The sequence below is a fragment of the Prunus avium genome, chromosome 3 (genome assembly GCF_965620075.1).
Source record: "Prunus avium chromosome 3, drPruAviu1.hap1.1, whole genome shotgun sequence".
NCBI lineage: Eukaryota > Viridiplantae > Streptophyta > Magnoliopsida > Rosales > Rosaceae > Prunus > Prunus avium.
In genome coordinates this window covers 28,883,283-28,993,041 of record NC_142286.1, presented here as the reverse complement: position 1 = coordinate 28,993,041, position 109,759 = coordinate 28,883,283, and the positions used below count along the sequence as shown (strand labels likewise).

The following is a 109,759-nucleotide window of genomic DNA, read 5'->3' as shown; positions in this document are numbered from 1 at the left end:
GACTATCATTATCAGAAGCAGAAATGCAGGGTTGGATGACCTCAGTGTAACTATTAAGAGAGCTTTGACTAGGGGCATTAGAGGCTGTAAACCTTTTTTTTAAAGGCATCCACAATCAACTGGACAAGGCTCTCATCTTCCACCCAGTTGCCTTGATAGTCTTTGAGCTTTAAGATTTGGTTTCTCTTTCTTCTAATAAGGGCTTGAGTATGAAAATAGCGAGTGTTCTTATCCCTTAAATTCAACCAATTGGTCCTAGCTTTTGGGCATAAAAAAGCTCATCTTGCTTGAGAAGTTGCTTTAGGTTCTGGTTAATATTGCGGTCTTTATTCATCAGGTAGGGGTCAGTTTGTTTAATAGCTAACTAGTCTTGGATAATCTGTAGCTCCTCTTGAAAAGAATTGATTTTATTAAAGAGATTACCAAAAACCTCACGATTCCACTTTCTAAGGAGCTGTTGGAAAGTTCGACAACAAGTATTACCTTGTTGGGAGGAATTTCCTTGGTAATCTAAACTCAAGGCTTGAAGAACAATATGATGGAAATCTGGGTGGGATAACCATATAGCTTCGAATTTGAAGGCTCTAGGGTTATTTCTTTTCCTAGACTGGCACGATAAAAAGATTGGACCATGATCTGATCTACGAATGGGGAGATTATGAAGAGTACAATTGGGATAAAGTTTCAACCAATTAGGATTTACTAAGACACGATCAAGTCTCTCATAAATGACTGAATTGTCTCTATGACCATTGCACCAAGTAAAGGGAATACCGGCAACACTAAGAGAAATAGTTTCACAATCATTTATAAAGCCATTAAAATCTGCCAAATAAAAAAGCAAAGTAGTAGAGCCACCTAATTTTTCACTAGGGGCACAAATATTATTGAAGTCCCCCATAAGAATCTAAGCTTCAGAAGCCGTAGGTTTAAGGCCAAGGATATCAATCCACAATTGTTTTTGTTTTTGTTTCTGAGGATAAGCATAGACAAAGGTAGCCTTCCAATTTTTATGGTCAATAATATCCTGAATATGGCAGAATAAAACACTCATGGTAATCTAAAATAGTTATATTAATAAAAGATGGATTCTACATTAAGATAATCCCTCCACACTGACCAAGGGCAGGGATGCAAAAGAAACCGTCAAACCCAAGCCTATGAGCAATAACCTCAGCTCTAACCCTAGAGGCTTTAGAATCCAAAATACACAAAACATTTAAACTTAACGTACTAATATAAAAAAGGGCTTGCAACATAAAGCCAGGCCAAGCACTGCCTCGGCTATTCCAGGAAAGTAGCTTCATGGATTGGGGCTAGGGGTGTTACTTCAGATACTCTCCTTGAATCTCGAAACTTGGAACAGAATTCTCTTCCACTTCCACCTCATCACGAGCTCTCTTTTTGGGACTCTTATAAGCAAAGCCAGTGAAGGCACTGCTACCTTCTTAGGACTAGGCAGGGGCAATCACAACAGCTCTTTCCTTCCCCTTGCTATTATGATCAGCTGGAGAAAACTTGACCCCAGCATCACGGGACCCACCACCTTCAACAATTTTGATTCCCTTGGCTACTTCTTTAAAGGTTCTCTCATCCCTTTCTTGCATTTTGGCTTTGCCTTTACGGTTAGCCACAATAGTCCACCCCGGGTCATGCACCTAAGTGGGCAATTTCTCTCCCTGATCAGAGTTTTCCTCCGCAAAAGAATCCATAGTTATAGGCTGTGGGAACACCAGTATGACGTCATCATCTAATTTTTGTTGCTTTTCAACCTCAAGGACTAAGTCTCTAGGGAAAACATTAGGCTCATTCTCCAATCTTTCAACTTGCAGAAAGCTTTTGTTTGAGATTTTGACAGGGCAAATATGACTGCATTCCATTTTCTGGCTACAATAGAAACAGATCGCAAAGAGGGCTTTATAGCTCAAAAAAATTCTAATTTCTTGGGGATCCTCTCCCAAAACTAGGCATCTTTTCAGGGGCCTAGTTAGGTCCAGCACAAGGCGAGCTCTAACAAACATACTCTATTTACCCTCAGCAGATTGCAAGTCCACACTTATGGGGTCTCCGAGGATAGAGACCAAATCATAGAGAACCTCAGGGTCTTTGTAATGAAGAGGCAGAAAGGGGATTCTGACCCAACCCACAATAGAAGTCACAACAGCATGGAAGGGTGAGAAATCTGGAGTCCAATGTTGCAAGGCAAAAATCTGACCTTGGACAAACCAAGGTCGATTTTTCAAAACGAATAAAACATTAGCTTCAGAATTAAACTTCACCTTGTACCAGTCTCGACCAATATGGTCAATAGAGACCTCCCCTTGCAGGTTCTTCCACTCACTCTTAAGCCTATGCCTAATAACTCTGCTATTCACAGGAATTTCAAAGACTTTCCCCACCAAGCAAAAAGTTTCATAGTGAGTTTGGACACTAGATGCAAGAGCAGAGGTGGAAACTTTGGTTTCATTTCTTTCCACCCTGAAAGTGAATCTGCCCTTATGTAATACAGAGGGTTCCATAGAAGCCCTAATCCCCAGTCTGGGAGAAGATGTAGGACTCAGACTACGGGATTTCGTCCAGGAAGAGCTAGCATTAAGTTGAGCACTCATGGTGGCATGAGAGAGGTTTAAGCAATGACAACGGGTATTAAGAGGAAAGTTAGGGGCTGAAAGTAAGTGGAGGAGGTTGCTGTTCTTAATTTTCATATAAATAGCCAGGATGAAGCTCCCACAATGATTACAAACATAGCCTAACCACCAATGCATGCACAGATGTAGGAGGGGGAAAGAAGTTATCTGACCTGGGTTGCTATAATCTGCATCGAGTACCTCCCAAAGCATCAGTAGCAAATGGGGTTTCCAACTTCTGGGGTAATGATTTAGTCTAAGACGATCCTGGCCATTAGATCGACAAAAGGATGCAAGATTAGGGTGAATGAAATTAATGCAAGATAGAGAATGAAGCAAATTGCAGCAAAAAATTGCACTTCCCCAAGGGAGCTCATCAAATGATGCATCTTGGATCTCAAACGACATCTTTTTAGCAACACTGTGTGGTTTAGAAGATGGAGCGGCAAGCATTTCATAACCCAATCCTTGTGAAATCTTTGGGGAGAAGAACCAACTCAAAACGTTTCCAACACAAGCAACCATAGCTTCAGACCAGCTTTTAGACATAATAATTGGACTCGCACGCTTCACTTGAGCATCCTCTTGAGCCTTTTGCCTTCCTTTTTTCTTCCTTATCTTCCAATTTCCCACCCTCTCAAGGACTGAGAAAACCCTAACCCCTTTTTGCTCTCGTTCTTCATTTGTCCCCCTTCTGCCTATTAAGATTTTTTTTTAAAAATGGTTTACAAAGGCTTACTTTGAATCAATTTATCTATAGATAACATAAGATGGATATAATTTTTGCATTAAACCAAAGTGTGGCTAGTGCCTACTATTTTGGTGTAATTTTTTTTGGCATTCAAAAAGATTGGGTTGACTTCAAATATGTATGGATATTTTGCTCTCTATATTGATTCGGGATGCATATACAAGGTCTTCAACTTAATCAAAAATTTCACAACTGCACAAATGGGTGACTCTGTGGTTAGCCAGCAGAAAGATACAAAATGGGTTTTCCGAGTTCAACTCCAAGAGATCAATTTCTCTTGAAGCTAATGAATTACATACATGGCTAGATGATATACAAAAGGTGTGCACCTTGATTTGTATGCAAACCCTTGATTATTTTTATGTTCTAGAGGCCCTCCTTGGGTTTTCATCAAAATTGCTAAACGAGTGAGTTCACATTTGGGTTTTGTTGGTTTCTTCTTCTTTATCTGTTCCACACTTTTTATTAATTGATAAATTAGCAGAGTGGAAAGATGTATAAAATAAAAACGTATGTATGCAGACTTGTGCCCACAACAAAGCAACATAGATAATACAAATAGTGACAAAAAAAAAAGAAGGTATGATAGCATATATGAGAACAAGCATGTAAAGAGATAATAACCATCAAGAAGATGAGAAGCAGTAACCTTGTTTATCTTCTCAAGTGTCTGTTCATCTTCTCCCAAAACAAAACCAACGTGAGAATCAGATATAATAGGGTGAGATTTTTTATGGGGTTTGGTATTTATATCACCCATTCAAAAGTCTCACCCATTCAAAAGTCTCACACAATACATCATTTAATGAAATACCTCAAAATCAGTAAGTTTTTTAATACCATCGTACTTTTTCTTATCTTTGAAAAGTTCTAATTGAATACCACCAGACATGTGTTGATGATTTTAAAATCCTAATTGAATACCATCAGATTTTTATTGATTACTTAAAAATCATAATTGAATACCACTAGACTTTTAAGTTTAAAAAAAATCTATTAAAATCCTAATTGAATAAACACCCCGCCCCCTTTAAATAATCTAAAAAGTTGGTATTCCATTAAGACTATTAGGAGTTTTTAAAGAGGGTGTCCAAATCTAGCGGTATTCAATCAAGACTTTAAACAAGTAACAAAAAGCCTTTTGGTATTAAAAAACTTGCTAATTTTGAAGGATTTTTTTTAAATGTGGAATTTGTGTGACTTTTTAGTGGGGAGTATAAATACAAACCCTATCTCGAATCTCACCCTAACCTATTAGACTTTTCACGTGAGTTTTTTTTTTTTTTTTGTCTGCTAGAGAAGATGAACAGCTCTTCATGAACAAGGTATTGCTTCCTTCTCATGCATGTCTTCTTGTGTATATGGTCTGTCTATTTGCTATATGCCATGTTTGTATATGCTTTGTCTTCTTGCGTATATGGTCCTTCTCATGTTGTCTTCTCTCAATGGCCCTTCACAACAGTGGTTTGTATATGGTCTGTGTCTATGGCCCTTCACTTCATATCTCCTACTATTAGCAGCTCTGCATATTTATCAAAGATATTGGACTTAAGCAAAACCCAAAGAACACCAAAAATGACACCATATATATTGTCATGTGTTTTTCTATTCATTTCCAAACAATTATCAACCCAATTATATTGCCATACCTCCAAACAATTATCAACCCAATTATATTGTCATGTGTTTTTCTATTCTTTTCCCACGTTTTTTGTTAGAAAAAAGAGTTATGGTTGAAATTTGAAAAGACATTATTTTATGATCTATCTGTTAAGTCACCCTAATGTTTATCTACGCAAGACATTTGATTATTCTTTTAAGCTTCTAGCTTTATTGTGAATAAGAAGTTTCTGAATTTTTGTAATTAGAGTCAGAGATGAGTTCTTTTTTAATTACAGGGTGGTGGTGGTGGTTTTGTTTTCGTTTTTCCTGTTACTGGGTTTGCAGAAGGGTAAATGGGGTGGGTGCCTTTAAAAAATATATATATATACACCAATTGTTCTTTGAATGAGGTTTTAAAAACTGATTTACCAAGCATCATGGGCTGATGATCATCTCCTTTACTGTTTCAATGGCAGAGACTTCGAGAAGCTCGTATTACTTGTTGGACATTGCTTAGGATCACTTACTATCATTGCAATTTGTAAGTACAATCAATTACAAATCGTTTTATTTGGTAGTTTCCTAGTTATTTTATACTTTGTGATTCAATAAATAGAATTTCATATCTCCTATAGCGTTTGATAATTTCTTTGGCTTCTTTTATTAGGTAAATATTGTATATATAATTAGGTAAATATTTCATAGTGGATTCTAGATTTCCTAATCAACATCAATTTTTAGCTCCATTTCGAGGTGTGCGATATCATCTACAAGATATTGCAGGTCATGTTAATGACCCTCAAAATGAAAATGAATTGTTCAATCTTCGCCATGCGTCCTTGAGGAATGTGATTGAGAAGATATTTGGCATTTTTAAATGGCGGTTCACAATTTTTAAGTCAGCACCTCCATTTCCATTTAAGACACAAGCAGAGCTTGTGTTAGCATGTGTAGCACTACATAACTTTCTTTGCAAAGAATGTCGTTCTGATGAATTTCCAATTGAACCAATAGACGATTCTTCATCTTCAGTATTACCAGTTAATGAAGAAGATAATTTTGAACTTATTGTTCAAACCCAAGAGCAGCAACAAGAAGATGCTAATGCATGGAGGGCTAGCATAGCTTTAGATATATGAAGAAATATTACTTAAGAGGACATGAAGCTACATCAAATTGGCTATTAAAAGATTGGGAAAATTGTATTGGCTTTTACTTTTCTTTATTAAAATTGGTTATCTTTTTCATTGACTTGTAACTTTGAATGTTTGCTTTTATTTATGGTTCCATTCCATCTAATCCCATTGCCATTATTGCTGATGCAGGTGTACACAGCTTGAACCAATTGACTTTCATTGGCTTTTTATTTATTTAAGCAACCTAGTAACTTTATACCTGTCATACAACATTTTGGAAGGACAACTTCCAGCGTTAATTTTTTTTTTTTTTGTTGGAGCAAATGCTTCTATAACCATGTTTTAAAATTAAAAACTTGTTTAGTATGCAATTTGAAAACAATTTTTTTTTATTTAAAAAAAAACAGTTTTTATTTATTTATTTGTTTTCAAGTATTTGAGTATTTTTTAGTTTAGATTTTCAAAAATAGCCTACCAAACAAATTTTTTGAGCTTTAAACTTAAACTAGCCTCTTTGCACACACTTTCGCGCCTGCAAGAGGCATTCTTTTAAAATTTTAAAATTTATCTTAGAATTTAAAAAGATAATGGGTAGTTATGTTCCATAAAAAGAGGATCCATTATCTAATTTTTCTTTTAATTAAAAAATTTTTAAATATGAAAAAATGCGAATTTACCATATTATCCTCATTTAATTAATAATTTCAATTCTTAATGTTTGCATTAACCAAGGGCATTTTCTGGTATTTTGAATGTTTCACCATTCTCTGCCTTTTGCTTTATATCTATATTCTCTGCCTTTTGCTTTATATATATAGATATATAAAGCAAAAGGCAAAGAATGGTGAAACATTCAAAATTCCAGAAAATGCCCTTGGTTAATGCAAACATTAAGAATTGAAATTATTAATTAAATGAGGATAATATGGTAAATTCACACTTTTTCATATTTAAAAAAATTAAAATAAAAAAAATCAAATAATGGCCTATTTTTATGGAACACAACTACCCATTATCTTTTTTAATTCTAAAATAAATTTTAATTTTAAAAAAAAAAGCCTTTCGCAGGCGCGGAAGCGTTTGCGGAGAGGCTAGTTACATACTAAGGGAACTCAATCTTCTAAATTTAAAACTATATATATATATATATATATATATATATATATATATATATATATATACTAGCCTCTCTGCATGCGCTTCCGCGCTTGCGAGAGGTTTTTTAAAAGAAAAAATTAAATTTATTTTAGAATTAAAAAAGATAATGGGTAGTTGTGTTCCATAAAAAGAGGATCCATTATCTGATTTTTCTTTTAATTTTAAATTTTTTAAATATGAAAAAGATAATGGGTACAATATATATATATATATATATATATATATATATATATATATATATATATCTAGTCCATGCCAAAACAAAAAGGAAAAAAATTATCTTCATATATGTATTTTTTCTTATGAACTAATTAAAAATTGCATGTATTATCTAGTAACATTATAAATGGGAGATTCACAACAAGGAAAAGGAAAAACACCTTATAACCCAAATAAAATCTAGAAAATCTATTTTCTTTGGATGCCCTTTTCTTATTTGGTTGTAAAGGTACTTTTCTCTTTTGAAAATCTAGAAAAACAATAAACAAACCAAATAAAAAATAAAAAATAATAAAAATATATATTTAGAACTCTAATCAACTCTTTTCAAATCTACGACAAAACTCTAACAAAAACCATCAAAATCAATCTAGGAATTCAATCAAACTCTATGTGGAGTTGATAGAAATCAATTGAACTACATTTAACTCTATAAACTTTATAACTCAATTCAACTCTGTTAAAATCTTAATTGAATACATCCCCTTAATATTTGCATTAACCAATGACATTTTCTGGTATTTAAAGAATGGTGAATCTGCTTTTTGCTTTATATATAGACAAGTTCAACTTTGATTGATCGAACAAAAAAAGATGTTCAACATTGATTGGTGTCTCAAGGACTCCCCCAACCGCCCATCCGTGTAAAAGCTGTAACAACGTTAACTCCCAAAAATACTTCAATCGAAACAAAGATAATTAGAAAAAGAAAAAGAAAAAAAAAAAAAGGGTAAATCCCAAACCGCCTTCCCCGAAACGAACCACAGCGACCCTCAATTATATTCAGAAACCCTAAAACCTCTCTCTCCATTGTAACCCACTCGTCTGCGTCCCCATCTCAACACTACTTTCCACAGGCACCAAATCTCTCTCTCTCACGCCTCTCTTTGTGATCGTTATCTCAGTTCCTCGAACGCTTCTTTAATCGTCTCCTGGTATTTTCCTTCTCCTCTCTCTCTCTCTCTCTCTCTCTCTCTCTCTCTCTCTCTATGATCTAATTCTTTGTTGCTGTACACCTTTTAGGGCTTCTGATTTGAAATCCTTTGTAGATTTGTTGTTACTCGGTGTTTTCCGCCAATTAAAAGTAGTTCTCTTTCTTTATGTTCTTTGATTTCTAGTCGATGCGAAAAGATCGCGTTGATTTTAGGTTTTTGGGGATCTGATTCGCCTGCTTTTTGATCTGAATCATTATTTGTTCTTGTAACTTGTTTTCTGGTTTGATTATCTTTACATGATGGGGTTGTATTAATGTATTGTATATGTTCGTTCTCTAAACAATGAAATTGTTGCTCTTGGAAACAAATAAATCTAACAAAGTTGATTTACAAAGTGATATGAGTAATTTTTAAGTGTTGTTTGCCAATCTTAACCAAGCGGTAGACTATGATTGATGAGTTAGAGATTATCGTTATTGATATTTTTTTTGTTTCATTTTGTTTTGTAATTTCAGGTCTAGATCCCCATTTTTAGCAGAAGGATTTCACTTGTCTCTCGTTTGGATGTCTACTGCTTTGGATATGTCGCTTGATGACATGATTAAGAACAGCAGGGGTAATCGTGAGAGAACTAGAGGTGGTAGGGCCCCTCGTGGCCGTGGGGGACCACGTGGGTCCTTTAATGCTGGAAGGATGGCAGCTGGAAGAATTCCAGGTGGAAGAATGACAGGAGCAGTTCGTAGAGGTCCTCTCCCAGTGAATACTCGGCCATCCTCGTATACCATTGCCAAGGCAAGCTAAAAAATGTAGATGTTTTATGATATGCTTGAGAATATGATTTTAAAACCCAAAATACACGAGGATCTCTAAAACGTTAGAAAGTCAAATACGAGAGGATCTGTGACGTATGTTGTTCATGGAGAAGCTCATTTTGGCTTTTGGCTCATCTTCTAAAGCGCTATCGTCGTCCACTGCATATGTACCATTATCTTCGAGATTTATCTGTACTTGTGGGTTAATTGGGTTAATTTCTGGGGACTTTGAGGAATGGCGAATTATCTTGTTATCTATTCATGAGCTGACATTTGTTTTCCCCATCTGGATCTTTTTCTGCATTCTTTCATCAGTCTACCCGCCGAACCAAGCGTTTCCCATGGCAGCCTGATTTGTTTGAAGACAGCATTAGAGCTGCGGGGATATCAGGGATTGAAATTGGCACAAAGTTATATGTTTCCAACTTGGACTATGGAGTGACAAATGAGGATATAAGGGTACAACTTGAGCCATTTATTTTCATCTTAAGCGCTTTCTATAACAAATTTCTTGTAACGTTCCCCTGAAACATCACGTGAAACTGCAACTCAGGAACTTTTCTCTGAGATCGGAGAGCTGAAACGATATGCAGTACATTTTGACAAAAATGGCCGTCCAAGTGTGAGTTCTTCTCCTCCTTATCTAGACTTTGTCCCTCATTTTATTTTCTATCCTGATTTGTTGTTCTGTTTATGTTTGGCCCTGATCCTCAGTTAAAATCCTGATGTTGGTTGTAAAGTCTAGAAATGAGTTAAAGAATTGGAACTAGATGAAATCATGAAGGAAGCATTGTTATCTAGATTTTTTCCCTCATTTTATTTTCTACCCCGATTTGTTGTTCTGCTTATATTTGGCACTGATCCTCAGTTAAAATCCTGATATTGGTTGTGAAGTCTAGAAATGAGTCAAAGAATTGGATCTAGATGAAATCATGAAGGAAGCATTGTTAATAGAGTTATTTTTTGTTATTATATCTGGACGTATATTCACTATATATGCCAAAAAGGCAGAAAGAGCATGTTGTCCAAATTGGTTGGTGATTCATGAAAAACCACCCTCTGCTTACTACACATCAAAGCCTGTGACTGTGACTGCACCGAGATATACCAAATAAGGAGAATATTGTACTCCATAATAATGTAATGGGCATGATTCAACTCTGTTCAATCCTTATGAAATTACCATGTTCAGAAGTACAAGTAGACATTTTATAACACATATATATGTGTTAAATTTCTCTTACAAGTTTTCAATACAGATTGAGGTCCAACAAAGAACTGGATAAATCAAAGCTTTTAATTTGTTCTTTATAATTATTTGCACATTTTACACTTTTTTTTAAGAGGCATTGTCTCCGTGGTTGTCCATTAGCAGTTTGATGTATAGAACTGGCTTTCTGACTCGAACCTTCTGCAAAAAGCCAGTTTAGGTTTTATCTTCCTCTGTTGTTTGACCTTGGTGTGTATTTTGAAATAGTTTATTTATGTTTTAACTCCCGACATGAGCGGTCCATTAAGGATTGTTGAATTTGGGTATGTCCAGGACCTAAGTTATATGTAATCCATTAGGTCTAGCCACAGAATTATTGAATGTATACTGTTGCTCTTCTTGATACTATTCAATAGACAGATTCCTTTGGTGGTCAATTTCATTGAGGGAAAAATGTTTACTGTTTTTATCACAGGGTTCTGCTGAAGTGGTTTATACTAGAAGAAGTGATGCATTTGCAGCATTGAAGCGGTATAATAATGTCCTATTGGATGGGAAGCCTATGAAGATTGAGATTGTTGGTGCCAATGCAGGGATGCCTATTTCGGCTCGTGTGAATGTGACAGGAGTGCATGGAAGGAAGAAAAGGACTGTTGTAATGGGGTATGTTTTTTTCCCCTTTCACACTCCATTTCTTTCATATTTATTAAGCAACTGACACTGCAAGTATAGGCATGTATCATGTTACGCATAAACCCAAAGACCATTTATGTGCCATAACAGTTGGTGTAGTTCATCCTTGAGATTATTGATTTTTAGTTTTGGAGTCTTTTCTTGCTGGACATAAGCCTGTTGACATGGACACTTTTAATGATTAAATTACAATATGGATGTATCAATATGCTTGCAGCTTGTGGTTAAAGGATATGGGGAGATGTTGAAGATAGCCTTGAATAATCACATATTGCTTCAGTTTCTACCAAATATATTTTTTTGGAATTGTAGACAATGTTCATCTCCCATTTTTGTTGTCTGGTATCCAATGAACACCCCTAATGACATTCTTGTTTGTTATTTTCTATTAGATCTTTTGGTTAAATATGAATGTATATGAATTTGCCCGACCAATTTTTCTTTTCTTGGTCTAATTTACTAGTGATGTTTTCCATTATAAGATCAGTATGTTGTTTTTCTCCTTGTGGGGAGAGGTTCTTTCAGACGTCCTAGGTTATCCATCTTTCCTTGTTTGAAAATTGAGGGTGGGGAGTTGGGTAGATGTTTGGGCGGGGGTATTATCCTTCCAACTTCTTTTTCCTTCCTCATATAGTCTCCTCGAACTTAAATGCAGGCACCTATTCCTCAGTTTCATAGAAACTTGAATGATGGATAATTCCAGAAATATGCAGACTTGTTCCCCCTTCTAAATGATATTTCTTTGCATCCAATTTGGGTAGATAAAGAGCCACTCTTCTGGCTCCACTTTGTGTGTTTTTTTTTATCTATTTTGAATTTTTTATACTTCAGTTGGCCACCAGTCAATTGATTCCTCTCCGCTTAAGTTGATTTAACAGGTTGGTCCCAATTTCAGCTAAGGTGCAAATTCTTTCTTGGTTGGTGGTTCACGGAAAGATAAATACCTGTGACATGTTCCAGAAAAGAAGACCTGTGGCGTGTTCATTTTCACATTGTTGTGTGTTGTGTAAGGAGGGGGAGCATGTGGGCCATTTATTCTTGCATTGCAGATTCACTTGACTGATCTGGAATCAGTTTTTACAGGGCTTTGGTTGGGTGGACCCAAGAAACTGCAATTTTGTACTGAGGCCTTACTGGTTTATGGTGGTTTGACTGTTTTAGGTGTTTTGTCCGGGTTTTCGTGTTATGGCTGTTGTTTGAGGTGTCTGATGGACTGCTATTCCATGCTCCTTGTAGGCCATTTTGTTTTTTCTTAAAACACTTCATGTTTCATATGAAAAAACATGTTGCTTGTCTCCTCATAATCCTTTGTTTCCCTTCCTAGAGCACACTTACTAAGTCATCAGTTCACAACAGTTTCTTATACTCCATGATTTGTAGGCTCTTTATATGTGTGGGGCCAGTGTTGTTGGATGACAAAAAATAAATATCTTTATCATTTTTTGTATTCCACTCACACATCTTTTAATGTAGGCCTGGACCTGGTCGTGGTGGTGGCTATGCTTTGCCTATGGTTAATCGTGGTTCTGGGTAAGTCCCTATCTGTTGATCTTGTTAATACAGAAGTGTGTCTTTTTGAACTGTCAATGTTATGTTAATTTCAATGATGTAAAACTTATATGCTAGAGTTCCTGTAGTGTCATATGCTTGTTGAATGACTTATGCATGTTAGAAAGATGTTTGCATCAATTGGGTCGTTTGGGGGGTTGTTTAGGATGGATATGAATCTCAATGTTGCCTGGGAACTTAATTGTCTTTTTTGGCCTGCTGGTGGTGTGTTCAGTTAGTGTTTTATTCTTGTGGTTTGCTCCCTGGACCTTGTATTTCTTGTCTTGTTTTGTACTCCTTTCATTAATAAAGTTTTTGTATCTTGTACAAAATGTTGGCGTCTGAACATGAGAAGAATTAGGGTTTTGAAGGGGGCATGATCAAAATATTTTGTGGCTGGGATTTGGGTTATACGTGCAGAGAATAAAAAAAATGAAGGAGAAGACGACTCCCAGGCACCAAAACTAGCATTCCTTAGGCGTCACACTTAGGCTGAATTGCACAAACAGTAGAAGATTACTAGGCATCATACCTAGTGTTCCGTAGGGATCATATTTGGGCTGAATTGCATAACCTAGTGTTCCACTATTCAGCCACGCATCATCATAAGGCTGAATAGTAGAACACAATTGAAAAGAAAAGTGTTATGGCTGCTGCACTTCCTCAGAACTTGGCCATTGAGTTGAGAAGATCCGACCCATATAGGGCCTTTATTCTTAAGGAAAAATGTACTGGGCTTTTTGAATGTGAAATTACTAGAGCAAATTATAAATCCATAGCACCAGAATAATATAGGCAAATAAATGCCATGACTTACTGATTGAGGGAAGTCGGGATTTACGGTTACAACTCAATAATGACTGTAGTAGCCTAGCTTAGAAATGTAACCTAAGCTGCTGTGGCCTGGTCTTCAAGCTTTATTTTTTCTTGATCTTCATCCATCCTTCATCTCTATCTTTCTCTCTCCCATTTTATTTAAGAATCTGTAAATTATTATTAAGAAAGTGATTTGTGCAAAGATTTTGTTGAAGGAAAAAATAAAAAATTCTGGTATATGGGCTAGAGATCCAAACTTGGCAACTTCAACTGGATTGGTTACAAATGCCAAATGTTCATTCAGATCATATGGGAGGGTCCTTATTGGAAGTTGATAAATTCCAAGTCAGTAGATTTGATTGAGCTTTAGGTGATTCTTGTTTCTCTTTTTGGATGGGCTCAACAGACATTATCTTCAACCAGTAAATTCTATGGAACTTAATTATAGTTATTTTGCATTGTATTGCAAAATAAAATTATTTCTAATATATATTTTGCAATTAATATAACTTCTCTTTTGGTATGGGTAACTACTAAAGTTGTATGAAGGCCACATTGAAAGCCCATATTTTAACAGACTGTTTCTGGTGTTCCTTTTGCCTGCTGTTTCTCTGTTACCTTGTAAGTTTCCAACAAAAACGGCAGGATTTCATAAGATGAAATATAAACTGTCACACATTCAGTAAAAATTGAATTGTTATGGGTCACTGCAGTCTGCATTAAAGTTGAGCTGTTTGAACTATGTTTGATTGATTGCATTGTGTACATCAGCCGTAGCTGTGGATGCTGTCTCTAGTATGTCAGCATGCATAAGTCTTGAAATCTCTTCATCATCTACCTATTGACTTATAGAGCAATCCAGCAGTGAAAATTAAGAACATGTATTGGATGCTTATCTTCCCAGTTATTTTGAAAGATACTTTGTCTTCCCAGTTGATAATGTAATCTTTTATTTATTTATTTATTCTCTAAATTTGCGGTAACTATTTTTTGTCTAGAGTTAGTTGGCAATAGCTGTTGTATGATATATGTGCTGCTGTTGGATTTCAGTAATAGCTGTAGCATTTCAACGTGTGATTATAATGTTGCTGGATTTTGTAGCAGGAACAGTCGTGGAGGGATCAGAAATGGTCGCGGGCAACCTCGTGGGAGTGGGAGCGGCCGTGGGCGTGGTCGCGGTGGGCAAGGGAGGAAGAAGCCTGTTGATAAGTCAGTTGATGAACTTGACAAGGAACTCGATAGCTACCATGCAGATGCCATGCAATCTTAGTAAAACTGGAGCTGTGGGGAACTTGCTGGTATCTCGATCAGTATTAGCTATGGTAGCTGTACAAAAATGACCGTTATGATTTTCGAGATGTTAACTTATTCTGCTTGGATGTCTCAATGCTTTTCATTCTGGGCTAGCAAATTTTAGAGGAAATGAAGCTGTTGGTTGATTTGAAAGTTTTTTCTTTCATGGTAGAATTTATTTCTTGTAATATGATGATGCTTTAATGTTCCGACGATTTGCTATATCAGATAAAGGAGTTGTGCATATTGTTTTTGGTGAAGACGTGGGACAACACATGCACCCAGAAGTTTCAAAGAGATAGATTAGCAACCTGATGTATATTATTGAAATTGGCCAAGATCATCTCAACAGTATGTTTTTAGTATTGAAGTTTTCATTCTGGCGGGGAAGAAAACCAAGATATGGCTTGGAATTTGTCTTTGAGTGTGGCTTGGTGGTAGATGCTTTGTTTGGGCCTTCATACAATCCTGTTCTTCGTTTCATGAAGAACAAAACAGAATTGCTTTGCTCTTGCAAGTTGCATGCTTTAAGAGTATGCCGATAGTGGTCCTCAATCTAGTCAGATTTATTTTGTTGGGAGTGGATGACCTAGTGCACTTCTTTTATGATTAAAACTGCCTTTTATTTCAAAGTTACAATACAATATAACATGTACATAAATAACTTATTGAAAGCACAAAGAGAGAAGTTTCTGTGATTTGTAATTATTTTTTTCAAAGGAAAATGCTAGGCTTATCAAATTTGTATACTACATTATATATCACATCTCTAATAAGGTTGAGCTCTATTGTATTGGTGGGCTCTATCTTTTTTAAAGAGGTGGTACACATTGTGTGAAACATCCTGGCATGTTTCTGAAATCAAATTTTGTGGTTGACAAGAGTCGGGCATCTTGGCAGCATGCACATTGTGTGAAACATCCTGGAATGAGTTTGAAATCAACTTTTGGTATAAAAATGTGATAAGTCTAGCATTACCCTACTTCAAATATAATGCTTTATTAATAACTTTAGGGAAAAATAAAATAAAGAGAAAGATAGAACCATCATCATTATTACACAAGCGGCGTGCCATGTTGAGCATGGCCCGGTCCATTGGACCTAATTTTTTTGATCCCGACATGGCTCACTAATATTCGTGCTTGTGCCGTGATGTGCCCCATTTAAACGGGATGGGCCAGCCTATCTTGTTTGACACCTCTACACACGCCTTGGAGTTTGGCACTAGAATGGAGAAAGACTTTTATGCAACGAAAATAACACTTTTTGCTATCCGTGGCCAATAACACAATAACACGTGAGATAACTTTTCCATGTATCATTGTGTCATTGGTTGGGGATAGAAAAACAGTACTATCCCTGTTACAAGTAAGTTTTTCTGCCAGGAATGAGCCTTCTATAACGGTGGAGTGTGTCGAGAAGTTCAGTCCAACTTTTTTTTTTTTTTTTTCAGTTCAATCAAATTATTCAATAATAACAATTTTATTGATCGCACATCTATTAAGGATCCCCTCACACATAAATAAAGGTAGAGAAATTGTATTTATTATTTAAGCCTACAAGTGTACATCATACAAGTTTGTAAGTTACTTTGACACACACAAAAAAAAAAAAGTATTTTTTTGGTATAAGTGATAGTTTTTTTTTTGGATCCATCTAAATTACACGAGTATGGAAGTTTCTCATACGCACACTACCAAGATAGGCTCAAACACAAGATAACTTATCAGCAAAGCAAGTCAATACCTTTTTCTACTGGGCTAGATAACATCGGAATAGAAAGTAAAGTTTTTAGATTACAGAAACCGCCTCAAAACTCTTCTAGATTGTACTCGATGCTTCTCTTCTAAGAAACCTTCTCACTCAGCTCACACACTGCCTACACGACCATGCTTTCCTCTCTCCATTATTTCACTTTCTATATTAGGAGTTTCCTTTCTCCATTTCTCCTCTGCCCCGTTGCTGCTCTAGTCTTCTCTCTTCTCTTCTCTTCTCAACAAAGTCCAAAAATACAAAAACATAAATTAACAGTTTAAATCACAATCGAAAATATGTTCGGCGTCGTCTTCCCGAACCGTAGCTTCCCAATGGACATCTCCTCCTTCTCCCAAATCGACACCTTCCACTGGATCCTCGACATGAACACCTTCGTTGGTATTTTATTTTCCTTTTTGTCCATTTTTCCAATTTCCCAATTTTTTATCATCGGCTCACTCTATCACTCAAACCTATGATTTTTCTAACGTGCGCAGGGGAGGCCTACGATCAGGTCCGCGAAATGTGTATCTTCCTCTTAAACAACTTCACCCTCCCACCGGACAAAGCCCTAGCCGTCTACATCCAGTCCCCCGGCTCGTCCTTCTTCTTCTGCGGCGCCGTCACCGTGGCTCGGCCGTCGGCTGTGCTCGCCTTGCCGTGGCCGGAGCCCGGCGGCGAGCTTCAGCTCACTGCCGACGCGGTGCCGCTGTCGGCCAAAATTGGTGTGTCGGTGGAGGACCTGGCGTCGCTGCCGTCGCTCGACGTCACCGCCGAGAAGCGAATAGAGCGATTGGCGATGAAGGTTGGGGAGAATCTGTTCAATTTCATGCAGTCGTTTTGTGGTGTGGATGGGTCTAAGCTGGTGGTGCCTATGGATATTTTGGATCGGTGGTTCAAGAAGTTTCAGGAGAGAGCTAAGCGCGACCCTGAGTACCTGAAAGGCTTCGCTTTGTAGTTTTGTAAGCTCTGCTCTGTACTTTTCTCTGTATTGTTTGGTTAAAAGAAGTTGAATTTTAAATTTGTAACGTGTTTTATGAAAATTGTGAGTTGATTTTGGTACTGACTGTTTTTTGTTTGGGTGAATTTCGATTGATGACCAGTTTCAAACCAACTGTTTAGCAAACGCTAGAAAACTTCCCTTACTTTAGAAATGTGTGGGAAACTATACTGGAGTTTTGGTGGTGACAAGGGTATTAAGGGACGAGAAGAATAGGTACAAAATTGTGGGTTGTGAATGAGAGAGAATTGGTGGTATGGTATGCAGGTAGAGTTTTGAAAGCTGGGAGGGGTCTGTCTAAAGAATGCAAAATAGCTGAGACAATGGTGGGTTGTTTGAGTTGTTGGTCTGGATTTGCGATGCTAATGCTGAAATGTGGCATTATTGGTGACAAGTTATTTTGAATTAGAGGGCAAGAAATCGGTTAATCGGTAATCTTAGTTGTTAGTCGTCTTTCATCTAGTCACATTATTAGCTAACAAAGTGTGGTTGAGATTAGACTTGGGTTCAATTTTGTAAATTTTGAATTTTACTCATGTATTGTTGTTGAATGGCGTGTACTTTTTATATAAAAAAAAAGGAGAGTTGTAAATGTTGATATAGATGAGTGGTAGTACCCTTCAAAAAGTGTATCGAATATATGAAAAAGAAGGCTCTTCTTACCCAGACTTTATGCTGGATGATTTTAGGCTGTTGTTATAACTTATGTGGATGCACTGCAGTTGCACTGTGCTATCCAAGAGAGTGTATGCTGTTGTTTTTTCACGACAGTATTTTATGTCCTTATTTTGATGCAGTCTAGAAGTCATAGTATTTATGCTTTTATGTTAGGAGAAACTGAGAAGTGGTAGTCTTTAATATCGTTTATTATAAATGAGTAGCTCAAAGAAATTCCTGAAAGTTTAAGGTCATTACAGAAACCATTTCTTTTGAGATATGAATCAACTTTACAGAATTTTCCTGCAGCATACACTTAGGATTGTGATGCAGTCTAGCCCTAGGTGATACGCCTAAGATATATCGAATCAAGATAGTAGTTTCTTATATTTTTTTAGTGAACTTCTTTCCCTGTTCCTTAATTCCTATTCCATTTCACTACAGTTTATAGCCAAAGTTACACTACCAATTGCATTTTGTTCCATCTTTTTCTATATCAAAATAAAAAGACTTTCTACTTTCGAAGATCAGAAGCTCACCCAAGAACTCAATGGAATTGAACCGATTTAGAACTCGATGGAATGGAATAGATTTAGAAATGAGATTATTATCTGGTGATCTACTAGACAGTATCAACATTTGCTTGCTTTGTTCTGCTACCTTGAGTTGAGACGAGCAGTCTTGTATATGCTTGAAATGTGGTTGAGAGACAATTGTTGGTGCCATGGACTGCATATAGTTGAGAATTTTGTTGTCAGTAATATTTTAAAATCGAGTGCCCATTTGGATGGAACGATTTAGAGGATTTGGTAACTCATGTGCTAAGTTAGGAAGATCTAAACCACATAACATATTGTATCACATGTTAAAAAAGGTGTTGCAAATGTAAGTTTTATCGGCACTGCCCTTCGTGTTATCACCATGAAATGAAATCCACCATCTTGTAGTTATTGAAGGTCGTTCAAATTTCTCTTAGACATCCTTTGAATGAAAATGAACATGAACAAATTTCTTGGCACTCTTTCGAAATATCGATTGTATGCCGTATATCCTTAAGCAAATTTTCCACCCGGATTAATCTGCGTCATTTTTTGATTGTTGTGGTAATTTGTAAGATTTCTTAGACACCAACTTATGTCACCAACTGTTTTTCTCGCGCTAAGCTTTGTTCGCTTCGCAAGATGCGAGGTCAATTGTGCTAGCAAAAGTAGTGAGCTCAGTTCAGGAACTTTTCTTCGGACACCATGTGACTATTTATTCAAAGCAAATAAGAAATTAGCAAATAAGAAATTGTCGCGTTAGTTGGTGTCGAAAAATTAGTATATTTATCTTGAAAATATGGGGGAATATTGGCCAATGATCGTGAACGACAATTATTGATGAACAAAATTACAAAAGTGAACACACAGAAGACACAACAGTTTCCACGTGAGGTTATTGCTATAAGGACATAGGTAGGTCAACATCAAAATACATATGTTGGGGGATAAATAAAAAATAAAATCCTATTCTCTCCGTCCTTACACAGCAGTTAAAACACGATTTACATATGATACTTGGGTCTAAATTCTACACGTGACTTATATTGGATGCATCTTTTTATTTTTGTTTTTGTTTTCGTAATTCAAACACGCACATGAGCTCGTATCGAGAAACTCGTGGTAATTCTTATTATTAATATCTAAGGAAGATAATGGTGAGCTTTTTTGACTATCTTCACAATGATGCCTTAGATAAGACTCTCACTCACTCCTTATAAACCCATATGCTAGGTCCCTTAACTTTTTAATGTGAATATAAAACGAATTTCCAATAGTTATTTCTCATGTCACGACTGCTTTGTTAAAAATTATGGTTAAGAATTTATTAATTTGATTAGTGCGTTCGGAAACAGTTTTTGGTTTATGAAAAATCAATTGTATGTGTGTTTTTTTATTAATCTTTGCACCAAATGGATTATAACAGGTTTAGTACTTTTGGTTTATAAGTCATCCATGTCATAAATCTTTTCTTTCTAATTTGACGTAGTCTTGGAAGAAAAAATCTTTTGCCCAAATTGGAAATTGAGCCAAGAGCCATTGTAGGTAATTCATGTTCTAAAGCTGAGCAGCTTAATTAATTACTAATTATAGGATGGTTGACCAACATTCAACTTCTTAATTGGCCACATAAATATTAACGGTGATGAGCTTTCCGATGGGAGTATAAATTGGGCTGAAAGCAATGGAGTTTCATCGTACTCCAACGAAAAAGAAAATAACAAAGTCTCAAGATGGGTTTGAAACTGAAAAATGTCTTGCCAATGTTCATGTTCTTGTTGTTAGCATCCACAGCTAAAGCTCAACCTGCTGCCTTAGATGTGACAAGTGCAAAATATGGTGGAAAGCCAGACTCTGATATTACCCAGGTAACAAAAACATTTGAATTCATACTCGGTTATGATTAGAATTTCTTTCTACAATGGTTTACCAAACTAAATCATTAACAGTTTTAAATTTGTGTAATGTTAATTAGGCTTTAGAGAAGGCTTGGACAGATGCATGTGCATCAACAACACCGAGTAAAATTGTTGTACCAAAGGGAACATTCAAGTTTGTAGGAACAACTTTTAAAGGTCCTTGCAAGGCTGCTATTGAGTTCCAGGTCCAAGGAACATTGCAGGCTCCAGTAGATGGCAGCCAGCTCCCGAAGGACGACACTTGGATTGGTTTCGACCATGTCGACGGGCTCACCTTGTCAGGTGGTGGAACTTTTGATGGCCAAGGAGCACAGTCTTGGAAAAACAATGATTGCAACAAAAATAGAGAATGCAAATCTAAACACATTGTAAGATGATTTAATCCTACCATGTTGTTTTATGTACTTGAAAATCTTCTTGTGTCACACAGGAGCATTTGCGAATCTTGCTCATTGATCAATTCTTGACTTGATGATACGTGATCTAGATTCACAGCCTGACAATATAAAATATTTGTGTTTGATTTGTTTTCTTAATATATGCAGAATTTGAGGTTTCACTTCCTCACCAATTCCAAAATTTTGGACGTAACTTCAAAAGATAGCAAAAATTTCCACGTCAATCTTTTGAAGTGCGAGAAGGTTGAAATCAAAGGATTTACTGTCTCAGCACCTAAGGAAAGCATGAACACTGATGGAATTCACATCGGGCGTTCAACTGGGATCAGCATCACTGACACAACCATCGGAACTGGAGATGATTGTATTTCGATCGGTGACGGTACCAAGGACATCACTGTGACCAACGTTACTTGTGGGCCAGGCCACGGCATAGCCATCGGGAGCCTTGGAAGGTACCCAGAAGAAGAACCCGTGTCCGGCATCAACATTAAGAAATGCACCTTGACTGATACAACGAATGGTGTGAGGATCAAAACATGGCCTGCTTCCCCAAAAGATGGCACTGCCTCAGATATTCACTTTGAGGATATTACCATGGTTAATGTTGGTAACCCTATCCTCATTGACCAAGAGTACTGCCCATGGAACGAATGCAAAAAAGGGGTATCTATCTATAACAATTTATTAACATCATATATATGTTCCTTGTTAATGAAGTCATCATTTACTGAATCTTTAAAAGGATTTAAATTAATCAATTAATGAATGGTTTTGTGTAGGTTCCTTCCAAAGTTAAGATTAGCAATGTTAGCTTCAAGAACATCAAAGGCACATGTACCGACCCAGTTGCTGTGAAGCTTGTATGCGCCCAAGGCATGCCATGTGAGAATGTGGAATTGAGTGACATTGATTTGAAGTACACTGGAAACAAAGGCCCTATTACCTCTGTGTGTTCTAATGTCAAGCCTACAATTAATCGCGTGCCACAACCTCTTGCTTGCGCTACCGGCGCTGCTGCTGCTTGATCTAACAAGCACAAACCATGCTGCTGATGTTTTCAGAGACACATTGGTTGTGTGTTCTTTGATTTTGTGCTAATTGTACTTGATGTTTTCATCTAAGAGGGGGAAAATATCTCAGTACATTTTTTGTTACATCTTAAAAGATATGAATAAATCTTCTTTGGATATTTGATTAAAAAAGAATGTTATTGGAATATGAATCTTCTTTGGATATTTGTTTAACCAAATTTACTCAATTAGCCTCTTTATTTAATTGTATCTGTATGAATGACTACATCGACCAGTGGTGTGCTAGGAAGGGGAAGAGGGAGGGGTGATTCAGTCTTATGATTTTTAATTTTTGTGCAAGAATAGAAGTAAAAAAAACTTCAAACAAAAAAGAAGAAGAAGGATTATTAATTCAAGTAATGTGTTGAGTTTAAATACACATTAAAAAAAAAACTTAAAAATTTGCCTTGAACATTTGTTATCTATTATCATCTGCATTTTTTATGTGCGCCATATTAATCATTCTTTCTTCTTTGTAGATGTGGATTAGGACAAAACAATGTGCCAATCCCCTTGCAATATGAATCTTCTTTGGATGTTTGTTTAACGAAATTAACTCAATTAGCCTCTTTATTTAATTATTTCTCTTTCTAGATATTTAGTAAGTTGTAAATGTTGTCAGACTATGAATGCAGGCGTATATCTTAACATCTTAGTAACCTTTTGAGTATGCTATCGATTTTAGGCTATTAATAGTTCTTGGAAAGAAGCATGCACATCCACAACTCTGAACACGGTTGTGATAGCAAAAGGAAACTACATGGCTAGTCCAGTGAAGTTTCAAGGGCCCTGTAAAGCACCGGTTAGCGTTCGGGTTGAAGGAACCTTGCAGGCTCTTGCAGAGCCAGAAAAGCTCAAGTCACAAGATGGTTGGGTTGTTTTCCAAAATATTGATGGGTTAACAGTCTCAGGAGGTGGCATTTTGATGGCCAATGATCAATAGCTTAATCCAAAAATGATTGTACCAAAACTGGAAAATGCAACTCACTGCCTATGGTAAGTTTTTTAAATTTGAAGTGCACATTTTTTTGATCAATTTATTTTAAGCTAGAAACGGAGGCTAATAAATAAAATTTACTCAATTGGGTTCCTTGAATGCAGAACATAAGATTCACAGGGCTCACCAATTCACACATTCAAGACATAACATCTTTGAACAAAAATCTGTTTCACATAAACGTCTTAAGCTGCAAAAATGTGACACTTCAACATGTGATTATCACCACCCCTGGTGAAAGCCTAAACACAGATGGAATCCACATAGACCGGTTGATGTAGATTTTCGAACACCTGAAAAAGAGTATCCAAAAATCACAAATTAAATTACTCGTGCGTCAAATATTAGGGTTTAGGTTTTTCACGTTCAACCGTCATCCCCTCATTGGCCTAACAACGCTCGTTTTCATCCACGTTCAACTGTCGTCACCTTCCTCGACTTGACAAGGTCGAGTCACTTTTCTTCCACATTGAGTCGTTGTCGTTTCTCTTCCACGTCGAGTCGCTGCCGTTTCTCTTCCACGTTAAGTAGCTGCTGTTTCTCTTCAACGTCGAGTCGATGCCATCACTCCTCTCTTCGATTCTGGGGTGTTGGCCTCGTTATTGTCTCTCTCATATCCTGGGTGTTAGTTTCGTCGTTCACTTTCTCTTCAGTGTGTTGGCGTTTTTGGTGGTTGCCTTAGTATGGTGGTTTCAGCGGGTCTACTACTACTATTGTGCCGACAGTATACAAGTCAACAGCGACTATGGTGCAAGCTGCTTCGTTGGGTCAGCAGTCACGGTGGAGGTGGATTTCCTCACGCTCCCTCAGCCCTTCGATCTGCGATCTCAAGCCTTACCTTCATGAGAAGACGACTGCTGTCCAGAGATTTGGCGTGGGTGGCTCTTCACCTAGGTCTATAGCTTTGGTCCTTCTTTTCACGGTGTTGGGCCAAGTTTTTGGCAACTAGAGGGTTGTTGGGTACCATCTTTTTACCCATCTTACCCTTTTTTTCATTCGGTCCAGTTTGGTGTTCCAGTTTTTTGGTCCCGATGCACACCTCTAGTTCTTATAGACTAAGAATACTGTCCAAACGGCCAATGCCAACCAAAAATCCCGTCGAAAGTTAAGATAAACAATGTGTGCTTCAAGAACATTAGGGGCACTTCTGCTGATCATGTTGTTGTGAAGCTTAATTGCAGCAAAGGCATTCCAAGCCAGAATGTGCAAATTAGTGACATCCATTTGACATACAATGGGAAAAATGGTGCTGCCACATCTGTATGTACTAACATCAAGCCTACTATGACAGGCCAAATTTTTCCACCAGCTTGTGGAAAGACTGCAGTTTAATTTGCTGCAGCTTGTTGCATTCCTAAGAGGACACAAATTAATGTGCAAACAACCAATTAAAAATACCCGCAAGTGCACGGATCTATCGAAGTATAGATTATGTAAGTACGGGGTCGATCCCACGAAGAACTTGTCGGCTTCCTATAAGTTCTAATTTGAGTACGTAAAGAACACTTAATTGACACACCACAAATGCAAAATGAAAACTAAAAATGAGTAAAGAAGTGTAAAAGAAATGAAACAATACAAGAAAACTAGAGAAAAACACAAACAGCACTTTCTATCACCCTTTTATCACCATTTGGACAGATTCGTTTTTCTATTTTTCCAGTTTCGACCTCTGTCCAGTGTTTTGCCTATAACTTTCCAACCGTTTATCCAAATTTCACGTTCTTTATACAGTTGGAATCAGCACAGAAAATGGAAGAACACAACGCGGACCAAAAGTCCAAAACAGTTACTAAAATAAACAGAATTCAGTAAACAAGACACACAACGTATCAAACACACAACTCACACACACATTGGGGGGGAGGGGTTTTGGTTTGGTTCAAGTGACCTATTTCTATTGCATGAAAGTAAATGGACTTTGAATTTAAATGAGAATAGCAGAGATGAATTATCAAATTGTGAAATTAAAATGTAACAAACACTAGGGTTTCGGAATCCACCCTAAACAATTCTACCAAAGTTCATGAATACTCAAGTGATGAACTCTAAATGTGTTGATGAAGATGTTCGCAATCAAGACCATGGGTCGTGGCTCAAGACGCATTGATTCTCTCTAATATACGTAAAGTGCATAGTTCGTGCTACAATACTTGTGCCCTCCCCATAACCGAACCTAGGTATGGTTCGTACTTCGATTCAATTACAAGGAGAACCCATTAAGTTCAAAGAGAATATGAACATCACAAGAATCCTAATAGCATGGTGTTTACATTAGGTATTCAAGAAACCAATTCACATGGATGATTCTTACTTCATCCATTTATTGCTTAGGATAACATGAAGATACACATAATCCCAACAATCTCAAGAAGCATGCTTTCAAAGATGGCCAACCAAGGAAAAACACACATCAAGGATAGATTAATTTGGTGAATTGGAATTCATCAACAATATCTAGAAATTCATACACTCAAGTATCAAAACAATAAGGTAATCATGTTTAGGGCTTCAACCTAAGCCCTAGCTATGGAGTTTAGTTGCTCATACTTATTCCAAATACAAATTCAAAATAAAATTAGAAAGAGTTTACAGATTTTGAGAAAATGATGAAAGCTTCAAGGTCATCAATGGTGGAAGCCTTCTTCTCCACTTTGCTTGGCTGCACCTTGGCTTCTCCTAGCTCCAAACTCTCCAAAATCTGCTCTCAATGTGTAGAATGATCGAATGAATTGGCTACCCACATTCAAAACCTCTCCCAAAATCTGATTGCACTTCCCTTTCCATTGCCCATCAATTTCCAGCTCACAAATATAATATAAAACTCATACTTTCCTTAAAGCCTTTGCCCTTGTCCCCTTGCCATGATGAAGCTTTGTCCTCACAAAGATGCCAAAAACTTCAGAAAATATCTCATTTACAAAGGTAATTCCTTGTTACCAAGAGTTATGGTAACAAGAAATTAAGATGACACAAAGGAGGTAAAAGCTGGCCAAATCCGGATTTCCAGAGCTGTGGTAACATGCTAGATTGGTTGGATAGGCAATACTTGTCCAATGGAGCTCAAATTTGGATATGTTGTAGTTAACATCCATTGGAACAAGTCTCATGAAGATCATGACCTCATCCGAGCACCAGAGCATGTTGATCACAGGCCAAGAAGTTGACCTACGAAAATGAACAAAAACAGAATTTATAACTAATAATGCACTTTTAGCTCATTTTCATCACAACCAAGGTAAAATCTAAGAAAACACAAAAAGGAAGTAAAAAGCTATAAAATGTCAAGAACTAACTCAAAATAGTGGGTGAATAACATGAAAAATCATGTGTAAAAATGAACCGAACACAGCTTTAAGGTGATTTAATTGCATCTTAAAGAGATGATTAAAAGAAATTAGTAGGAATTTAGATGAAAATCATATGCAGAGCGCCCCTTCCATGCTTAATTGGAATGGTGGGTGGTGGTGGACTACACATATGCAACAGTATAGATGTTATCTTTTGTATACAGGTATTATGGATTTAGATTAATGTACTCTTGTTATTCATGGGAAAGAAATAGTAGAGAGATGTTAAAAAAGTTCTATTTGATTAAAAAAGAAAGTTGTTGGAATATAAAGCTTTGGAATTTTTTTTTTTCAAACCAAATTTACTCAATTAGTCTCTTTATTTATTTATTTATTTATGAATGACCACCTCGACCTGTGGCGTGCTAGCCAAGAAGGGGTTGGGTGATTTGTATATTCTTATGTTTTTTGTTTTTTAAATGCAAGAATAAAAGTAAAAAAACTTCAAAAGAAGAAGGATTATTCGAGTAATGTGTTAAATTTAAATAGACCATTCTTAAAAAGAAAGAAAAAATCCTCAAACATTTGTTATCTACCATAATTTGCATTTTTTATGCGCCTATTAATCATTCTTTCTTCTTTGCAAATGTGGGTTAGGCTAGTGTGCCACCAATTGGGATACACATGAGATTTAAAACAGGTTTCTCGAGTGTGTTTTGGGTTGCCACAATGAGTGCATCCATTCACGTTGGTCAGAGCCCTTGGTCGAAGAGGTTGTGTAGTCGGGCTTGAAGGTGAGCCAACAACTGTGACATAGGACTGCATCTGAAGGGGCACAACGATAGAAGAAGGTATCTGGTCGGGCTGACAGGTCACCGAGGTGTGACCGACTGGTTGGTGAGTTCCCTTGGCCGCCAAACCAGCCGCAGTCGGTGCTTGAGTACCCATCATCACAGCTTGTCGGAGATCTTCGTGTCAGACATAAGCATATTCCTTCTCTATGGTGGGAAACAGAGCCATCTGAAATACATCACTTCGGGCCTTGTCAAGTCGGTCATCCAAGAAGATATAAACACGGTCTCCTTGGAGAATGTCGTTGTACTCATGGATATAAGAGCCACACTTCATTCTATTTGGACGACAGAAGTCTATTTCTTGCCACAAGCCTTGGAGATTATTGTAATAAGTTTCAATCGAGCCACCTGTTTGTCACAACCGGTGAGTTTGCCGTTTAAGGTCGTACACCTGAGGGGTGTACGTGCCATTAAAGTAGATCGTGGCAATCGCATCCCATATTGCTTTTGCCGTCGGAAATCAAATAAAGGTGCTAATCAAGCGAGGGTCCAAAGAATTGATTAATCGGCCTTTCACAACTGCATTCTGGGTGCCCCAGGGGTTGAAACTCGGGTCGGTCTGAGTAGGTGTCCCAACTTGTCTTTGCCGGCAACATACATCTCGACACCTTGGGACCAAAGGGGGTAGTTGGAGCCATCCAACTTGATTCCAATATGTGTGGACGCTTCATAGGTAATAGTCGGGGTTGGGTATACCATGCTAAAATATGAGAATCTATGAGAGAATATTGTTTGTGGGAATTTTCTGTATATTCTTCTCCTTGTAGGAGGCCATATTTATAGTACAATATATATCCTTGTAGGTTAAGGAACGTAATAACTCCTAATTCTATTTACAGTAGGAAATCATGAATTAAAGTAAATCATTTACATTTAATATAGGAATTCTTGGCGTGTAAGAAAAGTAAATGCAGGTCCACAAGTCGTGTGAATATATACAACCATACTTTTTTTCAAATTTGTATCAACTTTCTCACATGGAAGATGTCTACAACTTTTACAAATATTAATGAGTCTCACCAGCTGTTTGTACCCTATCTGATCCTCCACTCATCAATTGACACGTGGATCACTTAAACTCCCCAAGTGCCTAAGGCTCCGAACAATCAGCATCGGCTACCGATGGTACTGTCTCACAGCAGCAAAAGATTGCTACAGGCCCAGCATAGTCTACAATCGGTATTCCCTACCGATTCTGCAGAATCAACCTCGAAGCACCCGCCTGAAATATCTAAGGACTCGTGTCAACCTCTTAGGGCCCTCCCACGAGTCTCACATTGAAATTAAGTGCTAAGAGCATACAAAATCCCCTCTATAAATAGGCCCCTTCACTACAATACAGGGGTAAGACTTTCCTGCTTGACCTTTATACTAATATATTGTCAACAACGTGGGCTCTTAGAAAACAAACTTACTTTAGCATCGGAGGGTCTTAGGCTGGTTCCACACCGGTTCCATAGACCTCACGAGTCTCAACTCTCTTCTATTCAGGATCTGCATCCAAGGACAAGAAGAATCTGCATCTATCACTCAATCGATCTGCTAGATCGTCCTCACCACTTGTAAGTTGCACTCATCTCTATCTGTTCAGCTTTAGTGCCAACACCAGCTAAATAATATACACAGTAGAAGTTACATGAAAACATCGTTGGCAACTAATTGATGGCTCTTTCAAAGAAAAAGCTTATAGTTAGAGGGGAAAAGAAACAAATAAGTTTGCCTTGGACAAAAGTTGTTAGTAATTTGGTTTGATAATGTTAGTGGTGCGATGGTAAGCTTCCAATCGGACAATATATAAATTGGGTTGAAACAAAAATGGAGTACATAAAACTTAACTCACTTTTAATCATTCTCAACATCACCATTTACTTGATCCACCAAACAAGGCTCCTTCTGTTCCATTATTCGAAATCTCAAACTTGACATAACCACAATCAACACTCAATAACATTCTCTCTCTCCCAATCTGTTCCACCCAAAAACTGTGCCTCGCTATATAAGAATTCTATAGTGAAGGCCTTATATCTAAGGCCCTTAGATGATCTCTTAGATGTTAGATCAAATTGGTTAGCCGTTAGATCAAATTGGTTAGTTTGATCAAACGGTTAAGAGATATGACCTCATGGCTTTAATTTGAGCTGCGGATCCTACCCTGGAAACATAATTTGAGCTGCGATCTGATTCCATCATTAAATAAATCGACAAATAAGAATATTTGTCCATCTGTAATAGAAATTACATTAGTAGGAATATAAGATGAAACATCTCCCAATAGGGTCTCAACTATTGGTAAAGCATACAAGCTTTAGCCGTTTTGCAGACTTGGAATTGAAATGTTGCTTGTACTTTGGTGTTCAGCAGGTTGCAACAAGAGGGAGAAAATCCAAGAGACCAGCAAGAAAGTTGAAGATTTTAAAGATACTAAAGTTACTAATGTTACTGGAACTTAGCATAAATTGTTGAACCATGAATTTTTCGACTGTTGGGCTAGCTAAATTTTTTAGCTTAAACTTTGATGATCTTTTTTATATTTATATTTTACAAAAACTTAAAATTTCTATAGTTTTTCTATAAATAAAAGTAATCATTAAATCATACAAACCAAAAAAATAAATACATTTAACATAAAACAAATACATATTAAATACAACCACAAAATACATATTATCAAAATAAATATATGTTCAACAACATAATCAAAAAAGCTCCTAAAAAATAATATAATTGAAAGTGTACATATTCAAGCTGTACCCTGCGATTCTTGAGATAATTAAAATCCTCGGTCATCATATCTAAATCGATATTGTCATCAACTTCTTTTTCAGTATATACAATCATCTAAATCAATATTTTCCTAATGTGCTGTAGTTTATGGTAGGCCATATAGGTTCTTTTTGTTTAAAAATCTGCATTAAACAACAGCCAGACTTCATGGCTGGCTATGTGAATTTTGTGATGTAAATTTTGTGGTATTGGAGGCCCTGGGATCAAACTCTTTGTTGTACCATTGAGAATTTGCACCATTGAGAATTTGCACCATTGAGAATTGTCGTTAGGTTTGAATGTCATTTGTTTAATCTCTATACCCTTATCATTTTAGCAATTAGCTTCACGTTTCCCAAAAAAATTGAAATCTAGCCATAGAAAACCAAATTAATCTCGGCCATCAAGTGACTGTTGTACAATAAAAGAACATGTGCACACAACCATCATGTGGGTCCCATCCCAAAGTTCCCTTATTTGTTGGTGGACTATGTATATGTACATTTTTTCCTTCTTCAAAAAGCTACCTGGGCTACAGCCAGTGTAGCTTTGTGAGTGGTTTCGTCTAGGGCTGACAATGAGTTGTGTCGTGTTGGGTTTATATTGTGTCAGGATTATTTACATGTCAAGAATGTTAAACCCAAACCCAACCTGTTTAATAAATGTGTCATTTTCGGGTTGACCCTTTTTTTCCTGTGCGGGTTTCGGGTCTTGTCGGGTTAACCCGCTAAATGGAAGCAAATAAAAAATAAATAAATAAAATCTAAATTATTTGGATAAATTAATCAAGTAATTGCATTTTTTATTTTTTATGTAAAATAATTATTGCATTTTGCCTCTCTCTCTCTCTATATATATATATATATAAAGATTGAGAATGAGAAATAAAAAAATAAATAAAATGAAGAAAAAATAAAGAAATGAGTTGGCAGGTTATCTAGGTATTTTAGCAGGTTAGCGCGTTGACCCGTTTAATAAACGGGTTAAACATGTGTCGGGTTGACAGGTTACATAGGTATTTTATTGGGTTGGCGGGTTATATAGGTATTTTAGCTGGTTGGCGGGTTGACCCATTTAAAAAACGAGTTAAATGACCCGAAACCCATCCATTTATAAACAGGTCACTAGCGGATTGACCAAAAAATGACCCGTTTTTTAATCGTGCGGGTTCGTGTCGTGTTTTTTCTGTGCGGGTTTCAAGTCGTGTAACGAGTCATATCGGAAATTGCCACCCCCGCCCGTGCGTAGCATGACATTTCCATGGCTTGACATTGTGCATGCACATTTTTATTTTTTTATAAAGCGATATTCTAAATTACTCTAATGTACAGGGAGGGGTCCGGAATCGAATGCAAAGCGTGGTGCACTCACAATTTTCTTACAACCTTCTTATTGTTTGAGTACTACTATTTGTATGTTATGCTAGGGAAGGGACCTCTATTTATATGTTTCACTCGAGTGCCTTGCCCATCAAGAAACACTCCAGATACCAAACTTCATTAGATTATTATTTCAATCCATATAGAATTTGAAATCCTCTAACTCTTGTGTTTCAATTGGAATCAAGGACAGTCCCATGAACATTTTAACCTGGGCTATAGCCCAGGGAACTTCTTTTTTTTTTGGGGACTAAATTAGTACTCTAGCCTAGGCAATCAGCCGACTGACAAGAAGAAAGAACAGAGAGGAAGAAGAAAGAAAGAAAAAGGAAGAGCGGAAGAAGAAGGAGAGAGAGAGAGAGAGAGAGAGAGAGAAGAGGAAAAAAAACAAAGGGGGAGATGATAAACAATCGGAGAGAGAGAGAGAGAGAGAGAGAGAGAAGAGGAAAAAAAACAAAGGGGGAGATGATAAACAATCGGAGAGAGAGAGAGAGAGAGAGAGAGAGAGAGAGAGAGAGAGAGAGAAAATAAATAAAATAAAAAAGGGGAAAGGAGGAAATAGAATAAGGAAAAAAAGGATGTGTGTGTTGGGATGAGATATGTGTTTTTATTTTATTTTTTGTTTCCCTTCAATCCCTTCCAAATATTTCAACAATATTATCAATAATTCCAAGATTTTTGTCTGTTTCAAATGTCAGTAGAATAGAAAAAAAGTTCTAAATATGATAAAGAAAATATATATATTGAAAAAAGAGGGCTTATAATTTTTTTTGGTAACAAACAAGAGCTTATAATTTACCCAAAAAAAAAAAGGCATCCATTAAACACAGTCTAAAAAAATATATCAATCATTGGATTCGTTTCAACATTTAGCCTACTCCTACAAATATTTCTAACTTCGCCCTTGAATTTAGCCCATGTCATTTTCCAATCCTGGGTTCGTCCCTGATTGGAATAGCACTTTAACAAGAGATTTAAGCTTGAGCTTTACTTCTTGAACTAGGCAAACTCCTAGAGACCTCATGTGATTAGAAGACCACATTTTGTGGATTAAGACAATAAATTGTCTTACATTCTCCCACTTGGTTGATTAATCACAAAAGAATTTGCATTGCTCACATTAAGGCCATGTGAAATATATAACTCAAACTAATTCCTACCAAGCCATTGTCAATTAAGAAGAATGAGAAGGAATTATCAAGAATTTATTGAATATCTGATACTTCAAGGTTTTTTATAATAACACTTAACATCTTTCATAAGCTTCGATCAAGATTAAATACTGAACAAATATGACAAACTGTAAATGCTATGTGAAAACCATGCTAATTCATGTGCCCCTCTATATTACTACCAATATGTCTCTCCCTTTGATAAACAAAGAGACTTCACCATCATGAATGAATGCCATATGCAGCAACCTTAAATGCTAGCTTTGCTACCTATTTTGCATTCATGTCTCAAAATACAAGTAAATAATAAATTAAACTTTAATCTAATTTAAAAGAAAAACACTTAATTGAACCTCAAACTGAATTAACATCCATTGAAACAAACCAAACTGTCAAAATCTAAACAAGCTAGTGAAAAGCTATTTAAACAAAACCAAACTCCCATTGATTCATGCATCCATATCTGTTCTTAACCCCATGCTCAACACATGTCTATGAAAAACACCATTTGGAAGTCCTTTAGTAAGTGGATCTGCAATCATCTGATATGTGCTGATGTGACTATATTACTTCTACTAAACACCAACATGTAAACTTTTGTTCTCTGCAAATACCTCATGATGTTCTTACCTGCAACCTACTGTGCTTGACCATGATTTGAATGAAACCTACTTAGTACACTTATAGGAAAAGCTATATCACGTCTTGTACATATGTGGATGGAGGCTACTACAACAAAATCTCCAATTCATTGATCAAAAGCCTTTCAATTTAGTTTACTAACTAATTTTTCAATAAATCGCACCTAACCTAACTAGCCGGTCTAGTTCGGCTGATTTTCTGTCCCAATTCCTAGCCCTATTTTTTGAAACTATTTACCCAATTAATCATTCATTAATACATGTTGAGAAACTTGATTAATTCAAAATTGATGTGGCTTATGCCATCTCATTTGAAATTCAAATTTAGTGTCTATTATCTTTACTGGATTTTGAACATGAAGGGCAACACCAATAACAAAGGAGACCTTGACTCAATCTCTATCTCATATATCTTTTTTTTTGGGGGGAGATTTACTATTATACCCAATATAGGGGCCCAAATTATAAAAAAAAACTTATATGAAATAGATTTTAGAAACACAACTAAAGCTCATTTACAACATAACAAAGAGTCTTTTAACTTCTTATAAATTACAAAACTGCTATCGATTTCTTAAAACAAACACAATCCCAAAACCTCATTAAAAAAATCCAAAACACTAAATGGTGTAGGATTTATCTGTATCAATAGTGCTAAGCATGAGTATATGACTAATTTTTATTTTTATTTTTCGAAACTATCTCATATCTCCTAAATCTTACTAAAATATATTCTAAACACATAAGAAGTCATGATTAAAAAAAAAAAAAAAAAAAAAAGAAGCTTTTATTGGCACTGTAAAAAACATTAAAAACAACAGGAAAAAAGTACAACCACTCAAACGACCAAACAAGAGCATCGTTGTCTTAAAAGGCTCCACATGTCACAGCTGGCAGCCATCCCACCATGGGCTTCACATGTGGGCCCTTGCATGTGAATCATACTCCCTGTATAAAAAGGACTTTAAAAAATTAACAAAAACACCCTAATTTAGAGTCAGCGGAAACTAGAGTAACTTTCAACACACAAAATATCTCCCCAAGTCCACACGCTATGCATTTCTTTAGTCCCCCAAACAACCAATCAACATCAGGTTACTTTGCGAACACCTTTTACATTATCTGAAAACTTGGTTTTCCTTTTCTCCACAGATCTCGGGGTCAATATTTTAAAATAATTTTATAAATACTTTCGACCAAAAAAGAGAGTTTAGGGACACACTGAGACATTGACGACGAGGAGAGAGAGAGAGACGCACCCAACGCACCCAATTCCGCGTTGAGGTCAGCAAAACCCAAATCACTGACCATCCCACTACGGCAAGGCAACAACAACACCTAACATTATTACTGCCACCCACCTTTTCGCTACTTCCACCACTTTCTATCAAGAAAAGTACCAAAACCATACCCCATAGAAAAGTAATAATAATAAAATTAAAAAGAAAAATTAAGAAAATTAAGAAACGAGAAGAGCAATACTTAATTCCAAAAGACGATAGTGGATCCAATTAGCACCAACGATGTTAATTTTGTACACTTTTCCAATTAACTACGTCAAATCCCTAAGCAACTGAAACTAAATCAAACTACTGATTAGAAGAAGACTATCTAATAATTCCGATTACGCTTTTCTTTTTTGCACTGTTTTGATTTTGAATTTTGATCGCTAGCCAAATACGCACCCGTACGGAGGATCAACGGGGATTCATCATCTTCTTGAACTCGTCGAAGTTGACGTGGCCATCGCCGTCGGCGTCGACGTTGCTGATCATCCTCACGCAGTCCTGGAGCGAGCACTTCAGCCCCAATCGCTTCATCACCTCGTGAAGCTCACTCGCCGAGATCAGTCCGTTCTTGTCGAGATCGTAGAGGTCGAAGGCGTCGCGAAGCTCTTGGCTCGATCCGCCATTCATGAGCTCCGCGAACTCCAGGATGTCAATGTGGCCGTCGCCGTCTCTGTCGAACTCCGCCATTATGCTGCTCACTTCCTCCAGCGACGAAGTATCGGAGCCGAGCTCACCGAACACGTCCCTGAGCTCGTCGCAGGAGATCTTTCCATCGCCGTTCTTGTCGAACTTGTTGAAGATTATCTCCAACTGCTCCCTGGATCCCACCGCGCCGACTCCAGAGCCTATCCAGCTAGGGTTAGGGCTTGAAGAAACCAAATTGCTCTTCGACATCGCCACAGAGACAGAGAGAGAGATATAGAGTAGAGAAGGGCTCTGAGCTTTGTTTAATTGCGTGACAAACAAGAGATATATATAGGCGACTTTCACTCGGTTTTGAACGCGCTTGTGGAGGAGGCAGCGATCAGGTGTTTGCCGACTTAGCATAGTTGGAATTTGCGAACCGTTAAAGATGGGACAGAGAGTCCTCAGCGAATGAAAAACAGACACGTGGGAAGAGAGGGTGAGCAAGGGTGTAGAGCATTTGGGCTATAAAGGCAAAATTTGTGCTGGCTGGGCTTAGAAGGAAGGAAAAGTAAATCTGTAAAGATACGTCAGATGGCAGTTGGGTATGGGAGTTACTCTTCTTGTTGCCTGATTCGAATTCCTTGCCACGTGGATTTCGATTAATAAAATTATTAAATCTGTCTGGGAATATTATTTTTTCCATAATTAATGGGAAAAAGCGCGTAGAGTGTAAATGTAATAAATACCCAAATAAGTGTGAGGAATGCAAAGGGTCAAATATTTAGATTAATATAAATACAATAGGAAATTAGTTATGTGGTTACCTAGAAATAATGTTTGGGAAAATTTTAATTACTCGCGTGTACAATCCAGCACGATGAAATCAGCATGATTAGTGACATTAATTTGTTTAATTATAAAAAATGAGGGGAAGTCATCAATCAGGGAATTTAAAATAAGTGAATAAGAATAAAATAAAAGGTTTTTAAATTTGACTATTTTTTCTTTTTTAATTTTTGCAAAAAAAAACTCACTAGTGTAGTGGTTTGTAGCAATCGCTCCCCCAGGAAAGGTCATGAGTTCGAGTCCTAGCATTCATGTAGTGTGTGTGAGTTTAGTATATTATCGCCCATTTCAATAGGAAATGTCCTTTAAAAAAAACAAAAAATAGTGCGTTTGGATGAGAAAATAAACTTGAGATTTTGACAAAAGTCAAAATTTCTAAATTGACATGAACTAATTCCCATGTTTGGATAAAAAAACATAAAAATTTAGAAATTCCGTGTGGGAAAAAACATGGAATTTGAAGGTCATAAATCCCAACTTTAAGTTCTATCTAAAAGTCGTCATTTCTAAAATTCCAAGAGATATTGAGTTTTTAAAAAAATTTAACTTTACAAATAAAGCTTAAATTCCGTATTTTTAATCTGTTACCCAAACAAGAAACTTTACAAATTCTAGAACATTAATTTCCGTCATTTATGAATTCCTTTGTACTTTTAAATTTTCCCATCCAAACGCACTGTAAGGAAATAAGGAATTGGAATCAAGTCAACTACTCCCCTAGTTGATCTAATTCCTAGTTTTTAGGGTATTTGATTATGAATTTTAACATGAAATCCATTTCCAACAAAAAAAAAAAACATGAAATCCACATTATTTTCTTTTATTCATTCTGGCCTTGTTTGGTTGGAGGAAAAGATTTGATGGGAAATTCCTATGTTTTTTTCCCAAGGTTTAGAAAATGGAATTTTTTTTTTCTTTCCCATATTCGATAATGCTAGAATAGTAAACAGGAAATACCACTTTTTTTTCTTTTTCAATTATACACATATGAAATTTAAAAAAATTATTTAATGCAATATTGTTAATGGGGACAAAATGGTAATGAAAAATGTGCATTTAATGCTGACCTATTTTCCCAAAGTTTCCCATGAGAAGGGAAATGAAACCCCGGGGGTAGGGGGGTGGAGAAAAACTTAGTTGCAATGGGAATAACACTCTTTTGCTATCCCTTGCCAATAATGTTATGCCACGTGGAACTGTTATCACGCGTGTCGTAGCGTTATTTGCCAGGATAGCAAAATAGTGATATTCCCATTTCATTTCCCCATAATGTTCCATGTGTCATGCCACCATTTCTTATGTCTTGACTTACCAAACATGAGAATTTCTCATTCCCAAGCCTCTTTTTCCATGAACCAAACACAACCTATGTGTAAGTAAATGTATGGAAAATAAGTAATTATAAGGGTTAATGACAAAACACACCTTGCAAATTTGGGGTGGTTTTCAATATGGACCTCATGATATCAATTTTATCAATTTACACCTTTACGTTTGCAACATCGTCCAATTTCATCCTTCCGTTAAGTTGACTGTGTGGTCAATCGTTAAATGTTGACGTGTTTATTGTGGGACCCACCCACTATTCAATTCCCAAATTTTTATTATACAACGATAAAATAACATATAATTAAACAAAAACTAAATATATAAAAAAAGGAACCCTGACCTACATCCTTCCCCACCCCTCTCATCAACGCACAACTGCACCCACCCGAGCTCCCTCCCTCTCTCCCTCCCTTTCTCCCCCGTCCCATCTTCTCAAGTTCTCCGATTCCACCCCTCTCTGCCCCTCCTTTTTCGCCATTGACCTCTCCTTTGAAAGGCTTCTCAAGACTAGGTCTTGCAATGTCGATCAAACCAAGCTCATCGATCGTGCTCTCCAATTGGGTGTGTTACCAGGTTAGGACGAACTCGAGAGCCTGGGCGTTCAGCCGGCTAAACAAGACGTTCTAGGACAGAGATGGATTTGATGTTGAATTGGACGGTGGGGATTCCCCTTGGGCCATTTTAATCTTGTTTGTAAAGGGTTCAGGGGGTTTTATGGATGAGGGTGAGGGAAGAAAGAGGAACTTGTTGGAGAAGAAAAATAAGGGAGAGAGCCCTGTGAGGGGTAGAGAGGACAGTGGAGAGGACTTCTCAGGTTTCAAGCTGCTTCCGATCCTCGCCTATTTGACTTGTAATTACCATTTACAGTGACTAACTATAAAACTGCACTTTTCAGAGCTTGGATATAATCAATGAAGATGAGAATTTTGGAATAAGATTGGAGAACGTGCTTATAATCAACGAAGCTGATACAAAATTCAACTTTGGTGGCAAGGGTTACTTGCAATTTAAGCACATAACATGGGTAAGCTTGTTGTTCTCTATCGAATAGCCAAATTAGCTTGCAATTGGAGCCCATAATATAGCTACGTTAGCTTGAAGTGATTGCAGTAGGTGGATCTCTTTTCAACTTGATATTGTTTAAGCAAATTTTTCAGAGAGAGATTGCAAGTTGAGCTAATCCCTCTGTATTTAATGTTTCATAATCTGTCCAGGCACCATATCAGAAAAAGTTGATCGACTTGAGTCTTTTAGCCTTTGAAGAGTTGGACTTCTCGGCTTTCTATTTTCTTACTGGAATTGGGTTTTGGTGTTCTGTCGTTGAGCTCACGCCAAAGAGAGAGAGAAGGATGGGGTCTGGGGTTGGTGCAGGGCGAGTTGGGTGAATAAGGGGCGTTGGGTTCGTTGGCCTGGGGAGTTATTTGGATTTTTTAAGTTTATTTTTTAAAATTTATGTTATTTTATCATTTTTTATGAATATTTTTAGGAATTGGTTGGTTAGTAGGTGGGTCTCACAATAGACACATCAGCATTAAAGATTGACCACACAGTCAACTTAACGAAATGATGAAATTGGACGATGTTGCAAAGTAAGTGTGTAAATTGATAAAATTGATACCCTGATATCCATATTGAGAATCACCCTAAACCTGCAGGGTGTCTTTTGTCGTTAGCCCTAATTATAATCATTCCAATACCCATGAGTTAGTAGACATAACTGAAGAAAAAATTGAAATCATTCTTATACCCATTCTTGATAAGTAAATGTGTGATGCATTGGATTTACATATTGGGAAATTTTGGTTTTCTCCTTAACATACTAGAAAAATATTAAAAGTGCAAGGAAAGAAATTGGAACATGTGGAATGTGACGAGGTGATTAGTTGGAAAAGAAGAACAAAAGTATGAACCAATCACAATAGAAAATTCTATACAATTGCCATGCTATATTCCTAACTGTTATATCTATTATTTAACTTTTAATAATAAAAAGAGAGCATATTTGGTATTTTCTCATTGAAGGAGAATAATTTTCCAATTAATTACTACTAGCTTGTCCGTGCATGATTTTATTATTTTTATTGAGGGTTGATAATGTCGAAAACAAACACTCACACGCACCATTATCCTTGTCGTTTGTGTACGGTTTGTTGTAACTTTTTTTTTTTTTTGTTGTTGGACACTTTGTTGTAACTTGTACTATATAAATTGCCAAAATAAGGTTGTGTACCTAACGTGTTAGCCTATAAAAAAGACCACATTAGAGAAGAAACATGAAGCCTACATATTTTCTTTTTTAAGTAGCCAAGTGTAAAGTAAACAATTGAGTATTCAAATGTCCAACCATTCAAAAGGTGGGGAAAACTAACACACAAAAAAGAAAAAAAAATTTAGCTTCCAACACAAATCCATGAAGCAAGGAATGATTAGACTTCCAACATGAACGTAATCTAAATCTTCCCTCTTCGCCATTCTCTCTTCTTCCATCTTCCTTTTTCAATCCTATTCTCGTTTCTCTTTCCAGGTTTTCTGGTCATGGCTTGTTTGAGTTGCCCTGCTTTGGCTGTCTCATAACCGAAGCTCTCTTTGGCTTGAGAGTTGGTGGCCCTTTTGTCACCTCTCGGGCATTATTTTTCGTTTTCTCGGAAGTCCACAAACCTATCCGTCAAATTGGACTTGTGTTTGAGAATAATATTTCTCCGTTGTATTAATAGAGCCAAAAGGCTAAGTATTTATACAAAGATTTACAATCAATTACAATCAATACATAAAATGAAACTAAATAACTTTCTGATTTTTAACACTCCCCCTCAAGTTGGAGCATGGATATCAAGAATGCCCAACTTGCGTACAAGATTGTGAAAAACATTACTTCCAAGGGCTTTTGTAAACAAATTTGCTACCTGAGCCGTAGATGGAACAAATAAGGTAGCAATCTGTCCAGCTTGAATCTTCTCCCGAATCACATGACAATCAATCTCAATATGTTTCATTCGTTCATGGTAAACGAGATTGGCGGTGGTATGAAGGGTTGCTTGGTTGTCACATAACAACTTTGCAGGGCCTAGATTGGTAACTCGTAGATCTTTCAAAAGAGATCGCAACCAAGTCAGCTCACAAGTAGCGGTTTCCATAGAACGATAATTTGCTTCAGCGAATGAACGAGATACCATTTTCTGTTTCTTTGTATTCCAAGATATGAGTGAATTCCCAAGAAAAACATAGTAGCCTGAAGTGAACCTTCTCGTCGTGGGGTAGTTTGCCCAATTAGAATCTCAATTACCTATCAAATGCAACTTGCTGTTTGAAGAGAAAAGTAATCCTTGACTTGGACTACCTTTCAGATAACAAAGAACACGTAAAGTGGCATCCAAATGTGGTTTCCTTGGTTGATGCATAAATTGGCTCAAAATATTGATTGCATAAGTAATTTATGGTTTAGTGATTGGAAGGTAGTTTAATCGCCACATCAATCGTCTAAACCACGAAGGATTGTTGAGCACTTCACCATTTCTAGTATTGAGCTTCAAGTTTTGCTCCATAGAAAAGTCTACTGATTGAGCACCTAAAAGACCTGCATCATCAAGTATTTCAAGTGTGTAATTTCGTTGTGAGATCGTAATTCCCGCCTTTGAACTTGCAGAGCCCAAGAAAATACTTCAAATGACCCAAATCTTTAATGTGAAACTGATTATGAAGAAAAGACTTCAAATTCTGTATAGGACTCTCGTTATTGCTTATGATTACCATGTCATCAACGTAGATTAAAACAACAGTAAATAAAAAAGATTATGTGAACCCTGCTTTTTGTGAAGAGATAATAATATGAAAGAGATTATGTAAACCCTAGTTTTTGAATGGCAACAGAAAACTTGTGAAACCAATTACGATGAGCTTGTTTGAGACCATAAAGGGACTTGTGTAGTGATGAGCACATAAACTATCACATTTATTATCCCTAAATATATTTGTTAGTAATTGATTTTCTTACAATTGTAGTTAATTAGGTTTGTTTTTCACTTTTGCACTTGCTTACATACCCATTACATAATTGATGATGATTTCATTATTTTATCTTAAGGTTGAAGAAGATCATTGGATGCTAGTAGGCAAATGGGTGCAACACTTAACCAAAAGAAAGGATTGAATAACAAAAGCAAGTAGAAGTGGAGCAACAATTGAAGAAAAGAAGAAATATTAAGATGAGGGTTACGGTTGTGCATTGAAGAAGATGAAGAATTTGGAGAATGGAGTCATCAACACTATGGAATAAGTAATGGAAGCAAATTGGCTATTGGTTTGATGGCAAGTGGAATACATATTAAATTCATGAATGGAGGGATTTAATGAATTTAGAATTGCTCCCATTTTCCTATAAATAGGAGGAGCTATGGCATTGTAAAAACACACCAAGCCTCACAACTTGAGCTTTCTCTCCTTCCTCCATATCTTTCTAAGTTTTAATTTCTGTTTTTAGTTTTATTTTATTATGGGGAACTAACTCCCTAGCTAAGGCTAGGGAGAAAGCTTTTAATATAAGTGTGTAATTTTTATTAGTTTGATCCAAACTTAAGCTTTAATGTGATTTTGTAGTTTTTGTTCAAATGGAATTTGTAGTTTTCTTTTTAATTAATTGATGAATGTTTGATAATCTATTTCATGGGTTCAATCATGTTTTTCCCATTGTGTAGTAAAAACTTTCATGCTTTTAAAAGAGAAGAGAATTACTAAAGATTAATAGAATTTTGATGAAGATTATTTTTTGATAGTTTGTTGCCAATGGTACAAGTTATGCTTAGAATACTTCTAAAGGAAATTAAAAAGAGCTTTAATTATTTTGAACAACTACATTGGAAAATATTTTGTGGATCAAATTATTAAGAGTTGCATGCTTATGTTAAAAGTGGAACCCCAATTCCTTAGTGTTTTAATCAATTAAATTTTCTCTAAATCAAATCTTGCATAAATCTACCTCTCAATCATAATTGTTCTTTTTCATCTCTGTTATTTTCTTTACACTGCTCTCTGTGGATACGACACTCGGACTTCCGAGCTACACTGCTATACGACATCTCCCTTGGGTTTTGCAAAGTGGTCCGAACAAATTGGCGCCGTTGCCGGGGAGCGGCTTGTCAAAGAGTACAGAGATCCCCTTGGTCAGAGGTTTGCTGGTTATGTGAAATTCTTCACATATGGTACACTCTTTCCAACTTTCATCTTATTGTTAATAATTTTTTGTTTTTTGTTTTGTTTTTGTTTTTGTTTATTTATTTATTTACTTTATGCGACCTAGAGATCATCTAGGAAGATTTGTCAAAAAGTCTGAAACTGTTAATTCTGCTTCAACTTCTTCAACTGAAATATCCAATAAATCTGAAAGCATGGCAGCAATTGTGAATGATGAACAAGAAATTGCGAATAATGAACGAGAGATTAATGCTCAGATTGTGAATGATGAAATGAGAGAAGAAGTAGTTGCACCTAGGACTTTAGAGACATTTTTGCATCCTATTCGTGCACCAAATCCTTCATGCATCATGTTTCCACCTAACATGCCAAATTATGATTTCAAACCTGGAATGATTCAATTACTACCTATTTTTCATGGCATGGAAAGTGAAAATCCTTATGTGCATGTTAGGGAATTTGAAGAAGCAATTGGCACCTTTTACAATGTTCAACTTGATAGGATTAATTTCATAAGGTTGAAATTTTTTCCTTTTTCCTTAAAAGAAAAGGCTAAAGGTTGGTTGTATTCATTAAGGGCTAGATCCATAGGTTCTTGGGGGGAAATGACTCAAGCATTTTTTAACAAATATTTTCCTAATCACAAGACGATTGCTCTTAAGAAAAGAATCTCAAATTTCTCTCAAAAGGAAAATGAAACTTTGTATCAAACTTGGGAAAAATTTAAAGAGCTTTTGAATTTGTGTCCACACCATGGCTTTGAAAACTGGCGTCTTGCTAGTTATATCTATGAGGGACTTCTCCCCCGTGATCGCCAATTTGTTGAGTCTATGTGTAATGGAAATTTTATGCAAAAAGACCCTGATGATGCCTTAGAATTTTTGGATGAAATTGCTGAAAAAGCTCATCAATGGACTGTCCCCAGTCTAGTTGAGACCACTGATCGTTCAAGAATTGCCACATCTTCTACTAATAAAGGAATTTATCAATTAAAAGAAGAAGATGATTGGAAATTAAAATTTGAGGTTTTGACTAAAGAGATAGCTGCTTTGAAAACAGAAAAATCAAATTTGCCTCAACCTGTTTTTCAAGCTGATGTTAATCAAGTATGTGATTCTTGTTATGAGATTGGTCATACTATTAAAAATTGTCCAATTTTTCAGGAAATGAAAGGAGCTTATGAGGAGCGTTGTGCTGCTGTTGGAAACTTCAAACAACAATATTCTCCTTTTTCCAACACTTACAATCCAGCAACAAGGAATCATCCAAACTTTCGTTGGAGCAATGATTCACAACCTCAGGTAAGTGATAGAAATTCTTTCAATCATCAATTTTCTACAACTAACGCATTTAATGCCAGACCCTCTTTGAGCGATACTCTTCAAGCATTTATGCAGGAACAGCAGAAGCAAAATCAAAGGTATGATACCTTGTTTGGTCAAATGGTTGAAGAAAATAAAGAAATTAAAAGCCAAATTTCTAAATTGACAAATTCTTTTGCAATAAATGAAAAAGGAAAATTTCCTTCTCAAACTCAACCAAATCCAAGGAATGTTAATTCGTGTGAAACCTCAATTGAACATGCTAAGTCTGTCATTGCTCTTAGAAGTGGTAAAATAATTGATAACACACCTTCACCGAAGGAAGTTGAAAAATCTAAGAATAATGATAAACTTAACATGTCCAACTTGAATGAATCAAATGAATATCATTTTCCTCCTCCTTTTCCTCAAGCTTTAAATCCTCCAAAGAAATTGAATCAAAATTCTGAAATTTTGGGTGTTTTTAAAGAAGTCAAAGTTAATATTCCTCTGTTAGATGCTATTAAACAGATCCCTTCTTATGCTAAATTTTTAAAAGATCTGTGCACATTTAAAAGAAAGCATCAAGTGAAGAAAACTGCATTTTTGATTGAACATGTGAGTGCATTGTTGCAACATAAGGTCCCTCCTAAATACAAAGATCCAGGAAGTCCTACTCTTTCATGTGTAATTGGAAAGAATTACATCAATTGTGCTTTGCTTGATTTGGGGGCTAGTGTAAATTTATTGCCATATTCAGTATATTTGCAGTTAGGTCTTGGTGAATTGAAGCCCACAACAATGAAGTTGCAACTTGCTGATCGTTCTGTACGAGTACCGAGAGGGGTAATTGAGGATGTATTGGTCCAAGTGGACAAATTTTACTACCCTGTTGACTTTGTTGTTTTGGATACACAACCTGTTTTGCATTCTGAAAATGAAATTCCTGTCATTTTAGGACGTCCATTCCTTGCTACATGTGACGCACACATTAGTTGCAGAAGTGGGGTAATGAAACTCAGTTTTGGTAACATGACATTGGAAATTAACATTTTTAATGTTTTCAGGCGACCTTATGAAGATGATGAATGCGCAGTGGTGAACTTGATTGAAGCTCTTGTGCAAGATCAATTTGAGAAGACCAGTATTTCTGAACCTCTAGAGTCTCTTTTATTGAATTCTAAAGAATCTGAATTACTTGAGGATCCGGAAATTGCTTATCTTAATCCATTGTTTAATTCCTTGCAGGTTGATAAATGGACACCAAAATTTGAGAAGCTTCCACCTCGGAAGGAAAAGACATTGCCATCAAATGTGGAAGTTCCTAAGCTGGAATTGAAGCCTTTACCCACAGGACTTAAACATGCATTCTTGGGGTCCAACAACACTTTTCCAGTGGTAATATCTTCTGAACTTGACTCTTTGCAAGAAGGTAAGTTACTTAATGTGTTGAATTCTCATAGATCTGCCATTGGTTGGACTCTTGCTGACATTAAGGGAATTAGTCCTCTTGTTTGTACTCATAAAATATTTTTAGAGGATGAAGCCAAGTCTTCCAGGGAGGCACAACGTAGGTTAAACCCAATCATGAAAGATGTTGTTAAAACTGAGGTGTTGAAATTAATAGATGCAGGTATTATTTATTCCATCTCTGATAGTAAATGGGTAAGTCCTACTCAAGTTGTACCTAAGAAATCTGGCATAACTGTGGTTGAAAATGATAAAAATGAATTGATACCTACTAGAGTTGTTTCAAGTTGGCGCATGTGCATTGATTATAGAAAGCTAAATTCTGCAACTAGAAAAGACCATTTCCCTTTACCTTTTATTGATCAAATCTTAGAAAGGGTAGCCGGTCATGAATTTTATTGTTTCCTAGATGGATACTCAGGTTATTATCAAATTGAAATTGCCATTGAAGATCAAGAAAAAACTACTTTTACATGTCCTTTTGGTACTTTTGCTTTTCGTAGAATGCCTTTTGGATTATGTAATGCTCCTGCTACTTTTCAAAGATGCATGATCAGTATTTTCAGTGATATGGTTGAGCAATTTCTTGAAGTTTTCATGGATGATATATCTGTTTTCGGTGATTCTTTTGATAATTGCTTGAGTAATTTGGAAAAAGTGTTGGTTCGATGCCAGGAGAAAAACTTTGTTTTAAATTGGGAGAAATGTCATTTTATGGTTTCTTCTGGAATTGTTCTTGGTCATATTGTTTCATCTAAAGGAATTGAAGTGGATAAAGCTAAAATTGAATTGATTTCAAAATTGCCAGTTCCAAAAACTGTTAAAGATGTCAGATCATTTTTAGGTCATGCTGGTTTTTATAGGAGATTTATTCAGAATTTTAGTGCAATATCTAGACCCTTGTGTAATCTCCTATTAAAAGACAGTAAATTTGAGTGGTCTGATTCATGTCAAAAGGCTTTTGATAAATTAATTGAAATGCTCACATCTGCTCCAATTATGCAACCACCTAACTGGACTTTACCTTTTGAAATTATGTGTGATGCCAGTGATTTTGCGATTGGAGCTGTTTTGGGGCAAAGAAAGGATAAGAAGCCACATGTCATCCATTATGCAAGCAGAACCTTGAACAGTGCTCAGATGAATTATTCTACAACTGAAAAAGAACTCCTTGCTGTGGTATTTGCTTTGGATAAGTTTCGTGCTTATATAGTTGGATCACCTATTGTTATTTTCACTGACCATGCAGCTTTAAAATACCTTTTTGAAAAGAAAGATGCTAAAGCTCGACTGATTAGGTGGATCCTACTACTTCAAGAATTTGACATCACAATCAAAGACAAAAAGGGAGTAGAAAATGTAGTGGCTGATCATTTGTCTAGATTGAGTTTTGAGGATTCCATTGAAACATTGCCAATTAATGATTCTTTTCCAGATGAGCAATTATTTACTATTTCGGAATTACCTTGGTTTGCTAACATTGTTAATTTTCTTGCTACAGGTAAAATTCCATCTGATTGGACTGCTCAAGACAAGAGGAAATTTCTTACAGAGGTTAAAAATTTCTTTTGGGATGACCCCTATCTGTTTAAATACTGCCCTGATCAGATCATTAGGAGGTGTGTACCTGATAATGAAATCCATGTAGTAATTTCTTTTTGTCATAATGAAGCATGTGGTGGTCATTTTTCTGTAAAGAAAACCACTGCAAAAATTTTGCAGTGTGGATTTTATTGGCCTACGCTTTTTAAAGACACTAATTCTTTTTGTCGAACTTGTGACCGTTGTCAAAAGTTAGGGGCAATTACCCGTAGAAATATGATGCCTTTGAACCCAATTTTGGTAATTGAAATATTTGATTGTTGGGGCATTGATTTTTTGGGTCCATTTCCTATTTCTTTTGGATATCTTTATATCTTGGTCGGTATTGATTATGTTTCCAAATGGGTAGAGGCTGTTCCTTGTCGACATAATGATCATAAAACTGTTTTGCGGTTTTTAAAAGAAAACATTTTCTCAAGATTTGGAACACCTCGAGCTATAATAAGTGATGGGGGGAAACACTTTTGTAATAAACCTTTTGAGGCTTTAATGAAAAAATATGGTGTCACTCATAAAGTCGCTACCCCATATCACCCACAAACAAGCGGTCAAGTTGAACTTGCTAATCGGGAGATAAAACAAATTTTGGAAAAAACTGTGAGTCCTAACCGTAAAGATTGGTCTTTGAGATTAACTGATGCTTTATGGGCATACCGTACAGCATACAAATCCCCCATAGGGATGTCACCGTACAGACTTGTCTACGGTAAGGCTTGTCATTTACCAGTTGAACTTGAACATAAGGCATATTGGGCAATTAAAATGTTTAATTTTGGTTTAAATGATGCAAGTTCGAATAGGAAGCTTCAGTTGAATGAGTTGGCAGAATTAAGGAATGATGCTTATGAAAACTCTCGAATTTACAAAGAGAAAATGAAGGTTTTTCATGATAGAAATATTTTGAGGAAAAACTTTTAACCATCACAGAAAGTTCTCTTATATAATTCAAGATTGCATATTTTTCCTGGTAAACTGCGTTCCAGATGGACAGGTCCATTTGTGGTCACAAAAGTTTTTCCTTTTGGAGCAGTAGAGATTGAGGATCCAAAGAATGGTAATGTTTTTAAAGTCAATGGTCAACGTCTTAAACCATTTTTGGAGAATTTTGTTTTGCAGGATGACACGATTCACTTGGAGAATCCTGTTTATCAGGATTGAATTTTTAGACTATCTTTACTTGGTATCATGCTCGACCTAATCGCTTCAAGGGGGAGCATTCCAATCCTTTCTCTTTACTTATTTTGTTATTATTTTAAGTTGTTTTTTTTTAATAATTAAAATAATATGAGTTGACTTTTGGTAACTCCAGTGAGCGTCTCTGTCAATACAGTGTCTAGGAGTTCTTTAGGCGACACTTTCGGTGTCTAAGAAGTTTGGGTTTTAAGCGGGACCATTGTGACCCCTCCAACCTTCCCGGAACCCCTGGCTGTCTTTTCTGAGGCCCTTAACTGGTCATCCATGAGTTGCTTGTATACTTGTGTGATTAAGGGTTCCTGTTTCTTTTGTTTGTTTGTTATTTGTTTTGTAATTGTATTTTCTATTTATTTTGTATTTTAATTTTTTAATTTTATTTACTTTAATACCCTTCATTTGTTGTTATAACATTGCTTATTTCTAAGTTTTACACATTGAGGACAATGTTTCATTCAAGTTGGGGGGGGGGGGGGGGGAGTTGTTGTCATCGAAATATATTTGCATTAAATTGAGATTTGATATTCATGCATGAATTTAAAATTGAGAACACTTGAGCGATACGATAACTAATCCAGTCTTTAGTCTTTTTCATTTATTTCTACTTAATGAATGATTTATGAGCTAGGCTTTGAAAAATTCACACTCACACTAATGCGCTTGAGAAGATAGAGTTTGAGATTTATTGTATTTATCCTTGTTGTCTTAAAAAAAAAAAAGAATAAAAAGAATAAAAAGAGAACTTTCACTTAGTAACCGGGCCTCTTGCCTAATCAGTAGTGAGTGTTCGCGTCAAACCGTGAAGTTCTTAAAAAAAAAAAAAAAAAAAATTGCATGTGTGACTTGTTTAGCTTTGTAGCCTTTTTAACTCGAGTTATTAAGCTCATCGGGGTGTTTCAACACCTAATGCCTTAAAGCCTTTGTGTTTGAGAGTCATTGGCCTAACACTCGCTACATGGGTTAATTAGAAAGCTTAAGGGAGCTAAACATTGCACCGTCCACATAATAGCATGTATATATTTATTTATAAAATAAAAAAAAATTAAAAAAAAAAAAAAAAAAAATCTAAGATAGCAAGGATGGTGTGATTATGATTGAATTTTTGTCTTCTCAACTGTGTTAGTTCACTTTACACCAAAGCAAGCAAATGAAAAGTTTATTAATGGTGATAAATGACTTTGACTTTAGACTGGGAGAACTTAAAGTTTTGGATTTGTGTTCGCTCTTTTAAATTTGTTCATGAATTGAGAATCTTGGTTTTTGAGCTTTGACATTCTTGATGATGATTTGGCAGGAGAGTTACTTAAAATTTCAGATGTTTGTGGGTATCATCCCTATAAACCCTCACGAGACTACAACTCGTCCACTAGGGCAACCTAGGGGTTTAAAGGCTTATTGCATATGCTAAATGCAATCGAGATCCCTACGAAAGTGGCTTAGTTAGTTTTCATTTATGCTTAGTTTTTAATTTTAGTTTGCTCGAGGACTAGCAAATTATAGGTTTGGGGGTATTTGATGAGCACATAAACTATCACATTTATTATCCCTAAATATATTTGTTAGTAATTGATTTTCTTACAATTGTAGTTAATTAGGTTTGTTTTTCACTTTTGCACTTGCTTACATACCCATTACATAATTGATGATGATTTCATTATTTTATCTTAAGGTTGAAGAAGATCATTGGATGCTAGTAGGCAAATGGGTGCAACACTTAACCAAAAGAAAGGATTGAATAACAAAAGCAAGTAGAAGTGGAGCAACAATTGAAGAAAAGAAGAAATATTAAGATGAGGGTTACGGTTGTGCATTGAAGAAGATGAAGAATTTGGAGAATGGAGTCATCAACACTATGGAATAAGTAATGGAAGCAAATTGGCTATTGGTTTGATGGCAAGTGGAATACATATTAAATTCATGAATGGAGGGATTTAATGAATTTAGAATTGCTCCCATTTTCCTATAAATAGGAGGAGCTATGGCATTGTAAAAACACACCAAGCCTCACAACTTGAGCTTTCTCTCCTTCCTCCATATCTTTCTAAGTTTTAATTTCTGTTTTTAGTTTTATTTTATTATGGGGAACTAACTCCCTAGCTAAGGCTAGGGAGAAAGCTTTTAATATAAGTGTGTAATTTTTATTAGTTTGATCCAAACTTAAGCTTTAATGTGATTTTGTAGTTTTTGTTCAAATGGAATTTGTAGTTTTCTTTTTAATTAATTGATGAATGTTTGATAATCTATTTCATGGGTTCAATCATGTTTTTCCCATTGTGTAGTAAAAACTTTCATGCTTTTAAAAGAGAAGAGAATTACTAAAGATTAATAGAATTTTGATGAAGATTATTTTTTGATAGTTTGTTGCCAATGGTACAAGTTATGCTTAGAATACTTCTAAAGGAAATTAAAAAGAGCTTTAATTATTTTGAACAACTACATTGGAAAATATTTTGTGGATCAAATTATTAAGAGTTGCATGCTTATGTTAAAAGTGGAACCCCAATGCCTTAGTGTTTTAATCAATTAAATTTTCTCTAAATCAAATCTTGCATAAATCTACCTCTCAATCATAATTGTTCTTTTTCATCTCTGTTATTTTCTTTACACTGCTCTCTGTGGATACGACACTCGGACTTCCGAGCTACACTGCTATACGACATCTCCCTTGGGTTTTGCAAAGTGGTCCGAACATGTAGTCGACAAACCAAAACCAAATGACTCTCCCCAATCAATAAAGCCTAGAGAAGGAGTCATGTAAACTTCTTTATGGAGAAAGGCATTGTTAACATTCATATGATAAAGGGGCCACTAATGAACGTTTGGTGGTATTCAATTATGATTTTTAAAAAGTATTTAAAAGTTTTGTGGTATCGAAAAAGTTGATGATGTTTGAAAACATTGTTAAATAAATGACTTTCAATTGGGAATGACTTTTAAATAATTCTTACTACCAAAAGTCTTCCTAATTTACACCAGACTTTATGAGTGAACTATTGGGAAGTTAAAGAGACAGAAAAAAGGTCTCCAATTCCCTTCATTATATCAAGCAGCAAACAATGAGAAACACACTCTCTTCTCCTTAAGGTTAGGGCTCTACTTTTGTATCCCATCTTCTCATCCACTTCCTTCAGGTTAGTAAAAAATCTTGAATGTTTTTCTTTTCCTTATGCTTGCATCACGAAGCATATCAATATTTATTTGTTCATGAATATTTCTTTTTTCTTTTCCTCGTGCTTTCATCCCAAAGTTTATCATAATTTCATAAAGCTATGTTTGCATACAAATATTTTATTATATTGATTTTGTCATCTACTACGTTTGCATACAATATTTTATTATATTGATTTAACGCTCATCTGCCATTAATTTATTATTTAAGTGGATAATCTGTTTATTTACCTATAATTCATTAGGTGGATAATCTTTTCATGGAATATTGTCAATTTGATTACATCCCATTCATTGAGCTAGGTTTATCTTCATTGTGAATTGCTGGAATATAATCAGACTCTTGTAATGCGACCATGTTATGTTGATTTGTGAGTGTTTATGAAATGTTGATGATTGATTACTATTCTTTTTTGGTCAGAATATGTTACTTATCTATATGATTAGATTTGATAAATAAAAACTTGGAAGATGCATTGGATGCATTAAAAGTAAGCCCAAGTTTGCAGAAAAGATTAAAGTGACTTTTGGTTTTCAGGTAACTTTTTTTTTGTCAAAGGTTTTCAGGTATCCAGGTTGCATAAAATGGTGGAAGTGTATCCAAATTACTAACTTTACCTAAAAATATAACAATTTTAATAATAATAATCGAATAATTTGATTGGGATGACAACAAAGGTATGGATATGCATTTATTACCGTGATAAAAATGTGTTTTGCTAACACAAAATCTCAATAAAATTTGTTTAGAATTTCAAATAAATCAACTTTATAATTAAAAACCAAGATTTGCTATTCTGGATGGAGGGTAAATTTTGCAACACATGCTGAGTTCTTTAAGTAATAATGAGAATTTAAATTTAAAAGTTTTTTTCAATAGAAGTGGATAGTCTAAACCATAAGAGAGAGAAGTTTCTCACACATACTACTACTAAAGTGTCATGGGGTTCGAATTTAAAACCACTCGCCTACAACTCCAAACCTTATTTCACTGTGTTAGATTTCGTTGGCTTTAAATTAAAAAAGAAGGATGGATTTAAATAGAAATGAAAATATCAGGATTAAATCTCAGAATATGCTAGTATTATGGAATGGAAATTTTTTTATGTGTTTCGGGTACACCAGGTGGCAACAAAACGAAAGCTTAGAGGCCAAGAACAAAGCTTAATCGGCAGTCCAAAATGCAGCAATGGCAAGGCGACAAACATTAAGCTACTACACTCTCGCTTTGTTCTCTTCGCTGCCTCTTCACCCCTGTCTCTATCGTCCACACCCATAATACTATTTTCAGATGATTTAGTGTATTAATTAACTGTCTTAGGCTGAAACCAAAACTTAATTAATTAAAAGCCTTGGGCTCCGCCATTTTTCTTCGGAGAAATTCATTTCACAAGAGCTTCCAAGTAAAAGCACTTTTGGGATCCTCAACGACTTTGAATACTGTTCTGGGTCTGCGCTTATTTTGATGGCTCTTCATTCAACTGCTTTCTGCTTCAGTGGCGTGGTTTCTTTGCCTCGCAATTCGGTGTGTTTTAGTCAAAGGACAGTCAGAGCCTCGGCATTTTCTTGTCCACCTCTCAGTTCCATTTCCAGATCGAATGTCCAAGGTATGCTTTGGTTCTGGACTTGTATAAGCTTCACTTGACAAATGGGTTTGCTTAGTTTCACTTGTTATCTAATTTTTTTATAGCTCAGTGGACTTTATAATTTGGGGCGTTTGTGATGTTCTTTAGATTGCTTGAAATATTGTGTGAATTCATCAACTTGTAGTTATCATGGTGTGGGTTGGTCCGTTTATATAGCTTTAATGTGTTTAACTTCACAATTTGTTGGGGGCATTATTTACACTTGTTGCCGGTTGCTGTTTTTATCGAATTTTCATTTGGGTATTTATATCAAGAATGTCACAACTACATTGTGGAATTGAGGACGATATTGCAACTAAGAGAGGACATAGAGACCAGAAATGAATCAACGATTGTTCTGATTGGTTCTTGTTTACTACATATGTGAGATGATTTGTTTCTTTAACTGTATAACTGTCAAATTCTGTAATCTTATCTTGGGAAGTTCGAATCGAAAACTGCTAGAGATGTTTGGGGCTGTTTAACTGGTGAAGCATAATGAAAATTGTAAAGAAACTAGGAAGAACTGAAATCGGAAGGTCATCCAAATATAGGGTTTTGAGTATATAGTATTTGCTTATCTAGAAGATTTTAGCAATGCCACTGTGCCTACCATATCCCTTGTGATCTCTGTAGGAAAGCAAACAAGAAAGAAGGATATTGGAAAGCTCCAAAGTAGAAAGCAATATATGCTGGGATTAAGGAAAATGGATTCGGTCAGAATTAAAGTAATCTAGGCAAACCAAGAATTATAATTTAGAAAGCCATGCTTGAGGACCATAATTCTAACGTCCTTGTGTACTGCTAGTTTCAGCAAGTAAATCTCATTTTTGGAGCTTAGATATTAAATTTTGAAGATCTTATGGGAAAAATACGAGGAATGAAGGAGAGGGTCCGCTGTTTAATCTTGAAGCATTACCTTACCCCTCGTGTAATTTGGGAAAAGCCTTTTGTAATTACAAACATGTGTAAATGTACCAGTATCATTTCACTGGTAATTATGAATGCTTTTAGTAACTTGATACCCCAAATCCCATTCAGTGTTGTGATGAACTAAAGTAGTAGTATATGAGGGAAACATATACATCTAGAGTGAATTGGGAAGATTGTGTGTGTTGGCCTGCCTATATGTGTATTATATCCACAAATAATGACAGTATTAGGAACCAAGGACAAAAGAAAGCAGCAACAAAGAAAAGAACTTACCTCAATGTTGACAACGAGCTCCTCCACTGTAGAGGTGGGAAATCCACTGAGCAACCAAAACCTCAAATAAGTACTCGGATATTTCAAGGGCAAGGGAGAGGTGAGGAGCATCACTCCCTTGCCATCGCTAGAGCCATTAGGTGCTGGTTCTCAACCTACACAATAGCTCTCTTCTAAGAGTTATGGGGGCCCTTTAAGAGCAAAAGAACCAACAGCTCTTGGGCAACATGTAAAAAGCATTTGAGATTTGATTTTTTAATGTGTTGTTTGACTGGGATCAGTTACCAGTGAAACCCTTTGTACACCTAAGAAACCTTGGGAGACTGAGGTTGTCTTGGTCAATTACTCAAATCTTTGGTTGGCCGGGAGTATCTGGTCCCCTTAATAAACCTTTCAGTGTACCTAGAGCATGGCTTCTTGCCAGTCAATGCCCTAGTCTACCAAGAGAGCTTTTGTTTGTTCACCCCAGATGTCAATTTCGGGCATGATTTTGTCTGTTTTGATTTATTTTTTCAGCTTAATGTCTACTCTCGTTTTTGTTATTTCTAAGGATCGTAGACATGTCCTACAATATGTTTGGACTATCCTAGACTCATAGACACATCCTAACTCTATGTTTGGGGGTCAAGAACTTATTTCAGTGTCTTTGACCATAACTAAAAGCTGGAAGTACTCTAAAGTTTGGGTGATGTCTTGATCTGGTCTTAATTTTCTTGATTCCCCCTCAACTGTCTTGAGTTTGTCTTCACTCTAGCTATAATATTGATGCTCGTTAGGTATCTATCTGTCCCTCTTTCTAGAGGTCTTTGTTGCACTTGACCCTCCATTTGGATGTCACCATTTATCACATGTACACACCATGAAATTTGCCAAACTATAATCCTAGATTTTACACTTTGTGTTTGGCAATCAGGGCGCTAAACTTGTGCTTTCTTATTTTGCAGTACATGTACACAATGAGTGAACTTTTCATATGACTTGAATCATGAGTGACATGATACAGCTTTTGCTCATCTGCTTACTTCGTATCAAAGTTGTCTTCTGTTAAAAACTGAGCCTTTCATTGTCTGACTGTTATGTATTTTAGGAAAAGCATTTGCAGGAGATGCACTACTAGACACAAAGGAATCCTCCCTTGTGGTTTGTTTTGGGGAAATGCTTATTGATTTTGTCCCAACCACTAATGGACTTTCATTGGCTGAAGCACCTGCATTTAAAAAAGCTGCTGGAGGAGCCCCTGCTAATGTTGCAGTTGGCATAGCTCGTCTTGGTGGCTCATCAGCTTTTATAGGGAAGGTATCATTTTGAACATATGTGTCCATATTCTTGTTGTTCTGATTTAATTAGATGAAGGCAGCACTTGTTATCAAATGTTTTGAGTCTTTAACTAATAATTTGGCCACTTTGACTTCAGGTAATCCCTTTTTCCTCCCACCTCACATTTTAGTTTTAGTGTTTATCTTTCTAAAGGTCAAACCAAAAGTCCTTTTCCTTTGCTTGGGTCGTTTTCCTTGTCACCTTATATGCGTATAATATATATCATAGTTGACCACACATTTGTGTTTGCTAGGGCATTTTCAACTTAATTTGCTTTTGTGTCTCTTATCTGTAATATTACATGTTGTCACAACATTTCTACAGTGAGTTCTTCTTCTTCTTATGCATTAAAAAAAAACAGAGAAAACTCTTTCTCTTGCACCGATTTCTGCTTCTAATGCATTAACAAGACTAAACAAATTGAAAACATATCTCTTGTGTTGTTCAGCTCTTTACTGCATAAATGTCGAATTCATGGGCTAAGAAAACAAAAATGCTAACCTTATCCTTTCAGATTTTTAATATTAATACGCAATGTTTGCAGGTTGGGGAAGATGAATTTGGGTACATGCTTGCTGATATACTAAAGGAAAATAATGTGAACAGTGAAGGGATGCGTTTTGATCCTGGTGCACGAACTGCTTTAGCATTTGTTACATTGAGGAGTGATGGGGAACGTGAGTTCATGTTTTATCGTAATCCTAGTGCTGATATGTTGCTTCAAGAAGCTGAACTTGATTTTGATTTAATTAGGAAGGTATGAAAGAATTTCTCTTATTGGTAATTTAACATCAGTGATGATTATAATTGTAAAGGAGTCAAAAGAAGGCAAAGCTAAATGCATCATATGAAGGAAATGTCTAGAGCCAAGTATCTTGCATGGTACATCATCTGATTAAAGAATCCTTCTGGTACACCTAAACCAGAATTTCAATTACGCATAGTACACCTCATGTCAGAAAGATACTTCAATTTTGAACTATTTATTCCAGAATACAGATCCACTGAACTGTATGCATTCTCAGACATCATGATGGCTGCAACACCAGTATCGGTGTTTTCTTTCATTTAGGTCACCATGTTGGGCCCTTCTTATTCTTGGATATTACGCTACATGCCTGTCTTATATCCCCTTACATACTATAGTTTCGCTGAGTTTTCACAATTGATTTTTGTTTGACTTTTTCTTTATAGTAACGCTCAAGGTATGTCTTAACCATCCTGTGTCAGGCAAAAATTTTACATTATGGTTCTATAAGTCTAATCACGGAACCATGCAAGTCTGCTCATATTGCAGCAGCTAAAGCTGCAAAGGACGCTGGTGTAGTTTTGTCCTATGATCCTAACCTCAGGCTTCCATTGTGGCCTTCTGCAAAGAGTGCCAGAGAAGGAATTTTGAGCATATGGGAGACTGCTGATGTTATCAAGGTATGCAAACCTTTAAATATGTAGATTATGCACCTGTTGGTTCATATTTGATCTTTCTTGTCCCTTTTCTGAAAAGGGTAATATGAAAATTGATTAAAGTAATGGTACTACATCCGCTGAGATATCAATTATTTATTTTTCAGATAAGTGAAGAGGAGATTTCTTTTCTAACGGAAGGAGAAGATCCTTATGACGAAAATGTTGTTCGAAAATTGTACCATCCAAATCTTAAATTACTGCTGGTCACTGAGGGCCCTGATGGCTGCAGGTATTACACCAAGGTAAGTTTCCAAATATGCTCTTTTATGTATTCTACTTCTCTCGCCATCTCTCTCTCTCTCTCTCTCTCTCTCTCTCTCTCTCTCTCTGTGACTAAAATGATAATTATTACAGATTACATATTGATGCATGCACCATACCATGAATCAGAGTGTAATATAGTAAGGAAATACTTAAGTAAATATTATTCCTTTAAATTGTAAAATTTAGTATTAGATGAGATTATGAGGTGAGTTTTATATCAACCTTGGTGAATTAATTTGATTTTATTGGCGATCTCATTTAAAAATGTTTGGCTTTGTTGTCGAGTATCAAAGATAAGGGGGAAAGGGTGCAATTTTGGATAGAATTGGACTGCTTGCTTCTTTTTGGGCATTGTGTCAAAATATTCCAAGAAAATTCCTTTAGTGTATATATTCTGGATCGGGGGCAGTTTTCTGTTGAGTACTTCCTGGGTTTTGGTGTGATGGCTGTTGTTTTAGGTAATGGACTTCTCGGCCATTTTTCTATGTGCCTTCAGTTTTTTCTTAATAAAATTTGTGTCTTATTAAAGAAAGAAAGTATTAGCAGATTTTTAAAATTGTTGTAACATGCAAAGTTATTTGAATGATCGCATAATTAACAGAACCTTTTTAGAATTGTAATTAAAAATATATAGGTATATATTTATGCTGAAGTATTTTGAATTGGAAGTAAGTTTTAACTAATAATATCTGAAATGAATAACACAAGAGAGATGGTTTGGATACATTAGATGTCCATTGAATGTTTTAACATATACTCCTCCGATCGAGTACAGGTTATTTTGTTTCCTTAACTGTTGCTCCTGTTTTTCTGGCAAATCAAACTGTTGCTCCTTTGAAAGTGTTAAGGTCATCATTCTGGAATATATAGTGTTTTTGAGCATAAGAAAAATATAAAGTGTTATTATATTATTATTCTTCTTTCTATTAATTTTAATGAGCCATATGAAAACTGCCTTCGTTTCCTATATGAATCGTATATGAATCTTGAGGTGGAATAGAGAACGAGTATCTTCCTAATCTCTAAATTAATGGGATGATATTGTTTCAGCAAGATTGACAGTATATATACTTCTCTTCCTAGTATTTGTAAGTCTGAAACCGCAAAGTGTATGTGTACTTGCAGGAGTTCAGTGGAAGAGTCAAGGGTATGAAGGTAGATGCAGTGGACACCACTGGTGCTGGGGATGCATTTGTAGCTGGAATACTATCACAACTAGCTGTTGATCTCTCTTTGCTTCAGGTACTTCATCTCGGATACAGATATTTCACAGAACTTTCTTCAAGTTATTAATTAAACATATAATTATATATTGCTACATGCTTCATCACCCTGCACATTGAGAAAGTAACATAATCATACTGAACCACTATGAAATAGAAACTCACAAAAATGGATATACTAAGGTCTCCATGGGAAAACCATATCTTCATACAGATGACTGCCTCTACCATTGCAGAAAAACATAGTAAAAGAAATGGATGGAAAGAAATGAAAACGGATTACAGCCTCTAGGTACTAGTTCTACGAATCTACTTTATTAATCATACTGCACCACTATGAAATAGAAACTCACAAAAATGGATATACTAAGGTCTCCATGGGAAAACCATATCTTCATACAGATGACTGCCTCTACCATTGCAGAAAAACATAGTAAAAGAAACGGAAAGAAATGAAAACGGTTTACAGCCTCTAGGTACTAGTTCTATGAATCTACTTTATTAATCCTTTTCTAATTAAATAGGAAGCAGTGATCTTGCCTCTTGAAGAAAACAATCGTGTTTTTTTGCATAAGCTGCTGGGTAAATTACACTAACGTCCCCTGAACTTTGAGTTGTCTCACTTTGGTACTAAAGTTTTAAAATGTGTTATTATGTTCCTGAACTTTGGATTGTGTGTTAAGGACAAAATCCTAACGTTTGTTAAGTATTTTTTAACTGAAATTATCAAGTGAATTGCACATTACCACTTAATTAAGGGCAGTTTCGTCATTCCACTTAACAAGTTCTAAATTTACCCAAAACTGACTGATCCCCAATTGTTACTCAATCTGACATTAATTAAGCACTTTGAGGGGTTCTAGAATTAGGGTTTTAGGTTGGGAATGGGATTCAGAATGAGGATGTAGTTGCTGTATCTCCCCTTCTCAGTGAAGAGGCATGTGGAAGTATTTCCATCATCGCCAGATGAAGCAAGACAGGCTGAATCAAAATCGAGGCAGTAATGAGTCACTCTGACCATGCATATTAGTATTTACTTCCTTATGTGAAACTTCAATTGTGGATGTGGTGCTAAAACCATTTTGTTTTTAGGTTCTATAAAAATGATATTGGTATCTTTTAAATTGTTGAACTGAAGTTCTAGTGTAGAAAAAAGGAACAGTAAGATTATCTTTACTAGCTCCTTCCTGAATTCTTCTTATCATAAGAAAAAAGTTTCATCCAAGAAATTGAAATGTAAATGTGTTCTGTGAATCCCTATCTATATAAACAGGTTTCAATCACCAAAACGAAGAAATTTTATTTTGTCCTTGGTATTAGTTAAGCTTTGACAATAACTGATACAGCAAAAAGGAGAAGGCGGTCTTTGTCTGCAACGCCTCTTAGAGGCTACCAAGGGGTATGGATTCCCGCTAGAATACTGAGACTGGTCTTTTGTTCTTCCCCAAAATATTCCGAAGCCATATTAGTTGATCTAGCCCAAAGGACTTGGTAGGCCTGTGATCCGGGCCTAGGATGTGAATTATCTTAGAGGGGTATGAACAGAACTAAGACTAACACAATCTGAAAAAAAAACCGCTCCATGTATGCTTGAATTTAATTCCTGCAAGTTAAATTACCCATGCAAGATATAAGGCCAGTTCAGTTGAAGTTGTGGAAACATTCTTTCTAAAAGCTCAATTAATTATCGGGTGATCAACCCAGTTAATAACTAAGTCAACTTAACCACGGCTTGGTAAACCTAAGGATTGTAAATTGAAATGTACAATTTAATCGCATAAAGCCACACAAAAGTAATTAAATACTTAATGCATGTAATTAGCACCAGAATTCAACAAATTAATTTCGACTTGAATTTAGGCGTATGTCTCATAAGACCACATGGGTGGTTCAGCCTACTGAAAACCTCACTGGGTTGGAATAGGCAGTCTACGAAAACACTCAATGCCCCTTTGATAACCATTTTGTTTTCATTTTTCACTTCTTTTGAAAACTAAAAACTGAAACATGTTTGATAACATCATATGCTTGCTTTTAGTCCATGACCTTGCTTGCTATACGTGGTGCTTGTTTTTGAGTGAACAGTACATCTTTTACTCACTGGAATTTTCCAGTCCTTGTCAGCTAAACTGCAAAAGATGTCCACAAATTACAAGGGAATCCTTGAATACTTAGAACAGCCTGTCTTTATGTGGGAATACTTGATTACTTAGAACAGCTTGTCTAGGCCTTGGTCATGCAGACCAGTTTGTCATACTTTATCTAAGGCAAAGTACCTCCTCAACTACTCCCTTCGAATTTATAAAATGCACCACTCCCAGGGCTGTTAGGCGTGCAATCAGTCTACTACTGAAATTCTAGAGAGTTCTTATCAGGCTACTCTATATCATCATCATTAACAACAAAATAACGTTAATTTACCATAGAGACTCGCTTATCAGACATTTTCCTCCACAAACGGATATTTCATCGTTAAGACAGAGCACAGATGATAATGGCTTTCTGAGTTGTGGAAGATCTATATAACTTAGTTTCACCCTTTTATTCCGTACTTATCTGTTATTTATCATATGGCTTGGGAAGAAATCCTGCATTTTTGTTTAAAATCTCAAAGTATATGCATAATGAGGATATTGAATACTGCTGCCTTTTTTATTAAAGAATAGTATTTAACATGCACTGCCTTATTGTGAACTTTCTTGATTGATCTGCGGTATTTGGCTGTGTGATTCTCAGTTTCCTTTTCATAGTGTGATTATTATTGATTGAAATATAGGGTTCTAGTTTTTATTTTTAATTAATTATTTTGCTAGCAATGAATTAAATCTGTCAACCTAAAGAAAGTGGCCATGTATCTGGATTTGACATGTAGGAAGAGGGCAAACTGAGAGATGCTCTTCTGTTTGCTAATGCTTGTGGTGCATTGACTGTGACGGAGAGAGGTGCTATTCCGGCTTTGCCGACTAGAGAAGCTGTGCTGAATGTCATGCTCAAATCTGTAGCATAAGTTCTTGAAGTAAATATGTAACTACCTCCGAGGTTCCTGCCTATATATTAGAATGGTGACAACACTGAGCCCATTTGAAAATTTTCCAATTTATGGTTGTAGTCAGCTCATGCTGCTGTGAGATATAACTCAGCCATTTTAGCACAATTAAGATTTGATTGTAACACATCATGTCACCATCATCCAATAAACATTCATGCTGAGATACAGCACTAATAATAATTTTCAGCCAGCTTTTTCTTGCAAATCACTTTTCCACCTTTTTCTTCCTTTCTCTTTTTGTGTAATCAATTTTCAGCCTGCTTTGTTCCCTATTCTTGTGGAATTTCCGTTCTCAAGTTTCATGTGGAATTTGGAACCAAATTTTCTCGGAAACAGTCTTTTCAGTGTGCTACTAGACGGATCATTGCCCTTTTGTTAGAGCACATAGTTTTGGAACTTTAGGCCACTCAATATGTCAAATATCACAGCATCCATGCATTTCAAATCATCCAACAAATCAACGTTTTCCAAATTGTCCTAGTATCAATTCCTTCATCAATTTCAGGCCATACATTTTTCAAGGTTAAGTCAATTTTAAATGTTTGGTTTTGAATTACTATTCATTGGAAATCTTCATATAGAATGGATTTTTAGCATTGTTATGCATGTTGTAAGGGGCTTGTAGCTCAAGCGGTTAAGAGCGTATACCCTGAACTTGAAGTTCTAGGTTCGATTTCCCCCCTCCCCTAATATCGCTTGTTTAAAAAAAAAAAACCATTATTATGCATGTTAGATAATTAAAAAATGAAATAGGAAAATAGTGTTCTAGAAACAGAAAGCACCATCATCGCATACGTTTGACGAAATATGTTCAAAATATTCCAAACCACTAAAATATGTGCCCAAAACACCCTCTTACCGACCGCATGTTCAAACTCTCCTTTTTCAAGCAATAAAACAGAGACACGTGTAACAATTTCCTTCAACAGTGTTGGTGTGAGGATGATGACGTCTAGACTGGTCAAAACCCAAGTATTTTCCAGAATAGCAAGCAAGCCATGTTTTTTTTATCCTTATTGGGGGTTAAACTGTTGAGGGTTTCATGCTCAAACCCCTACTTTGAAGGGTCACCTTACTCTTTTTACAAAACCATCTCTTTAAAAACCAGACCTTTCACCTCTCACTCACTCATTCATTTCTCAAAGACCAAAACTTTTACCTCTCGCAGTCCTTAATTTATCACAAACAACAACTTAGAAAAAATCTCATCATATCAAGCCACATTCAACAATGGCTGAAGAAGATCCACAAGAAAAGGTCGACCGTGAGCGCATTTTCAAGCGCTTCGACACCAACGGTGATGGGAAAATCTCTGCATCGGAACTAGGGGATGCATTGAAAACCCTCGGCTGCGTGCAATCGGACGAAGTGAAATTTATGATGGCGGAGATTGATACCGACGGTGACGGCTACATTTCGTACCAGGAGTACATAGCTTTTGCTCTAGCTAACCGTGGTTTAATGAAGGATATTGCTAAGATATTTTAGTTATATGTTCCCTTCAATTTATATATGTCATTCTCTTTTATATGTGTTTATGTGACTCATTCCATGCCTATGAGACGTGCATTGATTGTTTTTCTTCATTTTGAATTTTTCTAGAACAGAAATGCTTTGGTAGTTTAACTGTAAACTTCTTATTTTATCATCCTATATATATGGTACATTTAATTCAAGTGTACCCTTACCAATTGAAATCTTGCTTTTTTTTTTTTTTTTTTCAAATTTATTTATCTCATAAAATAGATACATATATATTATCGGTGACCTATAAAACCTACAGGTCACAAATAAAACGTACAAGTCAACCACCAGTGTATTGAAGCAGTTGGTATGTGGCCCCAATTGGATTCAGGTTACATATATATATACACACATTCTCTTTGTTCTTATTATTTTATTTGATATAACGTTGTTAGCCGAATTGGGTAAGTTTTGTTACATTCGCCAATTGGCCAAACGCAAACGTGAGCTGCAAGTTTTGTCCTTCCACATACAAGAATCATGATGAATTAAAATTCATAGGGTTCAATGGAACAAGAACTTTTAAACTTAAATAAAAATTTCTGTTACACTTTTCCCTATTAGAATAGCTGAATAGGGAGAGGTAAAACGGAAGATATGTACAGGCTCCTGTTCATCCGACTCCTATTCGGCTATTCGTATCTACAAATTCAACACTATTTCCAGTTCTCACTTCTAGCACTCTGTTCAAACTTCAAACAAGCAACAATAAATGTAAGTGTTGAAAAATCCTGATAGTTTATGAATCGCGTTTCAACGACAGTACAGGTGATCATCTTCTTCAAATTCAGAGACCCCTAGCATAGCCAGAGCTAGGTGACTCTTCATCTCACTATTTGTTTGCTGTAATTGAGAATAACAATCAATAACCAATCCATTTCCCAGCAAACTGGACTTCTTCCTCTTGGAGAAGAAAGGCTGTTGTTCACCTTTAAGTATTGCCATTATCTCGCAAATGCTTGGCCTACGAGATTCTTCACTAGTTATGCAGGCAGCTGCAGCTTCAATCATCCGTGTTATTTGATTTGAATTTCTCAAAGTGCATTTTAGCCGTGGATCAAGCAACTCCTCAATAGCGCCTTTCCCCTTATGCAAGAGTGGTTTTGCCTGATGAAAACATGGAAATGATACATTTGTAATTGAGTATTTTGATTCTTGTCAATAAATTAACACCAACTACCCAGTTATAGCATCCAGTAATATACACCACGTACACTTTTCATCTGTTTACATTGACCCCAATTGGAGAAAAAAAGACAAGTTTTGAATACTTCCATGGAAACAGCATACAGAAAGTTTGATGATTCAGAAAATCCCGCTTTCAGAAAGTGATTTGGTTGGTGTTAACACCCTTGTTAAGAAACGTGTCTATCAGTCAATCGAGAAAGTATCCCGATTGAATAGATAAAAACTTTGGAGCATTTTGGCTATAATTAAGAATAAACTATTAACAGAAATTATGTTCAGCATGAGAAGCAATGAGGGGCCCATCAATTCACATTCACATAGTCAAAAGTAAAGGCAAGATAAGAAGGTAGTAAGATACACCTACCCATAGAACCAAGTTTTCCTCTCCTTGTGACCTTCTTGCTTCAATTGGCTTCCTTCCAGTTATCAATTCCAGCAAGACCACCCCAAAAGCATAAACATCGGTTTTATCGGATATTTTCCCATGCTGGAAATACTCAGGAGCCAAGTAACTGCACAAATAATTTTAATTTGAGCAATGTAAAATAAAAGTCATCTTTATGGAACAAGCAACAGGAAAAAGTATTTCCTTCTCGTTAAGTTTCCTCAAGATCATACCCAAATGTTCCTTTGACAGTTTTGCAAAGGAAAGGGATGGAAGGTGCAGAAGTCCATGTGGCTAATCCGAAATCACATAACTGCAAACAGTATCAACAATATACATTCAATCAATCAAAATGACTCGTATGGTGTATAGAGTGAGCTATGAAACCTATTTCAAACTTAACATTCAAACAAGAATGAACTCAATAAGAAAATTCTCCTTTTACCTTGGCCGTTTTATTGGAAGACAAGAGAATGTTTGAGGGTTTGATATCACGGTGAACAATACATCTTTCGGTTCCATTATGTAAATATGCAATTGCCTCAGCAATTCCAATTGCAACCTTATGCCTTACAGACCAAGAAAGTGTTGCAGAGCCCTTCACTCCCCTCTTTTTCTCTGCAAATGGGTTATGTCAAAAATCATTCAAATTCACCAAATTCAAATCAAATTCTTCCATTCAAAAGACCAAGAGAACTTACCATGTAAATGCCGCTCTAAACTTCCCCCAGAGACGTACTTATAAACCAAGAACAAGCCCTCCTCTGGATCTATGCAAAACCCCACAAGAGGTGTTACATTTGGGTTTTGAAGAGAGCTAGAAATCATCAACTCTCTACAAAATGCCTTGGAAGACTCTTTATCTTCCTTGTCCAATCGCTTAATTGCCACAGCAGTCCTCAAAATCCCAACTCTACCCCTAAAGACACAGCTCAGAGCTCCTCTCCCTAAAACTCTGCCTACCCAAAACAACAAAATCCATTACAATTTCATATAAAATAACAAAATTTGATTCAAACAAAACAAACCCAATTAATTACCTTTTGAGAAATGACGAGTAGCAGCAAAAATTTCACCATAGCTGAATCTGACCAAAGTGTGAGCCATTGGGGATATGCTCCTCTCTAATGATTCAAATCTCCTCCATTTCAATTCTTTAGCTTTAGACTCACACAACCCATTGTCCAAATTCACCATCAAAACAGTTGCAGCGGCCGAAGAGCTCATGTTCAAGGACTCAAGCTCAACTTGAGAGCAGAAGCTGAACCTGAAAGAGGAATGAACTGAGTGTGGATCAGCATTTGCCAACTCTGCTCCACACCCACCTGACTCTGCTAGCAACCATGCCTTGTTGTGCTCTAAATTTATGTTCTTTTTGTTGTTTCCATTGTTGTCGTCGTCATCGTCATCAATTGGGCTCTGGTTGCTCCTCCTCTGGCGAGGTGGAAGAAAACAGGCCAGACCAAGCTCCCGAAGCATCTTCTTCACAATGGTTTTGATTCTGAGCTCATTATAGTCACAGTAGTGATCTGTAGCTACTACAGAGGAGGAAGCGTATAGAGGAGCATTGGGGGGCTCTATAGAGTCAGTGAAAGTGCCTTGGGAGTAACCCATTTTGATGCAGATCTCAATGAGTAAAAAGCACACAAACCCAGAAGCCAGAGAGAGAAGCAAAGACAGAAAGAGACCCCAAGGAAAGAGAAGAGAACAAAAATAAAAGTGAAAGCTGCTTTGCTTGCAGGGTGGGAGAGAATTTTCCAATGAATGAGAGAGAGAGAGAGAGAGAGAGAGAGATGGGGTATATATAAATGGGTCTTCAAATTAAACAAAGGTCGTTGGATTAGAGTGGGAGAAAGTGAAATGAAAGAGAGAGTGGAAAGGTTGCGGGCATTGGTCCTCTCAACAAATATTTGCCAGGTGAATGAAAGAGAGGAGTGGGTGTTTATGGTTATGGGGTCGCTTGATTGCTTTTTGTTAAAAATTTGAATGGCATTATTATTTTTTTTTTTTCCATTTACCAAGAAAAACAAATGGCAATTATTTTAAGTGGGAGAGAAAAACGTGATTTGATCCGAGAAAGAAAGAGATTCTTCCTGCCGAGCCTATTGCGGACAGCCAGAACCACCCATCAAGAATAATTTGGAGACAGACAAAGGGTAAAATTGTAATTTCAAATGAACTTTAAACTTTGGCTCAATACAAGTCATGATGATAATAAAGCCATCAATTTAAATTATACATTTAGACAATATTCCACGTACTTAATGGTTAAGAGATTGTGTCATTATGGGATTTTAATTATCTAAAAAGTAAACTGAGATTGTGTCATTATGGGATTTTATACAACAACCAAAAAATGAAGAGAAGAAAGGGGAGAGAGAGAGAGAGAGAGAGAGAGAGGACCAATGTGATTGATATGATGAATTGATGATGTATTTAGGGAAAAGGGTAAGCTTGTGGTTTAGTGTGGATTTTTTTATGAAATGATTCTATGAATTAATAATAATAATAATATAATGAGCAAATGATATCCAAAATGACTTTGTAGTTTGGTGACCACCCAAATACCATCCAGCAGCCGAAAACCCAATTTGACAGCCCAACTTAGCTAACTTTGTCATGAGCCGTTCGTGAGCATGAGATGGCCCTCCATTAATTAATTAATTAATTGCATACGATTTGGATTTAATTAAAACTTAGATTTGCATTATATTCGCATAATTTAATTACTAATTATGATTTTATATGTCATGGTCGGATGGAATTCAAATCGAGAATGAATCATGGTGGTTTCTTGGTTAATCTGATATAACAAACAGCCTCTATAGAAAAGAAAATGTGAATAAGTAGCTAGCTCTCGGCCAAAGTCACTGTCCAGGCTTTCTGACAAGGACTTCAAATTCAAACCTCAATCAGAATTTGTGCCGATGGTGATTGTGGTCGCCAACTCAAGCTCTTGTGAAATTCCAAATCTTTTTTTTTTTTTTTTTGGGGTTGAGAGAATCTAATGTCTAATGTATTGAACCTTAATGGTTAATAAGTTACTAACAATATCAGTGCTTGATTAGATTAGTAGTGAGCCTTTTAGTTTTTAATTGAAGATGACAGAGAAAAATGAGAGGATATTGATAGAAGTGTAGATAGAATGGTTCACTAAATAAAATTAAAAACCGGTAGTTTTAATTTTAAGTTTACTTGTTCCATATCATTACATCTCATTCTCACATTCTAAGGGATGGCGGCACATTGGAAAAACATTCAGCCATATACTTTTATTTATGGAAATATTTTTGCTTGTTACTTTAATCCAAGGTGTACTCTCATTACTCTTCTTAACACTTGACACATGTTCATGTGCAGAACCACAGTAAACTCTTTGTTTTGTATTTGTAAACTATGGTTATGCCTATAAACACGTGTCTAATGTTGAAAATGGCGGTGATAGTATACCTTAAGTTAAAGTAGTGAGCAAAAATGTACAATTTATTTATAACTACTACATGAGAGAAGCAATGGATGCTTTACCAATAGTTGAGACCCAATCGGGAGATGTTTCGTCTTATATTCCTACTAATGTAATTTCTATTATAGATGGACAAATATTCTTATCTGTCGATTTATTTTATGATGGAATCAGATCACAGCTCAAATTAAAGCCATGAGGTCATATCTCTTAACCGTTTGATCAAACTAACCAATTTGATCCAATGGCTAACCAATTTAATCTAACAGCTAAGAGATCATCTAAGGGCCTTAGATATAAGGCCCTTGCTATAGAATTCTTATATAGCAAGGCACGGTTTTTGGGTGGAACCGATTGGGAGAGAGAGAATGTTATTGAGTGTTGATTGTGGTTATGTCAAGTTTGAGATTTCGAATAATGGAACAGAAGGAGCCTTGTTTGGTGGATCAAGTAAATGGTGATGTTGAGAATGATTAAAAGTGAGTTAAGTTTTATGTACTCCATTTTCGTTTCAACCCAGTTTATATATTGTCCGGTTGGAAGCTTACCACCGCACCACTAACATTATCAAACCAAATTACTAACAACTTTTGTCCAAGGCAAGCTTATTTGTTTCTTTTCCCCTCTAACTATAAGCTTTTTCTTTGAAAGAGCCATCAATTAGTTGCAAACGATGTTTTCATGCAACTTCTACCGTATATATTATTTAGCTGGTGAGACTCATTAATATTTGTAAAAGTTGTAGACATCTTCCATGTGAGAAAGTTGATACAAATTTGAAAAATAGTATGGTTGTATATATTCGCATGACTTGTGGACCTACATTTACTTTTCTTACATTCCAAGAATTCCTATATTAAATGTAATTGATTTACTTTAATTCATGATTTCCTACTGTAAATAGAATTATGAGTTATTACGTTCCTTAACCTACAAGGATATATATTGTACTATAAATATGGCCTCCTACAATGAGAAGAATATACAGAAAATTCCCAAAAACAATATTCTCTCTTAGATTCTCATATTTTAGCATGGTATACCCAACCCCAACTATTACCTATGAAGCTTCCGTACATATTGGAATCAAGTTGGATGTCTCCAACTACCCCTTTTGGTCCCAAGTTGTCGAGATCAAGGTCTAAAATATCAGTGGTATCGGAAATATCGGAAGTCTAAAAACACGGAAATATCGATGGAAATATCGGGATATTATCGGTATTGGTAAAAATTGAATAAAAACCAAGGAAATTGTAAGAAAAACTGGGGAATTTTTATTGAAACTTTGCAGGATGTTTATTTAGTCAATTATCTGTTAGTTTATCACAAAAAATTGGAAGGAAATGCATTGCATGATGGATTTAACTGATTTAAGTTGATTATATAGCGAGCTGGCAAACACTGTAAGTATAGAAAATATGTAGTAATTAATGAAAGAAGATTAAACACACCATAATCATTTATATATAATGAATTACTACAATATTTTACACTTTATACATTGTATGGTAAGATACATGAGTGACTTAGTACCACATAGAGTTCCTATGAGGTTCAAAATTTTCACTATCTTCATCATCTCTATGTGTAGAGTAAGTATATTTTGAAGAGTAGTCATTAAATGATAAATCCTCAAAATAGTTTTGCATGTAATTGTTAACATGCCACCTATATGGATCCGAGATTGGTTGACGTTGTCCATAAGCAAAATCATTTGAAGATTGAGTCTCGGATTCTTTCCATGAGTTGCTTGATTCCATCCCAACAGGAATGGGATATGAAGGGTAGGGAAATGGTTGGTTATGAGTATAACCATAGTTACTACTTCCTACTCCAACAAAGTCCGAAGTTATAGATAACGAGTCATCTTCTTGACCTGACAAAGTCCCCTTACCTCTTTCTCTACGAGTCATCTTCTTGACTTCACAAAAACATAAGTGATATGGTGGTTAAGGTGTTGAAGGAGTAAAATGGAAGGGATTTGAATCCCTCTATACGCAACAGGGGAGGCTTTTCAAAAAATTTCATGTATTTTTTGGGTTTCGTATCGGGATATTATCGATAATATCTCGATATATTGCCCAAATCATTCATAAAAATGTTGAAGTTATGATAATATCGTGATAATATCGATATATTGACGATAACACCATGGTTAGTTGCTAAAATATCGACCCCCCAAAAATCAGATATTATCGAGATAATATCGCCGATAATATCGATATTTAATACCTTGGTCGAGATGTATGTTGTCGACAAAGACAAGTTGGGACACCTACTCAGATCGACCCGAGTTTCAACTACTGGCACACCCAGAATGCAGTTTGAAAGGCCGGTTAATCAATTCTTTGGACCCTCGCTTGATTAGCACCTTTATTCGATTTTCGACGGTAGAAGCAATATGGGATGCGATTGCCACGATCTACTTTAATGGCACGTACACCCCTCAGATGTACGACCTTAAACGGCAAACTCACCGGTTGCGACAAACAAGTGGCTTGATTGAAACTTACTACAATAATCTCCAAGGCTTGTGGGAAGAAATAGACTTCCATCGTCCAAATAGGATGAAGTGTGGCTCTGATATCCATGAGTACAACGAAATTCTCCAAGAAGACCGTGTTTATATCATCTTGGATGACTTGGATGACTGACTTGACAAGGCCCGAAGTGATGTCTTTCAGATGGCTCTGTTCCCCACCATGGAGCAGGAATATGCTTATGTCTGACGCGAAGATCTCCAACAAGCTGTGATGATGGGTACTCAGGCGCCGACTGCGGCTGGTTTGGCGGCCAAGGGAACTCACCAATCAGTCGGTCACACCTTGATGACCTGTCAGCCAGGCCAGATGCCTTCTTTTATCGTTGTGCCGCTTCAGATGCAGTCCTATGTCACAGCTGTTGGCTCACCTTCAAGCCCGACTACACAACCTCCTCAACCAAGGGCTTGTTTCAATGTGAATGGATGCACTCATTATAGCAACCCAAAACACACTCGGGAAACCTGTTTTAAATCTCATGGGTATCTCGTTTGGTGGCACACTAGCCTAACCCACATTTGCAAAGAAGAAAGAATGATTAATAGGTGCATAAAAAATGCAAATTATGGTAGATAACAAATGTTCGAGGATTTTTTTTTTCTTTTTAAGAAGGGTCTATTTAAATTTAACACATTACTCGAATAATCCTTCTTCTTTTGAAATTTTTTTACTTTTATTCTTGCATATAAAAAATTAAAAACATAAGAATATACAAATCACCCAACCCCTTCCTGGCTAGCATGCCACAGGTCGAGGTGGTCATTCATAAATAAATAAATAAAGAGACTAATTGAGTAAATTTGGTTTGAAAAAAAAAATCCAAAGCTTCATATTCCAACAACTTTTTTTTTCAATCAAATAAAACTTTTTTTTAACATCTCTCTACTATTTCTTTCCCATGAATAACAAGAGTACATTAATCTAAATCCATAATACCTATATACAAAAGATAACATCTATACTGTTGCATATGTGTAGTCCACCACCACCCACCATTCCAATTAAGCATGGAAGGGTGGCTCTGCAAATTATTTTCATCTAAATTCCTACTAATTTCTTTTAATAATCTCTTTAAGATGCAATTAAATCACCTTAAAGCTGCAGCAAATTAAATTGCAGTCTTTCCACAAGCAGGTGGAAAAATTTGGCCTGTCATAGTAGGCTTGATGTTAGTACATATAGATGTGGCAACACCATTTTTCCCATTGTATGTCAAATGGATATCACTAATTTGCACATTCTGACATGGAATGCCTTTGCTGCAAGCAAGCTTCACAACAACAGGATCAGCAGAAGTTCCCCTTATGTTCTTGAAGCACACATTGTTTATCTTAAATTGCAGTCTTTCCACAAGCAGGTGGAAAAATTTGGCCTGTCATAGTATGCTTGATGTTAGTACATATAGATGTGGCAGCACCATTTTTCCCATTGTATGTCAAATGGATATCACTAATTTGCACATTCTGGCATGGAATGCCTTTACTGCAAGCAAGCTTCACAACAACAGGATCAACAGAAGTTCCCCTTATGTTCTTGAAGCACACATTGTTTATCTTAACTTTTGACGGGATTTTTGGTTGGCATTGGCCATTTGGACAGTATTCTTAGTCTATAAGAACTAGGGGTGTGCATTGGGACCGGAAAACCAGAACACCCAACCGGACCGGGTGAAAAAAAGGGAAAGATGGGTAAAAAGATGGTACCCAACAACCATCTGGTTGCCAAAAACCTGGCCCAACACCTTGAAAAGGAGGACCAAAGCTATATACCTAGGTGAAGAGCCACCCACGACAAATCTCTGGACAGCAGTCGTCTTCTCATGAAGGTAAGGCTTGAGATCGCAGATCGAACGACTGAGGGAGCGTGAGGAAAGCCACCTCCACCGTGACTGCTGACCCAACGAAGCAGCTTGCACCATAGTCACTGTTGACTTGGAGACTGTCAGCACAATAGTAGTAGCAGACCCGCTAAAACCACCATACTAAGGCAACCACCAAAAACACCGACACACCGAATAGAAAATGAACGACGAAACTAACACCCAGGATATGAGAGAGACAACAACGAGGCCAACACCCTAGAATCGAAGAGAGGAGTGACGGCATCAACTCGACGTGGAAGAGAAACAGCAGCGACTTAATGTGGAAGAGAAACGACAGCGACTTGATGTGGAAGAGAAACAGCAACGACTCAACGTGGAAGAAAAGTGACTCGACCTTGTCAAGTCGAGCAGGGTGACAACAACTGAACGTGGATGAAAACAAGCGTTGTTAGGCCGATGAGGGGATAACGATTGAACGTGAAAAACCCAAACCCTAATATTTTACGCACGTCTCTCTTTGCTTGCGAGTAATTTAATTTGTGATTTTTGGATACTCTTTTTCAGGTGTTCAAAAATCTACATCAACTGGTCTATGTGGATTCCATCTATGTTTAGGCTTTCACGAGGGGCGGTGATGTTCACATGTTGAAGTGTCACATTTTTGTAGTTTAAGACGTTTATGTGAAACAGATTGTTGTTCAAAGATGTTATGTCTTGAATGTGTGAATTGGTGAGCCCTGTGAATCTTATGTTCTGCATTCAAGGAACCCAATTGAGCAAATTCTATTTATTAGCCTCCATTTCTAGCACAAAATAAATTGATAAAAAAAAACATGCACTTCAAATTTAAAAAACTTACTATAGGCAGTGAGTTGCATTTTCCAATTTTGGTACAATCATTTTTGGATTAAACTATTGATCATTGGCCATCAAAAGTGCCACCTCCTAAGACTGTTAACCCATCAATATTTTGGAAAACAACCCAACCATCTTGTGACTTGAGCTTTTCTGGCTCTGCAAGAGCTTGCAAGGTTCCTTTAACCCAAATGCTAACCGATGCTTTACAGGGCCCTTGAAACTTCGCTGGACCAGCCATGTAGTTTCCTTTTGCTATCACAACCGTGTTCAGAGTTGTGGATGTGCTTGCTTCTTTCCATGAACTATGAATAGCCTAAAATCGATAGCATACTCAAAAGGTTACTAAGATGTTAAGATATACGCCCGCATTCACAGTCTGACGACATTTACAACTTACTAAATATCTAGGAAGAGTTTCACCAAAAAAAAAAAAATTATCTAGGAAGAGAAATAATTCAATAAAGAGGCTAATTGAGTTAATTTGGTTAAACAAATATCCAAAGAAGATTCATATTGCAAGGGGATTGGCACATTGTTTTGTCCTAATCCACATCTACAAAGAAGAAAGAATGATTAATATGGTGCGCATGAAAAATGCAGATGATAGTAGATAACAAATGTTCAAGGCAAATTTTTAAGTTTTTTTTAATGTGTATTTAAACTCAACACGTTACTTGAATTAATAATCCTTCTTCTTTTTTGTTTGAGATTTTTTTACTTCTATTCTTGCACAAAAAATAAAAATCATAAGACTGAATCACCCCTCCCTCTTCCCCTTCCTAGCACACCACTGGTTGAGGTGGTCATTCATACAGAAACAATTAAATAAAGAGGCTAGTTGAGTAAATTTGGTTAAACAAATATCCAAAGAAGATTCATATTCCAATAACATTCTTTTTTAATCAAATATCCAAAGAAGATTTATTCATCTCTTTTAAGATGTAACAAAAAATGTACTGAGATATTTTCCCCCTCTTAGATGAAAACACCAAGTACAATTAGCACAAAATCAAAGAGCACACAACCAATGTGTCTCTGAAGAAACATTAGCAACATGGTTTGTGCTTGTTAGATCAAGCAGCAGCAGCGCCGGTAGCGCAAGCAAGAGGCTGTGGCACGCGATTAATTGTCGGCTTGACATTAGAACACACAGAGGTAATAGGGCCTTTGTTTCCAGTGTACTTGAAATCAATGTCACTCAATTCCACATTCTCACATGGCATTCCTTGGGCGCATACAAGCTTCACAGCAACTGGGTCGATACATGTGCCCTTGATGTTCTTGAAGCTAACATTGCTGATCTTAACTTTGGAAGGAACCTACACAAAAACATCCGTTAATTGATTAATTTAAATCCTTTTAAAGATTCAGTAAATGATGACTTGATTAACAAGGAACATATATATGATGTTAATAAATTGTTATATATAGATACCCCTTTTTTGCATTCGTTCCATGGGCAGTACTCTTGGTCAATGAGAATAGGGTTACCAACATTAACCATGGTAATATCCTCAAAGTGAATATCTGAGGCAGTGCCATCTTTTGGGGAAGCAGGCCATGTTTTGATCCTCACACCATTCGTTGTATCAGTCAAGGTGCAGTTCTTAATGTTGATGCCGGACACGGGTTCTTCCTCTGGGTACCTTCCAAGGCTCCCGATGGCTATGCCGTGGCCTGGCCCACAATTAACGTTGGTCACAGTGATGTCCTTGGTACCGTCACCGATCGAAATACAATCATCCCCAGTTCCGATGGTTGTGTCAGTGATGCTGATCCCAGTTGAACGCCCGATGTGAATTCCATCAGTGTTCATGCTTTCCTTAGGTGCTGAGACAGTAAATCCTTTGATTTCAACCTTCTCGCACTTCAAAAGATTGACATGGAAATTTTTGCTATCTTTTGAAGTTACGTCCAAAATTTTGGAATTGGTGAGGAAGTGGAACCTCAAATTCTGCATATATTAAGAAAACAAATCAAACACAAATATGTTTATATTGTCAGGCTGTGAATCTAGATCACGTATCATCAAGTCAAGAATTGATTAATGAGCAAGATTCGCAAATGCTCCTGTGTGACACAAGAAGATTTTCAAGTATATAAAACAACATGGTAGGATTAAATCATCTTACAATGTGTTTAGATTTGCATTGTCTATTTTTGTTGCAATCATTGTTTTTCCAAGACTGTGCTCCTTGGCCATCAAAAGTTCCACCACCTGACAAGGTGAGCCCGTCGACGTGGTCGAAACCAATCCAAGTGTCGTCCTTCGGGAGCTGGCTGCCATCTACTGGAGCCTGCAATGTTCCTTGGAGCTGGAACTCAATAGCCGCCTTGCAAGGTCCTTTAAAAGTTGTTCCTACAAACTTGAATGTTCCCTTTGGAACAACAATTTTACTCGGTGTTGTTGATGCACATGCATCTGTCCAAGCCTTCTCTAAAGCCTAATTAACATTACACAAATTTAAAACTTTTAATGATTTAGTTTGGTAAACCATTGTAGAAACAAATTCTAATCATAACCGAATATGAATTGAAATGTTTTTGTTACCTGGGTAATATCAGAGTCTGGCTTTCCACCATATTTTGCACTTGTCACATCTAAGGCAGCAGGTTGAGCTTTAGCTGTGGATGCTAACAACAAGAACACGAACATTGGCAAGACATTTTTCAGTTTCAAACCCATCTTGAGACTTTGTTATTTCCTTTTTCTTTGGAGTATGATGAAACTCCATTGCTTTCAGCCCAATTTATACTCCCATCGGAAAGCTCATCACCGTTAATATTTATTTGGCCAATTAAGAAGTTGAATGTTGGTCAACCATCCTATAATTAGTAATTAATTAAGCTGCTCAACTTTAGAACATGAATTACCTACAATGGCTCTTGGCTCAGTTTCTAATTTGGGCAAAAGATTTTTTCTTCCAAGACTATGTCAAATTAGAAAGAAAAGATTTATGACATGGATGACTTATAAACCAAAAGTACTAAACCTATTATAATCCAATTTGGTGCAAAGATTAACAAAAAAATACACACATACAATTGATTTTTCATAAACCAAAAATTGTTTCTGAACGCACTAATCAAACTAATAAATTCTTGACCATAATTTGTAACAAAGCAGTCGTGACATGAGAAATAACTATTGGAAATTCGTTTTATATTCACATTGAAAAGTTAAGGGACCTAGCATATGGGTTTATAAGGAGTGAGTGAGTGTCTTATCTAAGAGCAAGTCCACCCATGAAGGCTAAGGCAAGGCAAAGGCAAGGCAAGGGCTGCCACTATTCATGTGAATAGTGGCAGCCTTGCCTTTTTTGGTTCCACCCCAAAAGGCTAGGGCAAGGGCAAGAAAAAAAAAAAGATTATGCAACAAAATATAAACAATTTAGAAAGTGAATAAAATTGTTATGTATTTATAGGGAAAACATCCATAATATTTTGATTTTTTTATATAAAAAAAAATTGATTTTTTTTGGATTTTTTTGATTTTTTTTTAAATTTTTTTGCTTGCTGACATCAGCGTGACATCAGCGCTGACGTGAGCGCCTTCGGGCTTGAGCCCAGGCAAGATTTGCCCGTGGGCTTGCCCAGGCTGGTGGGTCCCATGCCTTGCCCAGGCTTGTTCTCTACCACTGGAGTTGAATTGGGCTTGCCCGAGCAGCCTTTTGCCCGGTTTTGGTGTATGGCTGGAGGGGCTCTAAGGCATGGAGTCAACCTCTTTCAAATATATAATATGGATTCTAACTAGGAATTGGTATTTGAAGTGATAATTTGAACCGAATCAGGTTGAAAGAAAAAAAAAAATTGGAAAAAGTCAATTTTGGCTTGAATTGGTTTGATTCTCAATTTTTCCTGCATAGAATTGAAATGGACCGATCATATATATAACTATTTTTTTTTAATGAATTTAATACCAAAATTCTAGCATTCTCATCTCTCAACCTCCCTTATCTCCATGGTCTCAACCTCGCTCATCGTCTTATAGGTCATTCACGCCTTCAACACTATCATCCACTATCTTTTTGTTGTTTCTCTTTAAATTCATTGATGGATTAGCGTAAGAGAGTTGGATTTTTATTTTTGGTCTTCAAGCGATGATGGGATAACTCAAACCAAATAGAACCAATTGGATTAAATCAAAACCGAACCAAATCAGTTATTTTCTTCGGTTTGGTTTTCGATTTTGGAAGTAAAGCAGACTAAACTAGACCATGCCCAATCCTAATTGTGACAATGCTATGAAGTTTGAATTCTCATGTGGACAAAAAAATACTTCTTCTTTCAACTTTTCGACATTCCCATTCATTACATGGGACTTTCTCCAAAACCTTTCCGTTCTATCAACGAATGATTTCCTATTTGAGTTTTTTATTTATTTATGGCGGTGATCTTTGAGGGAAACCAAGGAATTGAACCCGTAAGGATTGTCAAAAAGAGACCCAAAATAAAAAAATCAGAAAAGATCAGCAGTCAAATCAAAGAGCTATTTGGATAGAAACGATTAACGAGTTTCCAATGATGACACTCAAATACTAATGCACAACATGGAGGAAGAAACCTTACTGTTACAAGTTATTTAACAAAAGAAATATCAGCCAAACCTCCATGAACTAAAAGTACTTCTTAAGAAACTAATTCAGGAACATTGAGGTTGTAAAATTTCTCACGTCCCAGATGTCAAGCTAAGCGACCTCAACTAGTTAAGTTTGCAGCTCAAGCATGCAAATCTTTTACGATAAACAAATTGTCTTAACTCTAAACTTACTACAACTTATAGAGCAAAAAAGCAATTTATGATCAGGATTGACACGCACCTGAAGTGACCTTAACTGGCCTTGAAGTGCAACTATTGATCTTTCATTGATTGAAGAGAGTGAAAGGTTTTCAGAATCCAGATAACTAATTCAATCTAGCTTATTTGTTCCAATGTAGATATTATTTTAGTGACAGACCATGCCAATCCCAGACCAAGAGCAAAGCAAAAAACTTATCCACACCAGGACATTCCAAGATCATCCACCACAGGAAAGGAAGAGCTAATTGTTTTCAAATGAGATGACAAAGATCCCACAAACTCGCAGCGAGGGAGACAACAAAAATAAACGTGCAAGGTCCAATTCTCATCTCAGCATCATAAAATATGAATTGCCTACTACTGAACATAACAACTCTCAATATTGCTGAGACAAAATTTTCACTTTCAACATTCGAAAGCAAAGGTCTTAGGTTAAGGAACCTGGTAGAGCTTTCTCAAGTATGATGAGGAAAAACAAGAAATTGCATAGTATAGTTTATCCACCTTTTTACCATGAGGGAGAACAGATGCATACATGCCATCAGACAAAATTCAACAACCCAACAAAGCAGGACATTTACACTCTATTTTAAGTTGGTTCGAGACTTCTGTTTGTAAAAGACATATATATGCATAAAATTCTTCCTTGCATTGTATCTGGACCTTGAGACATATAAAGTTTAGAATATTAAATTTTCGCATCATATTTGTTCAAAGACTCGCATTGTTTCATGAATGGTTTCTGTTTCTCTACTTGGTAAATTACATACGTTGTTGCATGAACATGCAGGAACCCTTCCAAAGTGGTGAAACATGTAGGAAGAAACCTATCTTCACAAGTTAGTCAACAAAAGTAATATAACTAGAGAAATTAATTAAGGAACATGTGAGTATGTAACTTCTGACATATTCCTAATGTCAGGCTAAGCTGGGCAATAAGGAAGCAAGTAATTAATAAGGTTCCTGACAACCCTGATCCTTTATCTTGCATTAGCAAGGGTATCCCCCTCAACTCTAAATTCTGACAACTAATAAAATTAGCATAAAGCATTAACTCGTACCAGAAATGCACTTCATTTCTGCTATCCAAAATCCCCACCCTTTAATGTCTTGAAGTTGAAGAACACTAGTCTTTCATGAGTGAAGAGAGTAAAAGTTTCCAGATAACTAATTGAGTCCAGCTTAATTGTTCCAGTATATACATATTGTTCATAGATCATGTCAGAGACTAGATAAACAGGAAAGCAATATACTTACCCGAACTGCACTAGAAAATTGTGAGATCAGGTCACAAACTCGTATTGACGGAGACAACAAACATACAAGACCAGAGTCCAAAACACATCTGTTTTTTCTTTAATAGTATCGATCTCACATTTTAATATCACAAAATATAAATTACATAATATTGAACAAAAAATTTTAACAACTCCAAATACTGCTGAGTGAAAAATATAAAAATTTTGACATTCAAAACCAAGATCTTAGGTTAAAAAAACTGGTAATGAGAGTTTTCTTTTAAGTATGATGTAGTGGAAAAAGAAGAGATTGCACAATTACTAGTTTATACACTTTTTCACTGATTGATCAGGGGAACACCTGTGCATATGTCACATGACAAAATCCAACAACACAACAAATCAGGACATTTATGATGCCTTAGCCTATTAAGCATAATGAGATTTAAATATGGGATTTAAAGTTGATCCTTATGCCTCCATTAAAGAGAGGTGTTGGGAGTGTTGGTAGTTTTATTAATAGTGTGCTGGTGGTGGGGTGGGCGCTGTCAATGGATGTGTTGGTGGTTGTAATGGTTGTGGTGATGATAGTGAGGGGTGGCAGTGGTGGGGGCGATGGAGGAGCTGGTGGTGGAATTGAGGTGGTGGTGATGGCCATGGCAAGGTAGTGGTAGTAGAGGTGGCAATGTGGCAATGGTTAGTGTTGTAGCTTTTTTTTTTCCTCTCTCAAAACTCTCATTGCCTAGGAATTTTACGGATAATAACACCTATTTAGATAGAATTTAAAGTTGGGATTTATGCCCCTCAAATTCCAAATTTTTGCAGACATGGAATTTATAAATTTCTTTGTTTACGAATCCCAAAAAGGAAATTAGTATGTCATTTAAGAAATTCTAAGTTTTTTTTTTAATTTCCAAGTTTATTTTCGTCATCCAAATATACCATTAGACTCCACATAGTTCGAAATTGAATAAGTTGGTTTGAGATTTCTGTTTCTAAAGGGCATATATATCCATAACATTTTCCGCACATTATACCTAGGACAAGATATAGTTTAGACGTTATATAATACAAAAGATTTTAACCAAGGAAGGAAAAATAAAAATGTCTTTGCATCTGAATTAGTAGTCTAGACATAATATTTAGAAGGCTAAACTGATATTTTCACTATAAAAAAAACCTACGCATCTGAAAGTACTTCTATCAATTGACACAGATAGACAAAATAGGAAAAGAAATGCAAACTACAAAGCAGCCATACAGCTTTATGACAATATGCAGTTTCACTTGTTTTCACAGCGAACAAAATGTGCAAGTTATACACAAGGCTAACTGTCAAAAAGATGTATAATTCTAAGTACTTCTAACCTACCTATTGAGCTTTCCACTTTCTAAAAAGTTCATCATACAAGTATTCCTTCCTTGCTTGGACGAGGTTCTGCTTCAGCTTTGACAATGTGGAAAATTCCAATTTGATTCCTCTTACAATCATATCCTCTGCGTACTTAACTGCTTCTGGGACCCTATTCAGATTGCCGAGCCCTACAACCAACAAATTCCCAGTATCCTCCAAGCCAGAATGGTAATTCTCTAGCATGCACTTCCAAACTTTTATAGCAAAATAAGGATCCCCAAAATCAAGGAAAGTCCTTACTGCCATATTACAATTAGCATGCTCTGGAACACACTCATTTTTAACCATCTCAGTAAACAAAGTCGATGCCTCCTTCAACTTCCTATTCTTGATCAACGACTTAAACAACATGTCATATGTTTGTGAATTCGGAAATGCCCCATTGTACACCATATCATCCAACATTCTCTTTGCTAAATCTGGATTTCCTTCACGACAATGTAAAGAAATCATCAAATTACACATATTTGTATCAGGTTGGAAACCAATTATCCCTACCATTGCCTGCCAAAGAGCCTCAGCTTCCCGAGAATCGCTATTCTTGACACACTCATCAAGCGCAAATCTGAAAAACTTGACCCCCGGATAACACCTCCTATCTTTTAAGGTCTCAAAGAACTTCACTGCTTCACGGATCCCATCAGGCCCCTTAAGCAAAGTATTCAAGAATGAATCATAAGCTGGCACATTGCTCGGGTCCCAACCAATCTCAATCACCATCTCAGAGAAAACCTGCCTAGCACAAGCTACATTGCCTTCATTTTCCCACCCCTCCAACAAAATCGCATACGTATCAGGGTCTGGCTTAATCTTATCCTTAGCAATACGCAAAAAATCAACGGCATCTGAAGTCTTCCCATCTCTACAAATTGCACTCAAAAGGGAATTCAATGCCACAATATCTCTAGGGCATCCATATTCGCTCATAACCTCAAAAGTCATAAAAGCCTCCTGGACACGATTGGCAACTACATAACTACTAAAAACAGAAGCAAAAGTGGCCAAAGAGAGTAACCTTTCTTTTCTCATGGACTTTATGGCGTCCCACATCGCATCAAAGAAGCAATTCTTGCCCAGAAGATCAACAACCAAGTTCCACGCATAGGGGCTGTGGTAGTCATTGAGATGGTGACCAGCCCACCTAAAGAACTTCACGGCGGGACCCGGAAAAGCGTAAGAGAGTTTGAGGACCTCTTCAACGTCGTCTTGGGTCACTCTAACACCAGTCTCTGCCAGGCGTTCCTCAACAGAAAGAGTGTGGGTATTGGCCACTATTTCACAGAGGAGTCTGATCTTGGGAGGTAGATTGGGTGTGTCAAGGTATGAGGCAAAGGTTGGGCGCTTAGGCATGGGGGTTTGGGGAACTGGGTTTAGGGGCAAAGGGATTGGGGTTGAGGACAAGTGGTTTTTCTGAATTGGGGTTGAAGAATTGTGGTTTTTCCGAATTGGGTTTGGGGAAGAGTGGAGTTTCTTGGTGGGTTGGTGTTTATGGCGATTTGGGTTTGAAGAAGAAGAGGGGGGAGGAGGTGGGTAACCATGGCGTCGTTTTCTGCTGGTCCTGGTCATATGGGTATTTGCAAGATGAACTGAAACAAGAGAATTCTGAAAGATTAAGAGCTTTGAGAACCCTAGAAGGGCATCTGGAAAACGAACGCCGGTTACGGAGTGCAGAGGGCGTCCCTTCCGGGCCAAAAAACGAAGAAAAGAAAGGGAACGTCTAAAAAATAGGGTTTTTATCACAAATGGTCCTCAAGTTTGTTAAATTATCATATTTGGTCTTTTATATTACTCTTTACGAGTAATGCTATTTAGACACACAACATTGACCACCTTAGCTGACCACCTTATGTGGCAACTGATGTGTCATGCCATGTCAATTAATGAATGTTGCCATGAGGCCACTTACTAGGGATGCTAGGGTTTTTTTAATTTGTTTTTTAATTGACATGGCGATATTCATTAATTGACATGACATGACACATCAATTGCCATATAAGGTGGTCAATTAAGGTGGTCAATGTTGTGTGTCTAAATAGCATTACTCTTTACATTATTGGTCTGGTCCTTTATGTTAATCCGGACGCATCAATTTAGTCCTTACAAGTTTTGTCAAAATTTCTATTAAATTGATGACGTGGCACATATATAGTGCCATATATCCAATGAGTTAATGCCACATGGATCTGAATAAAACAATTATTTTTTAAAATAATTTAACATTTATTTTCTAAATAAAATTAGAAAACTAAAAGAAATAAAAGAAAGAGAAAAAAAAATGCAACTCTCCCCGCTCATTCCGCCTCCCTCTCCGTCCCCTCCTTTTATTTCTGTCTCCCCCACCCTCACTGACAAGACCCGCCCCGAATTTTCCTCGGAATCCGGAATGAATCCCGTCGTATTTCCAACATCATACTGATGTCGGGCCCACTTACTAAAGAACAAGACTTTCTGCCGAAATTTCAACAGAGTCTCCCCTGAAAATTTGATTTTTTTCAAATTTTCTAACCTATTAAAAAAACACAAATTAAAACACCAACTGGCAGCATGCAACGGCAAGATTCAAATAATTTACATAATAGGCTTCTGGCGTCACCATCATGATCAGTTCATAATTGTATATCATTTTGTACCCTTCTAGCTTATGATTTGGTAATGTTATTGAGTTAAACTTGTGCTTTTAATCCCTTTTCTGTTTATCATTCAATTCATTGGGCATTAGGTAGTGTTTGTACCATATCTGACCCTCCACTCATACGGTGACATGCGGAATGGTTAGCTCTCCCAATCGCCCAAGACAACAACCAATCGGCATCAACTACCTATGGCTCCTAGGTAGAGTCCACAATCGGTACTGACGGACGATTCTGCAGAACAAAATCTCGAAGGCCCTGCCCTAAATATCCAAAGACTCGTGTCAACCTCGTAGGACCTTCCCACGAGTCCCACATCGAAATTAAGCACTAAGAGCATACCAAATGCCCTCTATAAATAGGCCCCTTCACTACAATACAAGGGGTAAGACTTTTCAGCTTGACTTTTATGCTAAATACATTATCAATAGCAAAAGCTCTCAGAAATAAACTTACTTCGACATCGGAGGGTCTTAGGCTGGTTCCATAGACCTCACGGGCCTTAACTTTCCTTGGTTCAGGATCGGCATCCCAGGACAGGAAGAATCCGCATCAAAGCACTCAATCGATCTCTGGATCGTCCACATCACTTGTAAGTTTCACTCATCTCTATCTGTTCAGTTTTAGTGCAAACAGGTAGCAATGGTGGCTTTGAATTGGAAAAGATGCAAAATGGTGCAAAAACGAGTAGATTGAGTTAGGAATTTGTTTCAACCTTAACTTCTTCATCCCAACTTGTATTGGCCCAAATAATATGTGGTTGGAAAGAGGAGATTCTGAACTGCAAGATGGACTGCTAAAACGTATCAATTGATGAAGCCAAGCCCAATCCGTGGGCCCATCAAAATGCACACCATGCTCAGGATTGCAGCTGCCAACTTTTGACCCTTGTCACCTCCTTTAAGCCATGTGCCTCACCCCAATTGTAATTGACTTTGGACCCAACATATTGAGTAAAGTAGGGAGGCATTCCAGCTATGAAAGTTTAAAGGAGGGAAAACAAGGCATTGTGGGAAACATGTTTAGATAAATCAAGAAGCACTTTCCAGGCTGCTGGTGGGATTAGTTGGTACATGCTGGAGCTATTAAAGAGAAAGAATGTGCATGCATGTGAAGCAAAAAGAAAGGAAAGAAATGAAATGAAGTTAATTCCAGTCTATTTTAGGTAGTCAACTTGTAAGGCCCAAAACGTATACTTGTACTGCTCATATGGGAATACATTCTTCATAAAAGTTGTTCCAATGGGTGTCTATTATGACATATCCAAATTTGAGTCCCATTGGATACATATTGAAACCTCAGGCCTTCCTACACCAAGCCTGGTTTAGAAGAATCGTTTTTTTTCCAGCAACCAAAAAAAAAACCACATGGGTTGGCAGTAAAAGGTAGCCACAATTGAACACCTTTGAAAACCCATGTGAAGAAAGCTTGAGGTGCAGCAGCAAAAGAAGTATGGGATGGAATTGATTCCAACCACACTAACATAGACAAGATGAAGTGAGAGTTATGGATTGTATTAAAAGAGGAATGATGGTGTTGGAATTCATCATGATGTTCCTCCCTCTTAGCCCTATAAATAGAGAAGTCTTCAAGCTTCAAAACACTCCCATCAACCCCATACACTCTAGGTACACAGCCTGGGATTCACAACCCCCACACAATTCACCCCAGCCATCCTCCACACTTCCATCATTCCATTAACACATCCAGAAATCATCCTCAAACATTCCCACAACCCCAAACATTCCGGCAATCAACCCAATACTCTAAACTGCCCAAAATCACCAAAACAGCTCCAGAAAGCCTCCCTTCCATTTCCCTACGAATTTCCTCTTTCTCAGCCATCACCACTTACCCAAACTCATCCCAAATCACCTACTAGCTGTCATACATCATTCTAGACGTGAGGAAACTCTTGGAGAAGCATTAGACGTGGAGAAACACTTGAAGAAGTCTTGGACACCATAAGAACTTCAGAAAAGGGGTTTTTCTACTCTTATTGCATTCCTTATGTTTTCTCATTTCTATCTAAGTTTCTTTTCCATTATGAGCAGCTAATTTCATAACTAGGGCTTCGATGTAACCTAACATGAATATTCTGGGTTTATAAGTTTGAAGTTTGGAGTTTCAAGTTGGATTCATGATTCATGTTCTTAATCATTATGCTTATCAGTTAATATGCTTGTTTGAATGATTGATCACCATTAGAACTTGTATGGTTTGAATTAAGAGTAGACACCATGCTTTAATTCGAATTGAACTATGAATAGGAAGAGTATGTATGGACATTCGACAACAGGGATTAGATACATGATTGGTTGTTGAAATTGTTCTTCTATGTTTAATGGGTTCCTAATGCTTAATTTTAGGTTAGACAACAGATAATCAAATTAGGGAATTAGGAATACAAGGTTAGAACCAAACACCATGGCCTAATCATACTTTAGCTAGAATCAATCTTTGAATATGAATTAGACTTGTTACTTGACTCCTTATAACCAAGAATTGAATTGTTATGGTGATTCGAATGCCCTAGTCTCAAAATCTGTTTTCCAGCTCTTAAAACCACTCTTTGTTACACTTACTTACTTTGCTTTTGTTTGCAATTTCATTTTGCTTCTTTTGTTCAACAATCACAACCACTCTTGCTTTAAATTCTGTTTTAGACATAACCTCCTACTTTCTTGAATTTGGTAATCTAAGTACATAACTAGTTTTAACTTCTCAGTCTTCGTGGATACGACCTCGTACTTGTCTTGCTATATTACTAATTGCCCCGTACAATTGCGAGTTAACATAATATTAACAACACATCATACCTTAGTACGGGCGATAGCAGAGTATAACTTACATAATTCCTTTTAGAAACGAAACAGGGTTCAACATAAGTAGAAATTGATAAGGATTGCTCTAAACAAGCTCGGGCTTCAAGTCACCGATGAATTCAAAATCAAACTTAACAACTCTAACCAATCGGATTCGATTCCAATGACCAAATGAAAGTCCACAAAAAAATATGGTTTGTCTTGCGGCTGCATCTGGATGAGATCCTAAGCTACGTACGTACCCTTACTGAGGGATCAAGTCACACGTAGTTCTTCCAACAAAAATCCCAGTTCAAATAACATACAATCAATTATAGCAATACAAAATAGTAAATTCTAGATTTATCCCTTTCCCTTTTCTTTAAATTTCGTCATACCCATCATAGTCCCTTATTCATCTCCCTATTATTTTACTACACGTTGGAAGGTCCAACGCCACGTGTGGTAAAATAACGGTGACCCAAATACACGGATCTTTTACCACACGCTGGATAATCCAATGCCATGTGTGGTAAAGTAACCATAATCCCAATGAGCACACACGCCGGAAAATCTAACTCCACATATGGCCCAACCGACCTATATTATATGTGCGCAAACTGCTTTATTACACGCCGGATAATCCAATGCCACGTGTGATAAGCTAACCACATAACTATATATGCCCACATGCCAGAAGTTCTAATGCCACGTGTGGCCAAAATCAATCACTAAGTTGACAAACTTTATCACACGCCGGAAGATCCAACGCCATGTGTGATACTAACAACAAAATCATATATGCCCACACGCCGGAAGTTCCAACGTCATGTGTGGCCAAAACCAATCACTAAGTTCTACGCACGCAGACAAACTTTATCACATGCCGAAAGATTCAACGCCACGTGTGATACTAACAACAAAATCATATATGCCCACACGCCGGAAGTTCCAACGCCACATGTGGGTACAACAACCAAGGGAGGGTACTCAACATAATGTAATCCTATATTCACAAATCCAAACAATAGAGTGCCCCATCCTATATTGATCTCTTGCCCATTTATTTCATCAAAGAATGAAATATCAATTTCTCAACATATATAATCCGTATTCCGAATAATTACAATCTCAAATATAAAAATAATAGAAATATTCACAATTTAGCGATCTACTTATATATATATATATATAATCATTCCATGATCATAAAATCAATAGTAGATTGCATGGTAATTTAATCAATGGAAATAATGCTATTTTAAACCAACGATCATTCACATGAGCATAAATTTCATAAAGATCTTAAAACAATTTAAATAGAAATCACACTTGTTTTCACATAAATTCCATAAAATACTGTACCCCACCATTAAAACATTATACTTTATTTATAATCATAATAATATTAATTAATGATAAGTAATAACCTTTAAAGAAAATCCCATATCGAATCAATTTCCAATCTAAACTCATTACTCAAGAAATTCCATATTAAAAAAAAAAAAATACTCTTAAAGACAAATGACCACTTAAATACTAATAATCATAGCTGAGACCCAAGACCCGCTTTCAAAACCCATCGATCCAGTGTCTCATACTCGACCATTCCACAACTTCAATTATCAAACTAATAATCCAAGAATTGATACGATATTATAAAACCATATCAAAAATCCAACATAGTCAACAAAACTCAAATAACAATCAAGACTCGTTTACAAGGTTATTCTAATACTTTTCGAAGGGTGAAACTACCTCGAAAGACTCATGGTCAACCGAGGGTCAAACTTTCCAAATTTGGTCAAGCGGGCCCGCGGGGCCCAACACCTCGGTTTTACGATCCGAACATTCCTATGGGTTCCACAAGGTTTAGGAAATACGTCTTGCAAGCTTGGTTCGGATCAGACGGTCGGATCGCTCGCAATCGCACGATTAGATGATTATCGTAAAATGCATAAATTTCTCCTAAATATCACAACCAGCAGCTAGAACACCTCAAAAGGATGAGAAAACATACTTGGATCGCAAGATTTGGCCTTTGGAATCACTCGAACGAGCTTCCGAAAATTTAAGTAAAATCTGTAAAAAACCGGCCGGATTTCTTGAATTTCCGGCAGCATGGTTGAGTGGTGGAGGTGGTGACGGGGTGGGGTAGAATGGGGGAGGAGAGACGGTCCTTTTGGGACCGATGCTGCCAAGAATGGCGGTCGGTGGTGGCTCTTGGAAGCCACTGGCTGTTCAAAAAAAAAAAAAAAAATGGGGGAGGGGGTTCTGTTGCACTGGAGGGAGAGAGAGAGAGAGGGAGAGAAAATTTCTGATTTTAAAAACAAACTTCGAGAAAATTACAATTTTGCCACTAAGTCTATTTTGATCTTATCTTTTTCGTTACAGCTCCAATTCGAGCCCACTACGTGTCTACGAACTCATCTCGGTATGATCTACGTAAAATTACCATTCACTACCCCCAAATCCTTCCGAATTAAAAAGTGACCAATTCACCCCTACCCTGTGGGCAAAATTGGAAATTCACATTTAAATTAATTAAATAATTAAATGGATAATAAAACTAGGGTCGGGGTGTTACATAAACTGCACATACATTTAGTTAACCTTGTATGATTTTTTAGAATATTAATAAAAACAAAATCTCAAATTTAAGGTTATTACATTCTACCCTCCTTAAAAGGATGAAATTCAACCACGTTCGGATACCACAAACATTCCAAATTCAGCCACACTTGACTTCAACCAGTATGAGCCTCCCTTGATTCCAATTTCAACTTTGAAATCCAGTCAAAACTCACGATTAAAATCATCCTCTTTTGATGTTATAATCACCACCAACCAACCAGATAACAACATATGATGGCAATAAGTCCACAAAACTTCATTTTATTTTCAAACATGTACAACCAACATTAATTGAAAATAAAAACCTTAAAAAGTACAATCCTCACAAAACCACACTTAAACATTTTTGTCTCCTTCCAAGAGACTAGACAAAGTAGAGTTTGAACTCCCTCTGCTTCATCCTCCGCTTCAGAAGGCCTTCAACCTTCAGCCTCCACCACATGTATAATTGGATTTGGTCCCTGCACCTCAACAATGACCTTAACAAGTCTTGAACTCTGGTCTTTTGCCCTCGGTTCCGCATTTGTCACACCACGAGCTTTCTTACTCATTTGTCCTAATAAGTGCTCAAAGAATGCTTGTTTGGCAATCTCATCCATTTTGTCTTATTCCTCTCGGACCTCTACCTCGTCCAACTGTTGCTGCATTTCTTTGGACTACAAGTCTACCATCCTTAATAGTGCATCCTTCTCCTTATGTGACCTGCAACTTTGTGCAGCAACAACAATAAGACCACCTTTTTTCTCGTCTATCAGGTGCTTGATGACCTTGTGACCCTCATGTAGAAAAGCCCTCAGCCTAAACACTTTATGAGCATTCCTTTCATGCTCCTTCATTAATTAGTCTCTCAGTAAGTGAGCCTCCAGAAAAGCCTGATCACGCTCCTTTGTCACTTCCTAATGGTCCTTGAGCAATGCGTGACAGCCCTGGAGCCCATTTATCATATTACCCGAGTGAAGTATCAATTCCTGCACTTCTTGGTTCTTTGCCAACAGTCATTGCCCCAATTTTGCAATAGACGCTGCACATTGGACGCTTAAAGCCATCGTGTCATCTGCAATAGTATACTCATCCTTCTTTCCCAATGTCCTCAGATCTCTAGGAGTCAGTAGACCCCTTGACACTGCGGCAGCTACATCATTATCCTATAATTATAATTGATTGAGAGGAAATATTTAAAAGATACCATTTTAGTTGTCTATATGAGTTGGTGATTATAATTGATTGGCCCAGGTTGGTGCCCTTCAAGATGTTCGCTCTGAGTTGACAAAGTTGCGAGGACTTCTGTTTTATAAAGTGCTAGAGGATTTGCATGCTCATCTTTACAAGGAGGGTGAATATAGGTATGTAGAGTTCCTTTCTTGTGGGGTACTTTCTTATACCTTAGCATCACTTTAGAAATAGTAGTTTTAAGGAAAAAAAAGAGGAAACATTTTCTGTTTGTTGCTGTTACATGCTACTTTTTAAGTTTTTCGGGTTTAGCATATACGTAATTTTGGTTAACCAATAGAGAAAAAGGAAAAAGAAAAAAGAAAAGAAAAGAAACTAATTAAGTACTTTTACCTTTTCGTGGTTTACTTATTAAATGGAAATTAACAAGAAAAGAAGAGAAAAGGTGGAGAAATAACTCTAAGTTTTCCTGTCAAACTCTCTCTTCTAAATTGATGAGATTTGAAAAGAAAGTTGATCTATACGAACAGTGGTTGCCATAATTGTAGTTTCTCTTTCTCTTCTTCGCATAACAAAAAACAAAGAAGAATATTAAAACCTTATGTGTCATTTATTTTCTCAAGTGAAAAGTGAACCACGTCTCGAAGAACCACGTTGTTAAAAGGAGACAATCAATTTGGTACTCATGGTGATGTATCATATAGGACAGGTTCTAATGACGGAGGGTAAGATTAGAAAATTATCTGAAACAACTTGAAGCTGCTACTATCTTTATTGTTGCATGATGGGTTTTCGTTCAACCAAAAATTTGATTGATCAAATTGTCTTCGTTTGAAAATTATATACCATGGTAATTTGTGGATTTCTTTTTGTTCATACTCTCTTCTAGAATCGACATATGTTCCCAAGTCTCAAATTCTTACTCGACATTTTTTCTATAATATAGTAAAAAAGGATTGATATATCTCCCATCATGATAATATAGTAAAGGGTTAATTTCAGTTTGGTGTCCTGTAGTTGTACCGAAAAGGCGTGTGTTGTACCTATATTTTTAATTTTGACAATGAGGTACCCTAACGTTGAAAATTTGTTGCAATGTGTTTGAATTGTTAGCTTCGCCGAAAAATTCTGTTAAGTGATCCTAAACCCCTCTACTTTCTCTCTCTTTAATAAAAGACTTATTTATAATTGAGCTAAATCTCAAGGGCGGACTGGTAATTAACTGTCTACCATTCTATATTTCAATCGCCCATTCGACAGAATCAGTCTCATCCCCAAACCCTAGATCTATCGTCTCTTATATATTATACATTCTTCCTCTCAACCCAATCCTAAAATAAAGTATTTTTCTCTCCCCCACCCAAATACAAACTCTGCTGCAACGTCAATTACCTCTTCCCTTCTCCTCATATTGAATACATCATACATACCCATTCGATTTGGAGAGATTATATAAAATTTGTGATGGCGGCCCAGCGTAAGAACCCGCAGATTGAGAATGTTGTGATCATGCTTCCCTCGAGCATTCGCTGCACCTGTTGTAGCACTGTCATGGCCAAAGGCACCGAGTTCAATTCCCGCAAAGAAGAAACCATCGGCGAGGTACTTACTTGGGTTTTAATCTTAATCTTGTTTGGGTTTTCAATCTTTAATTGCCCAGTTCATCTCTCGTTTTGCTTTCTCTTAATCCTAGTTCTAGGGTTTGTTTATTTTTGTTGATGGTGGATGCAGACTCTAGTTTTTGAGAGCTTTGGTGTTTTCTATTTCCTGAGGTTTAAATTTCATGCGATACACAGTAAGTTGGATTGGGTTACTTACTAATTGTTGTGTCGTTTACAGGAGGTTTGGAAGGATCACACATTCAGATTTTGTTTCAATTGTACCCAGTGCTCAGCCGAGATCGTCATAAGGACAGACCCACAATGTTCACACCTTGCTGTTGAGGCCGGTGCTTTGAAATTTTATAGTCGTGATTTTATCCCTTGGCTTCCCCCTAGGGTTGAGGAGGTAAAAGAAAGGAACTAAAGATTCTGCCTATATACGTGTATATATGCATGCTTCATGTTTTTCTATCTTTATTTTGCCTTTTACTGTTATCACATTGCTTAATTAATTACTCTATTCAAACTTCCTTTGCAGAAAGAGAAGTTGGTTCCTTGCACGGGCCCAAACTGGCAAGAGAAAAGAGAGGAGTTCTTAGTTAACAGGGTATATGCCTTTGTACTTGTTATCAGATTTTCAGATTCCTTTACCGTCTGTAATCACTTTGCTGCTTCTTAAATAATGACTCAAATCATATATGCTTATTTCCATTTCAGTTACAACAAATTATAGATAAGCATAATCAGAAAAGGAAGATTGAAGAAGTGGGAGACGCCATGAAATCTTTGGATTTCAAAAGATAGATGGACAACCCTGCTGCTGTGGATGTGATTAAGTGTGTGAAGGTAAATTCCTGTGTATTGGTAATCCATTGACAAGTTCATCGCGTTTGATTTCTTGTAACCTGGACATATGCGTATAGTATGCGTAGCGGCTTTGATAATGCATGTATTTTTGGAACTGATGTATTTCCTTTTTGTTATTAAGTAATATTTTAGCCTTTTTTTAATTACTTTAATTAGTAATTATGTTTTAAATATTATTTTTTAGTGAATAATTAGTATTTAAATATTTTATTAATTTCATAAATTACTTAATAAATAGTAATTAATTATTTTAAATTATGTTGTGGACTTTGTTTTTTATTTTTTATTATTATACAGAATTAGTTTGTTTAGTTTAATTAAATAATATCTAATTCTCATTTAATTATATTAATTATTCTTTATTTAATGAAAGAATGAGTATTTAAATATTTTAATTAATTTCTTAAATTACTTAATAAATATTACTTATCTTAAATAATTTTTTGGACTTTAAAATTATTTTTAATTTCCGAATATATTTTAAAAATAGTTTCAATTATTAAAAAATTATTTTAGTATTCCAAAAATGAATTTGAGCCTCAAAAAAATTAAAATTCTATTGCAATCTTTCGTAAATTGGTGTGATTGTTTGTAAAATTGTGATAGTTAATTACATATTATTTTTTATTAACTTTTTGCAATTATATTTATTCCATTTGCTTTAGTTTTGGTTTTAAAAAGCAAAAAGTCTTAGTTCAACGAAGTATCCTTCCATCATTTGCTTTAGTTAGTTTTGTGTTGAAAGCTAATTGTTATGTCTTGGATTGAAACAGTAGTAGCGATGCCCTTTATTTTCAGTTGGGACTAATTTGTGCTGGAAAGAGTTGAGTTGTACAGGTCTTCCGAGGTGAAATCTCAATATGGGAATTATTGATGGATTGCCTGTGTCTCCAGACAAGGAGTTGTACAGCTCTTCTGTACTTGTTAATGACTATTTTTGTGGTTGTGTGCACCGGATATGGAGCTCATATTCCCATTTTTCGCGTTTGTATTACCTGTTGGAATTGAAATATTGTTTTCTCCTCCCATAACAAAGATGATACACAACAACATGCATGTGCTTACTTTTAGGAAAAAGTTTATGAGAATTCACGTATTGATATTTCTACTAATCAAAAAAAGACACTACTATAAAAACACAAAATAGACGACGGTGATCCACCGTCGTTAAATCAACCGCCATCTTTTGGAGTATTAAACTACAAAGGCTTTTCACCGTTGTTGTTTATATATAAAGACGATGGTTTTTAGTAAAACCGTCGTTGTTTTGATATATAGACGACGGTTTGCAACAAAAAAATCGTCGTTGTTTAGAGGTAACGACAATGTTTTTGTTAAAACCGTCATTAATTGTAAGCAATTCCATAATTGGAAAACGAAGTACACTTAAAAACAAACGTCCACCAACTTCCTATAATAATCATAGTTGAGTCCCAAGACTCACTTTCACAACCAATCATTCCAGTATCCCAAAATCATATATTCCAAAATTTCAAATATTGCATAAACTTCAAATAACAATATAACATTTGATAACCCCACAATTAAAAAAATAAAATAATCTCTAATCCCAACATAAACAAAATAATTCAAATAACAATCAAGACTTGTTTATAAGATCATTCTAGTATTTTTCGAAGGGTGAAACTATCTCGCAAGACTCACGGACAACTAAGGGGTCAAACTTCCCATATTGGTCAACGAGGCCCGCGAATCCCACGACCTCCGATTTTTTATCCGAAAGTTCCTATGGGTTCAACAAAGTCTACTAAGCACATTCTCCAAGTTTGGTCTCGATCACACGATCGAACAATCCTTGATTTACCTAACTCTAGAATCATTGTTTCCGAGTATCCGGGACTCCGATTCTGGATTCATAAGTTCCTACACAATCTTAGAGGTACAGAGAACAACATAGTTGGAATTGGTGCCAATCCAACAGTCCGAACATATCAAACCCGGATATCGCCTAATATGCGTAAATTCGTTCCACTGTCATACGATAACCAAATTCGAATCTGAGCATACCGTCGCACTCGGGACGACATGGGGATCAAATCAGAACACGATGGGCCACCGCCCCATGGCCCATGCGCCGCCACAAGCGTCGGCAAGGCATGGGTGGCTTGAGAAAATTCCGGCGATAGAAATTTTTTGAAACACCTACGATACATATACCAATACGTTCAGACTAATAAGGAGAGTAATTTTTTTTTTCACTACTAGATTTTTGTATTTGCGCGACGAAGGAGTGTGTCCTGTAGTTGTACCGAGAAGGCGTGTGTTCACTACTAGATTTTTGTATTTGCGCGACGAAGGAGTTTTGGTCGCGCAAAGTACATTTGTGTCGCACAAATAGTAATGCGACAGAAGATTCGTCGCGCAAAGATCGTAAAGAATGACTTTGCGCGACGAAAATATTCTAATTGTCGCGCAAAAGGTGCGACGGTAAACCTTCGTTGCACAATATTTCGCGGGACGATGAGATTTTTCGTCGGTCAAAGTTTTGCGCGACGAAAGTACGTTCGTTGCATTAACATAGCGCGAGGAACAGTAATCGTCGCGCTAAAGTAGAGGGACGAGAGTATGTTCGTGTCTAAAATATTTGCGCGACGAAACATAGTTGTTGTAAGGACACTGCGCGACGACTAACGTTCGTCGCGCAGGTATTGTGCGACGAGTGTATTCGTGATGAAAATATTTGCGCGACGAAACATTTTTGTTGCATTTACTTAGAGAGACAAATTCTTTCGTCGCGCAAAATAGAATAAATTCTTTAAAATTTATTTTTACGGTTGTGTATTTTCAAAAAAGAAAATTTGCGCGACGGAAATTATCGTCGCGTAAAAATAAATATATTATTATTAATTTAAAATTAAATTTAATTATTTTGGTAAAAAAAATAAATTTGGTTAAAAAAAAAAATAATAATAATAATGAAATGAAATTGCAATTAGAAAAGGTAATAAAGAGAAATATGTAAAATGTTATAACATAATGTATTTAGTACAATAGAAATATTTAAAATGTAATTAAGAATGTTAAAATCTAATCAAACAACCCTCCAAGATCTACATTGTAGTCTGGCAAATGCAGCTCGGAGGTCTGGACATTGTTGACAGGGGGAGAGGTGTGGTTGCCGTGCTCAAAGGTCGACGGGGGAGTAAAAGGCGGGATTGAAATGCCGGAGTGAGCGAGGGACTGTAGAATATGAGACAAATGACTCTTGAGGTCCGCCACCTCTGTCTACAAAGCAGTCACCTCTTCATTTGACTCCGATGATTCACGGGGTCTAGGTGGCCGCTGCCTGGCATTCCCCATCCCTCGACAATATGTCCCTGGGCGCCTCCCGAGACTCTGATCCAAGGTTTCAGTCAGGATTTGAAACCCTGCATCTGATGGAGGAACCACGGACTCGAGCGGCGTATCGGGAGGAAGCTGGGAGGCGGACTCCTGAAGAACCAACTGGCTCCTCTCAATCATCGTCGTCTGTTGAACATAACATAAAATATGAATTAAAACATTCACATAATAACTATAAAAACTTGAACGCTTACATAATAATTTAAATTAAAGGCTACTTACATGAAGGGACTCCGCCAACTCATTCCCAAGTCGAACATAAACGTCGCCAAATACGTCAATCTCTGGGAATTTGGACCCCCCCTTAAATTGAGCAGAAAAAAAAAATGTTAGTACGAAAAAAACAAATTAATATTAATGACATATTAAAAAATAAATAAAAACGACTTTATTATTACCTGGCGCCACGCCTCCATCCTATAAGAGAAGGGCCTGGAACCTGAATGGTGGAGAAGAGTCTTCCTCTGCCTATTGCCCTTATTTGCTTTGGCCTTCTTCTGTTATACAAAAAATAAAATGTATTAGTTGAAAGTGAAATGAAATATAAAAAATTAAATACACATTAGTAAGAAACATGTAATAAGTTTCAATTTAATATATAAAAATACCACATAATTGGCCTCTTGAAAATGACCGCAGAGCCACTGCCAACTATCCTCCCGGCCCTCAAGCTTCTTCGGGCAACCCTCTTGAAGAGCAACCTGCGGATCATCATATGCCTGAAAATGGTGATGCAGGTCGCTCTTCCACTGTTTGTACCTGTCAGCAAAGAGTCTGTTGATGTAGGCCAACAACTCTTCGCCGACGTTCTCCAAATTGTAGTTTGTCTAAAATAAATTCATTACATACATTAAATATTAGAAATAAAATTTGAAGGGAAAAACAATTAAAAGGTATAGAATACATACCGACAGGTGTCCTAACATCTCCATCCGCACCTGATGAGGCATGACCCTCCAGGACTTCCATTTGATCGGGCAATAAGTCCGAACGACGTATCCAATGTCATGGGCCAACGAGCTGTGCTGGTCAGCCGTTGGTGCAGCCCGATGTCGCGCGTCGTATGCGATGTTTATACGACTGTTGTTCACCCGGGTGACTTTGGCCGTCGTCAACTGGCGACAGGGTCCTCGGGTGTTCTTCTTGGCTGCAAAGAAATATAAAATTAACATTAAATAACAAATCCTACTAACATTCTTGGTCTGAAACAACTGGAGTTGAAGGAAAATCTTTACCTGGTTATGACCCCGACGCACTAGCAGCAGATGGTGACGTGGAGTCGGTCGTGCTGGGAGGGCGGTGACGCCGCCTGGCACTAACTGGTTGCGCCACCACTGATGACTCTGATGACACCGGCGCCCGGGAGACGTGGGGAGAAACTGGCATGTCCTGCAACTGTGCTACACCAGTGGGAGCTGACACCGCAGTCGGGGGAGCTGAACTAGGTGAAGTCATCACCGTCTTACGACGTCTGATAAGTTGTGACATCTGATAAGGTCTTACAATTAAAAAAACATCCTTGGCTAAAATGATTATTTTGTAAAAAAAAAAGACCTCAAAGCCTAATGAACAACAAATTCAATATTTAAAAAACAAACAGAAACATGTATTCTTTATATGGCAAAAAACAGAAGCACATTTTTTAAAGCAAACAAAATAGAAACATGTATGATATTACAAAAAACAGAAGTACATAATAAAGAAAAATCAAATTGCTGCCAAATTTTGAAATAGTCAGTATGTGATAAAAATACAAAGCAAAATACAAAATTTGGTTAGTAGCACATAGTTTAAAGCCCCCGAAAATTAATCAAAATACAAAAAACAGCAGCAGATGCTCCAATCAAATCTGAAATCTAACAGCAATACACCTAAAAATTCACAAATCGTACACCACAATGCAATTTCAATACAAAAACAAACTGAAATAAAAAATACAAATCCAATACAAAAACAAAATTGAAACAGCAATTTAAACACTTAGGATGCCGCAATACAAATCCAATACAAATCCTAACCAACCATCAGACTAAGCAGCAATTTAAACAATTACAAAATAAATATACAAATTGAAACAGCAAAACAATTCCAAACTTAATCCGAAAATTTTAGAAATAAAACTTAACAATTGAAAAAATATATATCGGGGAGAGTTGAGAAATTTACCAACTGGGTTTCGAGGGAGACCGGGCACGGCAGTTCGGCGGTGGCGAGCAAGACAGAGAGTGGGGGGCCGCCGTCTAACAAGGATGAGCGGAGACGGAGGAGGCGACAGACTGATAGGGGACGGAGGAGAGAGGGACTGAGAGGGATGCGAGGGGACGGAGAAGAGAGGGACTGAGAGGGATAAGTGGGGACGGAGGAGACTGAGAGGGATGAGTGGGGACGAAGGAGAGAGAGCGGCCCGGAGGAGCCACGAAATGCGAGGGATGAGAGGGGTCTGAGGAGAGAGGGACTGAGAGGGATGAGTGGGGATGGAGGAGAGAGGGATAGAGAGGGATGAGATAGAGGAAAAGGAGAGAGAGCGGCTGCGAGTTAGGGTTCGAATCGGAAATGCATCGGGGCTGCGATTTTGATGTCGAGACTGAGAGAGTGAGAGAGGTTGAAGACAGACCAAAACTGCGCATTTCTTTCCCTAAATGTTTGCGTCTTTGCGCGACGAAAAAACATCGGTCGCGCAAAGTTAAATTTCGTACTTTGCGCGACGGAAAAATAAACGGCGTTGCGCAAGAAATTTTTAATACGCGGGATTGGAACCGCCAAAAATTTGAGAATTTGCGCGACGAAATAAACAACATCGTCGCGCAACATAAACCCTAAACCCTAAACCCTTTCAGAACCCTAAATCCTGAGAATTACATTGCGCGAGGGCAATTTCCTTACGTCGCGCTATCGTTTATTGCGCGACGAATCAGACAAATATTCGTTGCGCAAAGTACAAAAAATAAACAATATAAATGTTAGTGAATATATTGTTTTAATGGGGCTACGCATTGTACGATACTTGTTTTACCAATCCAACCGTCAAACTTGTTTGTTTATACTTAGAGATCGTACACACCAAAATTTGAAAAAATGCAAGATTCAAAGATGATGTTACGGGATCAAAATTTTCGACGGTTATAAACTAAAAATCACGATTTAACAGTTTTTTTTAACTCCGATTTTGATGATTTTTTACGGGTGCACTCCTTTACTGTATATGAATACAATGATTGAATTAGATCGTCATTTAAAAATATTTACAATAGTGGATACCACAAACTCTTATGTTCTATTTAACAAACATATAAAAAATGTAGTCATTCTTTTTTAATATAGTGTTTTCATGACACATGCTAGGCCTGGGCACGGTTCGGGTCGGGTCCAGATTTGGCCGACTCGTGGAGCTGAACCGATGGTGACTTCGGTTCTCGGATCGGGTCGGGTCCAGGTGAAAACCCGAAATTGAGCCAAACTGGAAATGGGCTCGGGTCTCGGGTCAGTTCTGCCTTTTGATCGGTTTGGGCTTGGGCCCAATTTTATATTTTCAAAAGCCCAAATTATATTTAATTTCAGCCAAAAAAAAGCCCAAATCGAATTATCTTTCAGCCAAAACCCTTTTTTTGTTGTCAAATTTCCAAAACCTAATAAGTTCTTATTAACAAGCCCAAATCACATTTTCACCTCTCTTTCAAATCCTAAAATTATGCAAATTCAACCTATAAAAATCCATCATTCCAAGCATGCAAATTCAATGTATAAAAGCAATCCATCATTCCAAGCATGCAAATTCAATGTATAAAAGCAAGCAATTACAAAATGAAACTTACAAACCATTACAAAAAATAACTTACAAATAAAGCAAGCAATCCAAATGAAACTTATGAAATATTACAACCCATCACAAAAATACACATAAAGTCTAAAGATAATATCCTTGCAAAAAATCAGCTGCCTCCATTCTTCCAAAAGCCTTAACAAAGCAACCTACATAACACTTAAAAGAATTAACACAAAGTTTCACCATAAACAAATCATAATTACAAATAGATTTTCCTATCCAAAGTCAGATTACAAACAGATTATAAACACAGTACAGATTATAAAAACAGATTATAAAAACATATTACAAAAACTGATTATAAAAACAGATTATAAAAACAGATTACAAAAACAGATTACAAAACCAGATTTAAACATATTACAAACACAGATTACAAAAACAGATTTAAACATATTACAAACACGGATTTAAACAGATTACAAGAACCTTAACCACCAAATCAACAAGCCTAATTTAAAAGAAAAAAAAACCATATATTTAATTTAGAATAAACCCTAAATTCAAAGGAAGATGATGCTAGAATAAACCATAAATTTAATCACCTTTGACTTATATGAGAGAGGAAGAAATCGCAGGGCTGAAGGCGGCGCGATCGAGAGAGAGAGAGAGCTGATGCGGGTCGAGAGAAAGAGACCTGAGGCGGGTCGAGCTCGAGAGAGAGAGAGAGAGCTGAGGCTGAGGCGGGTCGAGCGCAAGAGAGAGAGAGAGCTGAGGCTGAGGCGGGTCGAGCTCGAGAGAGAGAGAGAGAGGTGAGGCTGGTCGTGAGGCGCCGCTTGGTCTTAGGTCAAAAACGAAGAGAAGGTTTCAGACTGAGTGAGAGAGAGAGAGACTGAGAGAGTAGCGTAAGGGTTACAGTAAAAAAAAAATTGCGTAAGGGATCTGGTGCAAGCACCCTCACACTTCCTCTTTTTTTGGCCAATCACACGTGGCCACGTGTAAATTATATATATATTTAAATATTACCGGTTCGGTTCAGGTCCACCGGTTCTGAAAAAATTAGAACCGAGGGCCGAACCGTGGACCTTCGGTTCGGTTCAGGTCCAGGTTTGACTTTTTCGGTTTAGTCAAAAAACACTCCTTTTCGGTTTGGTTTGGGTTGGTTCGGTCGGTTTGACCGGTTTATCGGTTTTTATGCCCACCCCTAACACATGCATTCTAGGAAAGTAGTTTCAACGATCCAACCGGTAGAGTTGTTGGTTTATACTCAGAGATCGTACACGCCAAAATTTGAAAAAAATATACAATCATACATGATGTAACGGGACCAAAATTTTCGACGGTTACAAATGAAAAATCAAATTTTAACGGTTAATTTAACTCCAAATTTGATGATTTTTTACGTCTACAAACCTTGACCCCGTATGAATATAATAACGGAATTTGATGTTCATTTAAAAATATTTACAGTTTAATTTCCCCGTTTTTTTTAAACCACACTTTGCGCGACGATTAGTTACACAATATACATATTCGTCGCGCAAAGTGAAACAGAAAATAATAAATAATTTATATTGATTATTTTTTAAACGAGGATTGCGACGAGGCGTTATTATTCGTCGACCAGATAACTGCGCGACGATAGTCTTCGTCGCACAAGGTTATTTCTGTTATTTCGCAATAAGTTGAGATTTTTTTGGACATGTCTTATGCGCGACGGGTAATTTTGTTCGTCGCGCAAGATTATTTTCTATTATTTCAAAAATTTGTAGCATATGTGTTAACTGCCGCGACGAAACACGGCGTCCCGCATAACCTCCTTTTGCGACGGGTAAATATTTTCGTCGCGCAAGATTATTTTCTATTAATCAAAGATTATTGCATATTTGTTAACTGTCGCGACGAAATTATTCGTCCCGCAAAACTTCCTTGTGCGATGCCAGAGTATTATTCGTCGCGCAAAGATAAGACCTGTCGGTTAACAGTGACGACCGGTCGTTTTTTTACAGATTCTTTGGCCCTTTTTTGCAATTCCGACCTCTGTTCAGTTTTTAATCTATAACTTCCTGACCGTAAGTTCAAATTTCGAGTTCTTTATACGGTTGGATTCAGCATAGAAAAACAAAGAACACTATGCGGACCAAAAGTCAAAAACAATTACGGACGAAGATTTCCGTCCCGCAAAAATGAAGACCGGTCGTTTTAGACAAAAGTACTTTTTTTTTTTTTTAGTACAACTCAAGTACATGAGCATTGAGATTCTTTCTCAATTTGAGATGTATATGATGAAATTGGGAATTGGGAAGATGTGCAACTTTTCAGACACGAGATTAATTTCCTAACCGTAATAATTTGCATTTACGCCATAATTAAATGTAAAATAATTTAATTAAAAAAGTATGAATGACTTGAGTTCATTGCTTTTTACATTAATCTTCTCAGTAGAGTTGCCACATACATATATAATTGGAAATTAGATATATCAAGTACATATATTCAACAAAAGTAGAGTTGCCAATATATTTACACTAACGTAATTACAGTACAAGTTATTACCTATACTAAAACATAGTAAGTCACAAATAAATTGCATTATTCATCATCCGAACTATAATAACCTTCGTTGTCTTCGCTATCATCACTTTCAGTCTCCCAATCATCATCCTCCTCCTCCTCCTCCTCCCCCTCCATAACTACATCATCGTCGTTGTTGGGGCCCACTACAGCATCGTATCTAGGAAGATCACCGAGGTCAATTGTAATGGATTGAATTGGTATTTCTCTTGAAGACACTCCTTCGAGCTGAAACGGTTCCTGAACAACATTTGTATCGCGAAGCGTTTCCGCATCATTTTCCATGCAAGATTCTGACCGTTGGTCAGCGACATCGACGTCAGATGGGTCTAGTTCTAGTATAGCATATACGTTTCTGTGATCCATCTGCTGAGCAACTTTCCACCCGCTCCCTGCTTTAGGGTCATCTACATAGACAATTTGTTTTGCCATGTTTGCCAAAATGTATGGGTCATCATCATACCAAGTTCTGTTCATGTTCACAGATAGTAACCCTTGATCGATTTTAACACTTCCCTGCCTATTTGGGTTTGTATCAAACCATCGACACTTAAACATGATGACTTGGTATCGGTCTTTGTAAAGCAATTGCACGACAGTTGTGAGTTTGCCATAGAAATCAATGTCCGTACTTTCCCCTCCACCTGGAACATGGACACCACTATTTTGCGTACACAACTTGTCATCTCGTGCAGTCCCTAAAAACTTGACGCCATTAACATGACAACCCGAGAATAATTCAGCTCGAATTGGGCCAAATATCTGATTTCAACTTATTCACCTAATATTATACAAAAACATTCACATGTTAGTTTGAGAAAATTAAATACTACAATATATATGTCAATTACAAAACACTTATAACTTACATATTCCAAAAACCATTTTGGAAACAATTCACGGTGTTTCTTGGAATACAAATGCGATGGATGTTCTCGCTTCATCATCTCTTCATGCTCATCTAAATATGCCATTATCTCATCACAATTGTTCAATACGAACCAATGCGCTACCTCCATGTCATTTCTGGAAAACGACTCTCCTCGTACAGGATCTCCAAAGGGTCGTGCACTTTGGGCAAAAACAGAAAGTTGCTCATTTCTCACACCTCCGTCATTATTGCGCTGAGGTCGATTGAAAGCCGTGTCCACGTCTTTTAAACACATTCCACAAAAAGTAAGCGCCTCATATTGAACCCAAGCCTCTACAATTGATCCTTCAGGCTTCGCTCTGTTGCATACGCTTTTTTTCAGCTCTCCGAGTAGCCTGCCAAAATAAAATGAAAAGATGCAAATTAGCAAGTATGAAGCATAAGATAATGATGCTTACACAAATGATGATGATTATATACCTTTTTATTGGATACATCCAGCGATAGTTGACTGGACCAGCAAGCAATGCCTCTTCTGGTAAGTGAACCATCACATGAATCATACTCGTGAAGAAAGCCGGAGGGAATATCATCTCAAACTTGCATAAGACTTGGACAATGTCATGGCGCAACTGATTAATGTCTGTCTTTCGCAACGTTTTTGCCGTCAATTGGGAAAAAATTCTGGACAACAATATGATTGGCTTCACTACATCTTCTGGCAATAGGTGTCGAATCCCCACAGGAAGTAGGCGTTGCATAAACACATGACAGTCATGGCTCTTGAGTCCAATAAATTTACCCCCGTCAACATTCACGCAACGTGCGATATTAGAAGCATATCCGTCAGGAAACTTAACAGACGATACAAACTGTAGAAACTCTTTTCTGTCATTCGGTTTCATGGAAAAAAAAATGCAAGATCTCTTATAGCTTTATCAGTGCCCCTTCTCAGCCATAAACCACTTCGTATGCCCATTCTTTCCAAATCAAGACGAGCTTTTATCGTGTCCTTTGTATTCTCCTTGATATCTAGAATCGTTCCCATCAATGTGTCAAACACATTTTTCTCAACATGCATAACGTCGCGATTGTGCCTCAATTTTAGTTTCGACCAATATGGAAGCTCAAAAAACATAGACTTGTGCGTCCAGTTCATATGTGTAGCAGGTCTAGTCCGACTCACTGTTTTCCCAAACGGAGCAAAATCCAAACGATTAAGCTGTTCCAAGATCTGATCACCGGACGATTCTCTAGGTCTTGCGCGACGCTCTTTGTTCCCGTCGAACTCTTCATCCTTTTCCCGCCATTCGTGGTCCCATGGCAACCATCTTCGATGCCCAAGGTAACACACTTTTCCAGCGTGCCAATCAGAAGTTACATCTTCCTTGCATACAGGGCATGCCATATAACCCTTTGTGCTCCACCCCGACACCATTACATATGCGGGAAAATCATTCACAGTCCACATAACTGCCGCCCGCAAAGTGAACATCTTCCCAGTGAATTTATCGTACGTACACACACCGTTTGTCCATAAATCCTTGAGCTCATCAACCAACGGCCTTAAGTACACATCGATTGACCTGCCAGGATCCTCAGTTATCAAAACAGTCATCATCATGTACTCTTTTTTCATGCATTTCCAAGGCGGCAAATTATATGGGAATACGAAAATCGGCCAAGTGCTGTGGTGTTGGTTTAGAACCCCGTACGGATTGAATCCGTCAGTGGCAAGTCCCAACCTAACATTTCGGGGATCAGTAGCAAACTCGGGGAACGTTCGATCGAACTCTTTTCATGCGTCCCCATCTGCAGGATGCCGCATCACATCGTCGTCTACCCGTTTTTCCTTATGCCATCTCATGTCTGTGGTAGTATGCGTCGACATATACAATCGCTGCAATCTTGGCTTCAGGGGCAAATAACGCATGACTTTTTGTGGAACCTTAGTCATTCTATTCTGAGACGTCTGTTTGAACCTCGACTCATTGCATATAGGGCATGTATCCAATGTTTCATACTCTTTGTAGAATAACATGCAATTGTTTTTGCAAGCGTAGATTTTTTCATAACCCAATCCAAGACCACTCAACATCTTCTGTGCATGTCTGTGATCTTTCGGCAAACAATTGTCCGTCGGAAGCATTCTCTTGAAAACCCCCAAAAAGTAATCGAAACACAGGTTCGACATACGATACTTTATTTTTCCGTGCATTAGCTCCACAATTGCCGTAAGAACGGAAAAGCTCTCGCACCCCGGATATAACTCTTGGTTGACATTTCTTAACAGTTCTTCATACTGTTCAAACTCTGCACTATCCATTGGTGTAGGCACGTAATCTTCCCCTTCCTGATTGCGGCTAGTTGATGCAAATAGAAAAACATCATGTATAATATCCATGACTTGTTCATTAGCATCCACAATATGTTCAACATTGTCCACTCTTGTGGCCCTTGAAGACGAACCAATGTCTAATTATTCCCCGTGATGGTTCCACCTGCTGTATGTCTCAATCATTCCATTCCTTACTAAATGAAATTGAACATTTTCAATTGTATCCCACAACATGTTGTTACACCTCCTACAAGGACATCTGATTCTAGTTGCACCCGGGTTGTGTGACCGTGCAAAGTGAATAAATTACTCGATTCCATCTAAGTATTCGTCTGCGCACCTGTTAGGGTTCTGTATCCACCTTCTGCTCATAATTCCTGGAACCACAATCACAATACAACAATTATGTTGTATTCTTAGAAAATCATAATGTCACCTTATGCCTCCGGTAAGGGCCCTATCCCATTCAGAAATGCATAGGCATGCCACGTAATTTACAGCTACATAAGATTAGATTTCGACGTGGATGAATTTCGGCAGCATCTCGCTACAGTTCTTGAGGTGTACCGTAGATATCAAATACCTACGTACCACCCGAAGAACGTACCGAGATGACACCGAAATCTCCACAATTGAAACCTAATCCTGTAACTGTAAACTACGTGACACGACTATACATTTCCAAACTGTCCAAAATATGGGACAATTCAAGAATTAATTGGACTGTAGTCGTGGTTTACCCACCCATGCGCGATCCAACTAACCTTGAACGGGAACTAAGCTTTACAATAAAAAATGTATGAAGTTAATTTCAATTAACTTCGTACATTGCCGTGCATAATTTAACAACAGAATACAAATATAATTTCACAAAAACAATATATAAAGAAATTAAATTGATATTTTAAATAAATACAAAACAAATAAAATACATTCTTCAATATGTCCTGAACTGATTTGCAGCTGAGAAAATGGAGAGAACGGAAAGAGAGAGGGGCAGAAGCAGAGGCAAAACTGATTTTTCAGTTTGCCTCTGCAATGGCTGAAATGAATCTGTTAAAGAAGACGGCTTTGCACGACGAAGGCTTAATTCATCACGCAAATAAATTAGTCGCGCAAATTCCACTTCAGTGACGCGCAAAGTCGTGCCGACATCACATCTTTGCGCGACGAACACATTTTTTCGTCGCACCAAACAAATTCCGTCGCGCAAAATCGACTTGGGCGATGCGCAAAGACGTGCCGACATCACACCTTTGCGCGACGAAACAATCGTTTCATCGCACATGATGTTAGTTGCGCAATAGAGAATTTCCGTCGAGCAAAAGCCCAGTTTGACACGCACGCAGCCACGATAGTCACCTTGAGCGACTAATTTACTGTTTCGTCGCGCAAAGTTGTGGCGCGAAACACCTGGAACACTGTTTGTTTTCCCGCTATTTATTGTGCGCGACGTATTGATTTTTTGGTCGCGCTAAACATCATAGGGCGACGAATATATCTTCGTCGCGCAAACGTTTTCATTTATAACCGTTGAATATTTTGTCCCATTTCTAGATCTCTGAATATTTGTTATTTGCGATTTTTGGGATATACGATCTCACAGTATATACAAACACGTTTAACGGTTGGATCGTTGAAATTAGTTTTGTAGAGTTGAATGAACGCTTTTTAGTTTCAAAACATATGGAGGTTGATAACCCTACAAAAAGATTCGTACGAAATTGATAACCCTGAAATTTATTCGTATAGAGGTTGATAACCAAACAAAAAGATTCTCCTCTACCATTCCCATAATTAAAAGGGTATGAATGATGATCTTCACTAAAATCAATGAAAAACATATGATTTAGATGGCAAAATTAAAATTAAGGCTTAGGATTAATGGTCTTGTATATCGTACCTTGCGCGACGGATAGGTGTTTTGTCGCGCAAAGATGTCATTTGCGACGAGTTTAGTCGTCGCGCAAGAATTAGGCGCCAAAATATTTGTTCGTGGTTTTTTCCCCTTGTTTTACGCAACGGTCGTTTTTGCTGTCGCGCGAAGTTGTTTTGAGCAACGAAATTTTTTCGTCGCTCTAGTTTGCGCTATGCATACGATTGTCTGTCGCGCGATGATCTTTTATGCGACGATTTGTCCTTCGTCGCGCAAACTATCGTCGCGCAAATAGAAAAACGTAGTAGTGGTTGTCCCTATATTTTTAATTTTGACAATGAGGTACCCTAACGTTAAAAATTTGTTGCAATGTGTTTGAATCGTTAGCTTGGCCGTTAAAAATTCTGTTAAGTGATCCTAAACCCCTCTACTTTCTCTCTCTTTAATAAAAGACTTATTTATAATTGAGCTAAATCTCAAGGGCGGACTGGTAATTAACTGTCTACCATTCTATATTTCAATCGCCCATTCGACAGAATCAGTCTCATCCCCAAACCCTAGATCTATCGTCTCTTATATATTATACATTCTTCCTCTCAACCCAATCCTAAAATAAAGTATTTTTCTCTCCCCCACCCAAATACAAACTCTGCTGCAACGTCAATTACCTCTTCCCTTCTCCTCATATTGAATACATCATACATACCCATTCGATTTGGAGAGATTATATAAAATTTGTGATGGCGGCCAAATCCTTCCGAATTAAAAAGTGACCAATTCACCCCTACCCTGTGGGCAAAATTGGAAATTCACATTTAAATTAATTAAATAATTAAATGGATAATAAAACTAGGGTCGGGGTGTTACATAAACTGCACATACATTTAGTTAACCTTGTATGATTTTTTAGAATATTAATAAAAACAAAATCTCAAATTTAAGGTTATTACATTCTACCCTCCTTAAAAGGATGAAATTCAACCACGTTCGGATACCACAAACATTCCAAATTCAGCCACACTTGACTTCAACCAGTATGAGCCTCCCTTGATTCCAATTTCAACTTTGAAATCCAGTCAAAACTCACGATTAAAATCATCCTCTTTTGATGTTATAATCACCACCAACCAACCAGATAACAACATATGATGGCAATAAGTCCACAAAACTTCATTTTATTTTCAAACATGTACAACCAACATTAATTGAAAATAAAAACCTTAAAAAGTACAATCCTCACAAAACCACACTTAAACATTTTTGTCTCCTTCCAAGAGACTAGACAAAGTAGAGTTTGAACTCCCTCTGCTTCATCCTCCGCTTCAGAAGGCCTTCAACCTTCAGCCTCCACCACATGTATAATTGGATTTGGTCCCTGCACCTCAACAATGACCTTAACAAGTCTTGAACTCTGGTCTTTTGCCCTCGGTTCCGCATTTGTCACACCACGAGCTTTCTTACTCATTTGTCCTAATAAGTGCTCAAAGAATGCTTGTTTGGCAATCTCATCCATTTTGTCTTATTCCTCTCGGACCTCTACCTCGTCCAACTGTTGCTGCATTTCTTTGGACTACAAGTCTACCATCCTTAATAGTGCATCCTTCTCCTTATGTGACCTGCAACTTTGTGCAGCAACAACAATAAGACCACCTTTTTTCTCGTCTATCAGGTGCTTGATGACCTTGTGACCCTCATGTAGAAAAGCCCTCAGCCTAAACACTTTATGAGCATTCCTTTCATGCTCCTTCATTAATTAGTCTCTCAGTAAGTGAGCCTCCAGAAAAGCCTGATCACGCTCCTTTGTCACTTCCTAATGGTCCTTGAGCAATGCGTGACAGCCCTGGAGCCCATTTATCATATTACCCGAGTGAAGTATCAATTCCTGCACTTCTTGGTTCTTTGCCAACAGTCATTGCCCCAATTTTGCAATAGACGCTGCACATTGGACGCTTAAAGCCATCGTGTCATCTGCAATAGTATACTCATCCTTCTTTCCCAATGTCCTCAGATCTCTAGGAGTCAGTAGACCCCTTGACACTGCGGCAGCTACATCATTATCCTATAATTATAATTGATTGAGAGGAAATATTTAAAAGATACCATTTTAGTTGTCTATATGAGTTGGTGATTATAATTGATTGGCCCAGGTTGGTGCCCTTCAAGATGTTCGCTCTGAGTTGACAAAGTTGCGAGGACTTCTGTTTTATAAAGTGCTAGAGGATTTGCATGCTCATCTTTACAAGGAGGGTGAATATAGGTATGTAGAGTTCCTTTCTTGTGGGGTACTTTCTTATACCTTAGCATCACTTTAGAAATAGTAGTTTTAAGGAAAAAAAAGAGGAAACATTTTCTGTTTGTTGCTGTTACATGCTACTTTTTAAGTTTTTCGGGTTTAGCATATACGTAATTTTGGTTAACCAATAGAGAAAAAGGAAAAAGAAAAAAGAAAAGAAAAGAAACTAATTAAGTACTTTTACCTTTTCGTGGTTTACTTATTAAATGGAAATTAACAAGAAAAGAAGAGAAAAGGTGGAGAAATAACTCTAAGTTTTCCTGTCAAACTCTCTCTTCTAAATTGATGAGATTTGAAAAGAAAGTTGATCTATACGAACAGTGGTTGCCATAATTGTAGTTTCT

General features: G+C 36.9%; 12 protein-coding genes, 1 long non-coding RNA gene, 1 other non-coding gene and 2 pseudogenes across 17 annotated transcripts; 9 read left to right on the top strand and 7 right to left on the bottom strand.

Annotated features, from left to right (window-relative positions):
- Window positions 1-8,178: 8,178 nt before the first annotated feature.
- Window positions 8,179-15,060, top strand: LOC110755121 (THO complex subunit 4C). Of its 3 annotated transcripts, none has more exons than XM_088250415.1 (7): window positions 8,184-8,428; window positions 8,944-9,220; window positions 9,556-9,699; window positions 9,794-9,862; window positions 10,926-11,113; window positions 12,617-12,673; window positions 14,612-15,060. In XM_088250415.1, the coding sequence occupies exons 2-7, from the start codon at window positions 8,993-8,995 to the stop codon at window positions 14,775-14,777; spliced, it is 852 nt and encodes a 283-aa protein (XP_088106541.1). In that variant the 5' UTR covers window positions 8,184-8,428; window positions 8,944-8,992; the 3' UTR covers window positions 14,778-15,060. The 3 variants fall into 3 exon arrangements, with proteins under 3 accessions (XP_088106542.1, XP_088106541.1, XP_088106540.1); XM_088250414.1 differs by having other exon boundaries at window positions 8,188-8,428; window positions 14,609-15,060; XM_088250416.1 differs by lacking the exons at window positions 12,617-12,673; window positions 14,612-15,060 and adding an exon at window positions 12,022-12,579 and having other exon boundaries at window positions 8,179-8,428.
- A 1,569-nt stretch (window positions 15,061-16,629) lies between these two features.
- Window positions 16,630-18,238, top strand: LOC110755174 (hikeshi-like protein). 2 transcript variants are annotated; one of them, XM_088250972.1, is made up of 3 exons: window positions 16,630-16,954; window positions 17,053-17,517; window positions 17,659-18,238. In XM_088250972.1, exons 1-2 carry the CDS (start codon window positions 16,852-16,854, stop codon window positions 17,511-17,513), a joined length of 564 nt encoding a protein of 187 aa, XP_088107098.1. In that variant the 5' UTR covers window positions 16,630-16,851; the 3' UTR covers window positions 17,514-17,517; window positions 17,659-18,238. The 2 variants fall into 2 exon arrangements, with proteins under 2 accessions (XP_088107098.1, XP_021812040.1); XM_021956348.2 differs by lacking the exon at window positions 17,659-18,238 and having other exon boundaries at window positions 16,631-16,954; window positions 17,053-17,617.
- A 2,197-nt stretch (window positions 18,239-20,435) lies between these two features.
- LOC110755175 (exopolygalacturonase-like) lies at window positions 20,436-22,306 on the top strand. The gene is made up of 4 exons (XM_021956349.2): window positions 20,436-20,619; window positions 20,727-21,038; window positions 21,216-21,734; window positions 21,851-22,306. Exons 1-4 carry the CDS (start codon window positions 20,485-20,487, stop codon window positions 22,094-22,096), a joined length of 1,212 nt encoding a protein of 403 aa, XP_021812041.1. The 5' UTR covers window positions 20,436-20,484; the 3' UTR covers window positions 22,097-22,306.
- A 460-nt stretch (window positions 22,307-22,766) lies between these two features.
- On the top strand, window positions 22,767-23,419 carry LOC148295900 (exopolygalacturonase pseudogene; annotated as a pseudogene).
- A 10,590-nt stretch (window positions 23,420-34,009) lies between these two features.
- CML23 (calmodulin like 23) lies at window positions 34,010-35,488 on the bottom strand. The gene is made up of 2 exons (XM_021956279.2): window positions 34,923-35,488; window positions 34,010-34,185 (listed from the first exon to the last, which is right to left on the bottom strand). The coding sequence occupies exon 1, from the start codon at window positions 35,418-35,420 to the stop codon at window positions 34,935-34,937; it is 486 nt and encodes a 161-aa protein (XP_021811971.1). The 5' UTR covers window positions 35,421-35,488; the 3' UTR covers window positions 34,010-34,185; window positions 34,923-34,934.
- Window positions 35,489-37,677: 2,189 nt separating this feature from the next.
- On the top strand, window positions 37,678-38,981 carry LOC110755171 (uncharacterized). The gene is made up of 3 exons (XR_002526447.2): window positions 37,678-38,142; window positions 38,224-38,352; window positions 38,543-38,981. It is a non-coding gene; the product is annotated as an uncharacterized LOC110755171 (long non-coding RNA).
- Window positions 38,982-42,749: 3,768 nt separating this feature from the next.
- LOC148295898 (uncharacterized) lies at window positions 42,750-51,694 on the top strand. Its single transcript, XM_088250634.1, has 3 exons — window positions 42,750-42,775; window positions 44,395-45,248; window positions 51,669-51,694. The coding sequence occupies exons 1-3, from the start codon at window positions 42,750-42,752 to the stop codon at window positions 51,692-51,694; spliced, it is 906 nt and encodes a 301-aa protein (XP_088106760.1).
- LOC148295899 (small nucleolar RNA R71) lies at window positions 43,169-43,275 on the bottom strand. The gene has a single exon (XR_015834906.1). It is a non-coding gene; the product is annotated as a small nucleolar RNA R71 (small nucleolar RNA).
- Window positions 51,695-52,395: 701 nt separating the features above from the next.
- LOC110755153 (pfkB-like carbohydrate kinase family protein) lies at window positions 52,396-61,603 on the top strand. The gene is made up of 7 exons (XM_021956325.2): window positions 52,396-52,854; window positions 55,166-55,374; window positions 55,940-56,152; window positions 56,626-56,823; window positions 56,967-57,104; window positions 58,252-58,368; window positions 61,222-61,603. Exons 1-7 carry the CDS (start codon window positions 52,713-52,715, stop codon window positions 61,354-61,356), a joined length of 1,152 nt encoding a protein of 383 aa, XP_021812017.2. The 5' UTR covers window positions 52,396-52,712; the 3' UTR covers window positions 61,357-61,603.
- Window positions 61,604-62,392: 789 nt separating this feature from the next.
- LOC110755179 (Calcium-binding EF-hand family protein) lies at window positions 62,393-63,095 on the top strand. The gene has a single exon (XM_021956351.2). It carries the CDS (start codon window positions 62,629-62,631, stop codon window positions 62,884-62,886), a length of 258 nt encoding a protein of 85 aa, XP_021812043.1. The 5' UTR covers window positions 62,393-62,628; the 3' UTR covers window positions 62,887-63,095.
- A 271-nt stretch (window positions 63,096-63,366) lies between these two features.
- On the bottom strand, window positions 63,367-66,440 carry LOC110755102 (putative serine/threonine-protein kinase PBL7). Its single transcript, XM_021956266.2, has 6 exons — window positions 65,536-66,440; window positions 65,197-65,454; window positions 64,941-65,113; window positions 64,729-64,808; window positions 64,475-64,622; window positions 63,367-64,029 (listed from the first exon to the last, which is right to left on the bottom strand). Exons 1-6 carry the CDS (start codon window positions 66,107-66,109, stop codon window positions 63,676-63,678), a joined length of 1,587 nt encoding a protein of 528 aa, XP_021811958.2. The 5' UTR covers window positions 66,110-66,440; the 3' UTR covers window positions 63,367-63,675.
- Window positions 66,441-71,606: 5,166 nt separating this feature from the next.
- On the bottom strand, window positions 71,607-74,234 carry LOC148295897 (exopolygalacturonase-like). The gene is given in 5 exon segments (XM_088250633.1): window positions 71,607-71,870; window positions 72,228-72,465; window positions 72,901-73,073; window positions 73,180-73,491; window positions 74,175-74,234. Coding segments are annotated over 5 exon segments (1,047 nt in total).
- On the bottom strand, window positions 74,040-75,897 carry LOC110755163 (exopolygalacturonase-like). The gene is made up of 4 exons (XM_021956338.2): window positions 75,730-75,897; window positions 75,311-75,622; window positions 74,614-75,132; window positions 74,040-74,497 (listed from the first exon to the last, which is right to left on the bottom strand). The coding sequence occupies exons 1-4, from the start codon at window positions 75,862-75,864 to the stop codon at window positions 74,252-74,254; spliced, it is 1,212 nt and encodes a 403-aa protein (XP_021812030.2). The 5' UTR covers window positions 75,865-75,897; the 3' UTR covers window positions 74,040-74,251.
- Window positions 75,898-80,436: 4,539 nt separating this feature from the next.
- Window positions 80,437-82,360, bottom strand: LOC110755178 (pentatricopeptide repeat-containing protein At5g15010, mitochondrial). The gene has a single exon (XM_021956350.2). The coding sequence runs from the start codon at window positions 82,195-82,197 to the stop codon at window positions 80,590-80,592; it is 1,608 nt and encodes a 535-aa protein (XP_021812042.2). The 5' UTR covers window positions 82,198-82,360; the 3' UTR covers window positions 80,437-80,589.
- Window positions 82,361-91,163: 8,803 nt separating this feature from the next.
- LOC110755100 (uncharacterized) lies at window positions 91,164-92,348 on the top strand. The gene is made up of 4 exons (XM_021956264.2): window positions 91,164-91,471; window positions 91,709-91,876; window positions 92,009-92,077; window positions 92,188-92,348. Exons 1-4 carry the CDS (start codon window positions 91,334-91,336, stop codon window positions 92,272-92,274), a joined length of 462 nt encoding a protein of 153 aa, XP_021811956.2. The 5' UTR covers window positions 91,164-91,333; the 3' UTR covers window positions 92,275-92,348.
- Window positions 92,349-95,583: 3,235 nt separating this feature from the next.
- Window positions 95,584-97,155, bottom strand: LOC148295896 (uncharacterized; annotated as a pseudogene).
- Between the last annotated feature and the right edge of the window lie 12,604 nt (window positions 97,156-109,759).

Coding starts and splice junctions, on each gene's coding strand:
- CML23 (XM_021956279.2), bottom strand. CDS start 35,420: ATGTCGAAGAGCAATTTGGTTTCTTCAAGCCCTAACCCTAGCTGGATA.
- LOC110755179 (XM_021956351.2), top strand. CDS start 62,629: ATGGCTGAAGAAGATCCACAAGAAAAGGTCGACCGTGAGCGCATTTTC.
- LOC148295898 (XM_088250634.1), top strand. CDS start 42,750: ATGAACGAGAGATTAATGCTCAGATT. Junction 42,776..44,394: donor GAGAGATTAATGCTCAGATT/GTGAATGATGAA, acceptor CACATTTAAAAG/AAAGCATCAAGTGAAGAAAA. Junction 45,249..51,668: donor ACTTGACTCTTTGCAAGAAG/GTAAGTTACTTA, acceptor TTTTTTGGTCAG/AATATGTTACTTATCTATAT.
- LOC110755121 (XM_088250414.1), top strand. CDS start 8,993: ATGTCTACTGCTTTGGATATGTCGCTTGATGACATGATTAAGAACAGC. Junction 9,221..9,555: donor CCTCGTATACCATTGCCAAG/GCAAGCTAAAAA, acceptor TTCTTTCATCAG/TCTACCCGCCGAACCAAGCG. Junction 9,700..9,793: donor TGACAAATGAGGATATAAGG/GTACAACTTGAG, acceptor ACTGCAACTCAG/GAACTTTTCTCTGAGATCGG.
- LOC110755102 (XM_021956266.2), bottom strand. CDS start 66,109: ATGGGTTACTCCCAAGGCACTTTCACTGACTCTATAGAGCCCCCCAAT. Junction 65,455..65,535: donor TACTCGTCATTTCTCAAAAG/GTAATTAATTGG, acceptor TGTTTTGGGTAG/GCAGAGTTTTAGGGAGAGGA. Junction 64,623..64,728: donor ACTGTCAAAGGAACATTTGG/GTATGATCTTGA, acceptor TTATTTGTGCAG/TTACTTGGCTCCTGAGTATT.
- LOC110755174 (XM_088250972.1), top strand. CDS start 16,852: ATGTTCGGCGTCGTCTTCCCGAACCGTAGCTTCCCAATGGACATCTCC. Junction 16,955..17,052: donor CGACATGAACACCTTCGTTG/GTATTTTATTTT, acceptor TAACGTGCGCAG/GGGAGGCCTACGATCAGGTC.
- LOC110755178 (XM_021956350.2), bottom strand. CDS start 82,197: ATGACCAGGACCAGCAGAAAACGACGCCATGGTTACCCACCTCCTCCC.
- LOC110755163 (XM_021956338.2), bottom strand. CDS start 75,864: ATGGGTTTGAAACTGAAAAATGTCTTGCCAATGTTCGTGTTCTTGTTG. Junction 75,623..75,729: donor CAGACTCTGATATTACCCAG/GTAACAAAAACA, acceptor AATGTTAATTAG/GCTTTAGAGAAGGCTTGGAC. Junction 75,133..75,310: donor AATGCAAATCTAAACACATT/GTAAGATGATTT, acceptor TAATATATGCAG/AATTTGAGGTTCCACTTCCT.
- LOC110755153 (XM_021956325.2), top strand. CDS start 52,713: ATGGCTCTTCATTCAACTGCTTTCTGCTTCAGTGGCGTGGTTTCTTTG. Junction 52,855..55,165: donor TTCCAGATCGAATGTCCAAG/GTATGCTTTGGT, acceptor TATGTATTTTAG/GAAAAGCATTTGCAGGAGAT. Junction 56,153..56,625: donor ATTTTGATTTAATTAGGAAG/GTATGAAAGAAT, acceptor ATCCTGTGTCAG/GCAAAAATTTTACATTATGG.
- LOC110755100 (XM_021956264.2), top strand. CDS start 91,334: ATGGCGGCCCAGCGTAAGAACCCGCAGATTGAGAATGTTGTGATCATG. Junction 91,472..91,708: donor AAGAAGAAACCATCGGCGAG/GTACTTACTTGG, acceptor TGTCGTTTACAG/GAGGTTTGGAAGGATCACAC. Junction 91,877..92,008: donor TTCCCCCTAGGGTTGAGGAG/GTAAAAGAAAGG, acceptor CTTCCTTTGCAG/AAAGAGAAGTTGGTTCCTTG.
- LOC110755175 (XM_021956349.2), top strand. CDS start 20,485: ATGGGTTTGAAACTGAAAAATGTCTTGCCAATGTTCATGTTCTTGTTG. Junction 21,039..21,215: donor AATGCAAATCTAAACACATT/GTAAGATGATTT, acceptor TAATATATGCAG/AATTTGAGGTTTCACTTCCT. Junction 21,735..21,850: donor GGAACGAATGCAAAAAAGGG/GTATCTATCTAT, acceptor GGTTTTGTGTAG/GTTCCTTCCAAAGTTAAGAT.